The following is a 112,780-nucleotide window of genomic DNA, read 5'->3' as shown; positions in this document are numbered from 1 at the left end:
GTTCTATGAAAAAAAGCTATGGCCTGCTCGAAAAGTCGCTAGATGATGCTGCATGCTAATTTGCATACATGTGACACCATCGCGGAATGACTCACAGGTAAATTGGTATAAAATGGTTTATACGATATACTGTTAAAAGATTTTTGTGCTGTCAAATGTCAAATCATCAAAGTTCCAGGATCAGTCGGTCTCACAGTATAACTATACTGCACACAAACAACTATTCATGTTTCAGCGCTCTGTTTTGGAAAAAAGTCACCAAATCTAACGAGAACGTTGGCACCATGTGTTTGTCTTTATACCTTCTTGTGGTCAAAATTAGCTTAATGCAGCTTTGACATTTGACATTTTAAGATAATTAGCTTATTGTTTTGCACCAAAAAGGACAAAGTTGCACTCTGAAAATAGACAAGTCCTATAAGGAAATACAATAAGACACAGGGAGAAAGGTAGGACAGGTGTTGGACTGAGGAACGGATATATGAGTCACAGCTAAAAGGGTGATACACAAGAGCTCTTCTACACTCTTCCCTGATTTGATGTTGTTAGTCAGTAATCATTTCCGCCCTCTACTTGAAGTTGTTTTGTAAGCCCTTTGTGGTTTTTTCCTCCCCAACACATCTGGGATGAAAAAGATTTTGTCACTGCGTCTTGGTTACAAATGGATTCAGTTTTGTTCACAGTGGAAACTAGATGAAGGAAAACAGATGGACTGTGTTTTCATCACAGGAATACATCGATTTTGGAGCTACTAAATTGGGTAATTTAGTTTGGATTGCAAAAGTGTTTGAAGGGCGATTCTCAGACAGCTGGAAGAGACAAGTAACTTTGCAAGTGACAGAACCAGAATCTGTGAAACGAAGGCGTGAAAATCAACTCCTCAACAGTTTCACACCCGACAGAGTTATTTAACACTTTCACTGCTGGTGGCTGAAGGCCATTAATGACAGTTTAAATGTACATGATATGTTGCTTTCAGTGAATCCACAATAACAACCCAGATCTCCAGCGTATCATGTCACATATCCTATGTCTCATGCTGCATCATCCAAAACTGTTGCCTCGTGTTTACTAATCAGCATTTTCTGCTAGCATCACTTTCCACAGCAGCAGAGAGTGAACCTTTGTATCAGGCCGCAAGTAAATATTCACTATCAGCAGCTCCTTTAAAATGCGAACAAATGATTATATTTATCTGACGTTTAAAGGTCCTGAATGTTTAGTGGAGGATAAAACTAGCCTGTGCTACGTGCTAGCCGCTGCTGTAATGAGAAAACCTCACAATTGCAGCTACAGTGACTCTCTGGTTTCATTTGATTGAAAGTTGAAATTAAACTTAACGGACAGACTATAAAGAATAATGTAGAGCTGTGCTTTAGATAGTAGACAGCTAATTTAATTTGAAAGAACAAATCAAGGTGTTTTCTGTCTGACTGCAGCTCTTAGTGCGGAGAAGAAGCTGGTTTTGACTGGAATGAACCTTTAATGACACAGCGCCTACTTATTTGTATTATATGTAAACAGATGTTATTTATGTCATGTAAGGATACAATATGCCTTAATGAGTAAACACAGACACTGTAAATTGTGTATACGCAAATATTATTATGCTAATGTATTAAGGTCTGTATAGTGAGACAATTAGCCAAGGGTAATGTAGCTAAACACACACACACACACACACACACACACACACACACACACACACACACACACACACAAAATATCCTCATGAGTCAGTTGTACTCACAAGCTTTTGAGTTTGTGGCTCTGTACTTGTGAGGACATCTCGAGTCTAATTAATATGCATACTAATCTCAAACTGTTTATTAAGATATGTACCACATTTTAATTTCACAGAACAGATATACTGTAAATAACACATGTAGACATGGCGGATGTAGAGGACCAGCAACAGCTAACGCTCAGAAACCAAATACACAATGCAGGTATGCAAAGTTGGAAAACGTCGTCACAGTTGGACCAATTTCTTTCTGTCAGCAGCTTAATAACCTCAACAGCAACTTAACAACAGTTTCGATCAAAACAAACAAAACTCGTGTGAGACAGAGCAGTTGAACAACAGCTGATTTAGATTCATTCAGTGACAAACAACTTGAAGGAAAACAAAGACAATTTAATGCTCATTAGATATTAGGGCAGCAACTAATGATTTTTATTTATTGTAGATTAATTCTTTGGTCCATAAAATGTCAGAAAATAGTCAAATAAATTCCCTAAGCCCAAGCTGACATAATTGAATTGCTTGTTTTGATTAATCCTCCAGAAGCAAAGAAAACCAGCAAATATCCTGATTTGAGTGGCTGGAACCAGTGAATGTTTGTAAACAAATACGCGATAGTCAAAATAGTTGCCGATTAATTTTTCTGTCGATTGACTAATCAATTAATCTACTAATCATTGCAGTTTTATAGTAACTATACTAAATACTAACTGTAAATCATATGAGAATTAAAAGGGAATACGAGCACACCAAGGTTCCATAAAATGTTCTGCCGGATCACAAACTCATTGACTTTGTGATAATGTATAAAAAAACCCATATTGGTCCGTACTGTTCTGTAATCTCTGGTGTAGCAGGTTTACCTTGTGATGTGAAAGACTGTTCTGTTACGGGACAGCCACAGGTTCAATCCCGGCTACCGTCCATGAGTGAGGGGGTCCTTGAGTAAAGAAAAGTCTCCGGCTGCTTCCGGTGGAACACGAGGAGCCTCGTGGCTAAATCTTGAAACGCCACATCAGCCTTATGTTTGGACACTCCGCGAAAGGTGTAAATCTTTGAGACTGACCCCCCCCCCCAAAGAAAAACAACAGCATTAGTTGTTTCAGCAAAATACCCCAAAACAACAAACTGTGATCTTTCCCTAAACCTAAACAAGTAATAACCATAGCTGTGTGAGATCAGAAAACCAGAAGTGAAGGGAAGATAGAAACGATGCAGTTCTTTGGATTTGAAGGACTTGTTGAATTGTCGGTCCTGCTGGATATAAGAGAAGCACTGATGCTGCTCTGTCATCTGTCAGAGCTTGAGGTCATTCTTGTTTAAACATTAGATTTGTTTGAAGCTATTTAAAATCTCCCAGAGCCATGCCAGCAGAGTTCTGTCTGTTAATCAAAGGTTGTGTGAGAAATGCCTCCCTCGCACTTTCACAGTTAAGAGTGTGATCACACCTGCGACTTTTGTGTCTGAACTGTAATAAAAAACTCCGGGCTCGCTCTGAACTCTGGACAAGTTTAAGTAAATGTCATCCATAGCTGTATATTTTTATGCTTTCCAAAACATAGCAACTCCAGTTCAGACATTCATACCAATAATGTTGTTTTCTGCAGCTGGTGTGAAGTGCAGGTTCATTTTCAAGCGTCAGATGTTCACTTTTGAACCATCTTACGTTCAGACTGGACTGAAGTAGTAAAACGCTCCTGAACGTAGCTGCTGCAAAACTGCAGAAGTAAGACAAAGAATGACACAGTCTCAAAAACACTTTGACCTGGTTGTCTATAATATCCATGACACCTTAAACCAAATTACATTCACCTCCATTGTAATTGGTTGCAGCTGCAGACGTGTCAGTGGTAGGTATCTCAAAATCTTTGCAAATGAAACCAAAACTGTCTCCATGATAGACACAGTATGTATGTACCACCAAGGATAAATGTGATCGACAGATGTTTGCTGTGGTTGTTGCCGTTCGCTGCAGCTCCGCCCAGGTTTCTGACCCGAGCAGTGAACCCAAACAAGCTTTAGACTGTCCCTTTTAAAACCTTAGTTTATGTTGTGTTTTTTTTTTCTTTTTGACTTAGAAAAACAAACACAAATGAGAAGTTAACAGAGGCAGAAGAGGTTTCTGTGTGAGCGCGAAGCCGATAAAAAGATGCAGGAGAGCCGATGCAGCGGAGACGTTGGATTACGTGAGGTGATTCTTGAAGAGATGGATTTTCAGCTTGCAGGGGGAGACGGGGAGTAACTCTGCATGAAGCTCAATACATTCAAAGACACATTCAGGTTTCCTAGAATAAAAAGACGAATAAACAGACAGATGCAACTCAGTTTAAGGTTTTAACGAGCATGAAACAGCCCTCTAATGCTGACTCTCGTCAAGAGGCAGATTAGGTCTGCTTCAACCTGCAGGTCCTCATTAGTGGGGGAAACAACACAGCAGCAGAAACACAACATGATAGAGGGAAGGGTTGTTCTTGCTGGTTCGCTTCACTCAGGTTGGATGCACAGAGCTGGAAGAAAAGAGGTTTGAAAGGGGTTTTAGAGTGAGTTTAGTGACACGCACGGATGGATAGAATCAGGTCAGGAGGAAGCAGAAAGATTGTTGATTGCTTTTATGGAAAAACTGCACTCTTAAAAGGGAAGTGTGATGATTTTCCACATGAAATTGTGTCTCCAGGTGTTGGGGAGCTCCACTGCACATGTGAAAAAAGTAGTATAAAGCCTTTAGTGTCTCCAGAGGGAGCTGTGTGAACTCAGCCGGGGCTGAAGACATGAAACAAATCTGTTGGTGTGGAGTTAGAAAGAAGTGAGCTGACCAGACTTCTGCAGGCTAGAGGCTCCAGGCTACATCATCTGCTAGCATTACACGCCCAAATCTCCGACCGAAATGTTGCCGGGCGAGTTGCATTGTGGGTAACGTAGGCGCCAGATTTTGACAAGAAAGAAGAATGAGACAGAAGACACTGTCAGCAGTTTTTATATTAACTATTTCTTTTGTAGGAAGCAGATCACAGTGAGGTCTGTGGATGAAGTACCAGGCACATTTTTACTTTAAAGACATGGTGTTGAATCATATTCCATTCACTTATATCATTTATATCATCACTAATATATCCCCAAACCTGGGGGGGTCGGGGGGAACAAAACTATGTGCATACTACTAGTGGTAAGAGAGAAAATATGTGTTTTTGTATTTTGGGTGAACTGACCCTTCAAACTAAACTTTGATTGATTAGAATTCAGCACAACTGCTGTGCTCTACTTGTATAAGACCAACAACAGTGGACACAAAATTAAATACATGAATGAGAACAGAAGAAGACAGGAAGGACGTGTGAGTCTGGAGCATCTGAAAAGAGCAAAACGATGTTTGTTTTTTCTCTGTGACGTGTTTGAATGTCAAGAGCGAACACGAGCACCTTGAAAAAGACACAGAGAAAATCAATCTTTATTCTGTCGGCAGCACGATGACTCTGTTACCATAGAAATAGTCTATTTATATCAAGGACCGTTGGTAGAGCAGTTCTCCGATGTCACGGAAAGTCCTTGTGAGGGCAAGACAGAGGAGACAATGTTATAAACTCTTAAAAACTCTGATTGTATCCCCGAGGAGGGAAATATATGAACCTCTGGACACACTTTTAGTACAAATCATCTGTAGGTGGAAGTTTTCCAAGAACCAAAGCTTTAATTCACACCAGGCCAAGGGCAACATTTAGCTGAGTGGTCAGAACGTGCTGCAGGAAATCATGAGGACAAAGCAGACAAATATCCCCGCCATGCTAGTGAATACAGCATGATTTAGATTTTTGATTCACGTGGCCATCAAATCCCAAAGTTACTGTAGCTATACCTCTGAGTAATTTTGGAAATACAGTTCCCATGATGCTTTGGTGGATGTAAACAGGAGGTAGAATGTTGCTATGGATTTGGGCAAATTGGCACCATTAAAAGTATGCTGAATTAGCTAATCGTAGTTCCTGTTTGCAGTGTAACGCTGGATGTACAGACAACTATCACTGAATTACTTTTCTACTGAAGAAAACTTTAAAAACCTGATGATTCTCAGGCTGCTCTGGAGTTATGAGTGTCTTTTTTCTCAGATTTCGATGTAGGTTTATGGATGTTTATTTGCAGTCGACATGGGATGAAAATAATACTACTGGAAAGTGTAAGTCACACTGAACCTAAAAATGTGTGTATCATGACTGTGTGTTCAGTTCAGGACACGCTGGTTACCAAAAGTAGTTAAAAGCAAATATATCAGAGACAATCTATGTTTCCGTTTTCCTGATAAATAAATAAGTGTCCTCTCCAGAACAGAAACATTCCCCCTCCCCCTTCTCCTCACTGAGGAGTCAGAGGTCAAAGGTCAGTTACAGCACAGTGTTCCCGCTGCTGCTTGCGATTCAGTACTTTACTCAAGGACACTTCAGCAGGGTTTTGACCCTGAGCTCAGTCTCATTAATCACTCCACATCCTGCTGCTTCAGAAAAAATAAAGGTCGCCAGCGCTGTGAAAACAAGCTCCTGGTAAAGAAATATAACCTCAAAGAAGAAGCTGTTCGAGCTGCCAGAGAAAGAACTTAGAGGAAAATAACAGTTTACACCTAAAACCCAACACAAAGCGCCCACTGACAACAGCCAGACTGAAAGCTGGATGCTTCCCTTTATGTACAGATATAATATGCACAAATGTAACACACAGCAGTAGCATTTTACTCAGAGACTCAATGAATGTACAAATTAATACTGTAACGCAGGAGGTGGCGCCATCGCAGGAGTGTCACGCAATATCACAATATCACTTTGTCGGTCACACGGTTCACAGGTGTAAACGGTCACGTGATTTCAGTGCGGTCGCCTTGGAAACATTATGGTGTAAACATTCCTGCTCTTTTTTGTTTGTGTTCTGTCTTAAACGTACAGAGTTAATAGATGTGTATTTAATGAGATAAAGCGATGTTTCGCTCAGGTGGAATATTTTTTGAGGAACGTCATGGTAACTTCTTTTAAAGGGTGAACAAGTAATCCAAACAAAGTAAACACAATTCTCCCATTACGTTGAATCAAATCCCTAAATTGCAACGCTTTTAAATGATTACTTCTCTTGAATATATCACTCTCTATATCTCTCTTCTAAAATTATTTTAAAACACAAAACTATGGATACTTAATCATAAAATTATGTTTTTCAAATGTTCTGATATTATTCTTTCATATTTTTCAGATGATATGGTAATATGTTTAGTATAGCAATGATTCCTGTTTGAGGTTTATCATCTTTGAGGTGGAAAACACAATGTCCCCCATACAGAATCATCCGATCCTCTGTTTTTACAAGACTTCATCAAGAATAAGACTAGAATATTTATTGATCCCAGCTGATGGTGTGGTCTCATCTGCCTCTGTGTCACAGTGAATGTCAATAATACAAAGTAAGCCTTCACTCCCTTTATAAAAAAGTGAAAATGGAGAATTTTAACAATAAATGGGCTGTTTGAGGTCATCCACGATTTGGCAGTACTGTAACATTTTAAGCCTTCAAAATAAAAGCAGGAACAGAACAAGTGACAGATGATAAAAACGATTCTATCCTGGTGAAATATCGCTTTAAGAAACCAGAATGAAATGATGCTTATGAAATGTATGAAAAGAATGAAAACAATTACGTGGCCTGAGAAAGAAGTTTGTGTCTGTTCGTGAATTAAACGTGAATCTTTTGCAATCAAGTTATGACAATGAAAGTAACATTTAGCACAGAAATAAATGGCAAAATGGACTTAAAAGGGATATATCACCTGTATTTAAAGTGGTTTTCTACCTTAGTTAGACTCTCAGCGGGTGGAAATGTTTATAGATTACAGAGTTGTTATGAGGAAGCTGATTTCCACTCAGCAACATATTTGATCTAATGTACAAAGACCATTGTAATGTTACTTAAGAAAAGTGACATATCCCTTTAACCTGAGTGAAAACCAGGGTCTCTGAACTGTTGCAAGGCAGGGGTTGTATTATAATTTGGCTCAGTATTTTCTCTTTTTAGTTTTAAAAGATGTAAATCCAGAAATGTTTAACTATTTATTGTTTTATTAATTACTATAAGTGAAATTCCAGCAGCTCGTTTGCTTTTTTCTGCCCATTTTTCTCCTCACATGAGGAGTCATTAAATCGGTTTAAAGTCACCCACTTCTTAAAACGCATTGGAGCGTCTTTTGGTGAAAATTGGTGAAATAATGAGCCTTAAATATGGCGTGATTCAGAGGCCGTCTGCCTTCTGATCTGGTTCAGTGTGAAGCAGCAGTTTTACACAAGAACTTGTTGTTGTAGAGTTGTTGTATAAAATGGGAATTTATCTAAGCCGTGTTTTAAGCACTACAAGATTTTTTTCCTTCTCCATAAATAATCCAAATATTTGTTGTTATTACGAGATCAGTTCCACAAAGAGTGAAGAGCAACTTCTGTGTTCTGATGTCTGTATTTCAACCAATGATGAATATTCTGTTTTCCCTCTTGATAGCAGATCAATCAACGTCTAACTGAAATGGTTTCAACTGCGCAGACCCCTGGTTCGCTCAGCGGTGTATTTTGTGAAGAGCACAGTTACTCGTGTACAGTGTTTAACTGCAGTATGTTGTGAAAGTCATATCATAATCTGATGAGTGTTTTTGTTTGTGACGATTATTCATTATCATTTTACAAATCTTTAAAATCCCACTCCTCCTAAAACATTCCTCTTAGAAACCATCTAATTTGAAATCAGATAAGGATGAATGTAGAGAATTTTAATGTTCTACAACCGATTGGACGAAATGTATTCTCACTCTAGAAATTTGATCCAATAACACACACAAACGTGTATATATTGATATTGACATATAATATGAATCATTTGGAGAAACAGGCCCATCAGTATGTTTGGTCCCCACTCATAGTTAATAAAACGCTGCTTTGTGTGCTTCAGGAGGAATCTGCATGTTATTAGTGTGTGACGCTGTAAAGGTCGATGCCTTGTTCCTGTACATACTGAGGAGCTGTAACCTGTATGTGACGATGATGCTGATTTTTAAGTATGATTTTGTTAACGTGACCAATAAAACTTCTGTTGTTGTTTTTAACCCAGTGTGCCCTCTGGTTATTTTCTTCAGCTGAACCTCATTTGCATTTCAGCAGGTTCACAGGTGAGAAAGACCTCTTGATGTGCAGCTGTGGTCAGGCACCGAGCAGCAGGGCAGCCTGGTGGTGGTGGTGGTTGGTGTAACCATCCGCTCAGAGAGAGGCCGCAGGTTCAACACCTCCGTCAGTGATGTTTCCAGTTCAAGTGCTTTTGGGCAAGAGACAACACCTGCTGCCTGTTTGTAAGTCACTTTGATATTCAGATGAGCAGCATTTACATCACATCATATGAATACTTCTTTATTTGTATGTTGTCCTCTGGCGTTGGACTGTATCTCTCTGTCGATTCAGGTGGAACTGAACCGGCTCCATGTTTTTGTTTTTCAAGTTTCGTCCTCGTTCACGACGCTCAAGACTGAAGTCTCCAGCCATGCTAGCAGCTCTGTGAGGCTGTACTTACAGCGCTGCTTTGAGCTAAATGCTAACGTCAGCATGCTAACATGCTCACAATGACAATGCCAACATGTTGATGTTTAGGTTTAATGTTCACAATTTTAACCATCTTAGTTTAACGTGTTAGCATGCTAACATTTGCTAAATAGTTCAGCTGAGGCTGCTGGATTTGGTCATGAACCAAACTGTCGGACAAATGTAAAGTTTGACTTGATGATGGTGCCAGATGAAAAGTCGGAGGATCACCAAAGTAATTACAGTGTATTATGAGGGGAACATGTCGTGGTCATCCATTGTCGTTGGGATATTTAAGTCTGGACTAAAGTGGTGCCACCCGTGAAGCTGATAAAAATAAGATGGATGCATGCGCTATACACACGTTTGTGCTGCTGCTTTTCATATCTCCTCAACAAAGATACAAAATTACCTTGAAATATTGAAAATGTACCATTGTGTGTTATTTAACGGCCCTAAACTCCAAGAGAATTTCTATTTCTGTTAGCCCGTGGATGTAATTCCCATTTACAGTCTTATGAGGCTTTGGATGTCAGCATGAGTTTAAATTTAAACCTCCAACCCCACGCTGAGAAGAGGCAGGTCGAGTGATGTCATTGTGTTGACTTTCTGTAATTGACCTCAAACACATCATCCCTCCAGTGTCTCTGAGTCACAGCTACATGTGGTGCAACCTTGATCTGCATGACTGTGTGTGTGTGACTTTAAAAGGACTTTTCGTGGCAGCCTGAATGACCACGAGACTGCGTGTGTTACACTGTTTTCAGTGTGTTTTTGTTCATTTCTACTGTATATGAGGTAGCTTTTCTAGTTTGTGGAGATAATCCATAACAACATTAAAGTGTGTTTGAGGATAATCCAGCTGGGCCTGAAACACACACACACACACACACACAGCTGGAGGATAATACAGGTACCCCTCCATCCATCTGTCAATCCATCTGTCAGTCTTTCTTTTATTCCCTTTTCTCTTTTAGTTTCGGTCTCCGTCCTTCTCTGCTGCCGCTCCGTCGGCTTGTTTTGGTCTCCCTCCTGTTTTCTCTGCTTCCTTTTTTCTTTCTTCTTCTCTGCCTTGTTTTTTTTCTTTCTTTTATTTGGTCCTCTGGAGCCGAAGGTTCAGTCACTGCACTCCTTAAACTCATAGAACAACCGACGTAAACCGGGCAACATGATGAACTTGAACATCAGGACATAAACATGTTGAAATACAGAAATCAAACTAGTAACATTTTAGATTAGGTAGTTGAATAGAGGATGCTTGTTGCTATGGATACCATTCAACACTGCAGCTTGTGTCAGTTTACCTTTTCAGTCCTTGGCCAAAACTACATACATTTATCAGCCTCTCATTAGTCTCATTAGCTTCAGATAAAGATGCACTCCATATTTTGAAAACAAAGAAACCCTTAATGTGAATTTAGAATGTAGGTACATAAAGAGCACATGTATGCAGGTGTTTGTGACACTTTGAAATACTGTTTTATATGATGTGGTGTTTTTTATATTGAGCCACTGACCTTCGAATGGCTGTGACTGCCCTGCTGTGTAGATTTTTTTTTAGATTTTTTGTTTAAACTAACACAGTTTTCACCCTTTTCTCTTGTTCAGCTTTATATCCTACATTTGTTTTTTAGTATTTCTGAAAGTCTCCGCCTCCCTCTCATTATTATCGCTGTCAGTCCTTTGGCAGATTTGGATTCGGAGCAAATGCCTGCATGTCGCTCTCTTTGTCTCTTTTTGTGTCCGTCCCTCTGAGTCATTATATTTCTTTTTCTTCATTATTTCTCTCTCTGCTGTCTTTCTTTCATAAGTGTGGCTGGCCTGGTGGCACAGAAATCCACAGTCGGGATGACTCATGATTGTCACAGAATCATGTTTTCCACATGACAAAATGAGATCCTCACTTCTCTTTCTGCCCACAGAAGAAAATCAGTTGCAACCACCTGCTGAAAGAATGTAAAGTATGTTTTTCAGCTCCTACTGACACGTAAGCATGCCTCTGTCAGAACCTCCAATTAGATTTAACAAGAAACAGCCGAGTTCACTTCATCTTCTGCCTCTCATTTACCACCCAAAGAAGTATTGTTTATGTGCCCAGATGAATCCAAACGGTTTTGTGTTTAACAATGTCCTGGAGCGTAAAACAATGTTAATGAATAAAGAAACAGCTCAGTTCAGTGGCTGAATCTGTATAAAGAGGCAGAGGAAGCTGTGCACTGACTCCCTAAAGAGGAACAAGACAAACAGAATCAGGAGTCTGAAACCGTTTCAGAGAGAGCACACAGCAAATTTATATTTTTGTCTGCAGGTTTTAAAGAGAATAGCTGAGAGCAAAAAACTACTAGATCTGATTTGATATGCTCAGATAAGTTGTTCTTGCAGCTTAGCTGAAAAGCCAAATGTTCCCCCGACATTAACACGACATGGTATAAAGTCACACTAGCAGCTCTGTGAGGCTGCACTTAGTCACTGCAGTGCTTTGAAATAACGGCTAACGTCAGCATGCTAACATGCTCACAATGCTACTGTTAACATGCATGTTTAGCAGGTGTAGTGTTTAACGTGGGCACTGTCTTGGTTTAGCGTGTTAGCATGCTGACATTTGCTAATTAGCACTGAACGCAAAGTACAGCTGTGATGTAGTTTCGGTCCTAGTGGCCACAGTTGGTATTGCAGGTCATGTGACACAGGCTAGCTCTAACATGATCATTATGAAAGGAAAGGCTGTAATATTATGAATATATATTCTATAGTTTCTGTTATTAGTATTTAATCTATTAGGTCCAGTAAAATGTGAAAAAGAGTGTGAGTCCATGTGTGCAGGGAGCCAGCAAGAAGTCAGAGAAGGACTCTAATGCTCATGTTTGCCCAAAAATACACAAGCCCAGAGAAGCCAGAAAAACTTTGGAATATGTGGGACAATGTCCAGGGCTCTTTATATAGCAATGCTAATGCTAACAATGCTTTCTGCAGGTAGTTTTGCAGGTTAAACCAAAGTACTGGACAAACTGAATTTAGATTAGATGGAAAAGTTAAGGGATCACCAAAGTGATTAGGAGGAACATGAATGTCTGTACCAAATTACAAAGAACTTTAACCAACAGTTCATTCTCAAGCAAAAATGTCAACTCATGGTGGCGCTAGATGAAAATGTGAGGGATCACCAAAGCCATTAGGATTCACCATCTGGGAACCATGAATGCCTGTTACAAAATATGCTTCTGGCGTTAAAGGAGATATTCCAGTCTGGACCAAAGTGGTGGAGTGACTGACCGTCCGCCATCTAATTCTGCTGCTAGTGGCTAAAAAACACGCAAATCACTCACTGAAGACCTCCAGAGGAGTATATAAAAAACAGTTATACTGTTAATTTCCAAATGTTAGCATGCTAACATACTAAACTGCGATGGTGAACATGTTAAAACATTACACCTGCTACACATCAGCAATCACCTGGATCTGAGAGTTTAACTACCTTGTTTTAACTCCCTGTTTTCAGACTAAAATAACATTTCTGGCTCTCACTGTGTGCCACTTCTTCCTGCTCTAACAAGCATCTGAGAGGGAGCGCCGCTGTGACCGGAGCACCAACTGTGGTGTCTGCTACTATATTTACCTCTCAGTACTCCCTGGGACAAATACAGAGAATTGGAGATGGCTGTTTGTCACCTGCCTGCAGGGGAAATAACAGCTTGTTGGGCGCTGAACGTAATGAGCAGAGAGATGAAAATACAAAAAGGTAGGAAGAAAGAGAGAGATTGGTAATTAGGAGGACCAGACAGAAAAATAAAGGCTGTAAAAGATAGATGTTTGAGGACAGAGATTCCTCAAAGTCATTTTTTATGATGGATGGTTAAAGGGGGAAGTAACAATGTTCATCTGTGGCTTTTGTGTGAGCGTGTGAAGAAGAAAGAAAGCAGAACAAAAGAAAAATGTAGAGAATTAAGGTCGAGGTCAGAGAGAGAAAGGCAGAGATCAGAGGAACGTCAGAGGACACGAGGAAGAAGAGAAAGAACAAAAAGTGACAGAACTTAGAGGAAAGACGGAGGAGAAAGTGAATAAAGACGACAGAAGGAGGATGAATAACATGAGAGGAACATCAGAGGACAAAAGGAAAAGAGTGAGAAGAGAGGAGACAGAGATGAAAGAACTGGGATGGAGAAAGAATTTCCTGCTGTAGGTATTTCAGGTGGAGCTGTTGGGTAGTTTGCATCATATTCTATAAGATCCTTTTGCCATTCTCCAGCTAATCCAAGGAGGGTTTAAATAGTTTATTTAGCCGAAGAAGGAGGAGAATGTCGTCATCCTTCAGTTCATCACAAACATTCAAAATCACCACATCTGGAGATACATGGTTTTCACTGGACAGGAAGGGGATGACAAATCTGAAAAGTAATTCAAGCCGTCAGACAAACGTATTTACCTCTGAGATGTGGTGGAGTAGAAGTATAGTTGGATACCACAAGTCCCATTTGCGTGAATGACGCGAGGTGCCTGCAAGACTTTGTGTTTTTGCTTCAGTGACATGAAATAAAAAGTTTCTGAAAGTTGAAAGAAGTTCAGTACTGACTTTAGCTCCTCCACCTTCAGCCACTTTTAGTTTAAATGTCCAGAATAAAAACACTGACAACACAGAGCAGAATGTAAAGTCTGAGATTTTATTGGAATATTTTGGCATTAGATGTTTCATCAACCAAGTTGTTTAGTCAACAACAATCCAAACATAAACTATAAAGAACCATATTTCAAGCTTTTCTAATGTCTCCACAACAGAAATTTAAGGACTGGTCCTTTTTTATGATTCAATTACTACAAGATGCAGAAGTGCACATATCAGCTGCTGTGTTGAACGCCGTCGTGACCTTTCAGTTACATTACAACCTCCCGACCTGCTAATGCTCCCTGCAGGCTGTCCAAATGTCTCCTCGCTGCTTCAGAATAATAAATGTCCAGATTTTCTATATATCAGTCAGTATATTCCAGTGTGTCTCTATCTGTCTGACAGTTGTTTTTTCACTTGTAGTCCAAAATAATTCATCTTGTCTTCTGATATCGGTTTGACATTGAAACCATCTTTTATTTCAAACTGAATGACCGACTTCATTGATTTGCTGATGTCTATTTAACACCAATTCTACATCAAGAGTAGGGTACGTCTACATAAGTTATATACATGAGTTACATGAAATAAACAATTAGAAAACAAACCCTCTTTCTCAAAAACAGGAGAAAATAAAAAGGCGAAACATTTTATTTTTGGGCCTCGAGGAGGTGAAGATGAGAACTTTTCCTCCGGCTCCTATTGGCTAGAGGACAGGATGCAGCAAACAGGAAGTAGAAAGGCAGGAAACACTGCTGGGTACTACATGAACATGTCATCATAGCCAGGCGGGGGCATGTGGTCTGGGTCCGGCCTGAAAAACACAGACGAACGGCACCGTCATCATATTTTCACTGGCTTACTTCTCTGCATGTCAAAATTGATGACTGATAAATAAATTGGCTAATAAATGAATTGTTTACGTCCTAAATTTGAACCTTAACAGATGAACAGGTGATTTGTAAATCCTCCCCTCCCCTCAATAATCAATTATCAGTTATTTATTCAGTTAAAATATCAAACATTTTCTGGTTCCGGCTTCTTTGATGTGATGCTTTTCTCTTAATTATGATTGTAAACGATAATTTCATTTAATTTTTGATTTTGGACTGAGGGTTTTTCGAAGGCATCACTTGTGGAAATTTATGGAGGGCATTTTTCACTATTATCTGACCTTTATAGACTAAATGATTCATCAAAAAGAAATTTGACACATTAACTATAATAACAACAATAAAAACAGATAGTCTCTGATGAGCCTTGTGTCTGTCTCTCTGCTTCATTGGTTGTGAAACTCCACTGCGTAGCGTCGTTTCATTTACCGATGCATGTAGCACACATTGAATGCACCGTACAGACAGAAGAAGTGGTCACGGTAATGTGATTAAATGTGTTAACGTGCGTCAAGATGCCACCGGTGTGGAGGATATTACGTAGAAAACAACAGTGCTTTGATCATAGACTGTGGACTGCAATGCAAGAAGAAGCAAATAACTCTCGTCCCATGAAAAATTAAAAGGGCCGAACTTAGCTTTGTTTGCTGAACCAAAGTGAGCGAAGGTTAGCTCACTAGGGATGTTACTGCTCAGTCAAATAGAAGAAATGACAAGTAACAGCACCTGAAAACAGGTTGTATCACGAACATGTGGTCAGGCAGGATACTGCATCAAGTGCAGGAGTGTCTGTGTTTTGCCCCGGCGGAGGCAACCAAACACTTAATTGGTCTAACTCAGTTTAACTGAGGCTTCATATCAGCTTCAGTTCAACTTAAAAATACATTTTTACACAGAAAGAGGACTGTGGATTCTGCCACTCACACTGGAATCACGTTCGGAAACAAACAAAAACTATTTTCAATGTACATGTGGGCGTGAGAGGATTGTTAATGTGAACTTGTCCTTTAAGAGGACAGACAGAGGGAGGTGTGTGTGTGTGTGTGTGTGTGTGTGTGTCTCACCCTGGTCTGCGTCGTCCGACTGGTCCAAATGGGTCGAAGCGAGCCCCCGGGGGAACAGCTCCTGGAGGCAGGATGTCTGGTATGCCGCTAGATGGGTCAAAACCAGAGCGAGGATAACCCGACCTCAACGGGTCGACTATCATCCCGCCACCGCCGCGAGACCTGGGGGGGGGGGGGGGGGTGTATGAGCAGGAAACTAGTTTTTTATCTGTTCTTTGACTCACTTCTTCCTCTTAATTTCAGTTTAATTTTATTAATGGGCACGACAGTTCAAACCAGAAAAACATCAGGGAGAGACGGAGCCTGTTTTCACATGGATGTAAAATCAACGCTATTCTGACAAAAAAAACGGAACCTAGTGCTTTTACAGGGAAGCTCATGTAAGGGCAATAAAAAAAGCTCAAGCTGATATAAAATGATGTCAAGGCTAAACACAGACTCGCGGTGTGCCACTCGATTGCTTTGGTTTGGTATTTTCTCCACAGTGTGCATCCTGAAGTTGTGATATTTGTGGTTAAGAGCTTCACGTTTAGCGGGCAGAGGGCGTCTGGACAAGCTCCAGTAATCCTCTGCTGTCTGTCTGTCTGTCTGTCTGTCTGTTACTGCGTACGCCGACCAGATTAGAACAAATCCACACACCGACACTTCTTCAACATATTCATCTGAAAATGATTTCCATCACAATAATTTGTGGGATTCATTATGAGGGAGAGAGACGAGACTCACCCAAAGGGGTCCAGATCTGCTCCTCCAGCTGCAAACGGAGGAAGCATGGGGCCGGGCCTAAAACACACACACACACACACACACACACACACACACACACACACACACACACACACACACACACACACACACACACACACACACACACACACACACACACACACACACACACACACACACACACACACACACACAGAATATCAAAACAACTTACAGACTCTGAAGAGGCTCTGGGAAAATTTGATTTCACTATTTTATGTAATATGAGAACACTGGAGTCTTTGTAAGCAGCAGATTTTTAAATGAATTAATAATAATGAATTCATAATATTAATAATAATGGACGATAGATTGAAAAATTGACTTTCAGATGTTTCAACTGGGAATCAAAAATGACTCTCAGGTTTGTGGAAATCAACTTCGCGTTAGTAGACAGGGAAGCTAACAGTCAAATAATGTGTTAGTTATTAAAATCAGAGGCAGGTGTTTAAACGTGAGGACATACAGGACTTAATGCAACAGAAAGAAACTGTACTTCAGCACAGTAGGTGGCGACATGCACCTCTCACACAGGTTTGTAGCCACCATTCAACAAAGAAGAAGAATCCAATCCATTTTATTGACCGCGCGATTAATGGAGGAAAGATTAATCATTAATGAACGTTAGTGTCATCCATCCATCCAAGTTCAATGTATTAGAAATCTAATCCTAAAGATCAACATTATCTAATGTTACCTAATCTCAGCTATCCCTTTAGTGACTATAGTTACTCTCAGTGAATCAGGCTGGAGTCTTTCTGGTGGGAAAACAGTTTGTAGGCAAAGATCTTTCGTGTGTTTTTGAATTATCCATCCCTCCTCCTCCTCCTCCTCCTCCTCCTCCTCCTCCCAGTCTCTCTTGCCTGTTTCCACACTTTCTGCAGCTCTGACTCAGTTATTGCTTTCTCATTCATCATTCTTTGTCTCTTTCCCTCTTTGGGTTTTTCTCCCTTTGCGTCTTTTCTCTCTCTCTCTGATTTCGGTTTACTTTTTGTCCATCTGTCATTGTTTTCATCTCGCCCCCTCCCTCCCTCTCTCTGTCTCTCTGAGGACGAGGAGGCGACAGCAGCGAGGTCGATAAAGTGCTGACATCACCTCGCATCTCATCTGATCGGGTCACAGCTAAGAGGATGGGGGAGGAAGGGGACGGGGGAGGGGAGGGGAGGCAGACGAGATGAAGACAGAAAGACAGAGTGATTGAATCTCTCTCACACACACACACACACACACACACACACACACACACACACACACACACACACACACACACACACACACACACACACACACACACACACACACACACAAGCTGCCCGAGCTCTGCCCTCCTTCACTCTCTGCTGTAGTCGACAAACAGCTCCTCTGTCTAGACTTTCAACACGGCACACACACACTCAGCACATCCAGGGGTGTGTGTGTGTGTGTGTGTGTGTGTGTGTGTGTGTGTGTGGGTTACACACAGGGACCTATTTTAAAGTCAAGTCCTTCATGTGTTTGTTGTGTTTTTGTTCTCTGTTACACTTTATCTCATGATATTTGAAAAAGGACAATCCACCTAAATTGTTGCTATAAATGCAATTGCAAAAAATAACGTTAACAGAAAAGAACTGACAGCAATCAATGTGTATCGTCACTTATTTAACCAGCTGTTCATATCAACTTTGTATGTTTTGATCATGATTATTTAATTCTCGCTGAGACGCCAGAAGACGAATAAATATGACGACGGGGTCGTTTCATTTCAAATATCAAAAGCTGGTTTACATGAGTGATTGTGTAGAAACACCAGATAATGTTGAAAATCGAGCATATTCAGAACCTTGAAGACATAACGGTTTAAATTAAACATTTTCCTTCCAAGACTTTGTTCAAACCCTGAATGTCCATCTTATCCTGAATTACTCGATAGATTTACAGACAGAGTAACAAATAGGGCCTTTTGGAGAATAGAAGGAAAGGGAGAAGCAGCAGGACAAAGTAAAGTTGGTCATCGTGCTGAGAATTTCTTGTTCTGTTACTTCCTGCAGTATTTAAAACGTATCTGCTGACAAACATGACTAAGAGTCTACAGCCACGCTAGCTGCTCTGTGACGCTGTACTTTTTACACATCGGTGCAAGACGACATGCTGATGTTCAGCAGATATATTGTTTACCACGTTCACATTCATAATTTAGCATGTTAGCATGCTAACATTTGCTAGGGGCTGATGAGAATGTAATTAGTTTTCCAAGTATTTAGTCATAAACCAAAGTATCTGATTATTGACTTTCATTATTTATCAATGAATCGTTTCAGGTACTCAGGATGCAAACAAACTGCCTCTTGATCAGACAATCAAGTCTACACTTTTCAGAAGGTTGAACTTTTTATGACTAGATTTATTATAATCTAATGCACAATAATGCATGCAGAAGGTTGAAACCTCTCGTTGATGCTGTAATTAAAACTTAGATACTGTTTCTCAATATAATGAAGAGTATTTGAGGCCTTGGATTCATGCCAGTAGATTTAAGAGCTTCCAAAAAGAATTAACAACGCTACCATTAAGGCTCTATGTGACCTCGCCCTGTGCTGCCGTCTGCTCCTTTCTACTTATGGGAAACACAAACATGACCTGGTTCCCTCAACTATTCTCCACTGTGTTTGCTGGAAGCTGATGAAGGAGTAAACAGGCAAACTGATGAAGACAGTATAGAGTTAAAGTGCTGTTTGGTGGATGGCATGCATGGATGCATGGAAAACGCAGCAGTGGAATCATTAATAAAGTTAGCTATTTAAAATGAGCTATTTCGTTGTAAGTGAGCCGGAAAATGCCTAAATCCAGAAATGCTTATGTTCTCAATCAATGAGAAAATTGCAAACATACTGTTCTGAAATTAGACAATGACCAAATTAAATATCAGTATATTTTGAAATATAATATATAAATAGCTATTGTTGCTTTTAGCAGATATTTACACATAAGAATACTTTCTGTGTAAAGGTAAGTTTGGAGTGTAAGATATTTGGCAGACAGACAGACAGACAGACAGACAGACAGCTTCCTGTCACTACCAACCAGTGTGGCTGTGTTCCCTGGTGAGGACGTCTGTTGGGGATGCGGAGGGGGTCGTTGTCCTCTCCTCTTCGTCTCTGCTCCTCCTCCTCCTCCCTCCGACTCTTCTTCTCTGCCGTCTGTCCTGTCGGTCTGTCCCGGGAGGGCAGCAGCTGAGTCTTCACCTTCTCTGACAAACTGTCTGCATCCTTGAACACACTGCAAGATACAACTTGCTTTTAACTTAATTCATCAAAATAAAGTTTACTAAGCCTCTTTTTCTTGTTTTGTTCAGTTGGATCTTAACTCTATTAAGAAAAAACAAGCGACATCTCCTCTTCACTAGACTGTTTCACTTTCATATTGGCTGTTCATTGAATGAAATGAAACAGCAACCATCATAATCAAAATGCCAGAAGACAAACTTGATCAGAAAGACAAAAGCATATTTTCTGACATGTTACCTGATAACTACGCCTTGCACTTTCTAAAAAATACTTGGCAGGTGATTGGATGAACCATCTGTCTATCACTGCCTATCGCAAATCCAGCTGCCTTGCATGGTAAAGTGGAGCCAGTTGGTAAACCAAACTCTTGCTGAAGCTAGGCGGGAGAAGAGTGAAAACATCTTTTCCATCGAGAAAAGCCATCAGTGCCGTTCTTTCCTCCTGATTCAATGAAGAAATACTCTCCAGTTCTGATAAACCTGATGCTTTAGCAGGGAAAGAACAGCCACTTCTCACTGTCGTCATACGTAAACTACGCCCATAGCTGCCAGCAGTTCCTCATAGGAGCTCCTGATTGGTCCAAACCACTGTGTTTTGGCCATACACAGACATAAATTGAAGCCTGACAAGAAGGATTCTCATGTGATCTCGTGAATCCAGCTGCCTCACAAAGTAATCTGATAGTTGTTGAGGTATTTCAGTTTGAACCAAAGTAGTGGACCGACCGAGTCATCTCGAGAACCATGCCGCTAGCACTAGTCACACAAAAGTCACACTTTCTACCATGAAAAGTCAGAGGAAAGTTAGAACAATTCATCCAGAGGAGAACATGAATATCCGTACCAAAAAGAGGTAAATAAAATGAGTCTCCAAACCAGTAGAATAAAAAAGGATCATACACCAACCTGTCAAATGTGCGCAACTGGTCAGCATCCACGTGATCGCTGATGTTCACCGTCAAGTCTGACACCTGCTGTGTGCTGGAGTTCTTCACACACAAACACATACAGAGTACATGCATTAAAAAGACAGAAAGACCAACACCTGATATACACTTGTTTCTCAAAATAAAACTGACAGGCTTTTAATGAAGGCTAACATGGGAAGACTGAAACAGAACACAGCTAGGAGGATTTACCGTATTACACACGAGCCTACTGAGCCAAAAATAACCACTGAAATCTGATCCCAACATGTCAGGCCAATGGTAAACTGAACAGATAACAACATTAGAGACCGGCTTAATATCAGAAAATGTTGTTCTGGCTGACCTCCAGTGGTCAGTGCAAGTTCTCATCCTGCTGCAGTGATGTAGAAGTGTACTATGTACACTGTGACATCACTATTGGGTTTGGTCAGAGGTGCAACAGACTTGAAATTTTCAACCAGAATAGGTCAAACATACAGGTTATACAGGTTTTCAGAGAGTGTGCAGAAACACACTGTATGACACTTAAAAGTAGAGAAACATTTCTGGGCACACTTAAGTGCATAGTAACATTATAAATGCAGGCAATGCAGAACTCCCAACAAAGAAAGTTCCACAGATAGACACAGCTGAGGAGAAAAAAGACCACGTCAAGAATAATGTTGGACCAGCAAACACTTTCTGGTCATATCGCAGTTGAACAGATGAAAATCTGTGCTAAATCCTCCAGGGTGCAACTACATGAGGTGTGGATGTTTGAGAGCCTTCCCTAGGGGAGAAAAAAGTACACTGGTCCTAAGTCAATGCTTTCAAGAGTCTGGGGACTTTGGACTGTTCCCAATTCTTCTTTTCTATATGGACATGACAATGTTTCAACCACAGAGGGTCTTCCTCGGGTATGTTTGTGTAGCTTTGTGCAGATAATTGTTAGTCAGTACCTGCAAAGAATTTATGCATATGCCTCCTGATAATTGACTTTTTGATGAACCTTACAGGAATCATGTCAATAACGAGGAAGCATTTGTTTCTATGACTGGAGCATATTCTTACTGACTTGTTCCATCATTCGATGCTTTAAGCTAGTTGTCTGTCTGCAGCGTGCACAGAGTCTCCTCCAACATTAAGCAAGCCAACAGCATCAACCTACTTGGCTTTCAAAACATATCTATAAGCTGGGGGACATTGGGCACATTTCCCTATATGTTGTCAGCTGTGCCTACCATCAGGTTGAAGATCAATGTGGAGTCGACAGCGATGGCTTTGAGCAGTAATTGGGTTTCACTGTCGATGGCTTTATATCGCAGACTGTACAATTCCTTGTTGCTGCTCCAGTCTGCAGGCAACAACTCTGACTTCTTATCAGTGCTGCGGGGCTGGAGGTGGGAGAGACACAGAGCAGAGAGAAAAACAGCAACAGAAACAGGGATAAAGAGAGGGAAAATAACGGGGGTTAGATGACAGTGAGAGTGCATAATAACAATGTCAGGACAAACTCACCAGAATTTGTCTGCGACCAAACCAATGTGGTGCTCTAGTATGACTGGCCCCAAGTGGCACAACACTAAGTTAGCTAGCTACAGATGACATGACAGTTTTTAGAGCTCGTCGCAGCAGCTCTATTATAAAACAACTGCTGGTTGTTTCTGCGTCAAACACGACAGCTTGTAAAACAAAGCTTAAATAGGTCTGTCAAACTATTACAGTTCGCTATAACGTCAGTTGCATACAGTAGGTAATCCTCATTTAGGAAGCTAGCGCTAATCTAAAATGAGCAGGCAGCAAATTAGCGAGGACAGAATTCCATTGAAAAAAATGACAATTTAGGTTCTGCCTGAAAAGCACAGCTCAATGACCTCAGTAAAAACAGACCCAGAATCTTAACCTGAACATTTAAGAGCCATTCTTCAACTCGGTGTATAACTAATTCACAAAGCAGCCGGTATTTTGCTTAAACGTTAATGTTAATCCCAGGACCTTCTACATATGAATTCTATCTCTAAATTACAGCGAGCCGTGGAAACGTTTGTCCTAGAACTGATTCATAAATCGTCAATATACAAATTTCCCCAAAATAAATTACTACTGCGATGATGCCTGGCGATCAAAGTAGGGTTAAGGTTAACGTTAAACGGCTGGGTGTTGAACTGAGTTTGGTGTGACGTTTGCTAACGTTGTCTCTGCAAGACATCACAGATATAGTTGTTGTCGCTAACGCAACGTTAAGATTGTTTTAGCTAATGGTAACGTTAGCTTATTTAACTTACCTCATCTCCAGACCCGATACACCTGTATCCACTCTTTATCATTTCCCAGTGAACAAAACACACAACGGCGTCCTGTGGACAGTTAATACTGCTACTGACACAGGTATATAACACCTCTAAGCCTGCCATGTTTTGTAATCTAATGACTGTAGCAACATCAATTGATGTTCTGGTCAAGAAATGAAAACGAAAGTCTTGACGGCAGCGCAACGGCGCAACGCTCCCAGCAACAACATCCACTTCCGGTCTGCACTTTTCAATATAAAAGCACCAGCGAAAAATTGATGTTTTGATGACAAACGGTGCTGGCTACCAACAAAGAACAACTTTCAATAAAACGTGAAATACGAACAACACGAACCAATTAAATGTGTTATTGATTATTAATTAATTTGACATTATTGTTCTATATGTGGTTATCATTCATTTTAGGAAATCTTTATTTGAAATAGACACTGTATGCTATACATCTCAGAGCTTTATAATGTCTTTACATGTCATTGGGCCTTAAATGTTGCTGAAAATAAGCCTAAATCATTTTTTGGTTAATTTTGTTTTAATAAAATGAAAGTATCCTTAGCGGAAAACCCGTGGTGTTCTACGTCTAACTTTACATAGCTTTGTCAATTGTGTTTTGATCCAACACATAAAGAGTCCCGGAGTGAGAACATGCTTTGGATTTATAGTTCCGCTCTGTAAAAACCTATTCTGCAGTGGCTTACTGCCTACTGATTTATTGTTTCTGATTGTACGAGAATGTTTAAAATGTAAAACGAGGCAACTCTAAAAACTGGTTAAAGAGCAAAAATACATCTTTGTACAAGCAATAATATACATAGTGTTAGCCACCCATGAATAAAATAATAGTCAATTTGAATTTTAAAACATAATATGAACACTTATATGCTACTACTACTACTAATACTACATAATAATAATAATAATAATAATAATAATAATAATAATAATACTTTGTAAAAAAAGAAAAAAGAAAAAAAGACTTGATTTCCTATCGAACACCTCGCAGGGCGGAGAGGGCTTCCTTGTCAAGATGGCGGCTCCCTTGACACTACTTTTGATTTTAGCCGTTACAATTCGTGCAGCTCTTTACAGATCCAGTTTAGCGGACGTAATTGCGGAGAGAGTGGAGGTTGTGTCTCCCCTGACCGCCTGGAAAAGAGGTAAGCGAGGGTTTAACCGCTTTTTGTGCCAGATTTCTCGCTAAACGCCGCTCAGGTTGCTTCCTCGCCTCGGCGCTGTTACCCGGTAATTGAGTGAAGTCAGTAACGCCGGTTTGGCGTTAGCTACAAAAACCTGGCTTTGCAGACCATATTTAGAAAGTTCACGAATGCAATATTGAGGGGAATATAGCAGCTTCGTCGTGATTTCTGTCGCTGAAGATTGAAATGAGTTTCGACTATTTCCTGGTTATTTCTCATGGAGGTTCTTCGGTATGTTTGGCTTCTGTGGTTCAAAGATGCAGGTGCAGCAACCAGCAAGAGCGCACCAGAGTCTCTACCGGTGCGGAAATTAACCGAGTACCTTCCTCAAGTACTGCTCTAATACACAATTTTAAAGTACCCATACTTCACTCGAGTACCTACATTTTCAGAGGGTTTATCTTGTCTCTACTACATACTTGTACTGCCTCTATTCCTACAGGTCTAATTAAACTACTGTACATTTTACTGTGCTGGGTTTATCTAACAGATGTCAAGAGAAACCAGATTAGGTTAAAATCTCACATGCAACCATTTTCATTTCTATCTAAGTCAAATGTTTTCCTTTTGATCGAGTATTTTTCCATTGTGGTATTGATACTGAGTCTTTTCTGCACTTCTGTTTGTTCTTTGTTCTTAATTCTCTATTTGTTCAAGTTCAACAAGCAGGAATGTTATTGTTAAAAAGAAGAAACACAGAGTAGAAAATAAAGTTAACACCAAGTTAAATACACCTATATGACATTCGTCGGCTTTTGTGAATCTGTCAGTCTCACCTGAGAGTTGATTGAGATTCCAATACTTGATAAACCTCTCAGACTTAAAATGGTTCCAATACAGATTTTTAGCTAATGTGAAACGTTTCAATTCTTTAAGGAAGTATTGTTTTATTTCTATATGTAACATGAAAATATGAAGCATTTTTTGGCCTTTTCAGCTCTGGTGCCTCATCCTGAAGTGAAGGTGCTGCTGTTTGTTGAGCCACCCTGAGGTTTTTGAATCAATGGACACACACAATATAAACATGAGATGGATAGTGTGTGAATTAGCCTACATGGAGACACCACAACCCTTCATGAATTGTTCATTAGGGCAGCTGTAACAGGAAGTTGCTTCTTTGTAGGACGGCTCTGTAGCCGCAGCTCATTAAAAGAAGGGAAACATTATCATGACAACTTCGTTTGTTTGTCTGCAGTTGTTGAAGGTTTGGCTCTGCTTGACTTGGGAGTCTCACCGTACTCTGGAGATGTTTTCCATGAGGTGAGAGATGAAAACACACACATACATGACAAACATGACAAAGGCGTAATTTCCACTGGGGCAGGTTGTTTTCTTTACTAAAATCTTTCTAACGAGCAGCAGTGGGGGTGCAGTGAATTTTGTCCAGCAGGCTACATACAATCTTAACCTTCCTTGTTGGTGGAGGTTGTTGGCACTGAATGGAGCCTGAAGGGAAAACCTGCAGACACTGTTCAGGGCAGAGGAAGTACCTCTAGATCCTCTGCATGTTTTTTGGATTAAAAAACAGACTTAGTAGTTAGAGGAAGTGGCATCACATCAGAGGTAGAACAATGTCAGTCAGTAGAAACAATTTTAGCTACAGGATCTAAAGTGTGTGTGTGTGTGTGTGTGTGTGTGTGTGTGTGTGTGTGCGCGTGCGTGCGTGCGTGCGTGTGTGTGCACAGGTACCGCACAATCACACTAATGTGTGGATAAACATGTTTGATTGTCCCAGCTGCTTGTATGTGTTTGTGTTCTGATCCCAGATGTCATTTTCTTTCCTCTTCAGACTCCTCTCATCATTTACCTCTTTCACTTTCTGGTGGACTACGCAGAGATAACATTTATGGTGAGCACGAAAACGAGAAACAAGTTATTTTTTTGTATTTTTTTTTGGAATGTATTTATAAGCCAATCAAGAAGTCACATTTTGGTGTGAATATTTTCAGCACAGTATGAATACCAACAAACATTTCTCTTTTGAGCTGGAGCGTAACGACATTTTAAGCATTTGGGCAAAAAACCCCAGAAAGAAATGCTAATGCTTTGGATTTGCTCTGGTGAATTTAAGAGAGAGCACAATACTTTAATTTAACTGCTCTCCCTGTGATAGGAATTTATGGGTATTTTTAAATTTATTTTGTTATATTTCAGAGGCTCAGCTGTTCATTCTGTCTTTCTGTCTCTTCAGTTAGCAGATGTAATCACTGCTGTGGCTCTCTACATGGCAGTGAAGGACTACAACAAACAAGTGGTAAGAAAACAGTGTCTTCAAAAAATACAGAGAAAATAAATGCAAAATACAAATATTTGGATATTAAAGGGAAATTTCAGTATATTTCAACCTGATACAGCAGATTAAAAAAAATACCAGGATATCCCGTAAAGTAAGGTTGGGCAAAAGCTGATATATTTTCTGAGTGGAATCACATCACGATAAACACATGAAAGCTGTAACATCTAACAAGAAATGTGTCACAACTATTTTCTTGTTTCACTGCTACATGGCTGAGTTATGATCAGTTATGCGTTGTATTTTCCTGTCCTTGTAGAAACATCACATATTAGCGACATATTTGATGTGCTGTTGATGTTGTTTCAGTTCAGAAAGCAGAAATATGCTTTGGAGGCAGACCGCTACCCCCTCGACTGTCTGGAGCTCATCAGAAGCCCCAATGAGATGTACTACATCCCGCTGAAAGTAGCCATGTTGTAAGTACCACACACACCCCTACCAGATTCAAACCAAACATGTTTCCATGCGACAAACACCCAACTATAGTCAGATGTCAGATTATGTCTGTACTATGTCAGATCAGGTGATCATGGTGCGTTAAATTCTCACCGTGACTTGGTTAGAGACTTGTCAGACTGCTCGCTGAACCCTGAGCAATCAGCCAGGATGGGCAGCTACCATGGTGTCGCTAAGCATCTTGTAGACTTCATGCTAGTCAAATTTACCTGCAAAACTAATGACATTCCCATCAGCCTGTACTTTGTGATTATTGCTAATTAGCAAATGTTAGCATGCTAACATGCCAAACTAAGGTGGTAACCTAAAAGGTCTTGAAGGAAATACCACAGCCTTCAGAAAAGTATGCATGTAGTTTTATCATCACATGTCTTTTATGGTCTCTTCTTCTTTCACAGTTACCTGTTGAACCCGTTCACCATCCTGTCCTGCGTCGCCAAGTCGACCTGTGGTCTGAACAACTCTGTCATCGCCCTCTTCATCCTCTCTACAATAAAAGGTAACGTTTGATTTTTCACTACAAACGTGACATTTTTTCTGAAGGCCTTCCACATTTTTGGATCCATGACTGCCATTTCTAGCTGAGTGGGACATTAAATGAGTACTTAACATTTCTCTTGTCTTTTATTCAGTTAAGATCCTTCATTAAGGAATGTCACCACCAAGTTTTTTCTGCTGTTTGGCTGAAGTAATTTCACTGCAGGGGCTACCACAGTATTGCAGTCTAGTAATTGCTTTGACTGAAATATTTTAATTTAGTTTTCAGGCATTTTGCTGGTGCTCTCCTCCAGAGCAACTTAAAATGACTGCAACAATAAAAACATGACGTGATTATGTGATTTGAGTAATTCTGTGTTTTTGTTGCAGGAAATGTTTTGCTGAGTGCCATATTTCTGTCCTTGGCCACATATCAGTCCATCTATCCTCTGACTCTGTGCGCTCCAGCGCTGCTGTATTTGATGCAGGTATGTCGTATATGAATGGACACATGCATATTAAAAGAGTGTGTAGGACAGATTGTTTCACTGTCTTCATCCTTTTTTATTGCTCATCCATCATTACTGTTATTTGTCCCATCCTCTTCATTTTCTACTGCTATCCCTTTTCTGCTTTATCACCAATTTCTTCTTCCGCCTGCCTCGAGACCCGTCTCACCATCTCTCCTGGATCTAAACCTTTTCATTAATGACTTTCCATGTTTCTGTTTGTCCTCCCCCAGCGTCAGTACATCCCGGTGAACTTGCGGCGTGCCAGCTTCTGGTGGTTCATCGTGCAGTATGCCTTCATGTACCTGGGCAGCCTGTTCGTCATCGTCGGTCTCTCCTTTTTCCTGCTCGGCTCGTGGGACTACCTGCCGTCTGTCTACGGCTTCATGTGAGCGATGAGCTGAAAGCTTAAATTCACAGAATGCGAAACTGTATGATGTTTGTATGATGTGTGACGAACCAGACATGACAGAAACTGAGATAGAAGACCTGCTTTGTTCTCTCTCCTCCTCCTCCTCCTTCTTATGAATAGCACAGTTGAGCTACTGGAAGTCTTAGTACAGTGAATGAACTGTTTCACACTGAACACAGCAGCATAATGATTCAGACAGGAAGTTGAACAGTGCACACTGGTTATAGCCTGCTCCTCTAAGGTGGGGTTTTACAGCACTGGAAAGTTCTCACAGCAGCAATAACTCCTTCTCTGTCTCTGTATGAATAGAAAACAGCAGAATTGATCGATATATCGGCCTGGCTGATATTATCACTCAGTTTTAACTCATCATAGTTAATATCATGATCAGTGTATATTAGAACAAGAATGTTAATTTAGAAACTGTCATCATTACATAGTTTGTCCACCAGGGAGCACTGACAAGTTTATTCTTTTACTGTTAAATGTCCCTCTTGTTACATATCATGGTCTCAATTATTTAATGATTTCATTTAATCAACTTCATGCCATGTGTTTTTGTTTAAAATTGAATATTGGCTGATTGATGTCCTCAGCTGCAGTGTGACCGTCTGTTTCCTCTCCCTCCAGTCTCTCAGTACCAGACCTGACCCCGAACATCGGCCTCTTCTGGTATTTCTTTGCGGAGATGTTTGAACACTTCCGCCTCTTCTTCCTCTGTGTCTTCCAGATCAACGTTTTCTTCTACACCATCCCTCTGTCCATCAAACTCAAGTAAGTCCTCTGTCTCACTTGCACTCCATCTGTCCTTCCAAGTTAATACAAAGCTGCTGTTTGTTCTTTTTCTTTTTATTCTTTAACCTAAATCTGAGTCAGTCTTGCTGACCGATGTGTGTCTGTGTTACAGGGAGCATCCAGTGTTTCTCATCTTCATGCAGTTAGCTGTGATCTCCATCTTTAAGTCTTACCCCACTGTGGGAGACATCGCTCTCTACCTGGCCTTCCTTCCTGTCTGGAGTCACCTGCACAGATGTGAGTGTACAAAACACTGGTTTCCACCTTATGCTACGTTTAGCTTGTAACAGGTGATGTCCCGATCAAGTTCCTTTTTGTTTGTTTTTTAATTATCTGTGACATTTTATTGTTTAACTCCATAAAAATAAAACATAAAAATGATCATACAACAACAACGACCTCTCTCCTGGTTTCTCTTCCTGTTCAGTCTTGAGGAACATCTTCCTGGTGTCCTGCGTCCTGCTGGCCTGTTCGGCTCTGTTCCCGGTTCTCTGGCACCTCTGGATCTACGCCGGCAGCGCCAACTCCAACTTCTACTACGCCATAACGCTGCTGTTCAACGTGGCACAGGTAGGACAGTCTGGGCGGCAGCCAGGGGGAATTTGTAGATGGGCCTTTTTCCACTGGAGACATTTTGACATGTCACAGTAGGAAAATCATGGGTGTAAATAATAACACGGATGAGACTGAATTCCATTTAGCTGCTTCACTTTCAGGATCCTGGTATTAAGCTCACTAAGACACCAGGAAGTTACTGATCCCAGTTAAGAAATCCCACCATATAACCCTCCTGTAAAACAGCAAGCTGTCGTTTTTACACTTCAGTTTTTGTACAGGAAAACAAACGATGCATAACGTGTTAATTAGTGAGCGTTAGAGGCTCTGGTAGGTGGATTTTGTTTCCTTAAGACAGAGCCAGGCTAGCTGTTTCCAGTCTCTGTGCTAAGCTAAGCTAATCAGCTGTTGGTTCAAGCTACGGTGAATATTTTCCCAAAATGTAGAACTTTTCCTTTAATGGAACAGGCAGCCTCTCAGGCCACTTCTTCCTGTCACATAGAGAGAATAAACATCTTATTCGTTTTTCTCTTAATTATTGGTCAAACATAAAGTTAGCTAAATTTATCTTAGGTCTCAGTGGATCAGCAGTAAGGAATGCACATTTTAGTTTTCGTTGCAGTAAGTCATCTCATAAAGGTGAAGGGAGACTGTCTGATTCTGTTATTTTCTATTCGTCCTTTTCGGCTCGCTCATACCATTATTCAAATAAATTACTGATGAACAAAATTACTCAAACTCCTCTTCTTAATAACAGGAATTAATCGGTGTCCTAATATTTATTTCCCCTCAGATTCTGCTGGTGTCGGATTATTTCTACGCCTTCCTGAGGAGGGAACACCATCTCAGCTATGGACTGTATCTGAAGAGGAAAGATGGCTCCGAGGCTACACTAGTTCTGAAATAAAACGCACACACACACACACACACACCTGCACACACACCTGCACACACACTGATATGCACACCACCTGGCTGGCAGCCTCTACCAGGAAGAGAGAAACTGCTCGAGGTCTCACTTCTCATCCTCACAGGGAACAAACACAAGCTGAGGAGGATGAAAGACTTTCAGAGCCACACTGGTCCTCAGACAGAACATTAGCACACATGCAGGGAGTGTGTCCGGTACAACGTCGTATGCAACTGTCACAACACTCAACATGACAGACACATGCAGAGATGGGATGTAGAAATCTGACTCCTGCCATGTGACACAAACAGACATCAAAGAAACATCTCAATCTTCTTTTCTCTTTCTCCTCTGGAGCGCTCTTATTTTGAAGCCTCACTCTACCTGCGAGGGTGGCTTTTATTGTGAAGCCTTCTTCCTCCCGACACTGGAAGCATTTTATTTTGATGCTCTGTTTGTTTATCCTGCAGCTCCGTCCTGGACAGCTTTTATTTTGAAGCACCCACTCTCATGCAGCTTTTTTTATGGAAGGAAATGTCACTCTGAGGGGGCTTTTATTTTGAAGCCTTTTTCCTCTTTAAACACCAAAAATGTGGGAAACGCCCACTGATTTGACAGTTCCTGATATCCCATGTTGTTTCACCTGATTACGTTTGTGTGAAACGTTTTCTTTTGAGGTGGAAAAAGAACCATTTTTAAGGGGTTTATTTATCTGTCTCTCACCACTTCCTTACTGTTTGCATTTCGTCCTATACACAGTCTGCTCTTTAATGAACAAATTCCAGATGGTCAGTGTTGCATCTCATCGCCAGTGAAAACCAGTCAAACCAATACTAACCTCATCATGGTTCCTGAAACAAAAGTTGGGATACTCATCAGTAAACCCTGCACAGGTCCTGTTACCACCTGACGGAGCGCAACAGTGAACGTGTTTTAACAACTGAAGTGCTTAAGTTGAGGATCTGTGGGGAGCACAAAGTTACAGAGTCCTGCCGTGTCCTTGTGTTTCCTGCTGGTCTAAATTACAGCGTCATAATATTTAATCCTCATATAAGTTTTCACAAAGGACACAATTCGAGCCACAAAGCAAAGTTTGGGCTCATAATTTTCCACCAAATGAATCACTAACATCTAAAGATTCATATTTTCCTCTTATTTCTGCACGCATGATCAAAGTTAATATAATGAAGTTATTGTTAAATTTAGATTTAACACGTAAAATGAATCATTCCCTAAACACGTACCTGTCATTTAGTGTTTCCCCGTCAGCGACGTCGGAGTTCTGGACGTGAGGTGACCGATGTAAAGGACGAGTTAGATGAGAAGATCTGTATCGCTCTCGTGTTTGTACGGTAAGCCTGAAGCTACAGCCGTTAGCTTAGCTTAGCATAAAGACCAGTTACTTCCTCGGTGTCTGCTGGTTGCCTGGCAACTGGTCCAAGACAAGAAATAGTCTGAATAGGCGAATTGTTGTTTTTACGCTTCTGTACAGATTAAACCAACGTGATGTAACATGTTCTGAATCTGAGTTTTGGAGGTGCTGTTAGGTGGACTTTGTTATACTTGGACAGAGCCAGGCTAGCTGTTTCCCACTGTTTCCAGTCTTTATGCTAAGCTAAGCTAACTGGCTGTTAGCTAGAAATGTGAGGGCGGTATCGATCTTCTCATCGAACTCTCAAGTGTATAACTATTTCCCAAAATAGCAAACCTTTTCTTTAAATTCTAAATTGAATCTGTCCAACGTGACACGAATGCAGCATAAACGCCTCATTATACTCACGACGTGTCCCAGATCAACACTACACTATCTGTATAGTACTTTACTGCTTCATACTAACAGGACATGATACAATACGTCTCACTGCCAGTTAAATTGTATAAACAGAAAGCAAAATGTCTTCCTTAAGAGTGAATAATTGTTTTCTTCTCCAAGGTCTTTTTGGAGGTTTCTCGTCACAATCTGCAGTTTATTTTGATTTGATTTGATTTTTTTTGATTTTTTTTTTATACAGCTGTGAGCTGCTCCTCCATCAACCGCAAAATCAACGGTACTGCACTGACGTTTTGAGTCCACTTAGTTTTGTGACTTTTCCCGTGTGAACACACTACATACTCTCTGCTCTGAATTAGCGTTCAGTGTGGAATTGGAACGCGCCACCACTCATGTTTTTCCCGTCTTTTCATTTGATTATATTTCTTTTTAATATGGAAACCAGAAAACTGAGACTGTAACGAAGCATTTCATGCTAACAAAACAAGTAGTGGAAGCTACTGACGTACACGTACTTCAAATCTTTGATGAAGGATTCATCTCACGCCCTTAAAATAAGCCTTAAACAGCCTCAGAAGTGTTGGGACGGCGATATAAACATTGATCTTTTATTTTTTAAACTTGTTTTACTTTATGTTAAAATATGAAGTCCACATATGAATGTTTTTGTATAATAATTGGTTTCTCTTGGTCTCCCTGTGAAAATAATCATACAAGCAGCAAGTTTCACAAAAACAAAAGACCCACTGAAAGCATTTCAACATCAGCAGCTAAATATGAGCAAAAACGTTTATTATTGTAAACGAGTTTTCATGTGAAGTAAGATCAGTGACGAAGCAAAGACAAATAACTCTGCTTACTGTCCAGTTACATAAAGGTGATAACTGTGACACACATACGAGTCGGTTCAGTTGTTTCTTTAATGTGATCCTTGTTTTTGACATCTGAGCAGAAGGTCGACGGTGGCCAACGAGTGGAAAGTCATTTTTATTTATGTGCTGCACTAAAAACTTTGCAAAGAGATTTTTTTTTTTATTTCAGAAAAGGGACGAGCTCTTCTGTTGTTTTGATACTGTATATATTAGTGTGTTTCGTTTTGTTACGGACATTAAAATGCGAGGTTTGAAAGGGGCGATGTTATATTTGATGAGTGAGTGAACATGTCATAAATAACAATTATTAAACTTGAGGTGTTGGTTTCACACGTCTGTGTTGTTGTCAGTACTGACGTGTGTGAGGCGTTGTAAATGCGTCATAATAGTTTCTTCTTTGGTTTTCGGTCGTATCCATGCAGAATTTAAAATGTTAAGTAAGATAGAAAACTTCATACTGAAAGAAGATTTCCACCCAAATTAAAATTGAATTATGGCGAGACTGACAGAGAGGGTCTACAGACATGCTGCCGCTGTCATCAACCACTTTTTGGACGTTTAAACCAAAACAATGAACCAAATTCTCTGTGGATTCATCTCTAAGAGCTGCCCCTGTCACATTGTGCTATTAATGAAGCTTTAAATGTATTTATATGACATCTTCAACCAAGTACAGATGGGTCCAAATGTCCAACTCCAGCCAGAAGTCAGGGGATCACTGGAGTCTTTAGGATTCATCATCTGGGATCCATGAATGTCTGTGCAACATTTTGTGCCAATGTCACAAATGTCACCCAACTCTGCAGCGTTGGAGCTGTTTTTATCTGTTTTTATCTGTTTTTAGCCATGCAAGCAGCTTATTGCATGAATTGCGATGACATTATGTACAGACAGTCCAAATGACTTTTGTGACTGTCTGTATTTAATCCAGCGTTTTTTTAAAGCTTTGTATCTTTTTAAATGTTGTTCTTATTCTTTATTTCTTTTATTTGTATATTTTATGTATTGATTATTCTTGCATTAATATATTCCTTTTATTTGTCTTTTGTTATTGATTAACACAGTGCCCTTTACATTCTCAGAGCTAATAAAAAACCAAGTAAATAGATAAATAAAATAAAAACCACCATGACTTTGTTTTCTTTGTCTTTAAGTTATAGGCTGCTGCTGCTTGCACACTTTCCTGTAAGTTTTATTCAGATTCAGAGCCTGTGTGTTGTTATTGAAATGTTTCTGTGTTGGTTGATTTTTAAAAAGGAAAGAAAAACAGGACAATTAAACATTTTGGGACGTTTCCTTTCAGCAAAGTGAAGCAATCAGGGAGGCAGTGAAATGTGTTTGAACGCGGCCCAAATATTCCCGGGAAAAAAATACCACGTCTTTGACTCCGCCCCTGCACTGATGCTGAGAGGAGGGTGAGTTTGTTTTGATTTGCGGCCCGCCCCGCTTCCCCCCACAGGCTTCACCACCACCCCGGCCGAACGAGCCTCACCGGGGGGGTTGCATCAAAACAAACGCACTGCACTTTGAGGCCCCGCCTCTTTAAAACGGACCGGCCAATAAGAAGAAACAACGTCACTAGTGGATTTGAATATTCAGTATTTTTCGCGGGCTTTGGGTATCACGTGGTCGTTTCGCGCGAAAAGCGACTCCCGGCAGGAAGAAGAAGTGTCTTTACTAGAGGCAGAGAGAGACGGACACGGAACAATGGCGGTGAGTTAAAACCACTAAAAAACAGACAGAATGTCTCATTATCGGCTCTCATGTATCCGCTGAAGGAGGAAGAAGTTAAACTAAAATGATTTACGTCTTTAGTTTGAGTTTCCTGCTGTTCTTTAGTTTCATATTTGCACTTTTGTCGCCATCACAACAACCACAGGGTTGATTTAGACTTTTACTGTGATCAGAGGACTGAAGGAAACTGCGTTTAAAGTGCTGGAAATTTTGTCATCAGTCGCTTTTTCACTGTCGCCAACACGAACAACAACAACAATAATGTTAATATTAATATTAATAATGTGTGTGTGTTTTGTGCTCTTGCTGTAAAGCAGACTTGCCATGTGGCTGTTGAACCTTTTGTAACCTGCCAAGTTAGTTAAAGAAAGTGTCAGACATCACATAATAACTGATGAAACATCCCTCAAACTCTAAACGTGCACTATTTACTGGTTTAACTGTGTTTAATACAGAAAAATAGATTACACATGTTGGGACCATTCAAACCATTTACTTAGTGACTGTCTTTAAACCGCTTCATTTGATCCTGTTGCCTTTTGTGACTGAGGGTTTCAGCACATGGCCTCCAGCTGCCAGTAAAGTCACTGTTTCTTGCATCTTTGTCAGTTATAATGACACATTTGTGATCAGTAAAACAACTGAAAAGACTTGCAGGGTTTGGACACAGTAACAACTGCCTGCAGGACAAAGTACCTTTTTGTTTATGTTTGTCTTGTATTAGATTACGTTATATGGTCAGGTGCAGTTCACCTTCTGCCTCCTCACAGGAGAGAAACCTGTGTGTACAACATAGTTGATACTGAGAAGCTAAAGGAAGCTGACGATCAGTGGTGGAAAACATTCACATCTGTTAAGTAAAAGGGACAATAAAGACTGATCACATATTAAAAAGAAATATAATTTAGAAAGAGTAACACACAATAAAAACAAGACAGGGACTGTTTGTGACGACTACAGAGGATGCACATTAACTGATTTTAATGCACGTACTAAAAGGAATATATATATATATATATATATATATATATATATATATATAGCTGAGTCGATACTTTAATAATCCTGAGAGGGCAGGCAAGAGACAAAATACAATAGATAAACAATAAGCAATAAATAAACAAAATGTAATAAAATCTGAGAGTAGAAGCTAGAAAAACCAGAAGCAGACTTTTAAAAGAAGTTTAAAATCACACTGTAAAATGATGTTGCCCAGTAATACACTGTAGTATAGGAGTACTGCAAGTCATGTAGGTAATGTCGAGTACGCGTATTGAAATAAGAATAGTGGAGTAATTTGTGTCGTCGACAGGATTCCTCTGAGTCGTACCACATGGCCACCAGCCCCAGCCGAGCCTCCAGGAGGGGAGACCTGACCTCCAGCCCCGGACGAGACCTGCCCCCGTTTGAGGATGAGTCGGAGGGGCTGCTGGGGGATGGACAGCTGCCCGGAGAGGAGGAAGAAGATGGAGACGGAGAGGAGCTGATCGGGGACGGGATGGAGAGGCGAGGATTTGCTCTGAATGTCAAACACCAGATTTACTTTGTGTCAGAAGGTTTTGTGGCTTGACGACGAGTCTTTTTCTCTCTGCTCAGGGATTACCGTGCGATCCCGGCGCTGGATCAGTATGAGGCCGAGGGATTGGACCTGGATGACGAGGATCTGTCGGAGCTGTCGCCTGGAGCTCGGGCCGCCGCCGAGGAGGCCATGAGGAGGAGGGACAGGGAGCAGGGCGTCAGCGGGCGGCTGAGAAGGGGGCTGCTCTACGGTGAGGAGCACACGGCTGCATGTTGTTGTTTTAAAACTGGAAGTTATTGATCGATAACAGATGTTAGGCAAATGTGTGTTTAAAGGCGGAAAGGAGGTGGGATGGCAAAGAGGAATAACTTATTTATTTTGCCGTTATCCAGACAGCGAAGACGAGGACGACGAGCGGCCGGCGGCTCGGCGAAGGCGATTGGCTGAGCGGGCAGCAGAGGGCGTGGCCGATGGAGAGGAAGAGGAGATGATCGAGAGCATCGAGAACTTGGAGGATATGAAGGTTGTAATACGGCTGCTAGAGTAATAAAAGCACAGATGCAATGATGTCCTGTAGCGTTTCAGGTCACGCTGGCCGTGGTAGAGGGTCTGATGTGTATTTTCTCGGTCTGCAGGGTCACACTGTGAGGGAGTGGGTGTCCATGGCGGCTCCCAGGCTGGAGATCTACAACCGCTTCAAGAACTTCCTGCGAACCCACGTCGACGAAAACGGCCACAACGTCTTCAAGGAGAAGATCAGCGACATGTGCAAAGGTAGCTCGACAGTTCAACCCGTGTTTCATAAAGTGCTGAAGTGTGTGTTTACATACAAGTGACTTCTGGTTTCAAATGAATGAACTGAACATCCTGTCATTCCAGAGAATAAGGAGAGTCTGGTTGTAAACTATGAAGACCTCGCAGCCAGAGAGCATGTCTTGGCCTACTTCCTACCAGAGGCTCCAACCGAGATGCTGAAGGTGAGTGTAGTTGTGTTGCTTTTTGTGTTGCCGTGAGAGCCTCCCGTCTTTGTCTACTGGTCATGAGGTTGATTTTACACCTGATCCTTCTGGTGCGGCTCAAAAGTCTGGTGCATTTGCCCTTTTGACTCTTCCTCAGTCTGAGCCAGCCGAACTGAACAGCATGTGTCTCGGTGACGTGAATCAAGCTCCATTACAGTAAACCTCTGTTTTGTCGCCAGGTTTTTGATGAAGCGGCTAAAGAAGTGGTGCTGGCCATGTACCCGAAATACGACCGCATTGCCCACGAGATCCACGTCCGCATCTGCAACCTGCCGCTGGTGGAGGAGATCCGCTCACTCAGGTAATATATATTTATTTTAATATTATATGTCCTTGCTGATGCTGCACTCACGGCATGTGGGATGGATGGTAGAAGTGCGAGAGATTCCCATGTTAAAGACTTGCGAGTGTTCCTGCATGATTTCAGAGTTGGTCACGTAATCATTGACAATGTATGCACAGTATTATTTTTATATATCCCTAACTCCGGCATGACATGAACGCAGCATGAGGTTTCTCTGTTTTTCCTGATCTGAATGGAGGATCTAATCGTCGAGGGTGTCGTATGTTCTACAGACTGTGAAGCCCTCTGAGGCAAATTTGTATTTTATAGGTTATATGAATAGAATTGACTTGCTACGTACTGTAAACACACAAACACTGCATGACTCATTTTCTACTGAGAGCAGCGCAGACCTGTGGATCAATACGAGCAGATGGTAAATAATCCATGTTATATAAATTCAGGGTCCACAAACTGTTTTACAAAAAGCAATAAAGATAAGGAAGATGCTTCCTGCTCTTTACAAACTCCGGGTTTTCTTCTTCTTCTCTCCTCTTCAGGCAGCTCCACCTGAACCAGCTGATCCGGACCAGCGGCGTGGTGAGCAGCTGCACCGGCGTCCTCCCTCAGCTCGGCATGGTCAAGTACAACTGTAACAAGTGTAACTTCGTGCTGGGACCCTTCTTCCAGTCCCAGAACCAGGAGGTGAAGCCGGGCTCCTGTCCTGAGTGTCAGTCCCTCGGCCCCTTCGAGATCAACATGGAGGAGGTGAGAGGCCCCCGTTCTTTCTCTCGTTGTGTATCAACCAATGACATGTCTCTCTGTCTCAGTGAATTAATCCATCGTCTCCCTCTTGCAGACCGTGTACCAAAACTACCAGAGAATCACCATCCAGGAAAGCCCCGGTAAGGTAGCTGCCGGCCGCCTGCCTCGCTCTAAAGACGCCATCCTGCTGGCCGACCTGGTGGACAGCTGCAAGCCCGGAGACGAGATCGTGAGTAGAGTTAAAAACAAGAAAAGAAAACACCATAAACCTTGAAAACATGAATAAAACAACTAAACTTACACGCAAAAAGTTAGTTTTGTCCGTAAAACAACATTTTTGATTCCCATGTGTTTAATTCTTCACCACAGTGGAAAAAAAACTTAGACATTCATTTTCCCTCTCTCAGGAACTGACGGGCATCTACCACAACAACTACGACGGCTCTCTGAACATGGCCAACGGCTTCCCGGTGTTTGCCACGGTGATCCTGGCCAATCACGTCACCCGCAGAGACGAGGGCGTCGCGGTGGCCGAGCTGACGGACGAAGACGTCAAGGCCATTGTCACCCTGTCGAAGGACGAACGCATCGGAGAGAGGGTGAGGAGTCTCTCTCACACACACACACACACACACACACACACACACACACACACACACACACACACACTATTTGTCCCTCAAGTGATCAAATTAGGAAGCAAAACTTAAACTGCAGATGCTGCAGATTGTTGCCATAGATACCAAGGTCAGCTTCATTACATATGTTGGTACACTTCACTTACCCCAAAAATGTCAGAATTAGAAATCAGTAAAAACTTGTGTGTCACGAGGCGATGACGTGGTATGCATAGAGTAGAAACATATTAAAGATGAATCTTCTGTTAGTGTCATTTTGTTCCTTGTGCGCAGCTCTGATTCAGATTTGGTCTAAATGTTTTCAAAGTTTGCGGTCTGAATGCCCAAAGATATTTCTCTGACTTTTTAAGAGAAAAGGTCATAAAGTTACAGCTAAATTATAACTTTTCTTTGGGCAGAAATCAAAACTCTATAAAAAGTCCATAATAAAGACACATTTAATGTGTTCTTGTGTCAACACAGAAGCTAACTGGATTATTAAGTTAAAACAGGATCTTTAATGATGGATAAAGACGGCTGCCACAATCCTGACCAGCAGTTTAATCGCTGCTATGCAGATGTTTCCTAACGGTCTGTCGTGTCTGTAGATCTTTGCCAGCATGGCGCCGTCCATCTACGCTCACGAGGACATCAAGAGAGCCCTGGCCCTGTCGCTGTTTGGCGGAGAGTCCAAAAATCCAGGTAGGCGGGTCGCCTGCAAACCTGAAGCAACAAAACCAGAGTCTGTGTGAGTCTCCCACTCACTCTGCTACACAAACCTTTCTCTGTCTTCCAGGTGGGAAACACAAAGTGCGTGGAGACATCAATGTGCTGCTGTGTGGAGACCCGGGAACCGCCAAGTCCCAGTTCCTCAAGTACGTATCAACACCTAATGCATGAAAAAGAGAAACACGGTGGGAGTCAACAGGCGTAATGCAAAATAGAAAAGAAGCATGTTTGAATAGAAAGCCTCTGAATCTGATTTGTCTCTGCAGGTACGTGGAGAAGGTGGCGAGTCGTGCGGTGTTCACCACGGGGCAGGGGGCCTCGGCCGTCGGTTTGACCGCTTACGTCCAGAGACACCCGGTCAGCCGCGAGTGGACGCTGGAGGCCGGAGCGCTGGTGCTGGCCGACCGCGGCGTCTGCCTGATCGATGAGTTCGATAAGGTGAGCTGAGACACGACTGGATCGTAAATGATCATAATTTAGAAATCCTAAACTTGACTTTACTTGACCTTTGACCTTTACTGTCCCACTTGATTATTCTGGTCAGCACTTTTCTGTCATGATGAACAAACATCTGAGCGCACTCTGTCCTCCAGATGAATGACGCAGACAGGACGAGTATCCACGAGGCCATGGAGCAGCAGAGCATCTCCATCTCCAAAGCCGGCATCGTCACATCACTGCAGGCCAGGTGCACCGTCATCGCTGCCTCTAATCCCATCGGTACGTAACACGGTGTGAAATCTGTTTGAAACAAAGCCAACGTTATCGGTCTCTCCGACCGAGTTATGTTCTCGCATTAAAGTCGGACCTTCCAGGCCGCTTCTTTCTGTTCCTTTCAGAACCTGCTTGAGACCTCATGGTTTGCATTTCTGGCAAACGTTATTTCATCATTGCATGTAATACAGTTGAGTTGAGATGGCCAGTATGATGCATTCAAGTGCAGTTACAAAGCTCTGACATCTGAACGTCACCAACATTAGAGCTGCAGCTAACAATTTTCATTCTCTATTGCTCTTACGATCTGGATTTAATTTAGTCTATGAAATGTAAAAAAAGTCATGAAGAAACACCCATCACAATTCTCAGAGTCTTCAGATCGTTTGTTTTGTCCGACCAAAAGTCCAAAACCCAAAAATGTTCAATTTATATTGACATAAAATAAAGAAAAGCAGCAAAACCTGGAAACGTTTTGGCACTTTTGTTTTGGCACAATGTAGAATTTGTCAGTAAAATGCTTTTTGACCGCTGTCTCAATCTTTGGATGTCAGTCATTTTTAGATGTAATGATTTCCATTCATTCATGTGAGCTTCAGAAGTGTGTAAAGCTTACGTATACGTACGAAAAGATTTTAGGAAGCCGTTGCTGGCGGTGCGTTTGCCTTCCTGTCCGTGTTTTCAGCTCTGTGCTCGTTTGCCTGCAGGCGGCAGGTACGACCCCTCCCTGACCTTTGCTGAGAACGTGGACCTGACGGAGCCCATCGTGTCCCGTTTCGATGTGCTGTGTGTCGTCCGAGACACTGTCGACCCCGTGCAGGTACACGCACACACACACACACAAATAAAAATAAGGGAGTTAAACATATGAATTCAGGCGCTCACTGCTCTCTCCTCTGGCTTGTGATTGGCTCTTTTTCCATCCAGGATGAGATGTTGGCACGCTTCGTGGTTGGCTCCCACATCAAACATCACCCTAGCAACAAGGAATTGGGCGTGGCCTTGGAGGAAGTGGTTCTGCCCAACACGTCTGACGTGCCGCCGATCCCCCAGGAGCTCATCAGGAAGTACATCATCTACGCCAAGGAGCGGGTACGAACACGCGCGCTTAACGTTTTCAGCTTGTGTTGGATGTCTTTGCTTCAACAGAACGTGGAAAGACGAGGCTGGAATTTTCCTATGATTTTGTTGTAAATGTTTGTTTGTTTTTTTTCTCGTGTCTGCAGGTCCATCCCAAACTGAACCAGATGGACCAGGACAAAGTGGCTCGCATCTACAGCGAACTCCGCAAAGAGTCGATGGTGAGCTCGCTGAACGTTTCCACCTTCCAGTGACACGTAAACATGTTTTAGAAATCTCCAGAAAGTATCACAGACAAATAATTCCACAAGAAGAAATAACAGGAGTGTATCTAACAGCACTGATGGTCCTAATTAGACTGTAGTCATGACCTTTGACCCTCAAAGCATGTTAAAAGGTGGAGTTCTGCTGCTTTGAATGGCAGTTTGGTGAAAAATCATTCATGCTGGTTTGGTCTCATTAACAGGCCACGGGCAGCATCCCCATCACGGTTCGTCATATCGAGTCTATGATCCGCATGGCGGAGGCTCACGCCAAGATGCACCTGAGGGACTACGTGCTGGAGGACGACGTCAACATGGCCATCAGGGTCATGCTGGAGAGCTTCATCGACACGCAGAAGTTCAGCGTCATGAGGAGCATGAGGAAGGTGCGAGACCGCCGGCAGATTCTCAGTTTAAACATGATCAGAGCCAAATTCAACGCGATGCTTCCTGATTGGATGTTTTTATAAAGTCGGTGTTGTCTGTGTTTCTGTCCAGACGTTTGCCCGCTACCTGGCCTTCCGCAGGGACAACAACGAGCTGCTGCTCTTCATCCTCAAGCAGCTGGTTGCCGAGCAGGTCACCTACCAAAGGAACCGATATGGAGTCCAGAACGACACCATCGAGATCCCAGAGAAAGACCTGCATGATAAGGTGACAATAAATGAGATAATGCACAAGTTAAACGCTCACATATTGTGCTGATATGCTAAATGTTACATGCTAAGCTCTACGTTGCACTTCAGAGCCAAAACTTGTAACTTTAAACGTTTTGTTCCATCTCCTCCCCCAATCCTGTATCCACCTCCTTCTGCTCCCCTCCCTTCTTGTTCCTCATCCTCTCCTCTTCCTCCTGCAGGCGAGACAGATCAACATCCACAACCTGTCGGCATTCTACGACAGCGACCTCTTCCGCTCCAACAAGTTCAGCCACGACGGGAAGAAGAAACTGATCCTTCAGCAGTTCTAAGAGTCGAGCCACCCATTCCTCCTCCTCCTCTTCCTCCCTCTCCCTATAATAGTGCTTCATGAACTCTATTTCAGAGCCCCAAATGGTTCATTAGGATAAAAAGTACTTGGGTTTCCATCCAGGGTGAGACATAGTTTAGGACTCAAGGGGGGAAATGCCTGGAAGGACGTTTTTCAACATGTATGAAACTGTTCCGCTGGAGGAAGCAGACATCAGAAGATGGTCAGAGTGGGCAACATACAGCAATGACGCTTTTTATTGGAGCTGTAAATGTTGTGTTCACCTGATTTGAAAGCGTTGAATCTTAAAGCAGAAGTGAGAAAAGGGCGGATGTGCGTAAGATTAAGATCCTACACCAAATGGTGAAATGGCCACTGGAATATTTAGCGTCTGTGGTGACTGGAAGTAAATGGTTTACGGTGGAGATGCACATTCAGAAAGTCAAATTATCAATTCATCTTCATACATAATGTTATGCTGCGTCATTCTTCAAATGAAAAGAAGTGTTTGATTCCAAAAGAGAGCCAACGTTTGGTAAAACAAGCTCGATGAGAGTGAAACTGCAAAAATACTGAATAACAATCAAAATAGACTCCAATATTACAAATAAATAATAAATAAACTCTTCAGATCTTTTGGAAACAATCAGCGTTGCTTCCACGCTGTTCTGTTTCTGCCCTCAGGTGGCTGATTGTAAATAAATGTACATGTTTATGTTCGTGTTGTTGAAGAAAAAGGATTTATTGTTCACTTAAATTCCTCTGTTACTAGCTGTTGTCAAGATAAAGGACATTTTACAGACTGGCAGAGTCTTGTATTTCATGCCTTTCATTTTTTGAGGCTTATGTGTTCACACGTGAAGTGAATGTAGCAGGAAGTTAAGCCTCCGTGATTAGAAAACACACAAAGTACTTAAAGAGGTTAAAATAAACCAATGTTTGATGTTTCTACTGTTGGAATTCACTTGATGTTGGATTGTAGGTCTGTTTTGATATTAAACTTGTATTTGTTAAACGTGTCTTTTGTCCACTTTTTCTCCGCAGGGACTTTTGTCCAGATCTCGAGCTCATGAATGAACTCTGATCTAATTGTTCTCTGCAGTGTTGGCGGCCTGTGCTGTAAACTTACCGACTATGCAAGTAGATTAAACGGCTAAATGTCTCGCCTGTTAATGCAGGACTTTTACAATGTTTTTAACTCTATCTGCCGTCATGGGTGACTTCAGGTTGGTGGTTTGATGCCATCTCCTGTCAAAGACAGAAGTGTCTGCCTAAAGATTGTAATGTAATCAAACAAAAAGCAAAGCGCAGGCCTTTAATTCAGTGGTGGAAAGTAAAGTACATTTAATTAAGCACACTTTTGAAATCCTTATGCTACTCTGGACTTCTACATTTCCGATGTTTTAGCTACTTTGCAGGTTGAGACCAGCTACAACATTAAAATGCTGATTATACATTAATGGGTCAATAATTGATTCGTTTTGCTTGTAACATAATATCTTTACACTGGAATTATTAAGGTCTGAGTACTTAATCAACTGGCTGTCATAAATGTTAGAAGAATGTGATATAAAGTAATTTAGGCCCTGAAAATTAAACCAAAACGTAACACATGATTATGAACACCTGTACAATACTGCAGTGCTAAAACAACAGCTTGTGAATTTGTAGCCTTATCAACAAAATAATTTATTGTATACTGTATAATTTATTTGTTGATTATATTTTGTTATTAATCTGAGTCTGCAAAGCAATTAATGTAGTAGTAAATGTACTGAGTCCACCACTGACAAATGTTAGCATGCTAACACGCTAAACTAAACATGGTAAACAATACATAGATATGTATACACGTGTATATATCTATGGTAAACATTATACCTGCTAAACATTAATATGTTAGCATGCTGACGTTAGCATTTCGTGCCTAAGTACAGCCTCACTGAGCCTCAAAGTCTCACAATTATCCCAAAGATTAACAGAAAAATTATATTTTTTTCTACATTATATGCTCATGTCTTGTTCCTGGTTTCTTTGCCTCAGTTGTTCCCTTTCTCGTTCATTTGCTTTTGTACTTTTTTTTTAAATTAAAAGTTGGGAACACAAAGAAGCAACAATTTACGAGGAGCACCTGAACGCAGCAGCTGTGAGCCTGAGCCTAGTCAGTCAGCGGCGGCGACATCTAGCGGCCACCAGAGAGAACAACAAGCAGCTGCCGGGCGGTTATTTCCAGCGTCGGTGGTGCAGCAGAGCGGATCCTGGTCTGACCGCAGCTCTGTCCGCACACACAGCCTGTCTGCCTGTCTGCCTGTCTGTCTGTCGTCAGTACGGACACCGCAGACAGTTAGACAGTGAGCCCGCACGCACATCGGACAGCCAGCCATGAGCACGGCGTTTTCCTGACGGCCTCCATTCACCTCCAGAGAGCATCTGCAGCCGAAATCTGTCCATTCAGGGCGGAGGAGGGATGTTGAGCACTGCAGCAGACATGCCGGGCCCGCTCTTCATCACACTGATTGGTGAGTCTTTTTATATCCCCATCTGTTTATTTCATCCAACCGTGAACATAAGCAGCTATAGTGAGCTGATCTTTTTAATAGTGGGCACATATCTTACAACAGAAACACGAGCCCCTGTTGAAAATATCCACCAGATAAATCTTAGGAGACTTTGAAAAACATCTCACAGGAAGATCAGATCCGTGTGGACTCACTACTGAGCACCACAGACATGTTTTAACTCCCTGCCAGACTGTCAGTGTGCAGTGTTGATGCATTAATGATGGTATTAGTAATCATGTAGTGAATCAGGGTGTAACCAGCAGCCGGGCTGTTTTAATGAAGCGTTCAGGTTCAATTCTGCAAAGTGGACGCACAGGCTGGCAGTGTGTGGGAGGCGCGCGGTGCACTTAAATCAGCAGACACACACTGCAGTGTCTGACACACACACACACACACACACACACACACACACACACCAGGTTCGCATGAAGAAGAATAATCTTCATCACCATCAACACACAAGTTAGTCTTAATTGGAATGAGTCAAGACTGTCAGTAGTTTTGCATCGTAATGACATTTCTTTTTAATGTATTGATTATGTGATGAACCAAAACAATGCTTCCTGTTTAGATTACCTGTAGAACCACTGGCTTGTACAGGCTTTGACTATAATTTACTATTAAATCTTGTCTTTAAATTCCCCGTTTTGTCCGACCCAACAGTCCAAAACCCCAAAATATTTCATTCACAATGATAAACAGAGACAAGAAGCTGGAACCAGTGATACCAGTCGTGATAAAATGCATAAACGATGAGTCATAAACAATTCTTTTCATTAGCCTATCGAATAATATACCGATTCTTTTCTTAATTCTTCAGTGAACTATTTTGTCTTTAAAAACAAAGTGATGTGTTCAGAACTGTCAGTCCAACAACCAAATACATGCAGTTTACCATCGTATGCTGCAACCTGCAAATGTTCTGTATTTTTTGCTGATTTTAATCCAAACAGATGCTGATTAATTTTCTGCCACTTGACTAATGGATGAATTGTTTCAGCTCTGATGATAATTATCATTAGCAGCAGCAGCAGCAGCACAGAATCTGTCCACATATGAAGCTCCAGTAGTTTCTGCGGTTGTCTTTGATGGTGCAGTTTTCTCTGAAGCTCTTTCTGGTGAATTATGGAGATTCAGCTGTGCGTCTGTGAAGTAAACAGTTTCCACGCTGCAGTCTGCTTATCTTTTTGATCCTAATGATAAAACATTGTTTCCGGCTGCTTCTCCAAATGGAGGCTTGATTAGGACAGAGAGGAGATAACAGGGTGAGGAAGAGGATGCTGAGCTCTCAGTCGGGGTGAAGGGGATTTGGGGGAGGGTCCCGGCCTCAGCATAAGCTGATCTGAGGGGTGTTAAAGCACGGCGAGAGGGGGGCTTTAGGGGCAACACCCCTCCTCCCGAACATACTGAGCTGTAGTCAAAATTGAAGCTAGAAACGACAGAGACAAACTGCAGCTGTACCATCATATTTTATTGGCTGTGTGAACTGAAACCGAAGAATTCTGCAGTGTTTATGGAAATTTACAACCACCCTAGGAGTGTTTTTAATTAGCTGTGTGCACAGCCACAGCCACAGCCCCATGGACCAGGCTATACTCATTATACAGCAGGAAACGAATGCTGCATTCAAATGGACATCATGGGGTCATATTTTCGACATGGGAAGTCGAGTTTGTTTTCGTTTTTCTGTCATAAAACAACTTACACATAACACACAATATTTGACAATAAACAAACAAACAAACAAAAAGACACAGATTCAATCCAACACATGCATTCGGTTCTTCTTATAAACATGTCGACAAAAGACACTAAAAAGCATTTTCTGAATGATAAAGGAAGGCACAACTTTGGTATTCTTGGCAAATAATCGTCCAGGTGAAACATGCAGCACACCATGTAAATGTTGCAGGGACGTAACCAGGTCACGAATCCAAAAAACAGGCATCCAAAGGCTGTACGTTAAATATTTTTCACATGACATTTATTCATGTAGCTATGGTCTATTTCTCCACACTGTCACAAATATAATTTTTGTGGGAGAAATACTAAATCCCTTAATTTTATTTTAATTTAACTTGATTGTTTTGCCTAAAATTCACATTTAAAAGACGCTAACTATCAGAAGCAGCCTTTAAAAGCCCACCACATGTTGTCTGTAATTGTGAATTTTAAAAAATCTCCAAAAACAGACTGTGACCTTGGTGTCCTCAGTGGTAGCTAACAGGCTAACAAGTACTGGCTATTAACCTGCTGATGGCTAGCTAGTAACATTCAGCATGGTAGCATGCTAACGCCAGCATTTTAGCATGCTCACTAACAGAATGTAATGTTTAGCAGGTTAGCTTGTTAGCAAGCTAAGAATCTTCCTGTTCAATGCTAACATTAGCATTATTATGCTATGCTAATGCTAGCATAAAAAATCCCAGTGAAATGGCAGTTAGAGTAACTTCAGCTTCTTTAATGTCACATTTTAGGACAATTAAATTATACCGCAAATTTACGAGTAGTACACGAACGATGCTTTTGCTAACTGATATCCAAACAAATACCTTAACATGACATTACTCTACTAGCTACTTAGCTTACTACCACAAGCTAACGAAAGTCTAGAATGAGTCGTCAAAATGTTTTACAGAAAAAGAGAGATTTTCATATTGAAAATGCTTTTTGAGTCACTGGTTCTTTATCTCAAAGCACTGGTGAGTGTTTGTTTGTTTGTTTTTTAAGTTTTTAAGTAGAATTTAAGCGAGAGGCCAACTGACCAACACCCATCCCTTTAGTCACGGTGCCGGTGTGACTACAGGAAAAGACGAAGTCACACCCTCACCCCCTTTAACTGAGAGACATTGTAGTTGCACCCGTTTGGACAAATGACATTCTGCACATTTCACCATACAAATAAAGTGATTTATTGACACTTGAGACTGAAATTCAATCTGTTTTCTACACAGAAGTAAGTGAGCATTTTGTCCAGAGAAGCTCACTTGATAATGTTTGTCCCCTGTTGTCCCAAAGGCATCGTTGGTTTAAAGCATCACAGAAAAGCCAGGTTAACAGGAACCAAGCTGTGTTCGGTTCGTAAACATCACACTGTGTGTTCTCTAGTATTGATGACCACTTTTCCCTTTTTGCTGTGTACCTTGGGTTCCCAGCCACAATCAGTTTTCTTTTCTCAGGTTCAGTGTGGTTTGATGAACTTCAGGGGGTATCTCCCCTCCAGCACCTGCTCATACCCCCCCCCCCCCCCCCCGCTGTGGCACTCTGCTGCCTCGTTGAGCTCAGCATGGACCTTATCTGTGTTAAGCTGATAAGGCTAACTCAGCTGTTCAAGTCCCTCCAGCTGGATGGACTCTGCAAGATTTTTCTGAAGTAATTACGCTGCAAAGTTGCCTTTGTAGACAAAGATTTCAAGGTCACTGTGTAGTGGTGAAACTAGGGTGTGCAGTATGAGAGAGGCTGGCTTTTATGTGTGTTTAATAGTATTTGGACAACATCAAAGTCAGTGGTACTTCAGTTAAAGTTGCAATACCACAGTGTAGAAATAATCTGTCCTGCATCCAAAGTAAATGTACTCGTTACGCAGAATTTCCCATTTCAGATTAGCGGTGAGAGTGAACCAAAACAGTAAAGTTGTGGGCCGTTAAACCAAAACAATGAGCTGAGAGAGGCTAAAAGTGCATCGCCAAGTGATAATTTTGCCCATCGTAAATACAGAAATATTGATTTGTGCAGTGGTATTTCACTACTGCTGCATTAGTTGTACTTTAAGATCTTCCAACGTGTATCTCCTGGGAATATGGCACAGTAACGCCGCATCAGGAAGCTGTAAAAACTAAGGAGACTAAGGTGAAAGCTACATCAGCACAAACAGCACCTCTTTTATGGACACCGCAAGTCCTAACGTTGTCTTCTCGCAGCCAAATATTCACAGATCAATGAGAGATTTTATAGGCCACTGGTTTTTATACTAAGCACTTTTTGAAGGTGAACTAAAAGTCTACCCTGATTTCCTCAGGAGATCTCAGTGTTCGGATATAATCTGCTTTTTTGTGACCTGATGTTGTTGTTGTACCTTAAAAGATAACGCAGACAATATTATATATATTTTTTATTAACAAAGCTGCAGTCATTTGATCCTAGTGTAGCTAAAGCCTGATATAGCGTACTCCTCTGTGCCATAGAGCTCCATTGTTAACGAGAGTCTTCAGCCATGCTAGCGTGCTAACATGCTCACAATGACAAAGCTTTCCACGTTCGCCATGTTAGGTTAGCGCGTTAGCATGCTATCATTTGCTAATTAGTGCTAAACACAAAGTACAAGTACTGAGGCTCATGGGAATGTCATTACTTTTGAAGGTATTTGATCATAAATCAAAGAGGGATAAAAAAAACTCAGTGGGGTTCATCGTCTGGGGAGCATGCATGTGTGTACAAAATTTCGTAGGAATTGATTTGGTGCTGCATTGACTTGGTGCAACAGGGGCACAAACTAAGTCTATAAGCAGTCCAGTAGCCCTGTGAGGCTGCAAGGTTCATTACACACCAGATAATAAATGTTAGACTGATGAAAAATGGAGACAACTTTGATATTCTTACCAGAAAATGTCTGAAAGTTGGGCACAGCCAAATGCTAACATTAACATGCTTTCAGCAAGTGTTCCAGTGCCTGCGCTGAACTAAATGAGGTGTTAACGTGTGGATATTTGGACCTGTTTTAATGGCATCCTATAGTTGTTAGTGTTGGCTATGCTAACAACTATATGATGCCAGCATTTGGACATTTTTAATTGTACATGCTGAACTATGCGTGTGGCTCCCAATGCCACCGACACTACAAGCAAGCTGCAATGTCACGAGAAAGTGTTAAAGTTTGCCTCATTAACTCTGCTGTCAGTTTGCTCGGAGCTCTTCAGCTCCACTGTTTGCTTGTTTGCTCGCCAAATGAAAAAATCCAGTAGCTTCATGTGAGTATCAAATATTGCTGTATCACTGGGTTGCTATGCGAGTGCACTGGTTTGGAGCAGAGACTAGAATCAGTTCTGACTTGTCCACAATGACATTTATGGTCCCCAGAGGATGAATCCCAATGACTTTGGCGTTCCCCTGATTTTTCCTCCCGCGCCACCATGAGGTTCACATTTGTGGTTTTGAGTGAAATGTCTTGACAACTATTGGATGGATTGTAATGAAATGAAGTACACATATTCACGGTCCCATCAGGATGAACTGAAGTGTGTTTTGGAATTGTTAAAGTGCAAGTGTATTATATTCTCAGGTGTTTCTGTTATTTATCCCCCAAAATACAAAGAGGTCAAGGAGAGTTTTTTACAACAGGACATCTTAGTCTTAGTTTGATCTGTCGGTTGATCTGTCGGTCCAACAATTTGGTTCAAGACTGAAATATCTTAACAACTATTGGATGGATTGCTATGAAATCTGGTACAGACATTCATGTTCCCCTGAGGTTGATTTGAAAGATCTTTGGTAATCCCTGAACTTTTCCTGTAGCGCCACCAGCGGGTCAAAATTGCAGTTTGTCCAGTACTTTGATTCATGACTGAATACCCAACAGCCTCCGTTATACTAGCATTTGTTAGCAGGCTAACACGCTCGACTAAGATGGTGAACGCTTTACATACTAAACACCAGCATGTTAGCTTTATCCTTGTTAGCGTGCTGACATTAGCATTTAGCTCAAGGCACCGCTGTGCAGCCTCACAGAGCTGCTAGCATGGCTGTAGACTCTCAGTCCTGCTCATTAATTATTCCTCATGAGAACTTTTTTGGAGGCTCTTTACTTGAAAGTTTGAATTGAAAATAGCTTCTCAAACAGCAGTCAGCTGTTACTGAGCACACAGTTTCCTTCTTTTTAGAAATCATTTAGTCACCGTCAAGGACCTGATGGATCTGTGTCATCTAAGACTGAGGGGCTTTGTGGTGACGGACCCGGAGAGCTTAACATGCTGCAGACGTGTTTGAGACATGTTGGCTATGATATCGTAATCTGCTCAGTCAGCCTCCGAGGCCAGACGGCCATCTGTAGACCCAGACAGAGAGCACTATGGGATGCATGAGGGAGACTGTAGTGAGGGCTGTATCTCTATGCCAAGTGAGGCGGATTAGTGATGGACGGATAGACGCGTGAGCGAGTGAATGAATGGCGACTGCTGTCATGAATGGCTAAATTAACAACTTAATGGCAAGACAAGAGTATGTAGAAATTGAATTAAATGAACGAACGGCTAAAAGGATGAGTAGGTGAAATGTGTGTGAAGCCACGGTTGAATCAGTTTGCCGATTGGCAAATGAGGGAATTCATAAGACCGAATGAGAGAATTAATGGCCAGTAGATGAAGAGTGATGAGAGAAAATTAAATACAAACTAAAAGAGCAGTGACTGTCCAAGGGCAGCAGTGGAAATAAAACACTGAATGTATAATGCAGAAAACAAAGTGCTCTTATCTCTGTTATTTCCCAGGGCTGCTCTTGTGAGTAAGCCGGTAACAAAACAAAAAGTGCATTAAATCTGTAAAGGGAACGAGTTAAAGTGATTTGATATGTCAGTTCACTCAGGTCGACTTGTTTGTTATGAGCCGCTCGCGTTTAATTATGTCTCATTAAACACTGACAGCGCCCAAATTGACTTTCTTCAGTTTTATCAGCCTCCATCATTTGTATGTTTTAAAGAAAATTAAACAGAATGAAAGTAAACTAGACAACAACCTCCTGTCATTTCTTTCTTATTTTAAGTAATAATAAACACTTATATCTGCCCACAACCCCGTTATAGTGTGTTATACATCATGTATTAAATGTTACCTTTAACTTCTATGTTTATTTCCCTCAGTTTTTGAGATTTTCTTTCTCAGATTGCTGGGAAAAAACAGTACACAGAACTGATCGCAATTAATAAACCAAACAACTAACTAAGATTAAGGGTGCTCCTAAATATATCGGCTTGTATTCAAATTTACAGCTTTTTTTCCTTATTTATTAGTCCATTGATTCACGTTCAGGCAAGAAATGAAGGTCAATAAGGTTGAACATCGTTAGTAGTCGATAGTCTTTCCCATATTTCTCCGGTGTACCCAAACGTTAGCAGCATTCGTTCATTTGTATTTCATCTTTAGTTTTATTTATTGTATTTCCCACCATATATTGCCTGTTTTAGATTATATTTGATTTCTTTCCTTTTTTACCTTGTTGGATCCTGAAACCTCTGCTGACTCAGGGGATCAATAAAATTTCATTTCAGACTAAATAATTGCACCAAAATGTTTTGAGTAATAAGGCACAGTGGTTCATAGCAACATCATCTTCATAGGGCTTTTCCTCTCTTTCCAGTAGCTCTTCTGGCCGGCTGTGAGGCCTTCAGATTGGGTTCGTCCCAGCGGGTCATACCCCTCAGTCCTGTGGTAACCCGTCTGCTCCAGGATGAAGGCCCCGCCCAGCCACACTTCATCCAGGAATTAGTCAGAGCCAAACGCCAGTCAGTCCACGAGTTAGTGCGAGCCCAGCCTCACTTGGTTCATGACATGGGCTGGCCGGAGATACACGAAACATCCCGCTCCCAGGCCAAGATGGACTCCATTAACTCCTCTCAGTTAAACCCACCATCGTCTGCAAGTCAGGATAAAGCCAGGACCCGTCCTGCTGTGGATGAAAACCTGGATGTGGAAGACGAGATGGAGGTGAGGATGAGTTTAAGGTGATGTAGAATAAACTGTACAGGGTTCAACTTACAAGTTGCTATGCGAACAACGGCACTGTTGTCTGTACGAGTGTATGTGGAGGCAAATGATTGATGCCATAATTATATGAATCTTACAAGCAACAACTAAAAACCTTATTGTGAAACTGATCCACTACTGAATACTTCATGTTGACGCTGTTTGGTTTTTGGTGAAGCAAAACAAAACAGGTGATTTAACAGAGATATACGTGACGAACAACAAACAACTTTGGACATCATTTAGCTGTCAGCTTCAGCCGACCATGACCACACCAGTTTCTCTTTTTTGTCTTTTTAATGTTTAGTTCAGCTTTAATACGATCAGGATTTATTTTGTAGCTCCTGGGGAATCAATCAGACTGTCTGACCAAATGTCTCTCTACTTTCAGCGTATGGTTCATCTGGCGGTTCCCCAGGATGCAGAAAGCTACAGGGGACACCCAGACTCCACTGACCCAGAGAAGGAGGTCTTCAGTGGGCCAGGAGCTGGCGATGCCTCCCTGGAGGCATCTGGCTTCTATGGAACAGACCTGGAGGACAGAGACAGAGGAGAAGAGGGAGGAGAGGACAGAGAGAGAAGAGGGGGAGAGGACGAGTGGGAGAGAGACACCGTGGAGGACAGAGAGAGGAGAGGGGGAGACGCCAGAGAAGAGGAAGAAGAAAGAGACGGAGGAACAGACGATCAAGATGTCCATGTTTTGGATTCCTTAGAGGCCAACCACACAACCCCAGATCTGGATGCTCTGATTGGTTAGTAGAATGAACCAAATCAATAGAGGCTGTTCACATCATACAATACATCCTCAGGCAGCCATATTAGCCCCATGTGTGACCTCAGACTGTGCATTACTCCAGGATTTGGTCACATATGCAACCTTTAGGGGAAACCTGTTGTTATCCAGCTGGAGGTTGCTTCTCCAAAGGCATTGTTGAGATGCTGCAGATGTCTACTGTCTGCCCAAAGAAATGAAATGTTTTGGCAAAACCAAAGGAGATATTGGGTTTAAGTGTTAGTTTCTCACCTCAACATAGATGGATTGCCATGAAACTTGGTCCAAACATTCATGTTCCCATCACAATGAATTGTAATCACTCAGGCGATTCTCTGACTTTTCATCTAGCGCCATCGTTAGGTCAACATTTTTTGTTTGTCCAATACTTTGGTTGATGACCAAACATGCTAAACTTTAGCACGTTAGCGTTATCATTCTGAGCAGGTTAGCACACTGATGTTAGCATTCAGCTCAAAGCACTGCTGTGCCAAAGTACAACATCACAGAGCGGCTAGCATGACTGTAGGCTCTAATTTGGTTTCCTTGAGGTTTGCATAGGTAACGCTGTGAACTAGATAATGGAGAGACACATAGAGTGCTAGCAGCTATATTACAGGTGAACAGCTGTTGAATTTGCTGCATATAAACTGAATAAGTTTCATCATATCACCTTGCAACAATCACAGTTTCACAGATCCGGTAAGAGGCCGGTCGCTAATGGCTGCATGTTGACAAAATGAAATATACATTTGGTTGCCGAATTAGCTTGTTGTCTCGTTAGCCACATAACAGTTTGTTCAGGTTAACGAAGCTAACTCCTCTGAAATAATTATCAATTATGAAATAAAACACAGAGGAGAGAAAGTGTCTGATTTTCTGGCTGCACAACTCATTTGTCTTTATTTCTTTTTCATATTCAAAGCTCAGTGAGCATCTTCTACTGTAGACTACTTATATATATATATATATATATATATATATATATATATATATATATGCATATATATATAACACAGACGCAATTATTTTGTTATAACAATCAACAATTACTGTGTATCTGATACAAGCACACTGTCAAAACCTCATGGCAACTGTAGAAAGAGGAATGGCTGACAAGAGGTTCACACACACACACATACACACTCACAGACATGTGTTTCTGACATGTGTCTTTGTGTCACACAGGCTACAGTCCATCTTTCCACCCCACCAGGTCCAAGCAGCCCAGTATCTCCCCCCCAGCTGAGGTGCATGATTCTGGGCTACAGGAGCATCGTGCGTCCCCAGTTCTGGAGGTGAGAACAGATAAAAGATGCCTTGATATGGAGGCTGATATATTGCTATGAATACCATTTTATTTGTCAGGGTTGGATATTTTAGCAGTAGTCGTGTAATTGAACACTCTTCTGTAGAAAAAAAAATATAAACAACCTTTACAAAAACATGGGAAAGGTAGAAGTACTCCAAAAAGTTCATACACAGCTGGCAGATGTTAATGTCAATACGTGATGTCAATGACGAGTGCAAGGCAAACTCAAAAAACTGTTGTCATATGACAATATGCTTCAAACAAAGTGCTTGTTGAACTGTGACCTGAGCGGCATTGACCTTTGTAATAATAGCCAATGGCTGAAGGTTACTGCTTGTGGTGCAATGAAAGAGAAATGTCACAAATCATCAGCATACTGAAACCAGATGTTTGCGGGGCAGCCTTCAGATTCAACCACTGGGTTTTTTAAAATAAATAAATCATTGTCTGGAAATCAGAACAGATCATGATGGTAAATGAAACTTTCAAATTGCAAATTCCTATTTGGTAATAAGTTGTATCTATAACACCTTGTACACCTTGTTTTTTTGGCTGTAATGTAAATACGCTTCAAGCTCTCCTTTTTTCATTCTTCACATAATTACTTCCGTTACTTTTCTTGTACAAACAAGTGCAACAGCATGAATGCCTTCGAGGAGAAACTGTCTCAAAAGTGTGCACCGTTATTCCCATTTGAACAGTCGAATGTGGCGATTTGGAGGACACCTCTGCCTTTATCTCGTCGAGTGTTAAGACATGCAGATGTTTCCGTGGTTTGGCTGCTAGGTGGATCACTGCTGTGTTGAAGTGGGAATATAAAAAAAGACGCAGTCGGACTTTAATTGGATACCAGTAAATCAGATGTAATCCAGGGCTCACCTACTAACCTTGCACTGAATCGTTTAATTAGTCTTAAACTGCTTTATGTGATTAGCGGTGTCTCGTTGGCTCATATCGACCGGGCAAATGGGATTAACTGACGCAGCATTGAACATGTTGACAAAAGCTGTTTCTCCCATTCATTTTTATTAAACCACCTACCTGCAAATGAATGGCAGCAGACATACGAATCTTTGTGGTTTTTCATGTTAATATGGATACTTGCTCATGTTACTACATGTTCCAGTATCTGTATCACTACTTTCACCACTACACTGTAGTTCTACCAGTAATATTACTGCTACTACTACTATTATAATATACGTACTACTTCTACCACCATCAACATCACTGTTTATACTACTGCAGCAACTTCTACTACTACGACAAATATTACAATATTAGCTTTAGTACTGCAACTTCTACCCACAATATCAACAGTTGTAGAACCATCAGTACTACAAATGTTGTGACTACTGCTTTTACTTACTACTACTATCAGAAGTTGGGGGGGACACAATAAAGTCTGGGCAGACAACAGGACAAAAAAAGAAAACATATGTTTATATTAACTTTGCAAATAACACATTACAATAAACTTGATCTTTGTGCCTTTTGTAAGTCTAACAAAACAAAAAAAAAGAAAAAAGAAATGTGGCCTAAATTTGTGAATCTTTCATGCACTCATACTGAAAAGTACACTCAGTTTTAATTGAGATAACGTTATACTTACATCTCTTATTGTTGTTTATTTATTTGATGAGTAGTGTCTGCAGAGCTCCACCAATCAGCGTACAGAGATTTTAGAGTTGTGGACAGAAATAGGATTCTGAAACGTGAGGAGAGCATCACCTCCTCCAATCCTGAGTGGAAATTACACCTTCGACTATCACCACCACTAATGTCTCCCTGTAACTTGATGTGTATCATACAGGTGGGTCCTTTAGAAAGAGAGCTGTGGGAGGCAGAGGGGGAGGAAGATGGTCATTCCAGTGGCTATGGAGTCCTTCCCTCCTCCATCACTACAGCTAGTTCTACATCTACTGCTGCTTCTGCTTCGGCGGCTGCTGCTGCTGCTGCTGGAGACGCTGAAGGAACTGCCACTCCTGAGACTGACACAGGCACAGACTTTGGGCTGCTGGGAAGTTATACAAAAGGTACACCAGATGAAAATATCTGTTGACTGAATTTGATTGTGTTTTCTGTTCCTGTGTGATATTTGTAGCCTTGCTAGCGGCGAAGTTTTAGGGATGTCTCTCAGTTTGTCCACCACTTTGGTCCAGACTGAAATATCTCATCAACTGTTGGAGGGATTGCCATGAAATGTTCCCCTCAGGGTGAATTATAATAACTTTGGTGATCCCCTTTAATGCCATCATCAGGTCAACATTTAAATGAATCCAATGCTTTGTTTTATGACGTTACATCAGAAAAATGCTGAAGATTGAAGTGAAGAGCATCTGCTGCTTTTTTGTTTTACCTCTGGTTTGTCGCTGCAGATGAGACAGAGGATGAAGACACAGAGAGGGAGGAGGAAGAGGAAGAAACAGGTCTGGCACACAAAGGCGCATTTACCCAGAATCCCACTGTCCCAGAGGTTGGCATGGCCCCCAGCAGAGAGCCCCTACAGCCCAGCGTGGAGGAAGAGGAGGAGCTGGAACAGAGAGAACATGAGTTAAAAGGTGAGACGGCTCTTTAACACTAAATTATTACAATATAAAATAAAATTGTGACCAACATAGTCGTTTCCTAATCCCCTCCTCCAAGGGGTAATTGTCCAATATAGCTTAGCAACCGTAACTAGGCACAGCAGGCCTGTCAGGCTTTGGATTTCTCTACATCAAGGTTAATTTATATTTATCATTATAAAACACAGTGCAAGCTGTTGTCTCTTCATGCTACACCCAAACATATTATACATAATACATACATATTATTTATGTATATATAATATATATATTACTATGTAGCCATCAAGAGCAAATTTAAGACCTCTTACAAGATTCTTGTTTTAAAACGAGTCAGCTGGAAACAGCTTTTTCAACCGACTCAAGGAGCTAACTTTAGCTTATTCAGCTAGCTCACTACAGCTAATATAATCTGCCAGAGTTGTCTTGTCATTATTCGACAGAACACATCGTCTCAAAAAAGTACCATTACTTTCGATGGTAAATCTGCCACCGTTGTCACTGTAAACTGCTGCGATAGATCGGATGACAGGCATAGCAACAGTTACTAAGGGGGGGGGGGGGGGGGTTTAGCGAGCGGTCAGTGAAATAAATGCATGATAAATTGATTCTTTTTGTATTTGCACAAGGAGTTGGACCAAAAGACAGAAGTGAAGAGGTGGAGGAGGAGAAGTGGAGAAAGATGGAGGAAGAGAAAACAAGAATGAGACCCATCGTCCCGCTCACCACAGATCCCCCCACCACCGTCGGCTTCACCGACTCGTCCTGGGATTGGCTGGAAAATACAGAGGTCTTCTTACCGGACTGCGACTTCAAGGAGATGAGGGGGGCAGGACAGGTACAGGACGACCCAGAGACAACATCAACATGTGATAAAAAAAACAGTCTAAATCTAAGACTTTCTGTATTCTCAACACGTGTTGAATATTAGTTAATAATTAATACTGTTCTTAATCTTTCAGGTAGTGTGTATTGGCTGGGGCGAGATGGTCGGACGAGGCTTTGTCATCCTCAACATGACGCAAAACTTGAACTGTGTAAGTACAAAGATATTCAAATTAAAGGTGCCGCATTTAGTATGGTGATATTAATGTGATTTATACGCACTGTGCGTGACTGGCTTGTGATTGGTCGACAGAGAAACTTCATACAGTAATGATGTTAATGCACTTCAATCAAGGAAATCAAGGAAATAAGAGGAAGAGGATTGTCATGGTCATCTTTCCAGAGCCATGATGCGAAATGTGATTGAACAGAGGAAATGTTGTGTGTACAGAATAGACAAAATATACCAAAATGTAGACCAAAATACACTTGCTGTGTGATTTTGCTTTCTTGCCTGTTAAGGGAACTGTTACAATAAAACAATACACTTTTACATTTTGTTTTCAGTTAAAAGTTATTAATTTTTATTTGTTTAAAGATTGTTATCAGCTCAGTACCATCACCAGCTTTGGATATATACATAGATTCATACTTATGGTAAAGCTGCACGTTATTTCTTAACTTAGAGTTTGTTTAAGCACTGTCATGTGCACTGGACAAAGACGGATCTGATCACATGATCTCACTTCAAACAAAGTGCTTGTTGTTATTGATCGTTGAACAGCGCCTGAACCCCCCCCCCCAACACTTTTCCGATGTAGGGAGTCTGAATTTGGGAGTCTGTGTCCGACAGTTTTTTGTAACTATCCAAAACCGACAATCCGACAGTTACGCCCACATTAACGATAGATATTCTCCCAAAGTGTGCAGCATTATCCCCATTGGATTATCAGGTTTTGCCCCTCTACACCCTTTCTTACCGCCAGACCTGTCTAATCCTTCAGCACTGAAAGGACCAACTCTTCTGTCTCCCCAAGATCAACATCCGCCGTCCTCGTTTTGAATGCAGATGTGAATATTTTTGCCAGACTTCTCTCCCACGCTGTCAGCGCCAGAACAAAAGTTGAAGGACTTCAGTTGAGTTTTACAGACAGACAGAACTGCCGGAGGCCGTCTGTCTTTGTGTGTGCGGTGGTGAGGGATGAAGGTCCTTCCCCGCAGCGTCTGTCGCCATGGCAGCAACACAAACCCTCGCCACCACCGCAGTGACCTTATGGTTGTTACGACAACATGGATGGAGCAAGAACTGCGCTCTTATGTGTCCTCTCCTCTTAAACACGTAGATATTATATCATTCTGTGAACTCATTTTTGCGCTCGTGAGTAGTGATTGTGCTTCAGCCGTGTGAGAGGGAGAGAGATGAAAAACTTTTTGATATCTGCAGGGAAGTGAAGGAAGGTTCAGGAAGTGCTGACTTGTAGAAAAATGTGTGTGACAGGAGGAGTTTCGTGTAGACCAGGGCTTTCGGTTGTTGAAGATCATGGAGCAAGTGTTTGCTCGAAGAATGAACAGCCCCGAGGGATCATGGGTACTCTACTTCAGCAAGCCTACACACCAGCAACACCAGCTGCTGATGAACGTGGCATCTGAGAAGGGTACACACACACACACACACACACACAAGTTGTTTATAATTTATAGGAAGAAACAAATACTTCAACTATTATAACTTTATTCACATTCTCTATATTTATTAGTACTCTTGTGAGATTTGACATTTTACTGAAATTTCTAACACTAACCCACACAAAATGATATATATATACATATATATATACACACACACACACACACACACACATATATATATATATATGTATACATATGCTATATAAACCCCTGTATTATAATATATTTTATCTTTTTAAACATTTTTGGGCATTATTAGGCCTAACTGTAAAAAAAAAAAAAAATTTAATTAAATTATTTTTTAACCTGAAAAGTGTATTTGGCTGTACCTTTTATTCAGCCCTGAGTATTGCCTGCAGGTAATCCTTTCAAACAACCTTCACCAATAGAGTTTGGGCAGCGTGTAAGTCGCCTGAGAGGCGAAACCCGGGGGAATAAAAGTCTAACCAGCATTCTTTGCACCACTTGCTGCTGCTTGTTATTGCTTTGAGTGCACGGTAACAACTGAAAGGAACATCTGGACTGTGGTGGCAGGACAATAACAATGAACAATGTTCAGAGAGACTAAACATTGAAAGTGAGGGGGACAAAAATGGGACTCAAAGTGAGGGGGAGTTACACCTTCACTTAAACCTGTCCACTAAATTAACCTTAACCTCAATACTCACTTTAACCCTGACTAAAGACTGCGCCCTGAAACATTTGACGATTGTAATGAAAGCAGCTAGGTGTTGGAGCAGTTCCCTTAAATAGACAAAAATAGATGGTTTGACATCACATGCAGTTATTTTCAGCAGCCACCATGGAGGGTGATGTCAGGAAACCTTCGGCAATCTGAAACATCAGTAGCAAATGTCAGGACTCAAAAACAAGACATCGAGGGAATCTGTCAAATAAAACGTTGTAGGCTAACTCAGAAATGTTCTGATCCTAAATGGTGCTTTGAGAGCTTCTTAGCACATTCATACACTTATAAATACACACACAGACACTGGTGTCGGCTTTTAGGACTGTGTTAACATTGTTCCGTGTGTGTTGTGTCTTCCAGGAGTGATAGATGCCAAGGACGTGGTGGGCATGCTGGGAGAGATCAGGAAAAGTCTGAATAAGGTGCGCTGTCCAGTAACATCTTTAGATTTGTACTACGGTCTGCGTATCTCCAGATGTAGGTGTTACAGCACAGGCAGAAAATGCCTCCATCCAAATGATTTTCACAACAAATTTCTACTTTGAAAGTAGAGCTCACAAGGTTTCTGCTCATATACAACACGTTGTGATACCTACCTGTTCATGCTTGTGGAATTTAAAGCTTCTTTCACTTATTTCTTCTCCCAAAGAAAAGACATTAGTCTATTGAGTTTGGAATATCTTTAGAAAGCATAGCAAAATGTGACAGAGGTTAAACACTTTCAGCTAAAGATTAGCGGGCTTTAAACTGGTTTATTAGTTGTAAAAAAAGTGAAACGTGTGTATATGTTTGTGTTCATATCCAGCTGAACTACTGTTTGTGTGTGTTTGCTTCATCAGGTGGGCATCCAGAACTACAGTGCTGCCAGTAGTTGCCAATTTCAGCCCAGTCAAACGCGCAGCGACTACGGCAAGCTGTTTGTGGTTCTGGTGATCATCGGCTCCGTCTGCATGGTCATCATCACATCTGGATTCATATACATCTGCTGGCAAAGACGACTGCCTGCGACTAAGACTACGGTAGGTAAACACACACACACACACACACACACACACACACACACACACATCCCTGCTGTTACGTAATATATGTGGTGAGAAGAAGTAAACGCGCTCACATACAGGTGCATAAAAACAGACGCACCTGTAATTCTTCAGTGCTCTTGTGCCTCGCAGTTCCGTGCTGAGGAACTTCACTTTGTGGAGAACGGTTGCCACGACAACCCCACGCTGGACGTGGCCAATGACAGCCAACCTGAGATGCAGGAGAAGAAGCCGAGTACCAATGGGCTCGCGGGCGGAGGAGAAGGAGGCGGGGAGGACAGCAATCGCTGGCAGGTGATTGGATGACTGGGGGAAAAATAGAGATGACCAGATGGATGGATGAGTAAATATATTGAGTCCATGGCAGTCGTTTAGAAAAGCTTGAAAGGTTTGCTGTCTCGTTTCTTTTGGCCTGGCAACAACATGAAAACCTCTCGTCCTTTTTTTTTTTTTAGGTGTTTGTCAATCAAGCAGCGACTGAGGAGGAAGAAGAGGAGCAGGACACGCATCTCTGATGGACGAAGAGGAAGAGGAGACAGGTTATGAAGGATTATGAGGAGTCTTTGATAGACAGATGATGAGCCTAGAGGGAAGAAGAAGAAGAAGAAGACAGTGGAGGAAGAAGAGAAGAGAGAAAGAGGAGGAAGGATACAGAATGTCTTTGGTGGAGAGAAGAGAACCAAGAAAGGAGAGGAGGAAAAGACAGAAGGGAGAGAAAAGAAAAAGTAGCTGATGGGAGTTAAAACACTTGAAAGGTAGAGTAATAGATGTGTTGTCCAGTCAGAGTTAAGCTAGGATTGAGGAGCATCGCAGGAGGAGTCACTGACATCATCACGGATATTAGACACTGGGGTATATGTCAGGTTATGTACGCTTCAAATTTGAATTCATGGAAAGACAATAAACTTGCTGATCTCTTCAGATGTCCACCTTTTGAAATGGTTAACAAAGTTGGACTTCTGATTGGGAAAGTTGAGAATTGAATAGGGCTGCATATCCCCACTTGATGTTAAGACGGTGTCACCATTACATAAAAACACATCTGTTTAGTGTGCCTTATGTTTTTAGCTTTTTGCACTGTGGCTGCACGAGACAAATAAAACATGAAACTAGCAAAACAATCATAACATAAAGCACCTTTCTCCACCTTTAATGTTTGAATGTAAAGGAGCTTTTAAAGTTTGAAGCATCCACAGCTGCAACATTAGGAACGGTTGCCATTTACTTTCACATTAGTATGTAATTTCTGCTGCTTGGGGTCTCCCAATGAAAACAAGAACAAAAGACGTAGTTTGATGACGTTGTGAAGTAGCGTGGGATCATGGGAGTTGTTGTCTTCATTGTTAAACAACCACCGTTGCCGATGAAAATCTATCTGACGTGAAATCATGTTCACGGACGAGGAAATGTATTAAAGTTTATTCGCGTTACGTTTAGTCACGTTTATTCATATTATGTCATTTCTTGCCAATGCAATAGCCGCAAGTAACATTAGCTAACAAAACGCTAACTTGCTAACTTACCATTAGATGAGTTGACTACCAATACAGCTACTGTAGCTAATGTTATGTGGCGATTTCAGTCGTGGGGTAGCCCAGTGCTGTTATCTGTGGTCAAAACAATCATACTAAAAATAAATGTATGAGCATGTTGAACGTTGTTGTAATGTTATAACGTTACCGTACGCATTAGCTTGGTGGCTGGCATGAGCCACTTGTCATAATAGCACATCGTAGTAAGCTAGATCGACATCATATGTCAATAAATTAGGTCTCTACTGGATTATTGTGTTGCAACGTGGCATGCAATTAATGAAAAAATGCTGCTGTGTGGCAGAAGAAATGCTGCATTACTGTTACTGAGTATAATTCTGTGACATTATGTTCCTTCCTTCCTCACTCTGTGACGCATCATCTGGTGTTTTCCCAGAAGTCATAGCAACTAGAGGCGTTAAAGGAGATATGACGCCACTGACAGGTGACCGAATGAAACGCACCGTTACCTTGAATAAAATTACAGATTTCTCTGGTTTTTAACATTGTTGGAAACATTTGGGGTAATGTACGTACACAAAACATATAACATAGGTCTAGTTGTTTTTAGACACTTTAATGCGGAAATGTTACATATTAAACCTTTGAGCCAAATTGTTTGACAAAATGGCTCCGTGGTAGCAGGAAACTAAACTAACAGCGAACAAGTAGGAATAATACCCAAGACGACATTGTTTACTTTGATTACCAGTGCTGGAATGTAACTTAGTACATTTACTCAAGGGTTGTACTTAAGTACAATTTTGTGGTACTTTCCTATAGTAATTTCATTTTCTGCTACTTTCTTCTTACTCCAGTACATTTATCTGAAAGCTATATTTACTAGTTACTGTACAAATTAATATTTTACATACAAAACATATGATGAGCGTACAAAAAACATTATTATAGCAACTCCGCAGCAGTAAAGTAGTAAAAATTAACCCTATTTTCACCGTCTACATTACAAAGCTAAAATGTTAGACATTAATGCACCGTTAGTAATAATCCAGTAATATATAATAATATAACACTTCCACCGGCAAGTACTTTTACTTTTGATACTTGAGTAAATTTTTCTACCAATACTCCTGTACTTTCACTCAAGTAATATTATGAATGTAAAATTTCACTTGTAAATGAGTATTTTTGCAATTTATTTCAATTACACATAAGACTTGTTTACTAACAAGTCTTAGCCACAGCAACGTATCTGTGACAGCAGCAAGAAGTTCCACGTGTCTAATTAAGAATATCCCAAAAGGTATTACAGCTTCCGAGATAGTCAGTGGTTTTACCCCGATGTCTGACTCCCGAAACAACAGCGACTCCTCCAAATCACTGAACAGGAAGTATAGCCTGAAGCAACTTTGAAAGTAAGGTTTTGGCACTTTATCGATTCCTCTTGGAAATAGCGACTATCATCATTGAAATGCTGCATCATGTTAAATGTATTACATACAGTGACTGAAATATCTCTATTTTGCTCATAGGAATGGTTGTAACTGCTGACGATGTTTACTGTACACTCTACCACCAGTCATGTGATTGCTATACTTATGTCCTGTTAGCCTAATGTGCTTTTTTCAATAGTGTTGGAATGGCTGCTGTATGCTCCCAAGGCTAAATCTTGAGGCTATGACACATGGGCAACATTTAGAGGCCAAAAGCATGAAAAATTAGCTCGTTCAAGTGTTGAAGTCAAGTCACCAAACCCCAAGTCCAAGTCGAGCCCCAAGTCTTTAATGTTTTAATGTCTGTCTGAATCACTATTGCCATGTTTGAGTCTCTTCATTCGTGTCTGAATCACTATGGTCATTTCGAGTCACAGCGATCATGTCTGCGTCGCTGTTGTCATGCCCAAGTCAGCAGAGTCAAATCAGAGTCGCTCTGGCCATGTTAAGTCACTATGGTCATGTCCGAGTCATTACAGTCGAGTCTTAATCACTACGGTGATGACGAGTCACTACAATCACGTTCGAATCACTACGGTCATATTCGAGTCATTACAGTCGAGTCTTAATCACTGCGGTGATGTCCGAGTCACTACAATCACGTTCGAATCACTACGGTCATGTTCGAGTCATTACAGTCGAGTCTTAATCACAACGGTGATGACGAGTCACTACAATCACGTTCGAATCACTACGGTCATGTTCGAGTCATTACAGTCGAGTCTTAATCACTGCGGTGATGTCCGAGTCACTACAATCACGTTCGAATCACTACGGTCATGTTCGAGTCATTACAGTCGAGTCTTAATCACTACGGTGATGTCCGAGTCACTACAATCATGGTCGAATCACTACGGTCATGTCCGCGTCACTACGGTCATGTCTGAAGCTACACCTTCATGTCCAAGCTAGTACGGTCATGTCTGAGTCAATACAGTCATGTCCAAGTCAGTATGGTCATGTCCAAGTCATTATAATGATGTTTGAATCAATACAGTCATGTCTGAGTCAGTACGTTCATGACTCAGTCAATATAGTCATGTTCTAGTCACGTTCGAGTCACTACGATCACATGTAAGTCACTTCAGTCATGTCACAATCATATCCAAATTACTACAACGGTCACTAAGGTCGTGTACAAGTCACTATGATGGTGTCTGAATCACTACGTCATGACCGAGCCACCATGGTCATATCTGAGTCATCTTGATCATGTCCAAGTTACTATTATCATGCCTGTGGTCATATCCGAGTCACTTCAACATATTTTGAGTCACTAAGATCATGTCAGAGTCACTGTGGTCATGACTGACTAACCAACATTTAAGTCCAAATTAAGTCGCAAGTCGTCAAAGTGGGACTTGTACTGGACTTGAAAAGTTCAGGGTTCCATTAATAAAATACTGGCTAGTTACCAAACTGTCATAACACATACAGTAATATCACACATCAGATGGACAGAAATAATTTGAGATATTTTTGTCTGATTCTCAGAAAGACGTGCTAGCCACTGTCCAGTTAACTGGAATGGAGACAGACAATTGGTAGCAACTTTATTGAACATTGTTTTTTGTTTGTTTACTTTTATTCAGATTGTTTTTTATGATGATTTTGTTCCTGCAGTTGTCAGTTTCCATTCCTGTTACAGGTTGTATTGCCCATCTGCATTTCATCAAGATGTTGCCTGTGCTTCAGCTCTTTTACCCTGACTTTTCTCAATGTAACAATACTGTATACGGCTTCACTGTAAACTACGCTGATTGATACGCACTTTGTCAGCTAAGCAGGATTTATGGAGCATTCAGGACATGCGGAGACTGGCGGCTGTCCATCTTGAATACCTTAAATGCCTGTCTGCAATGTAGATTATGTTTCTGAGAGCACACAATACAGGGAGGACACAGTCCCTTGTCCTCCACTTGAAGACAGAATAGATGAGCATGTAGTTTTCAGCACTGCTGTGAGCAGCAATATAACAAAACATACTGCTTCTGTTGCTTTTCTTTAACGAAAGTCTGAATGAGAGAGGTTGATGGAGACTTTATGGCTTTTTGTGGCTAGAATCAACTGAATGCTTAATGGATTCTGATCATTTAAATTTGTTTTCACAGATGTTTTTCTTTTCAGAATCTAAAGGCAGCCTTGTGTGTTTGCATTTGTTAGCAGTGCTAGTGCAAGTCAATGGGGATTGAGCTGTAGCAAAAAAACATGTGACCCTTTGTTTTTAGATTATATAGTTAGTTTCCTGGTAAGATTTTTAGCCAGGTTTTTGTCCGATATTTTGTTGAGTTTTCTTTCATTCATTCATCCCAGGTATGTTGTTTGTGTCAATTTAATTTACAGATCTTTTTTGTATATGTCTTTTTGTCTGTTTATGTGCATTTTGATCACATACTAACTCACTCTTTTGGTTGTCTGTGTAATCAGTAAAATGTGAGAAATAAAGTTTGGAGAAAATGTGATTTCTTGTCATTCATTGCTCCCGCAATCTTGAACTCAAAATTTAAATAATTGTGCATAAATGGTTTATAATGAAGCTTGGCCAGTTTCAGTTTAGTTAGTGGTTTTCTTAATTGGAATGAGGGAACATGTCACCCATTCCCTAATGTATTGTTCATGTAAATTCATGTAGTTAACTTGATAACTCTCTAACTGCTGACAATGTAAAGAAGTAAAATCAGGGTCACTGGCTGGGAAAAAGAGGATACTACATACAGGCTTCAAGGCTCATCGGTGGATAAACCGTGATAAAGTGAAGTTAAATAATTTCAGGCAGACCATAGTCCTCAAAACCCCAGCTTTGCACCAGGGGTCCTTCGAGCTAATGCTAATGTTTGTTAGCTAATTTGCTAGCTAGCAGCTACGTACGCAGTCAGTGGCAGAGACAGTTATGGTGTTGGTGGTTGCACTCTGCTGGGAATGATCCCGAAAGATGTCAGGTTTGTATTTATTTATTTTTTTACATATTCATTGAAACACAGAAGCCAACTCTTACAAATAGGTCAACTGGTGTCGCTTTGATATTTCGCTGCATTGTCTACGCCGGCGGAACAAGACATTCGCGAAATCTTTTGTTTTTCAAGCTAACCTAGCTAGCTAGCCTACAGTACGTGCAGTTCTTTCGTCTACAGAGGAAATGTTGATGCAAAACTCTGTTCCAAGCTGGCGGTTTACAGTGGCCTTGCTTATATCTTACAAAACGTTATGTAAACATCGACTGATTGTTAACATTTTTGCCAGAAACCGAGAGTCCCACCACCGAGCAGAATGATTCATACTAAATCGTTCTACTTTTAGAATTGGCTCACGCTGCTAGCTACCGTTACAGCCCACTGCGATGGATTTCTGTGGAAGGCAATTGTAGATGAGGCTATTTTAAATGTTAAAAAATTACTTCTTAAGAAATGATCTGTTTTATACTTGCAGTATTCCAAAGTAATGAGCGACTCCATCGGATTCTAAAATTAGTTGTAATGATGCATGTGCTTTCACTTCCAAGCATGGCAACATTAAAATAGTAGATTTTTGAATGATGTTTGGTTTAGCCCTTCTGTCCGTACATTTGAGAGTGAGCCAGAGGTAGATCATTTGGTCGTTCCTTGTCAACTAGTGTTAAGATTGGTCAGTTACCTTAACGTCAGGTAACTTACTTAAGTAAATAACCAAACTGTGTAGCGCTATTTAACTCACTAGTTAATTAACCTAACTAGCTGTTATCTCTAACGTTATAAAGTAGCTAACGTTAGCTTGGTGTTAACTAGCTACCTTGGTCATAACTGCCAGTGAACGCAAGTTGTCCAACTGGATATTTGCCCTTTTAAGCCAACAAGCTTGCTAACTAGTGATGTCCGTTAGCTAACTAGTTATAGCGACATGATTGTGCTGCAAAGTTAGGTAGTCATAAGGCAGTTAGGCAATGCAAGCAGCTGTACCTGTCCTTCATGTAGCCACAGCCAGTTTTCTTGTTGTAACCAGCTGTTTTAACGCCAACCTGAGTGCAAATTTAGACTCGGACTAACGTTAACGTCAGTTGTTTTTGTTTAATTTAATTCAGTCGAAGTCAGTTCTGTAGCCGTCACACATCCATATAACAGCATAGGTTTGCTTGGTGCGTAGCTAGCTAACGTTAGCTAAGCGGCTAAACTACGAGTATCAGGCCCATACAAGGAAGTAACCCATGTAAATAGTTGCCTAAATGTTTGCTTTTGGAAGTCATTAACATGGGCTTGGGCACTGATTAGTCACAACTGTGTTATCGTTTGGGAGAGCTGCAAACTACAGTGCCTGAGTGCCACGTGTATAAAGTGTTAATGAAGGGGTGTCACTTAACTTGCACTATTAGTTTAAGAGGAGAAAGTGTGTATACCACTTTCCTTGTAAGTTTGAGTTTAATTGCTCATGTATAGTTTCTATTTTTATCTATTATATTTTACATATACCTTTTTTATTTTTCCCCTTTTCCTTTTTTCTATACTTATTTCTGGTCCTGTGTTGCAACACCTGAATTTCCCCTCGGGGGATCAATAAATCTATCTTGTTTTAACTAACAATTATTTTCAGTTTCAATTTATATCATTATATCTTTATATATTGCTTGGCTTGCCTAACAAACCAGTTCAAAATCCAAAGATATTCAGTTTGATATCATGAAAGTCTAAGAACAAGCTGAAACCAGGGAATGTTTGGCATTTTTGCTCTTGCTAATTGATTTTCTGATTATCGACAATCAATTAATCAACTAATTGTTTCAGCTTTAGAATGAAACTTTATTTTTTCAGGCTTTGCTCTATTGCATGTAAATAAGACTATGGATTAGCTAGCTCAAAAATAATTTACAATAGCCTTTTCAACATACTGTATCAGATCCATATAGGCTGTCCATTCAAACATAGTCATGCTTAGTCATTGTATGTATATTATGTAATTGTTATTTTATTGTAGCAGTGCTATAGTCACAGTAAGGGTGTTTGATCTACAGCTGATACAATTAGTTGATTATTATATTGATGGAAAATTGACCAGCAGCTATTTTGATTGTTTAATTCAATTTTAAGCAAAAACATTCCCTAGTTCCAGCTTCTTAGTTATGAGGATTTGCTGCTTTTCTTTGATTATATGTGGTAGTAAATTGAATACAAATTCAATTGTGATGGGCTTTTTCACTGTTTTCTGGCACCAAGTAGACCAAACGATTAATCGATAAAATAGGCAGATTATTTGATAAATAATTGTTAGTTGCAGACTTTGAACTTTTATCTGTCCTCTGCTGTTGCCAGGGATGACCTGACAACATCTGGCTTCTTTGACCTGTTCCTCCATCATCCCAGCTTTGTCAGATAGGACGACTCTTCCAGGTCTTACCATCTGCTAAGGACTGTTTCCCAACACCCTGAGTCTGCCACATCCTCTTCCTTCAAAGACCTCAATCAACTGAGTTGATTTGTTCCATCCCCACAGAGAGCCTCTGCCCCCCTTTATAAAAAAAGAGACGATGTATTGCCTACAGTGGCTACTCCCTGTGCTGCTCATCCCCAAACCGCTGAACCCAGCGCTGTGGTTCAACCACTCCATGTTCATGGGCTTCTACCTGCTCAGCTTCTTGCTGGAGAGGAAGCCCTGCACCATCTGTGCCTTGGTCTTCCTGGCTGCCCTCTTCCTCATCTGCTACAGCTGCTGGGGCAACTGCTTCCTCTACCACTGCCAGGACGCTGCACTGCCGGACGCTGCCCACGACCCAGCGATTGTCGGGACCTAGGAGAGAAAAAGGGGGAGAGATATTGGAAAGTGGGAAGGGACTGTGCAAAGGGTGAAGTGGCATTGCTGGGGAATGATCCTGCCATGCTGTAAGAGTGGACAGACTACACTTTGGGGGTGGGAGAGCGGTGTGGTGTTGAAGGACTGCTGGAGGGGAATACCGCCAATACAGAGAGCGCTTGGCCAAAGGCGGTACTGAGGAGGAGCAGAGCCAGATTACGGGGGGCTGTTTTGCCATGCTGTAAAGAAAGACTTGACTTGAATTTCAGGTGGTAGGAATAGAGGAGGCGGGTGCAATGTCAGAGGAGACATTATGTGTAACAGGAAGGGAAAGCGGGGCATCCAAACTTGAAATGCTAAGGAACGGTCATGTGTGAACTTGAGAAGAAGAAAAAGAATTTCACTTTAAGCAACTTTTCATTCCAGCATCTGAATGAAAACTGTACAATAAGTACACCACATGTGACGTCGATCTAAAGTGACCACTGTGTTTCAGTATTCTGGTTCCTTTCTAGCCCTCTGACTTGTTTACTTCCAACATTGCTCAAGAGAGACGTCACTTTCTCCTGTTTGGCCATCTTTCTCGAGTGAAAATGCTCTCCACCTCAAACTGCCAAAATTCACGCTACAAAAGCTGCAGACAGAGTTGGATGTTCCAAGTTTCCCTGGCAGCCATGCTTGCTTCTCAGTTCCATACCGCTGCAGTTGTTGACAAACTTTATACGCCAGGTAGTGTTAAAGAATAGTTGGCATCTTGATTTGACTCCAGTCTCTGGAGAAGAGATGAGCAACATGCTTTTCACAGTCCAACCTGACCAACTCGGTCGCCACTTTGGCTCTGCACATGTATTGCTATCCTCAACAAGGAGAGCACACAGACACTGGACAATCAATAACTATGCTGTGAATAATTCCTCCTTTGCCGCATCGCCACACAAACACACCTCAGTAGGTGTAATAATGCTGAAAAACTGTCCCGTTGTTATTACCCACTGTGCTCTGCAGCTGCTCCTCTCCTTGTCTTCCTCGTCTCCTCTTCCTCCTCTCTCCTCAGAGTGAATGTCCCGTCGCCAGACTCACGATCTGAACTTTCTTTTTTTGTTTGTTTTTTTTGTGCATGGGTTGCTGTTTAGTTTTTTTTTTTTCTTTTTTTTTTTTTTCAAGCATTAAATTCACACACAAATTTTAATTAATGAAAACAAAATGCTGAACGTTTCCAAAGGGTAGAATAATCTGGATGTGTGGGTGTATGAAAGAAAATTTGTGATGTGCGATAACGTGTGTATTTTTTTTGTGATCATGACATGCTGATAAGCGTTAAAATGTGGCGATACACAAGGTAACATAACAGTAGATGGTCAGTATTTCCAGCTACAATAAGCAATACAGAGTGCTGGTTGAGGAAATGGTATCAAATGTCACTGACAATAAGGAGTTCATTGTTAATTAAAAGGGCAAAGCTGTCATTAAGTTTCCTTGTGTATCACTGCTGTAAGTGTTATGTTTAGCTGTCAGACACAGGCTAAGGTGTTTATACTGTGTGTGTGTGTGTGTGTGTGTGGACTCCTGTCGCAGTGCTGAACATGCTCACTGCTTTGGTTTTAATTTAAATAAAGTTTTTCCTCTCAACCTGTTAAACTGTGTAGAGCTTTAAGTTTTTAAAAAAAAATGATTTTAACCGTGCAGAATCCTCGTCTTTTTAAATGAGTATGAATCATGTATCAGGAAGCAACAGCACTTCAGCACGGGGCTAAAGCATTTTAAAATTTGACTGTGGATCAAACAAACAATGGAAAACGGTAAACTGAAGCTGGATGTGGGTTTCAGATGATGCAACTGAAGTGCAAGTTAAGCTAATGACCTGCTTCCATTTCCCCCCAGAGTTTAACATCATCTTCCTAATTGATTTTTTTTCATCCTGTAACAGCGGAAAAAGTCCCCTGTGTTTTATAAAACAAGAGAATGATTTATTGCAAATTCAGCTCTGGATTTCACCATCACTTCTCATGAGAAACTCTTGAGCCAACACACCAACCTTGTGCTTCAGTGTTAGGGGTTTCCTGCTTTTGTGGTTTGGTTTGTTTGTGAGATTTTAAAATCTAGTCGCCCCACAATATTGTTATATGGATATGAAGGAAATTATAATGAGTTATAACGGCCGTGGAGATGCCATGCACAAAGTATTCAGAGATACATTTTTATGACTTAATCTGCTTGTTGCGATGGTAATCTATTTTTCTCTAATAGTTAATTGATTAGAGTCCCAGATAGTGCAATCATTCTTATATTTACTGTATTTTATATGTATGTGGGCTGTTGTATTTCTCAGTGTCTTAATCCCAGACTTGCCTTTAAATTATGACCCATTAGCTTCCCTAATTGCATAAAAACGTTATTGCCTAGAAAATGATTTAATTGTGTTTGAGGAAGCTTTAGACTAAATATGTAGAAATAAAAGAAACAGTAGGCTACAAAGTGCAGTGGTGCAAAAAAGAAAAAGGTTTACAAAGTGTCTCCTGGTCAAATGAGAACATCTTTCTCTGATTTTTGAGACGTATCTTCACTTCATGATGTAAAGATATTGTAGAATTTATTGTAGCTGACAGAAGACAACAGTTTAAATTACAGAAAAAACAGCCAGAGTGAATGTCGAGTCCTTTTTAATGTGCACAAGAGTGAAACGCGTCCTTTCTTCTAAGTATTGAATGCAAAGAAGTGCACTATAAAGTCTCTAATACACATTTCTGTAAGCAATATACATCCAGTTGCAATAATATAGAATTGTTAAAACCACAGATTGATGCATAGGTGGGACTAAGTCAGAAATAAGTCTCACGTCTTGACTTGAAATAGTGAAAGTTAAGACAGACGAGTCCGAACTCTTAAAAAAGCGTTGAGGCCTAAATGGGTCTCAGTGTGTTATTGAAGTCATTTTGAAGCTGAACAGACAATAAACCAGCATTGACAATCTGATCCACAGAGCTTTTGATTTGACCCTGCTCTCCTTCAATGTTAGTTATTGCCCAGTTTAATACTTATTGTATTAAATTGTCAATGTCGCATAACAAATCAAAGGTGCTATTTTTGCTAGTTACCACTTTGGTGTTTTTACCCCAAAACAACAGGGTTAGTTTCTAGTCTTGTGAGTTTCCTTGCAGATGATAAACATGTTAAACCTGTGCGTGAAACTAAAGAAATCATTACGTCGTAGTGACTTTGGTCAGAAAATGAAAGAATATCTCAGTAACGGTCAGATTGTTATGATATTTATTACACACACTCAAGTTCCCCAGAAGATAAATCCTTGAGTGAAATATTCAACAACTGTTGGATAGTTTGTCATGACATTCATGTTCCCCTCAGGATGAACTGCAGTAACTTTGGTGAATACTTAACGTTTCATTTAGCGTCACCATGAGGTCAAACTTGCATCTTTGTCCAAGTCTTTGATTTGTGGCTGAATACCTTCAAAATCCCACCAGCCTCAGCTGTAGTTTGAGTTTAGTGCTAATGAGCAAATGTTAGCATGCTAACACACTAATCTAAGATGGTGAACATCCTAAACATCAATGCGAGCATGCTGATGTTAGCATTTAGCTCAAAGACCTGCTGTACAGCCTCACAGAGCTGCTGGCTTAAAATTCTGTCCATCTTTACCTTCTTTATCTTCCTGGTGTCTTTCCTTTCGTCTTTTCCTCCAAATCTCCCTCAGCTCTGCATTCCTCCGTTACTGCGGACTCTAACTTGGGTTAAATAAATAAATATGTTTAGGTTAAAATTCTGATTTTAGACAACCTGCTTAAACTGACCGACTGTAGCCTCGGTGTCTCTCAGCTGATCAGTTCAATATTACTGAACAGAAGCAGAGAAGTGGTGTTCAGTCTTTTAATTCTGGGAGGTTTTACCAAACCAAATCTATTCTGGAATAAATTAGGGAACGCGGTTAAAAAGTTACTGTATTTACAGATTCTCTGAACCATCTGCTCCTGTAGGAGGGGCAGAGGATTCAACCCCAGCTCTGGTCCTTGTTTAAGTTCTGAACATTGTCAAGGTTTGGTTTGAGGAGCTAATCTGACTCTGCATCTGATTATCTAAAAGAAAAGACAAACAGTGTCTTCCTTTGCTGCTCTACATTACAGCATCCCTTGTGAGATTTTGATGGCGTGATTGAATTGATTGATTCAAGACATGGTTTCCAGCATGAGAGTTCTGGGGATTTTGACCCCCCCTGCTTTATTTCTTAGAATATCATGAGGAGTGAATGATCAGATTTGAGCAGAATGAGTTTCTTCTAGTACATTTCTTGTGCACGAATATCAAAACCCTAAACACGCTGCAGAGTTGACCTGTATTCAGCTTTTCTCTCTTCTTCTCATGACCTTCTATTGACCTCACAAACAGTCCTTAAATATCCCAGTCAGAGGGGTCCCAGGTCAGTTTAACCACAGCTAAATCTACTCTGTGGCCAGTGAAAGCGTCCTCAGGTCAGGGCCCTTCCCAAACTTCAGTTTAGTTTGACGGCCAGCAGAGGGCAGCGCCTCCCTGTGTTTCAGTCAGTAAAGGTACGAACATGCTTGGTGGTGAATGATTTAATGCAGGCTGTATCATGAATTCCTGTTACTCATTATTAAGACGTGATCAAGTCACTATGAGTTTACGTGTTCAGTTAACGCTTCGTGGGTCGCCAGCGTTAACTCACAGTTCATTTATGCATTCAATCACAAACCAGCTGGCAGACTCGAGTCACACAGAAAAGGATATTTCAGACGCGTCGATTTGATCAACCTCACTTCAAATTAGCTTCATGACGTGACTCTACCTGAGGGAACGCACGTCAACCATGTAGTTAAGTAATGGTGATCTGATGTGAGAAATGAAATAATATTAAAAAAGTAAAGCTGAACACTTCATGTGTCTTATTTACACTCGATACTTATTGAGTCTGTTAGCTTCAACATGTCTCACTTTTTAGTTTTAGTGCACGTTTCACTTCCTTCAACAAAACACGTAATAATGAAAATAAACTCACGTGTCACCCCTTAGCTTGTAAATATGACACAAACAGAGACTGTTGGGTCGAGATGTTTGAGAAAAACAGCTTCATGTTTCCATGAGAACAGGTTTCAGAGAGGATGAACAAATCCACGCGTCTGAAATGCTCTTTTCTATTTATCAATTGACAGAAAACGAATCAACAATTACAAAGCAGAAATGCCCAGAATGTGCTGCTTCCAGCTCCTTACATGTGAGGATTTGTTGCTTTTCACAGTAAACGAAATCTCTTTGGGGTTTTTTGACCGTTCGATCGAACAAAACGAGACATTGAAGACGTCGCCAGTAGAGATTTTCCACAATTCTCAAACATTTTATAGACAAACAATCATTGATAATGAAAATAATAGTTAGTCGCAACCCTAGTAACTGGATTCCTGCTCATTTGGTGGTATAAACGTTAAAGTAAGTGTTAACTAATCACATAAACTTAGAGTGACTTGATCTTGACTTGTGCATCGCCTCAGGACTGACATCTTCTTCAAGTTTAATCAATGCAAATCAATGCACATATGTATCTCAAATGACAACACACTTTCATCAGCCCATAACATCCAGCGGCTGCACCTATACCATCTGCAAACCAGGAAACTCACTGACAACAAGACCAGGTTTAGGAGGGCAGAGTACAACGTCTTAAATCCTGTTTGGCGGCCTGCCAGTTGTTTGTACTATAATCCTTTGGCGTCCCTGAATGTCACAGCTCCCGTTTGTGGAAGCATTTCAGCAGCCATTTTATGTTCCTTCCACTAAGCTTTCAAAAGCTGATGAAAACAAGGAAAGTAAATTAAACTCAAGAGGAAAAAGTAACCTGCCTCAGGTAGATTTGTCGAGTCCTGTTCCTCTGTTAAAACCTGACTCTCACAGGCAGCGAGGGCACTGTTCAGGGCTGCTATTAGGGATTTATTTGGTCCCTCAGGGTTTAATGTTCACATGGCATTTTGGATTTTCGCTCATTATGCCTCTTAAATCACACACTTGTGACTTTATGTGAAATAATAATACATGTCTCCTTCATTTTCCAACAAAACAACCACGTCGATGTGTTGACCTCATTGACAGTAAGTCCCAACAAAAGCAGAAATCATTTTAAAGCTGCACAAGGCATCATAGCAGGTTAAATAACTAGAACTGAACTCCTTCTTTAAACAAAACTCTGCGTATTTGACCAAAATAAATCCAAGATCCCAGTAAAGTCACTTCTCTGGTCAAAGGGGGAGCAAAAACCTCAGCGAGCGAGCGAGCGATCCATCCAGAGGAAGCTGGAGTCGCCATCTTTAGATCTTCCTCCGCACTCCTCCTCCTGCTGGTATTTGTTATGAAGGGAAACCACATCCTGGTATTCCCCTTCAGTGCGGACTCATAAACTTTATCCAACTCAGACACAAACTTTAACTTTAGTCTCTCATCCTGTCAGCCGGGATCATTGAGACTCTTCATGTCGGGTCCCGTCAGAACGAAAAAGAGACCCGCTGCCTGTTTTAGGTCCAGACCTGTTCCCTATAGGATGGTAATCTCAGTCTCTTGGTTCTGATAGGCCTCCTCCTGCATCTCAGTGTACAGCTGGTCCATCCTCTGGAAGGCCAGGTAGCCCTTTTTACCTGCAGATGGACAGACAGACAGAAAGCATAATAAAAATATCATAAAATAAAATGTAATAAAATCCAAATAAATGAAGAAATGCTTATACCAAAGGAGAGGACAGCCTCTCTGGCAGCACTGCGAAGATCTTCATCCGCTGATCTCCACAAATCTGCTATGTGATCCACACTCTCTGTCGCCTGGCAAACACACACACACACACACACACACAGATGCTAGACCGTTGATAATGTACCAGACGGTGCTGAAAACTACTTCTGTGAGTGTTGCTGTGCTTCTCTGAGGGTTCGTGTGACGAGTGTTGCTCACCCTGAGGCATTTAAGAGCCAGACAGGAGCCTTGTTGGATCTGAACATCAGTGCTCTTCAAACTCTCCGTGTAGTAAACGACCGCCTTGAGAAGAAAGCCAACACAAAGAAGCAGAAGAGATGTTATCATTGCATTTATTTTCTCAAGGTAAACCACGAGAGGGAAGCTGCTATTTGCAAGAATGCCCAATGAACCGTATGTTTGAAATAGTCAAGACCAAGTGCTAATGTGCTCACAGGGACAATGCTAACGTTGTTTAGCAGGTATGATGCTTCCCGTGTTCACCTTCCTGGTTTGGTTTGGTTTTGCTCACTGGTTGTACTGGGCAGCTTCCAGGTGTGAATGTGTGTAACTGTGTGAGCTCTCAGTGAAACTTCCCTGATTGGATAGAAGTCCAAAACAACAGTGAAATGCATGCTGGGAAACTGAGTAACTAAACGATTTTAGGAAGCTACGACCGTGTCCATTTCTTCCCAAGTGAAAATTGGTGTACGATCCAGACTTCTATGGAGAATAAAGAAGCTTTTAATGGTTAAATGGTATCAGAACCAGAATCAGAAATACTTTATTGATCCCCAGGGGGAAATTATACAGTACCAGTGCTCCCATTCAAGAGTAGAAAGTAGCATACATTTAGTATTTATGTATTGCGTATCATCATCGGATCATCAATTTTGTGCCGCCACCATGAGGTTCACATTTTGTGGTTTTAAGTAAACATTCACGCCCCGTTGGGATGAATTGGTCACATCTTAAGGGGGTAACTCTGGTCACTTTTGATTAAGCGCTATCATCAGGTTAAAATGATAATTTAACCAATACTTTGTTTTATGACTAAATACCCATAAATAAAACATTATACCTGCTGCACATCAGCGTAAGCATAAAGCCTAAGTACAGCCTCACAAAGCGCTGACTGGGGCAGTGTGATGTACCTTGCTCCTGAAGGCCTTGCACCCTGCAGCTCTGCAGAGACAGTTGGCAGCAGCTTTGCACACTTTGTGGTTGGAGTCGATCTGCAGGGCGGCCAGAGTCTGCAGCGTGCATCCCAGTGGGAGGAGCTCCGCGATGCACCGCCCCCTCATCTTATTTAAAGCCCGCCTCCTTTTGGGGCTCCTCAGGGCTGACAGGAGGTACTCTGAAACACACCAGTGGCCGTAATGAATGAATAACACACCTCATTTGTCTGTTTAATAGCTGTTCTGGAGCTTTCAATAAAAGCTTTAAGGGCTTCTCTTCAACGTTGGCTTAAAAGGTTAAGTTTATTCTTGTCATTGGACTCAGATCAAGGTTTAGGATTTGCATGATATCTGTATTTACCTTTGTGAGCTTTTATAAGTAAATTTAGGAGCATCCATTTTATTTACACTCAAACATCAGAACAGGTTTTAATTTTCATTTGACACAAGACAAGTTGAAAATCCTTGCCGAAGCAAATGCAATAAAATAATAATACTGAGGGTTGAGCTGTTTGGACTTGAATCATAACAACATTTTTTACATCTCATAAAAGTCAATTCAGTCTCGTCTAATCTTTCTGGCCCTCTTTGTTTTACTCGGGCTGTAAACTCGACCCGCCTGGTGTTCAAAGTGCCGAGAATCATCTCAGTTTGTCTCTGAATTAAGCACAAAAACGCAGAGTTGTTTTATAAGTTTTATGTGTGTCGTGCTGTGCAAAAACAAATGTGGTTTAATGAACAGCAGACATCATACTGACATACTGTAGCCACATGAAGGAGAGGAAGCAAGGGGAGGTGGGGAGGAAGGAAGGAAGGAAGGAAGGAAGGGAGGAAGGAAGGAAGGAAGGGAGGAAGGAAGGAAGGAAGGAAGGAAGGAAGGAAGGGAGGAAGGAAGGAAGGAAGGAAGGATGTTGGTTGTTCATGTCTGATTAATCATGAATCATGTGGTTGTTGAAACTTTATTGATCCTTTAAGGAGAGGTGTGGCTCCTACAGCTAGCACACACACACACACACACACACACACACACACACACACACACGCCCAGTTGGTTTGGTGTGACCGTTTGGCAGTAATGTTGACAGATGATCCAGATGCCTTTAGCAAGCTGGAATTTCTGGAACGTTCTCAGACCCCAAAGCTCTCTAGTAGAACTATAAGAGCATACCATTCCTCGAATACACAACACACACACACGCACACACACACACATGCACACACACATGCACATATCTCTATACACAAACCCTGGAGACACCTGTCATGTGTGATGCCAGCTGTGAAGTCAGTAAAATAATGTTGTGAGGACTGCGTAGTTGTTTCTTTGTTTTTCTGGCCTGGCTCTCTGTCCTGGTCCCGGTCTCCAGCCCCTGCTCACTTCCCCTCGGTCATGTACTGTCCTCTAAATCCCCAGACCTGCCATCCTCAAGCCACCCACTATACGCCCTCAGACTGTCTTACCAGCAGTGGTCACCTGACATCCCCTCCCACCTACGCCTGTTCTCACTTTCCTCAGCAGCCTTGCATACATGTACTAACCCCTTTCCCCAGTCAGTTGCCAGATTGTCTTTGTTGCTCCGTGCTTTGCTCTCCAGCCTCTGATACCCAGTTACTCTGTAATCTGTCTCTTTTTTTAAATGTTATTCTATCTTAACTGATTCTATTCTGTTTTTTACTGCTTATTGTTCTGAATGTATTCTAATTCGTTTGCCTATGTAAAGCACTTTGAGTTGTTTGAAATGTGCTGTATAAATAACGCTGCCTGGCCTTGGCTTTGGATACGTTTGCCGGTTCAGACTGCCTTCCTGGTTTTGACCCTTGCCTTTCTTATGATTCAGTAAACCTATGTACCTCCATTTTGTCATTAAATCCCCGAACTGTTCCTGTTTACTCAATTGTCTGCATTTGAGAAGAGACATATCTCAAAACCTGGACAAGTAAAACATGACATTTTAAAAACAAGTTCTTGGTTTTAACATGATAGCTGTACCTTCTTTGGAGAGGCGTGAGATGTGCTCTCCCAGCTCCTGGATGCTCCATCGTTTCAGATACACTGACAGCTGGAAGAGGGTGACTCTCTCTGGGCTGCAGAGCGGCCGAGGGCTGGGCACCGTCCGACAGGCCGCCTGGACCTGCTGCAGGAGCTGAGAAAACACTGCAGAGGAGGGAGAAAGGTGTCTTCGGTGAAAACACTGTGACTGTGGCAGTGTTTGATCAGGAGCCAACATCCATTTGCTGCCTGAGATGCTTAAACGCTTGAATTTCTGTTTGCATTTTATTATTTGGTGGTGAAGTTTTCCTCTCTCGGCAGATGGGAGACAGAGAAAATTTGTAAAACTCTCTTCAGCAAAGCAAAAAAAATACAGTAAAGTTAATCAACCTGCTGTGTTTTTTTCTTTACATGAGATGCTCATCATCTCCGTTGCAAAAAGGCATTATTGGAACTGTAGGGAATTATAACTACAGGAAAAGCATGTAGTCCACCAAGTAAACAAGAATCAAGAGTTCAACTATAAGGTGGAATGAAGTGCTTTCGTACTGCGGTACCTTTTTCTGACTGGCCGGGCTGCTTGGCCTTCACCTTGTGAGTGTAACGTTTCCTCAACGTCCTGGAGAAGCTGTCGGAGCTGCAACAGAAAGGAGAGCTGCCGTCGTTCACACACTCCTCCCAGAACAGCAGCACGTCCCTCGTCCTCTGGGCCTTCGGGAGGACTGAAGGTGAAGAGAGGAGGAAGAGGAGGAGGAGAATGAAAATCTTATGTTCACCTTTATTTACCCATGCACGCCACGAGAACCAGAACATGTAGAAAACAGATCGTCCACTGACTGTCAGTGGCAGAGATGGTGTCGTTCTTCTCTAGCAGCAGACAGCTGACTCTGTCCAGGACTTCTGCTTGGAGAGACATTTCCTCCAGCAGGTCCCTCCTGGACGGGCAGAAGTCGGTCGTTCTCATCATCTGAGGAAACATTGTATGGATTTGTTTTGAATTTTGAAAAGCAAGTGTGAGGGCGGAGACAGACGAGGGGCAGCTTTTCAAAACAAGAGTCATTACAGCCTCCTCATACCTGCCTGAATTGTTAACTACACACGGACAGAAAGTCCTGCTTGTGCTGCCATCTAGTGGTTCCAGCATGCTATGACTAAACACATACAGCAAGTCTGTGTAGGTCGGGGTGGAGGATTGGCTTGTAGCACGTCTGACTTTCATGCAGGAGACCTGTCACAGACCAGGTAATGTTTGCTTCATTTAATGTTTAAACTATAACTGCGATCTTTCCCTAACCTTAACTATAACGTAGTCCTGCAACAGGGTGCCAGTCCTCAGACTGTCTGCAAAGTCTCTTCTTACTTTTAGTTGACCCAAAGGACAGTCTTGCCGACAGACAAACTCTCCCTCCACCTTCATCCCGCGTTTAAGAACTAAAGCTTCACAGTTGAACACACCAGAAACTGTGGCTACCTGTGAATGTGATTTTATATTCTTAGTAATTCCCTTTTCACTTTGCAGACCAGCTTCTCATCTCACCTTCTAATATAGCAGCTCTAAAGAAGGCATGCATGTCTTGGCATTTGGGGTGTTTGAGGACATGCTTCAGAGACAGGACATGTACGGTAGTACATGTTTTGTTGTCTTTGTTGTTTATTTCTGTATGAAATGTGTGTTTCATCATAGAGAAGAAGTAAGAACACTTATCTAAGAACATGGTTAATGTGGACATAGCTTGTGACTACAGAAACATTCTGTACCTGTAGCAGGATCCAACATATATCCAGGTGAGTCTCAAGAGCCTGGTCAAGACCCCAGTTCCCAGAAGTCAGAGGGGCGATGACCAGCTCTTCCTCAGAAGCTGATTGGCTGTTCTGGGAGAGCAGGCCGAGACTCCTCAGAGTGCTCTGCTGCAAAGAACTGATGCTGATGGGGAAAGAAAAAAAAAGGAGAGATTTGTTGTTTGAGTGTTTTATCGATTAATGTCCTCTGTCTGTCCCTGAACTCACCCACTGTCTTTTAGTCTCAGGCTGCCCAAACAGGAAGTGTCATCATCTGCGTTGAAGTCATGGGACAGGAAGTCAAAGCTGCCCAGGACTTCCTCCACAGCCAGAGTCTCCTCTGATGATGAGCTTCTCAACAGGGAGAGGTCGTTCTGGGGGAGAGCACATGTGCACATTCATAAAGATCAGACGCAGTGTGTGTACTTTCAGGTGTGTGTGTGTGTGTGTGTGTGTAGACACAGGTACCTTCAGTATGGTTGCCAGGTGCAGTATCTGGTGGTCCAGAGCTCTCAGCTCCTTCTCAGAGCAGCTCTGGTTCTGTAACGTCTTCTCCAGCTCTGCGATCAGGACTCCCAGCCTGATGGTCTGGGCCCTGCGCTCGGCACCGCTCACCCCCGGCCTCCCTGGTGTCGGAGCGGCGGTCGTGGGTGAGGAAGGGGTTACAGCTGGGGGCTGAGCGGTGGGTGTGGGTGAGGCAGGGGCCGAATATGACTGACATTCTGGGGAGTCCTGGAACAAACGAGGAGAAGACTGAGTTTAAAAACAAGATATTTAATGAGGAGTGACTTCAAGAGAAGAGAACTAGAAGAAAAGAGACGAGCTGGAAGAGAAGAATATGAGAAGGTCGAGCAAATCAACACATGCCACCTAAAGACTTTTGACTCACATGTAAATATTCCACTAAAACCTAAAAGAAGAAGTAGTCTAGTCTGGCAGTAGCTGAGATCTTACTTACATACATAGAAACCCTCTTGTCAGGGACACTGACACATCAGGGCTTCAGGATCGTCTCTCCAGCTATTTTATTTACACCTGGATTTCAATGCAGTGTTGAATTCAGCTAAATGTTTCCTGATTCAAGTGGAGCCTTCAGGTTTTACTTACCTGACCAGCGACACTGTCCTGTCCCAGGGCTGCACTGTGTGTCTCAGGGTCTGGATCTCCAGCTGTGTTCTTTCTGAGGATGTCAGGAGTGCTGGACCTGTATAACAGAAATATTATGTAGTGTTATCATTACAGGATTTAGCCTGGTGACATATAGAAGGCGGACAAAACACTGATGAAAAAGTCTCATAAGAGTCAAAAAGTCATATTAACTCAATAGGCATTGAGTATCATGTTTTAGCTATAAAAAGAGATCTAACTAATTTTAAAGCAGGAACACTGACAAGTTCTTAACTCATGAAAACATTTTGGAGATACGTGGTTTTGACAGCACAAAGCTTTGTTTCTAGGCAGCACTTAAAAACGAATACGAGTAGTTCGTCCTCACATCTGCAGAGCCAGCAGGGATCCTGCTTTACTCTCGGCTGGTGTGGAGGGAGTATCTAACACACTCCCCCACTCCTCCTCTCCGTCCTTCTCATCCATCCTCTTCCTCCTCTCGCCCTCCTCTGTGGAGACCTCCTGGGACCCCTCCTCCCCGAGGGACAGCTGAGTCTGGCTTCCTCCCAGACTGGTGCCTGGACTGGGGCTGGAGGGGTAGCTGTGAGTCCGCCTGAGACTGTGCAGGAATTGATGTTCATATGAACCATAAGATCACAGTGAAACATAAAATACACACAAATCTATGCTGTCAACTGTCAATTTAAAATGTAGCATTGATGTTTGTCCTATACTAAAGTTGGAGATCAGTGATCAGTGACCTCAGAGAAGACACTGATATTGATCCTCCGGGTAAGACTGCAAACAAGCAACAAATTCATGAACAAATATTGTCTCTGCAGCCACTGTGCTGTGTTTTCTCCTTCTACCTGAAATCCATAAAACACCAAGATACAGTAAACAGAAGTGTTGCCAACCTCCGCTACATACCTCAGCGCGTAGGGGCTTTGTGGGCCGCGGTGTGACGTGATGGCGGTGTGCGACGGGTCGGACAGGTAGCTCAGCAGAGACACGCCTCCTCTGTTGTGTCGACCTTTAGAGACCAGAGACGGGAGGGAACCCTCTCGATCCTGCAGCTCACGCACCATCGACTGCAGAGGAGGGAGGAAGCCCACGTATCAACGTAAACGTCACACTTCAGAGCCACTGTGGGCTGAAACTGACATCTGTTCACAGTTAAATGCTCGATGGAGACATTCAGGGTAACGTTTGATGAAATATGGCTGTTTTTTTTTACTTCAAAATTTGAGAAAGTCGAAATAAAAAAAGAAATAGAAGTTGTGGCCACTTTATTAGGGACACCTGTACAGTGTAATGTAGTCCAATTCAACCGCACTGCCATAACATCATTGTCTGAAATGTGTTAATTCAATTAGTCAATTCAATTTTAGCCTTCCTATTTACATTCATGAAGGGGGCAGAATATTAGAAATAACAGCAGAAAATCCCTTATTTTACATGACTGCACATGTACTGTGTATACTCATGATATCTTAATGTACTGCAGGGTAAGTGTGAGGCACAGAAACGTGTACTCACTATGAAGTATTTCTCGGTGAAGGAGGGGGTGCTCGGAGCCGTCCAGCTGTAAACTGAACTCTTTCTGCTGGACACCGACTGCCTGCTGACAGACAGCGGCCTCATCTTCTCAGCGCTGTCGAACGGACTGCAGGTGTAGATACACACAAACACTTAGAAACCACGCAAACTGTGAGTGTGTGGCGTGTGCATGCTGTACGTGTGAAAAACCTTTTAGTCACAGTCCCTGTAAATTCATAGATTTTGTGGATCACATCGGTGTGATTTCAACGGCTGAGCTCACTGGATTCATTTATTTTATTTCCACAGAGTAATCATCAGTGGGTAAATAGCCATTTGTCTTATAGTGCCTGTAAATAGACACTAGAATAGATCTCTCATTTCATGTGGGAGGTTGTTAGAGCGTGCACACTCTTCATCAACGGCGCCCTGCTTGATATTCATCACACCTGGGGGCTTCGCAGCGCAGCCACACTCTTTGATTTGTGTCCACCGATTCTTTATTTTGTCAAGTCAGCTTCTCTCATCAGTCTGAGATTCAAACCAACAAATTTCCATCTTCTGCTTTTGAATTTGGTGCACATTTTGTCATGCTGATTGTAAGAGTTTATATGTAGTGTGTGTGTGTGTGTGTGTGTGTGTGCGCAGCTACAGTCTTTTGTTCTGTTGGTGTGTGAGTTTGGCAGCCTTGTGCGTGTTTGTGTGATTCTCTGGGGACAATCCATGAAACATCCTCCACCTGGCTTCTCTAAACCCTGAAATGTGATCTGTCATGGTGCAAAGGCACAGCACAGTGTGTGTGTGTGTGTGTGTGTGTGTGTGTACACTCCGTATAAACAGCCTTGTCTGCCTTTGGGCACTTCGGTTTTTAAAAACAAAAACCTGCAGGTCAGCACCAAGATTTCTGCGGTACGTGCCTCCACTCTGCTCTATGGGAGAGACACGTGGACCCCACACAGGCGGCATATCACAAACTTGGAGGCCTTCCACGTCCGTTGCCTTCCAAAGATCCTCGGCCTGGAGGCGGCGGTGGCTAAAAACAGGCTGCTGGAGGACAAAAGGGGCACTATACGGACTGTACCAAAGACCTCCTGAAGCTCTTCAACATAAACCCCGTCCATCTTGTACATCTGGCACTCGATAGATCGGCCTGGCAGGTCACTTGTGCCAGAGCGACTGAACAAATACATTACACCAGCCAACAGAGGAGGGCACTACCCCAACATCTGTGGACGAGTGTGTGGCGAAGCAGAGACTCTCTGTATTCAGTGAGCTGCTCAGCGACAGCTGGCTCAGGTTAGAGGTACAGAGGAGGCAGAGAACGAAGAAAACAACAACAGCAGGATGTCGTTGATGTTGTTGGTGTTTACATCGCGTTGCTTGTTGCTTGGTCTTGTTTTGCTGCTGTGAACATGTGTTAAAATAACAGCAAGGAAGCTGTTTTAAATTTCAGAAAAGAATGAAATCACAGAAAAAGAGAGAAAAAAACCCCCCCCCAAGAAAAATGTTTTGTCTCATTCTCTGACTCCATCTTTCTCCATCTTTCTCCATCGCTCACTCTTTCTTGTATGAGAGGACAGTATATGACGGGTTTGAATCATGGCTTGGTATTTAAATAGGAGAGAACGAGGGGCCACATGTCTGAGGTCCACACAAAAGTTCAGAGAAGACGTTCTCATATTTTACGCTACAAATTTCATTTCCTTACACATCTGTCCACACCTGTTCCCCCGACATATCATCCAATTATTCTACTTTCCTTTTTGGGAATATCACTGATTTCACTCCTCTCCACTTCACCACTCATCACCTTCCCTCAAATCCTCGGTGGAGGAAAAGCCTCCGTGCTTGACGTCATGGCGTTCTTCTCCACCACCTCATCTGTTATTTTCATGTCAGTGTGTGTGTGTGTGTGTGTGTGTGTGTGTGTGTGTGTGTGTGTTCGTACTTCCAGGTGACTTCCAGCTGCAGTTTGATGGTTCCCAGCTCCGTGATGTCCACCAACATCAGCTGAGGCCTCGCCACAAAGAAGTCTGCGCTCGCACACGTCACCATGCCAACCAGCAGCCAACCCAAACCCTTCGCCTCCGTCACCTGAAAGAGGAGATTTGATGGGTGAGACACCTGCACACATAAACCAGATATCTGGCACACAAAAGTCTTCACGAATGCGTACGTGTATATGTGAGTATTTGTGTGTGTGTGTGTGTGTGTTTGTAACCTTGATCTCGAAGTTGTGGTGTATGTGCGGGAGGAAGACCATCTCCTCTTCGTCCCAGGACTGCGTGTCGTCTGATTCGATCCTCCCTCGGATCCTCCATCGCTGGCGGCCCAACCGCACCACCACCTGGTCATGTGACGTGACAAAGAGACATGACATCACCAATTGCTGATAAATCATTCGATCAGTTCAACGTAACACCGGGCCTCTGACCACGCCCAGCATCACTGGTGACGTCAACATTTCATACTTCTACTCCACTACATTTCAAATGTATTTCAAACTTTTTTGTTTCAAACAGTTATTTGACAGCTGCAGTTAGTGGTTACTTTGCAGATTAAGAGTTTACATTTTCATATAGATTGATGCATGTTAAAGATTAAACTGTATTTAGATTATCAGTTACAACAGCGCTTACATGTTAATAATCGTCTACTAATAATATAACTGCCACATCCTTATCATCCACCATTACTTCAGTATGTAGCCGTGTTTTTCATGAAGTAAACTTGATGGTAGAGAAATGTGTTTCTCTGCGTCTTTGAGCAGAGGAGCTCACCTCGTACTGGTCTCCGGGGCAGAGTCGAGCAAAGCCGATCAGACCTGCAAGTGAAAACACACGTTAAATACTCGGAAGATCACGTGTCACTGATAACCTGTAAACTGTGTGTGTGTGTGTGTGTGTGTGCGTACCTTTCATTTTGATGTGCAGCTCTCCGAGGAGGATTTCGAGCTCTCCTTCCATTACTGACATGTCCTGCAGAGGCGAGAAACTGGGTGAGAGTGGAACTTTAGAAAAGGTAAATCAATCTTTAGCGTGCTGCCTTTGATTCTTATTAGTTCTTATTTTTCTTTAACTGACCACTTTGAGGTCAAAGGTCGGGTCATCCGACACTGCAGCAGTGAAGGATCGACTGTTCTGCTCGAAGTAAACATTTTAGTACAGCAGATATTTGGCTTCTTGAGTGAAAAGTCTTTTGTTGTGTTGGTTCAGTTCAACAACAAAAACAGGTGTTTTGGATTTGCAGCGTTCCTCATTTAAACCAGTTCACAAGCTACTGAGGACTGCTGGTAATGCTTTCCCCTCCGCTGCACTGGGAATATTCACACCTTGGTCTCTTTAGTATTTCTACTGAGACAGCACATCTAAATCCAGTAATTATAATATTATACATGTTCAAACAGAACTTGGAGAAAGTGGTTTTTAAATATTGAGTTTTGGAATTAAACTCTCTCATTACTTTGGAGGATTGTAAATTATTATACTGCATTTTGTCGACGCTCACACTGTAAATATGTTCTCTTGGAAAAGACATTGAGATCTCGATGAGACGACCTCTTTAAATAAAGGAGACTAACATTTAGAGGAGGTGATGAAGACATTTTCTGGGCAGATCGCAGACTCACTGCAGTTTTACAGTACAAATCCTGCACTGAGCCGGTGTAAAAGAATGACAACCACGTTACTGTGAGCTTTTTTTTTAGGAACCACACACTTTTACACATGATGGGCCATGTGATAAAGAGAAATGAGTAGAATAAAATGTTCGTCTCCCGGCGTAAAAAAACAAACACAACTTCTCATTACAATAAAAATTTGTCCTTTTTAGATCAGTCCTTGCATTTAAAAAAGGACAAATAAGATGTGTTTTGGTGACAGATTCCTGACACAGAAGTTGAGTTTACTACTGTTTACTACTACAACTGTTGCTGTTGTGGAAACAGACTTGTTTAGACTTTAGAGGTCAGGTTTGTATTTTACACAGTAATATATTTTATATATGTCTGTATGTTTCAATCAGTGTTTCAATCAATTCAGCACAATGTTGTCTTATTTAGTGCATATTTCTATTAACATTAATATTCACAGTTGTATTGCTCTGAGTCTTATGTGCTTCTGTGTTGCATGTTTTAATTGGTACCTTACAATGTCGTAAAATGGTGTCCTGTATGATGTTTTTTTTACTAACATTAATATTATTATTATCTGAAAGGATTTTTTAAAATGATTTTATTTCCCATAATTTCAATCCCTAATGGTGTTGACTGGGAAGAGACTTGGTATGCACATACGGTGCTGACGTCTCTCTGAAAGGCTGAATGAACATGTGATAAAATGTGTTCTGTGTGCATGTTTCTAATCGTGCGTTTGTGTTGAGCAGGAAGGAAACAGGCACAACATTTTACCAGTTAATGAGACATTTCAAAACAAGGGTAAAATGATATTGATTGATTGATATGAAAGGAAGAGCGAGTGAGGAGGTTAGAGCACAAGAAGAAGACAATAAATAGATGTGTTCAAACTGCTGGACAGACAGACAGACAGTCACAGGGTATGAATGAGTCTTCAGTTGTCTGTTAATGACCCTTAGCCTGCGGCTGCAAACAGAAACACCACTGTGGGACCATCACTCACACTCCAGATTATTTCCTTTGGCAGCATTGTGAGCGTTGGCCCTCTGCTGTGTGCAGACGAAAGGATACCACTTTCAATTACAGCCCTCCTACCGACTCCGGGATCATTCACAACGCAAGAATCTGTCCTCGGCTTCTCTCTGTGGCGATTGAGTTGTTCAGTTTTAAACGCAAACACGTAGAAAACGTTCATCATCATCTGTTATTATGTTCTGTGGAAAAACAGATTCTTTCAGCCTCCAGCATGCTGCATTCTTACACAACAGCTGCAGTGTTTGGTTTTGTAACAAATTTTAAAGTGCAACGCAGCGCAATCCTTTATTGCCTTTTCAGAATGGGGAGGGCTTTTTCTTTTATTTTTTAATTAATAAAATGTTTGTCAGCAATTATTTTTGACCACATATTTGAAGAAAACACCTAAAGACAACTTAAAAAGCATCAAACTGAAAGTCTGTTTCAGGTTGAAATTTCCTAATTGTGTTTTAATTGATTTTATTAATATTTTGGTATGTTTCTCTTGTCGATGACAACCGTCCATCCGGCCTGATTCAGGTCTGGCCAATCACAACCATTTATGTAATATGGGGGCGGGTTTAAGAGCTGTTGAGGCATTTTGGTAAACAACCAAGATGGCTGCAGTTGTTGTGGAACGCTCTGAATCTATCGCGTCAGTTTTAAACGAACTGGACTGTAGTTCACGTTACGTACAGATAGTCAGGGTTACTTTAACAGATTTGCTCTTTGTAAACATCTCGCTGCTTCACACCAGTGAAGATACACTCAGTCTCAGTAACAACTTGTTCAGTTTGAATGATGGAAGAGAAATAGCTCTCAGTCCTGGTTGAGACTCTGGAAGTTGTTTGCCTGCAGTAGAAAATGTTCAGCTGTTAATGACTCCTGCATGTCGTCTGTTACACAGATGCTAAGAGACCACGGAGGTTGTTTCTGACTCCAGTGAAATCTGACTTTGCTGTCAGTTTTATAACGTATTATAATTTTCTATTGACTTATACGTAAAAAAGAACTTTCCTGAAATGCTGGACTTAATTAAAACGTCATTAAACCTTGACATGTGTTTCGAAGGATGCTGGACTCGTTTGGGGCAGGAACAGAGACCCGACGCTGAACACTGACTTTTGGTCATTCATCACACAGTCGATGATGTCATGTGTGACTGTGTTTGGTTGTGTTTCAGCCCTTTGTGACCTCTGCCTGCTGCACACATGCTCAGATCATGGCACAACACTGACTAATGTTTTATACTTGAGATACAACAGAACAACTGCAGCAGAGATAAAAGATGTTGTGTACTTCTTGTTTCGTGAACACAAACAAGAGTTTATGTGACATCTGGTTCAAATCATGTCAATTCTGCTGTGTTTCAGCTTTTGTTGCAAACAGGGCGGCAGTGAGGTGATGCCTGATTGGACAGCACCTGAATGTCTTTTAGGCCAGGTGCCAACCATGAGATGGAGGCTTTTTGTTGGAGGCTGTGTGTCATTGCGAAGTGTAAATTACACCTTGATGTCAGAGCAGCAGGAACACTGACTGGACATGTTATTTCTCTCTTTACACTCTTCTAATAAATCAAGTGTTGCTTCCTCGTTGAAACAAGAGACAGGAATTTTGTTAGAAGACAAAGAGAAGCTGAAGAGAGAGCGAGAGAAGGCAAAGACCACATGGTGAAAACTAAAAAGAGACTGAAGCTTAACTTTATTTGGGTCCTTTTTCATGGGGGTTAAATTTCTTTCTTTTTGACTTCAGCATCAGCTGCATCTTTAAAGTAGTAAAATGTTAGGCGGAGTGGAACAAAGATGTTGATGGAAACATCTCACTTGAAACATGCTCTCAGGAAAGACAAAAAGTAGAAACAAAGCTGCTGTGAAGTGTAAAAGCAGAAGAGCAGTGTTTTCCACATCAAATGTTTTTTTGTTTTTTTTACAGAACACACAAAAGGCAGGAAATCAGCTTTACTACCTGCAATTCTCCCAAACCACAAAACTCAAATGGAAAGAAGTGGAAGTGCTGTGTTGTATCCTTCTGAAATCTTGTAATTCAGAACCAAGAAGAAGCTATTTCACTATCATTTCTGCTTTAACTACTGGTTGTCTGGTGTTAGAAATAACCCTCCACCTCAGCTTTTGAAGTTAGGGTTTTATCTCAATTATGTGCTCTTTAGTGGATTATATACATATATACGCCGAATGTTACCAAAGATGTACCAGATATAGAAAAATTAATTAAAAGATAATAAGATTTGCTACAAAGGGGGCAAACTTCTAATTACCATTTTTCTTAAAGAGGTTTGGTTTAAAGCAGAGAACGGCACGTTTACCTCTCCACAGACAAGGCAGGTAGGACAGGAGTGACTAGTCTGACTTTAAAGACATTAACAACTTTAATTTCTACGCAAATCTAAGTAAATCACACACACACACACGCTGTGATGCTTGCAGTACCTGCAGGCTGTGTCTGTGGTTGCGACTGAGCTCCAGCAGACTCTCTCTGGAGGCTCTGGTGGACGGGGACAGCGAGAAGGCTCTCTTCATGTTGACCGCTCCCTGACACAACCTCCACTGGATACAATACGTCTCATACAGCTCCTCCACCTGCAGAGACGAGAGACGGCTGAGAGACACAATCTGCAACAAAAACATTTCCTTCCTTTCTTTCCACGAGATTGTCAGCCTGGAACAACTGAAGGCATGGACTGTTTTGTTTGTTTCCCAACTGATCTGTTGCAAAGCAGGTTGGTTCAGTCTATTCAAGCTATTAAAACGTCTCTATACCTTTAATTTGAAAGACCACAGGAGGCGCTTTCCCTAAAATGTTCAACTCCAAGATCAAACCCTGAACTAAAGAGATGCTCTTACCTTGCTGATTTGAAATTCTAATCTTCGTATGTATCTCTCCAACGCTCTTATCTCCTGTGAAGGCAAAAATACGACAGCTCGGTTCAATGTTTATTTATTGGTCTATTGTTTTATATATTGATATGTATGAAAGCAGGTTTGACCGTAGTTCTGAAGATTACCTTCTCCAGATCGTACAGAAAGGCCTGGAAACAGAGAAAATACATCACCGTCATCATCATCATCATCACCCCCCCCCCCACCACACACAGACACACACTGAGTTTCTTCCTCTCTCTCCCCTCACCAGTCTGGAGTTTCTCTTGGTCTCTCTCTGCTGTGACGACAGGAAGTCCATCTCTGCCTGGTGACCCTCCAGGAACTCCCTGCAGACGGTCACCAACACGTGATGCTGCATTCACTTCACATAACTTACCACTTTTACCCGTTTCCAACTCGTAAATATTAATATTAATATCTAGGTAGAAAATAAGTAAGTATATTCACTCAAGTACAATTTTGAGTTACTTAGATTTCCTGCTACTTTCTACTTCTACTTCGGATATTTCAGAGGGAAATCTTGTACTCTTTACTCCACTCCAGTTATCTGACAGCTGCAGTTACTAGTTACTTACATGAGAAGCTTATACATTGCGTTGTAAAAGATTAAACCAGATTAAAACCAGTGGTTAAAAAGATTAAACCAGTGGTTTCCAACCTTTTTGGGGTGGGACCCCTTGTTCCACCAGAGAGACATTTCCCCTCTAAACCTCTCAGATGTTTTCATCTAAATATCTGCTCAAACACGTATTTCTCTCATACTCCAATAATAATGTCATGACCCCTCAGATTTATCTTGGGACCCTTTGTGGGGGCCCGACCCCCTGGTTGGGAACCACTGAACTAAACTAGCTAACTGTATATAAAGTAGGGGTATTTTTACGTTGTTGTACTGGTACTTTAAGTAAAGAATCTAAGTACTTCTCCCACCACTGCTGCTTACTTGTAGTATATAAAATACACACTTGACCTCATGATTATCACTACACATATTTTAACTATCCATCGCTTCACCAGTAGGGTGCCTATTTAAGTTCACTACTAGTTTCCATACTTCAGTCCTTTGCGTAGCGCCTGGAAGACCCTGTCGACCTGATCCGGCTGCAGAGACCAGATAGCTCCTCCCACTCTGCTGGGAGACAGGTGCATCCTGGGAGATTTACCTCCTGCCGTGGCTTTGGAGCGGAGAGAGTTACGAACAGAAGACGGCCTAAAAACAGAAACACACATAAAGACACAGAGTGAGATAGTTACTGACTTATTATCCAACTTTTCTATATTCTGGATTTACTTTAAGACTTTCCAAGTAAAATCTGACACCATAATTAAATAACAACAACTATTAGTAATCACCAGGATTCTTCCAAAGAAATTTCAAACACGTGTTACAACGTGATGATGACGCTGTTGGATGATCGACGTCAATCAAGTCCTCCAAATGAAAAACGAGAAAACACGTGGTTTGTTTAACTGTCCGTCTTCTGATCAACAGGAGGAAACCTGCCCTCAACACCTGTTACAGCGTTCTGATCCAACACAGGTCAGGTTTATAGTTTGGTTTGGTTCAGGCACAAACACGACTTGATTTGGGTGAAAAAGACTTCTGCGTTAATGTCAGGGGACCTTCGCTGTCGGTAGGAAACAGGAAGCGGACGGTGATCTCTCTCCCGTGGCCGACATTTTGTTGACCCATCCGTCCCCGTCGTCCTCCTCCTCCCCGCACAGACGAGTCAGAATTCCTTCGGCCACTAGAGTGTAAACACTGACACGACGACTGACATGATGCTGTACTCTTTCTTTTTATACTGTCCTTAAAATCAGTGGCTGTTAGGAAGGCAGGCCTTTTTACTATATAATCTATTTTCTTTTAGCGTTAATGCAACTTACAGCTGTTGAAACTAATTTTATAAAGGAGAGGGCCTTAGAAATTGTATTATGAATATATTATAAATAACTCATTTTGGGTCAGATTCCTTTATACTGGTAAATTCTGGTAAAATCAAAGCATTCCCAGATTCTCAGGTGCATCTTATTTCTGCTTAGAATAAGGAATTGGCCATTTCTCACCAAATAAAGCCTCGGTCAGATTTAGCAGATGTCTTCTGTAATTATGGACTCGGCTACAAGTGTGTTTTCACGGTGTGTGATATGTGTCATGTGGTGCGTTTATGTCACGTTTGCGGCCGGGTCGCATCATGTTCCCGTCCTTACCGAGGAATCATGGGACGCCACGCGGTGTTATCCTGTCAGAGCAGCAACACGGAGGAGATGCTCAGGAATGAATGGAGTGTGTGTGTGTGTTAAATATATATTTGAGTCTGTATGTGTGTGTGTGTGTGTCTTTAAGATGGAAAAATGACAGGAAGTACATTCCAGCTCTCTGTCTTAACATGACATTTTGTTCTCTCTCTCTCTCTCGTGGGACTCAGTGTGTTTGTTACTCGTTCTTTCTTCATTCAGAAATAACAAGTCTGTGGTGCGTTCACTGTCTGCCCATCAATGAGGAACAGGCTGGTCTGATCGTGAAGGGATTTCCCTCCACACATAAAACAGTTTAGAAAGGACAATAACCACTTCTGTTTTCTCTGTTTGTTGTTCTGCAGCTTCCACAGAGAGATGATCTATCTACGGTCAATACGAGGCCAGAGTCTGGTCAAAGTTTCTGACTGATTTCACTGAGCTGAATTTTCTGGTTTAATGTCGTGTCGCCTGTCATTCATCCTGACAGTTACAGGTATACATGGAGGCGTTTCCTCAAACACTTACGTCTCCTTACAATCGTTTGTTCGCTTTCGTTCTTAGCAACGTAAGTGAATGAATGAAAATACTCGTATGTAGACAGCAAAAGAAGTTCCACCAACAAAACCTTTGTGACGCGAATGAGACTCACTGAATTAAACACAGTCAAATGATTTGCTATATGTGCGTTAAGATATATTTTAGCAGTGTGGGGAGGGGGACTCAGTGGTTTCACTTTAAGTTGGTGTTATCTTGTTGAAGACTGCACTGCCAGAGTGTCACTTTCTTAGTGCAACTTTAAAGAGTTTGCATCGACTCAGACCTGAAATAAATTGTTTGCTTTCTGGCCAAGAGTTAGATGAGAAGATTGACACCACTCTCATGTCTGTACGATAAACATGTAGCTCGAGCCAGCAGCTGATTAGCTTAGCAACCAGCACCTCTGAAACCAATTGATTAACACATTATTTCTCATTAAGAAAGAGAATAGACATCTTTCCCAAAATATCAAAGTGCTCCTTTAAAGTTCAACGGAAATCAAATTGCATGCTTTTTTTTCCGGATGCTACAGTGTTCATGTCACTTGTCCGGTATTCCACTTTGAAAGAAAAGAAACCAAGAGGCATGACGGTGCACCAAATCCGTCAAATGTTCTCCGTCTACGTAGGTAGAGAACTTGTTTCCATACAGCCAATCAAATCACTTCATTTGAAACCGTTTTCGCATAACACAACCTGGGTGATTAGTGCACTGCTAATGTCAGTTTGCAGGCTAGATAGCTAATTAGCTATTGGCTAATTCAGCTAATTAGATCAGATGCTGGTGTGGTCCTTATTCTTCACGCTGTCTGCACACGACAAGTCTGTTTACTTTCTCCCTCATTCAGACTGCTCAAATACAGACAGAGAACATTTAAAATGACTGTATTGTATAACTAAATTGGCAGTAAATAAAAAACCACAGACATTATTTTTGACTTCAGTTGGACAGTTGGTGATAGTGTGTGCTTATAGCCTTGTGTGTCGAGGTGTCCTCAACTTGTAAAATCATACGTGTTGTCATCTCCTAGCATAGCTACCATACCTATACCCTTATTATCTCAATAAGATTAAAGTCACATATTTCAAATGCTGTCTGGTTTTAAACTGGCATCAATATCAACCAGGTAGAGTTTTTAAGACGTCCTGCGCAGAAGATGATGGCAAGTTGGTCATCAATACTTAGCATCCTCATTGGCTGTAACAGTGTGTCACTCACCGTCGTCGTCCAGTCAGAGAGCTGAACCCGGTGAAGGAGCGGCTCCTGTGGACCAAACCTCCATCCGAGGGAGAGTCGAATCGCAGCTTCACCGACATCCTGCAGAGAGAGACAGAAAGTAATGAGCAAGATTTTAATCGTGAATCAGAGAATCTCCAACCCTTAAATATCCCCAGTTACTGTTTTCAGAAAACATACTTCAAATAGTAATAGTAAAAATAATAAGCATCTTGCCCCGTTCAGGCAAACTCTTCACTCTTCAACTCTCTCTGTTGTGCTTGTTTCATCATTTGTTTCGGTTGTTACAGCTGGAGTTTCCAGCTTTGTTGTCTATTTTCACCTCGTTGTTGTTTTCCACGTCTACTTAAGACGCACACCCGCAAACACTCAACATGACCACCCTTAATCTCAGACTGTCCAAAACAGGAAACAGAGCATCAACATCTCTGGGACACATTAAAAAGGAACATCCTGAAACAGACACAGACGTGCACATGCTGGAGCCTGTGTAGTTCAGATGGCATCAGATTTATAGGGATGGTGATGTCGGTCAGTCGGTCCACCGCTTTGACTGAAAATACTGAAATATCTCAACAACCACTGGACGGATTAACATGACATTTTGACTGTGACGGTCCTCAGAGGATTAAGCCTAAAGACTTTAGTGATCCCTTGACTTTCATCTGTCCTGTATCCAGTAAAACCTCAAGATTTACTACTATTGGTACAAGAGTTGTAGTTCCCAGAAAATGAATCCTCTAGCGCCACCATTGGATGTTGGAACTAGCTGCCTAGCCTTGCAGCCTACCACGACGTCACACGTTTCTTTTGCTCTGATTGGTTGTAGCGTCCAGAGGTGAAAAGGAACTGAGAGGCTCCAGACATTATATTATAAACATAATTACAACAGGGGAGTTTTGGACAAATACAACTTTATCTTCTCAACTGTTTTCTTTCAAATGACTTCAGAATGAGTCTCTACTTTACAAATCCTGTGTATCTAATACAGAAAAAGAACGTTCCTCATTCAGCTTCTTGTTGATCCAGTCTGTTAATGATGTGGCTAAACATCCTGCATGTGCCGTTTCTGTCACGGTCTCGGCCTCCTTTGTTTCCTTGGCTTGTTTAACTTTGTGCATTTCTGCAGGTCGTCTTCATGTTCAGATGTGGAGTTGTTGTCTTGCTCAAATAAGCTGAATCAACTTCATCCACGCTCAGCTTGGCTCCCCTGTGACTACGATTTTATACCAGTAGAATGGCAGGAACATGCTGCCAGTGTAAGTAGTTCAGAGTAACCCAGTTTGGAGTCCTGACCCAGAATGTAAAATACACTCTGGTCCTGATGCCAAAACCAACAGAGTCACCAAGCAACCACACATAACACACAGTGATGGAAAAACCAGGTCGCATCACTTTGAACCAAAGTTAGCCAAGTACTACTCACACACACACACACACACACACACACACTCACACACACTCACACACTCACACACACACTGGTTGTGTGTTCAACGTTTTACGAGGATAATCATTATTCATATGTTGTCATTTCAAGTTGAAATATGATTTTAAAAACTGTGTTTCAGGTGAGGAAGCTGTGCTATCATCATCATCTGTCTCCCTCAATTAAATCTGTAAAATGTCCGTCCTCTCAGATTTCACTCAGCCATTCAGTGACTTTGGTGATCCCCTGATTTTTTCTCTCTAGCGCCACCATCAGGTCAACATTTTTAAAGTCGAGATGAAATGAAAAATGCCCATTTTAACCCTTTTAGATCACATCCCCGGTCATATTGTGTACCTATTTAACAATATATGCCCTCAACAATACACACAAAAAACATCTATTTCTTTGTACTCTTATATCAAAATCTAATAGCATAATTTCAACCAATAATATCACGACATCCACCCATCAATCAATCTCCCAATCTCTCGGCACAGAGCTAAGATCAGAGACGGCTTAGAAAGATTCACCAGTTAGCTAGCTAGCAGCAGCATGGTATGTTGGTTAGGACAATGTTTAAATCAAATTCCTCGTCCCGTCTCTCACTTGGACATACGTCACGATATGGACATTAGATGCTCTGGAAATGATGCTTCATCTCGACTTTGTTTTTTGACCAAATGCCTGCAAACTGATGACATTCCCATCAGCCTCAGCTGTACTTTGTGTTTAGTGCTAAATATCAAATGTGACTCTTTATCTTTTATACAAATATTTGTTTGCTGTTTCTGTATCTGTGTATGTGAACTGTTGTTATAATTTCTGTTGTTTTCTTTCTGCTTGAGTGCAGACTTTAAGAGGTGCCACACTTTGAGCAACAGTTCAGTCCAGCTGTAACAAACTATGAGAAGAATGTAATGCAGCTCCGACTATCAAACAAGCATAAAGTCTATTTGCGCTGTCACAGACTTCATCCATCTCCACCCGTCTGCTCAGTTACTGTCTCTGGTTGTACACGCAACATCAGCAACACGTCAGCTCACAAAATCAGCTGTAAAGAAGCTTCAGATTGCAGCTGTTTCTGTCAATCACATCATACAGCTGTGAGTGAATGTCGTCATCGCAGCCACACACTCTGACAAACCTCTGGATGTGTGAGTCTCCCTGCTTTGTGCGACTGTTTCTCTCAACTTTGTGTTTGTCAGAGGAATTCATGATATTTCCTCTGAACCATCGAATCACCACCACATGTGGCCGTGAAGCAGAGAGACAGACCTGCAGAGGGGAGGAGGCGGGTGAGGAGGGGGAGGACAGTAAGAGATGGAGCAATGGGCATAATAAAGAGACCAGAGGTGGAAAGCACATTCACTCAAGTACTGTACGTTTGAGGTACTTTTCCTTTACAGGAGTATTTCAATTTGATGCCATGATACTTCTACTCTACTGCAGAGGGAATGGTTTTTAAAAAAAATTTGATTTTACAAACAAAACATTTGATCAGTTTTATAAAATATGATACTGTGCTACAGATTAAATTATCCAACAGTATATAAAGTAGTTAAAATGTGCTCCACCTCCACCTCTTACGTGTTAAAGCATCACTAATAACATCCCAATAATATGAGTACTACTTCCACCACTGATTGAAACATGAACAAGACAGGAAAAAGAAAGAGAAACTGAATGACAGAAGAGTAATAATTGTAAATAAGAAGGCACACAGTATAATACGCCGCAGAGGCACCATCTGTCCCCGTCATGTGTGGAAAACAATGTGTTAACTGTTTAAAATCCTGAATCATCCTCGACTCCTGAGCAGTTTAAAGGAGGTCTGGGTCTCGCTCACTGTTTACACTGAGAGAGACAGACGGCAGGAAAAAGAAATAGAGCAGAAACACAGAGAGAAGTTTGACCGGAGGGAAAGAGAAGAGTGGCAGAAAGATGTCGCCGACTGTCGTAAATGGAGACGGAGTCGAAACAGCCGTACACGTAGATAATAAACTAATTATAAACTGCGGTGATCAAAAAGTAACGATGAGAGCGAGAGTGATCAAGATCAAGTGTGGTCTTTATAAACAAGTCAAGATCCGGGCTGTTAAATGACACCTGACGACAGTCCCGGCAGCCTCAGCTGTGTTTTGGGCTTTGGTGAACATGGACATGAACTGGAGTTTACAGTGTTGGTGATTTCACATGAAAAATCTTAAAGCATTGCGGTTTGTTGTAACTTTTGAAGATCTGGTCGTCACGTTACGGTAACACTGAACTCACCAAAGTAACTGCTGAGATTTGGGAACAGGGCAAGAAACCTTCAGACAAACAAGACAACACAAGTTATCTGGTGAGTACGATGTAATAATAACCAACAGAAAAGATAGTCGAGCATATGAGAAAACGTTCCAGCGACATTAATGTAATCAACCAGAATTATCCTCTAAGTTTTGGCCAGTAAAACAATTCAAGTTTGAAATAAGCTCATGGTTAAAACAGAGGAAACTTTCAAAGGTAATTCTGTGAGGTCAGCTGTTCCCACAACCTCCAACCCGTTTCTTTCCACTTCTTTCCGTTCATGCTTCACACCACTTTCTAGGCTCGTCTCCGCCACATATTCTTCTCATAATGTCAAAACTTTTTGTACTCGCTTTTAGACATTTTGCTCATTTAAATGTGTGACTTTTGTTTTAGATCCTGCTGTTTATGTTCAAACTGGACTCAGACCAGCTGATTTCACTGGTGATTAATTAGCCGCTGGTCGGCTGGAGGCGCGCAGGCCACAGACTGCAGCTGCTGTCGCGTTATTTTGAATGAAAGCCTGCAGCTTCTCGTTCCACTGTGATTGAAAACGACTGAAAATCACTTGTGTAAATGCAGCCGAGAACATGTGAAAAAGACATAAAATCTGTAAGTAAATGTTCTAATGACGACTTCTGCTGATGTGCAGAAGAAAAAATAAATAATATCTGGAATGTGATTCGAATGTGAAATGAGGGAGGCACATTCCTCGACTGATGAAGAATTCAGGGGGGGGTGGAGATGGATGAAGTGTGTGTGTGTGTGTGTGTGTGTTTTAAGGGGTGTCTGGAGGAAAGCTGGGGTGAGATCTGGTCTTAAAAAATTAGCCTTGACCTGCAAGTGATTTACGGGGTCCCATGTGGTGAGGAGGTGGGAGGTTGGGGCCTGTGTGTGTGTGTGTGTGTGTGTGTGTGTATGCAGCAGACCCTCACAGGGGGCCTGTACATCGCCTGTGGTGACAAACACACACACAAGTACACACATTTGCACACAAGCAGACACACGTCAAGCACTTAAATGTTCACGTGTTCATGTAAAAGTCGAACATGAGGAGGTGGTTTTCCCTCCCTCCTCCCTCTCACAGCGTGTTTTGATCAGATCCTCCCATCAAACAGACAAATCCTGAAAAATCAACGGGCCTCGTGCAAGAAGACACCGACAGATTCTCTCTCACGTGGCACAATCGAGTGATTAAAGAGCGTTTGAACATTCACCAACTTTGTCATTTACTGACAGTCTGCCTTTCTCCACAGGTGGAGAATGTTTGACAAGAGAATCATAATAACTTAATCTGAAGTCAAGTTTCCATCCAAAAGTAACGCAGATTTAACAGGATTTTGAGAAGTCACGCATGTTTCCATCCACCGGCTAAGATGATGCCTGGGAGAGTGAATAGAATAAAAGCTGTTCAACTCAAGATTTCACACTCAGCTCATCATCTTAAGAGAAGACAGAGGCGGGGAGCCTCGCAACAGACAAACTACTTACAGCTTGTCCTTGAAACAGGGGGATGGAAACACACTTCCCTCAGAGTGGATCTGAGTTTAAATGGAAAAAAAGGCTTTTTTGCATCCAACTTCATGTGAAACATTCCCTCTTTCTTTCTACAACAGTGCAGCTTTTTATTATGAAGTATATTATATTTTGTTTGTTTTGGGTTCCATAATATGACAACTGACTCCGCTAAATGTGTTTCATCTCCTGCTTTCTGACTGCAAGCGCTTGAAGCTCTGCACTGTGTTTGTGCTCTCTGATAACAACATTAATGCAGTCACACTGTTACGAATATAACCTCCTCATTAGCAGGTGGCATTCATCAGGCTGAAACGGGAGATTTACGAGACGTTTGTGCAGCGAAGAGAGTTTGCAAACACTCGTACGAGAAAAAGCAGGAAGATTAGAGGTTCAGGATGAGAATACCACAAACGTTCTGCCCAACGTGTCTAAAGTGAAGGTTTAAGCAACATTTTGCGACCGAAACTAGACTGAGGAACTTTCTGTGTGTAGAGCTTCATCTCCCGGGTCCCAGTTTGTGTGTCTGTTTGTGTTTGTGTGTTTGTGTGTTTCTGCCCCCCCCCCCCCCCCCTTGTAGCCCTCCACCCATCCCTCCTGCATCTCCTCGTTAGTAGAAACATGTTTTTTGTTATCTTGTGTTCTTCTTCCCATCTGTCCTCTTGTTTTTGGTTTGTCTCCCTCTTTTTATTTCTTCATTTTCGGCTCACAGATCATCTGTGATCATCGGCTTTAAATTACTTTGAACGCTCCTCGGGGACTTCGCCCAATTTCCAAGTAAACAAAATCCACAAAACATCTTTTATCGTATTAAGAGCAGCAAACGAACCAATCTCTGTCTGTAGAGAGTCGAACAAGCCAAGTTAGTCGTCATAAATCGTCAGATTAAAGAGATTCTTCAGAGAGAGAGAGAGAGAGCTAAAGAGAGAAGCTTTTAATTAGCTTCTCTTACATTAAAGCATTTGTCAGTTCTGTTTTTCATGTTTTTTGTCCACTTTAAGATCCTCACTGGTGCTCATCCCCCCTCTGGCTCAGTGCCAGCTGGAACGTGATTGGTTCATTTCGGAGGGGTCAGAGGTCACATATGACTCATGTCCCCCAGGGTGAAGAACTATGCTGCTGTGGACACAGCGTTGGCTCATAACCCTCCTGAAATAGCAGCCATAGTTGTAATGTATATGTGTTCTGACTGAGAAGGTTTTATTCATCCTGAGATTCACTGATTCTTTTCAGGACCCCGAATGTTTTCACCAAAACTAATCGTAGCCAATATTTGTAAAACGTCCCCATTTCCACTCTGTTTTTAAAACAGAGCTTCTAACAAACAGACACTAAATACACAATGAGGCGTTTCTTTCAGTGCCACACTGTTAATGCTTTTACATGTTGTTCTACTGCTGCAGCTCGCAATAACACGAGGCAGCTTTGTGATGGTAAAACTGTGCCTTCTGTTGTCTTTTATGCGAATAATCCCATGATTATAAATGCAACACTTCATTAAAATAGACCTCATCGGGCATCAACTAGCTTTCTCCCTCGTCTGGCTCCAGAAACAGTCTCACATTAGCTTCTTATTTACATGACAAATCCACAACAGTGGCGCTCGCAGCTGGATTGGAAAAGCCGGAGTTAACTGAGCCAGACTAAGTTGAACTAGGCTTCATGGACTGGAGGAAAGAAAATCCTGGCAGCAGTTACATTTGTGGCCAAGCAAACTAGTAGTATGTAAACACATTTTGTAAGAGAAATGCTATAAACACTAACATCAAGGGTGTGGACAGCCATCTTTTTTCTTCTTCTTCATCCAGTTTAATGTTGCATCACCACCTTCTACTGTTTATCTTTCTTCTTGAGTATTATGGGTACGCCTGATGAAAAGTCTCCGTTTGTTGGAGGAGGGGGAGAACTATTCAGTTCGAGCCTCTAAGCTTGTTGTGTTCCTGCCAAAGTGGCTGCAGGACAAACTAAACATCTCAAAGCACGTGACTGTCAAACTCAGACCCTTGTGTCTTCGCCCACAGCTGAGGTTTTGTTTTTCAGGTCATCCCATCGATTGTTGTTTTAAGCGAGTGAATTAGCGCTGAACTCGAGTTCTGTTAACACCAACTTTCGACGTTCTGCTCGGTCAAAATGTTTAGACTCAGTGTGGAGAGGATGGACGGGAGGGGCATGTCGGGAGAGAGGTGAAAGGGAGGAGGTGACACAGACAAATCAAAACAGGGGCTTTGGGGGGTAAAATGCTTCGAGTGATGGGAAAATGTGATAGACGAGAACGTTTACATTGTAAAAGGAATGGGAATTCCCCATTGAACCAAATCTAATATATAAATATGAAGTAATTCACACGTCACTGGTTGCTAAACGTTTGATGTGTTAACATTCGTGGTGGAAAAGTATTAAGGTCCTTTATTTGAGAAAAAGTATTGTAGTATTTTAGTACTACATTCATTTACATTCAAATTTCTATTTAAAAAAGAACTTTAACACCTGCACCTGACAGCTGCACCTGTCACCTGTAACCAACAGTGATGTCACAGTGTACTGGCACACCCCAGGGTACACTTCTTCATCACTGTTAAACCACAGGAGGTCAGCAAAAACAAGACTTTCAGCTGCTTTTAAATTGCTTTTCAAACCTGCATTCATTTAGATTTTCGGCCACTTGAGGGAGGTGCAACAGTCCCTAAACACAACACTGACATATTCTCACCTTATGAACATGTATGTATGCATGTATAATATATGTTATGGTGGACCTGAAGCAGTTGCCTGTTCACACATCCAGCAGATATGGAAGGAGTTATGTTTGTCCTCCTGACAAAGATAAGTCCAATATTAACATATTATAACATATCAAATATTAATATATTATTATACATATCATATGATTGGATAAAGATGCATTAACAATTTTTTATATTGTTGGGCAAATGAATCTGAAAACAATGCATCTTAAATTATAACATGCAAAGTAACTAGTAAGACTATTTTGCTTTGAAATGTTGAGGAATACAAGTATGAAGTAGAATGAAAAGGAAGTAATCAAGTAAAGTAAACTGTACTTAAGTTGAGTGAAAATACTTTTGAGCAAAGTTACTTCCCACAACATTTAAATTCTGCAGTGTTACACGTCCTTTAAAGCAGCAGTAATGAATTACAACCAACTTAGATATGCAAATAAAACAACACTGAAAGCAGAGTGAGATATTTGAGTGAATAAAATCACCTCAAACATGCCTATTAGTTATTTTAAAAAGGTTTACTGGCTGTTGGAAAGTTACACACAATCCCTGAGCCTGAATACAAGTGTATGTAAAGAAAACAACAACAACAACAGACATTCAGCCTGAATAAAGCAAAAGGCAAAAAAGGGTACAGAGGAGGACAGACAACTTTCAGTTCCTCCACAGGAAACAAGAGAAAAAGAAGTAGGTTAAAGGAGAGAGACAGACAGACAGACAGACAGACGGGTTGTCCTCCTCGGCAGCTGTCATTTCTCTGGCTTCATGTTTCAGCTGGCCATTCTTCACATAGCTGGTGTGTCTCCTTTTTCCTCTCATTTTTTTTTTCCATTTTCTCAGGTTTCTTTATCTCTGCATCACTCTCTCTGCCTGTATCTTTTTCCTCTGGCTCTGCTTAGGTCCGTCTTTCCTCTCAGTTTTAACTCATTGTGCAGACCTCCCTCCCTCCCTCCCTCCCTCCCCCCTGCTGTGTGTTGTGTTATGTGGTGATATCCAGGGTTCCTGTGTGTTTAGGCCGAGCCAGAGCAAAGATTAAAAGACTCTAAAGTAACTTAATCTCCTAAATCTGTTGACATAAACTCTTCACACACAGTGTACATCTCTATTTTCCTGAGGAGATACAAACATCTGGACTCTTCACGCACACACACACACACACGCCTGGCTTCTCTAAGTCCTCAAAAGATACAAACATCTGTACTTTCCAACACACACATACACAACCCTGCACATACACTTAGATGTTCATGTACACATTCTTCTACAAAAGATGAAAAACATCTGCCTACTCCAACACACACACACACACACACACACACACACACACACACACACACACACACACACACACACACACACACACACACACACACAGGCAGGTTGATGATCATAATCCTTATCTGATTATATTCATCAATAAACAGCTGTGTGGAGTTATGTGAGCAATGTACATGATAACTTTGGCATCCTGATGTGGATTACACTTAAAATCCAGGCTGTTTATGTTCATCAGTCCAACTTCCAGCAGTGACTTACTGAGAGCTGGGAACAAGGAGCCTCACATGAAACTGTCCTCCAACCAGAAATAAGTTTCTCACTTTTGTGTTGTGTTTCGTCCGATGGAAACATCCAAGCTGTGAAGTCGTCGGGGCTCAGATCCTGGTGGTGTCACTTCATCTTCACCAAACAAACTGAAATGATAATAAAAAAAAGAGAATACTGGTTGGTTTCTGCTGTTGGAAAAAGGATGAAAGTGAAACTGACAGTTTTTAAGGTCCACCTGGCTCAAACTAATAGAGTCTAATACCACAGTCCTGCAATAAATCCTCCCGTCATGAAGATCTTCATGTTCAGTTTTTGCTGAAACTGTTTAGAAAGCTTTCGCTGAACTTGATGGTCCCTTTGGAGGCTGCAGTTTGTAGTGCTGTTGAATAATATGGCGTTATACTGACAGGTGTTTCTTTTATTTTGTCCACCCCATGTATGTCAATGAGGGTAGGCTGAGCTGAATAACAGCTCTCTCAAAAAGAGCAGCAACATAAAAAATGAAGAAGAAACTAACAATCAAACAAGGATGTTTCAAAGATGAATTTATAGAAACTGTTGAAAGTCTCCTTCTGCACCAACAACAGAGCCAGAGACAATCATTTTCTACTAATCGTCATTTAACAACATTCATTTGTTACTCAGGTTATTCATTTCCTCAGGATCCTGAGTCCTGAGCGGATCCACTCAGATGCACCCGGGCATTACACTTATCGACACACAGACCCGAGACCTGCGGCAGTAAAACCAGACCCCACCCGACCCTTTTAGACCCTTTTCATGGGTATCATTTTTACTCTGTTTACATTAACCCAACTGAGTCTGATCTAAATCCAATATGGACGCTGTGTGTCCCCACATGCTTTTCTGTCTGTCTCAGTCTAAAGGACACACATTCATGACCTACTTCTGTCTCTGTCTCTCTCTCTCTCCATCCATCTCTCGCCGGCCTTGTTTCTCTCTCTCAGTCTGTTTCTAGTTTTTCTTTCGGTTCTCTGTGATGTGAAGGACATGAGGAGGAGGACACGGAGAGGAGGGGAAGAGGAGGAGGAGGATGAGGAGGAGAGACGTTCTGGGTTTGTAATCATACCAACTCTCCACGGTCTTCCCCTCGATTAGCCCTGCTGTCCACACCACTTCAACTGAGCCCTAAATATGCTGTACACACACAAAAACAAAATATGTACTGTTTGTCTGTTGCCTGTCTCTCCTCTTCCCCCTGATCTCATTTTATTTGTCACTCTACTGATATTTATTTCTTATTCTATCATGAATCCAACAGAAAGTACATATGAGTTCAAACAGTTTTATTTCGAACTTAAAGAAGCTGTTAGTTTGGAGATTCAGGGGAAGCTGGGTAGGAACCACCTCCACCAGGAGCTGATGAATCCTCCTGAGTGTATGTTATAACCTGCTTGAACTCAGGTTTGGATTCAGATTTATGACTTGACACTAGACATGAATTACTGGCTGTGGGTATATGCGCCAAAATGTTTCTCTCTGATTCACATCAATCAAAGCTGAATGTTTAGAAACGCTATAGTAAGTTATCAGAAAAACACAAATCCAACGCTCAGCGCCAACCGCACACTTCTAAGAAAGATGGACCTGAATCAAGCAGTTGGCACAATTAGATTTTTTACAGTTGCACTTCAGTTATATCAACAGTTATATCATAATATGAAACTCCTGCAGTTATTACATTTTGAATTTCACAGAAAAAGAGTCCAAAACAAGGAGTCCGCAGCAGCTCTATGAGGCTACTTAGCTACTTAGCGGTGCTTTGAGCTAAATGCTAACATCTGCATGGCAACACGCTCACAATGACAACGCTAATATGTCGATGTTGAGCAGGTACAATGGTTACCATGTTCTACATCTTAGTCTAGCGTGTTAGCATGCTAACAATAGCTAAGTAGCACTGAAGACAAAGTACAGCTGGTGAGCTGAGGATTATGATCATTTTTTCAAGTCTGAGACTCGTGTTTTTATAGACTTTATTGTTGTATTGTTTTGTGTGTACTGTCAGTGTTTATCGGTGCTCTGCTGCAAGATGAATTTCCCCCAGTGGGACATTAAAGAACTGAACTGGCAATGGGAGCTGTTAGCCCCAGGCTAAGGGAACTGTTAGCCCCAGGCTATGGGAGCTGTTAGCCCCAGGCTAAGGGAGCTGTTAGCCCCAGGCTATGGGAGCTGTTAGCCCCAGGCTAAGGGAGCTGTTAGCCCCAGGCTATGGGAGCTGTTAGCCCCAGGCTATGGGAACTGTTAGCCCCAGGCTAAGGGGGCTAACAAAGCTATCACATTGGCTCGATCCTGGAACATTCCAAGTGGGTTCACCCGACTTTAGTCTAGAGCTTGCTGGGTTATCCTCCGAGACTCGACTAAACAGGCAGGTGCCAGTGTGAAACGGGGCTAAGTTAGCCCTGGGCTAAGAATATGCATATGTGAAAAGCCTGTTTCTTGGCTAAATATACAGTCATTGGAAAGAGATAATATGATCCACCACAAATGACATGGGGATAATTCTATGTTTTCCTGATCAAGGTAATCACTTGAACTACTCAGACTTTTTGTAGAATAAAAAGGAAATGAATGCAGCAACATCTAACCACATCACCTGTGTCGTACTAGATCTCAAGCTTTTCTCATGAAATGGTATTGTGCTTTGAACAATGTATGACAGACAGACAGACAGACAGACAGACACCATGATAGCAGAGTGTTGAACTTAGCATGTATCATAATGGGACATAAAAAAACATAAATAACTGTGTTGCTCGAATACAGTTTGATACTAAACCGGACATTTTACATATGACGCAGTCTATTGTAACTCTCACTAACTACTGCACCACACTGACAACTCCTCTGAGACCACGAGGTGTGTTGAGTCTAATGGGTCAGCGGGTTTTATCAGTCCATGTGCTGCAGGCGTCAGATTGTTGATTTAATACACTAATAGATTCAACAGAACCAGGAAGAAAAGACGCTCACAGCAGATATATTATATGATACCTGCAGGTCCCGTTACAGCCGCCTGGGATTTCTGTCAACTACTGCGTGGAAGCTTGTTAGACTTTAAAGCTGAGATATACGACAATATGTTGATGACATGGCTGCTGCTGAATACTGAATTAAAGCCACAATGTGAAATTCAAACACCAAATCTTTGTTCTTGTTTTAATGCAAATTTCAGGTTGCTAATTAAAGTTTGATCTTATTAGTAATTCAAAATAAATTAAAATATATACCATGTAATAAACACAAGCAGAACAGTTCCTACTTTTCTTTTCTGTCCATTTTCTGCCAGTTCTACACTTTGTCTCAGACGCTGCTTCATGGCTGGATCTTCAAATGTAATCATTTTCGTAGCAGGCACCTGATCAGCACCTGTCCCTCATTCCCTCTAATCAGCCACTTTCTATAAACCTGCCCTCTGGCCCTCACACTCACATGTCACATTGTGTTTTGTGCCCCACAGTCTTGTTTTACCTGCTCATGATCTCAACCTGTTTGGTTTTGTCTCGTCTGCCTGTTCCCTTTTTTGGACTTCTTTGCTGACTGCCTAAACGTTGCTGACCTTGGTTGCTTGACTCCTCGCTTCCCTTGCATGTTTGTAGCTACGCTGACAGCTTAGCATCACTAGAGGTTAAAAGTATTTTAACCTTTTACCACAGCTTGATGACTCAAAAGGGTTTTCGTAGTCACTTAATGGACACAAGCAGTGCCTCCCCAAAGCGTCTGCTTGGGCTATAAACCTCCAGGTTAAAAATCCAAGCTGCCCTGTGGACACAGAGTCTGATGGATTCAGCAGAAGATGAGGAAGGATGCACCTCTCAAGTTATTACGATACCAGCTGTTACTGCAGTTCAGGATTCACATGACTTTGAACTACTGCCTGAAAGTTACTTATAGGATCTAATTAGATCTCCAGTTCAGCTGAGACGAATCTTGTTCCTGCGTCGTCAATAAAATTGTCAAGTTCCTTTAAATTCTAATCTAAAACCCCTTTAAACAAGACTCACTTCTCCTGTTGTTTCTGTCAGCATAACAGGACACTTTGTGTGGTCAACTCCTCTTATTTATGGCTGCATTGAGATTTGCTCTGCCTGAAGCAACAAGGTGACTCTGACATCTATAATTTGTGCTTCTGTTTGGTGATTACAGCTGGTAACTACACTGGGATGTAAAACACATGTTTAGTACAGTAAGTTCTGTATATACGTGGCATCCTTCTGTGATGTGTAAGCGGGGTGATGTCTTAAAAGTCTGCATATTTATGGGTTTGTAAAAGTCTGAGAAAAGGAGCATTTTTCATTTAGAAGATTAGTAACCAGACTAGCCGTGTGGCTGTAAAGGCAGCTGTTTTATTTAAACCTGCAGAAACTGATTTTTTTTTGTCCACTTGTTCACCCAAACCCTTAGAAGCTGATATAGCGAACAGTTGCTGTGTTTGTGTCACCTGATGGATGTATTCTCTCTCTGTTAGCTCTGTTTTTGGTCTCCACCACCTCCTGAGGGAAATATCTGTCTCTTTAGCTGCTAAATGCTCCACTGTGTTCAGCAGCTCGTCTCTAACTGTGTCCGTCTGCTGTTTGCTGCTGAGCAGCTCGTGTACACTGGCTTTTTAGAGCTTTTTGTCTTCAACAGCTGCCTGTTGAAGACTGAAAACGACGCTATGAGAGCGGTGAGAGTGAACCAGAACAGTAAAGTCGTGGGCCAGACGTTAAATAACGAGCTGAAACTCACTATAAAGATCCGTAAAGCGGAGGGGATCTGCAGATTCAGCTGCTGATTCTCTGCAGGTTCATCACTACCAAGTCTTCCATCAAAATGGAAAACTTTAATTGGGTATAAAGTAATCATCTTAAGGATTATCATAGAAATGTCTATTTCCCCGCAGCCATCAAATGGGGGGATTTACTGTAACCTGAGAGTAATTCAAGAAAATGTTTTTTTTTTACTGTGGTGAGGGCTGGCTTCTCTACAGGAAAAGTCCCCTAAACCACAGGAAGTTGTGCATCTCTGGTTTGTTTGGAATAAACTGAAGAATCAGGTTAGTTTAAGTGCCACCAACAGAAACTGAAAACGTGAGTAAGCAGCGAGGAAGTGAGGAGGAACACCATCACAAATCTGCTTTTCTAAAGTGTCGATTGTAGATTCAGATTGTAAAGTCCTGCCATTCACCTGTCTGCTTCTCATGTGTCCATCCACCGGCCACATTACTGTCGCTTTATTCTAACCTCGGTTTTCATGAAAATCTCTCTCACACAGTGTGTGTGTGTGTGTATTTGATACGCAGTGGCCCTGTAGGGAGTGAGGCCAGTGGGTTCAATCTCGCAAAGAAAAACTTCTACTTAGAAACACACACACACACACACACACACACACACACACACACACACACACACACACACACACACACACTCTCTCCCACTGGTGATGCCTTCAGTCTCAGCGCAGCAGTCTGTAAGTGCAGCGATCTGGAGACTTCATCTCTCCTCTCAGCTGATTAAAGCTCGAGCTTCAAAACTAACTGGTTGTTGTGTAATTTGATTACAGCGTCAGTTGGTGTCCACTGCTCTCATCAGGAGCGGCTGAGATCCACAAACTTGATTTGCGCTCGCTCGTTTGAATTTCTTTACAGGAAACGAGCTAAAAACAGCTGCAATGTGTTGCGAGTCCTTAAACCAGCGTTCCCACAAAGTTCCTGCAAATGTTTTTATGATTCATCCCTCAGTTTAGACAGTTAAAAGGCTTATGGACATCAGGTGAGCACTTCTTTGTTACGTCTCATGTTTCAGCCTGCAAGTTGCATTTCCTGGTGATTGAACTGACTGAAACTACAAAAATGGAAGATTTCTGTTATCCAGATATTAATGCTGTTACCAGACACTACTAATACAACCTACAGCAAGTGAAAAAACAGGACATCTTTAAGCTGTTGAAGAGATAAAGGTGCTTTTGTTGTCAGTCTGGAGGTCAGGTGGGATAAACACAACTGTCACTTTGCTTCCTAGATCCATCTATTTTGCACATGGAGGTGATTATCTAAAGAAATTGGGGACTTCTGTATTTTATATTCAGACCTAAACTATAAAAACGGCTTCTTTCTCTCAACTTCCTTTCACCCCCGTGTCTGTGTAAATGTATAATGTCGTGTTTGTTTTCTGCATTTCTGTCCAATAGCCAAGATATTGCTTTGCATCAGTGCAGCCGGCGCCCTTATGGAGCAGAAACCTGATATCTGGAAATGAGGAGAATTCGTATATGTGGCACAGCATGCAGGGCTGCACAAAGACGAGGCTTCCTGTGGCTCAGCAGGCCAAGGTTTGGAAGATCAGGCTCGGAGGGGGGGGGGGC

General features: G+C 41.6%; 6 protein-coding genes across 6 annotated transcripts; 4 read left to right on the top strand and 2 right to left on the bottom strand.

The window, feature by feature from the left end:
• Window positions 1-13,961: 13,961 nt before the first annotated feature.
• psmf1 (proteasome inhibitor subunit 1) lies at window positions 13,962-23,240 on the bottom strand. The gene is made up of 7 exons (XM_070902369.1): window positions 23,102-23,240; window positions 22,058-22,210; window positions 20,815-20,897; window positions 19,707-19,901; window positions 16,608-16,664; window positions 15,882-16,043; window positions 13,962-14,738 (listed from the first exon to the last, which is right to left on the bottom strand). Exons 1-7 carry the CDS (start codon window positions 23,228-23,230, stop codon window positions 14,687-14,689), a joined length of 831 nt encoding a protein of 276 aa, XP_070758470.1. The 5' UTR covers window positions 23,231-23,240; the 3' UTR covers window positions 13,962-14,686.
• Window positions 23,241-24,152: 912 nt separating this feature from the next.
• Window positions 24,153-30,753, top strand: pigu (phosphatidylinositol glycan anchor biosynthesis, class U). The gene is made up of 12 exons (XM_070902368.1): window positions 24,153-24,282; window positions 25,517-25,581; window positions 26,111-26,174; window positions 26,517-26,575; window positions 26,924-27,033; window positions 27,472-27,572; window positions 27,941-28,038; window positions 28,293-28,447; window positions 29,102-29,245; window positions 29,379-29,503; window positions 29,694-29,836; window positions 30,615-30,753. The coding sequence occupies exons 1-12, from the start codon at window positions 24,153-24,155 to the stop codon at window positions 30,726-30,728; spliced, it is 1,308 nt and encodes a 435-aa protein (XP_070758469.1). The 3' UTR covers window positions 30,729-30,753.
• Window positions 30,754-36,425: 5,672 nt separating this feature from the next.
• On the top strand, window positions 36,426-44,053 carry mcm2 (minichromosome maintenance complex component 2). Its single transcript, XM_070902550.1, has 19 exons — window positions 36,426-36,614; window positions 36,705-36,877; window positions 37,020-37,150; window positions 37,263-37,401; window positions 37,507-37,604; window positions 37,826-37,947; window positions 38,490-38,697; window positions 38,789-38,923; window positions 39,102-39,293; window positions 39,920-40,013; window positions 40,108-40,186; window positions 40,307-40,478; window positions 40,634-40,760; window positions 41,462-41,574; window positions 41,682-41,846; window positions 41,981-42,055; window positions 42,301-42,483; window positions 42,596-42,751; window positions 42,957-44,053. The coding sequence occupies exons 1-19, from the start codon at window positions 36,442-36,444 to the stop codon at window positions 43,065-43,067; spliced, it is 2,646 nt and encodes an 881-aa protein (XP_070758651.1). The 5' UTR covers window positions 36,426-36,441; the 3' UTR covers window positions 43,068-44,053.
• A 1,501-nt stretch (window positions 44,054-45,554) lies between these two features.
• On the top strand, window positions 45,555-62,844 carry podxl2 (podocalyxin-like 2). The gene is made up of 14 exons (XM_070903314.1): window positions 45,555-45,585; window positions 52,978-53,321; window positions 53,752-54,112; window positions 55,321-55,430; window positions 57,258-57,480; window positions 57,823-58,005; window positions 58,641-58,669; window positions 58,706-58,849; window positions 58,974-59,048; window positions 60,335-60,491; window positions 61,574-61,635; window positions 62,053-62,232; window positions 62,389-62,550; window positions 62,712-62,844. The coding sequence occupies exons 1-14, from the start codon at window positions 45,555-45,557 to the stop codon at window positions 62,769-62,771; spliced, it is 2,121 nt and encodes a 706-aa protein (XP_070759415.1). The 3' UTR covers window positions 62,772-62,844.
• A 5,257-nt stretch (window positions 62,845-68,101) lies between these two features.
• On the top strand, window positions 68,102-72,634 carry blcap (bladder cancer associated protein). Its single transcript, XM_070902608.1, has 2 exons — window positions 68,102-68,181; window positions 70,519-72,634. The coding sequence occupies exon 2, from the start codon at window positions 70,734-70,736 to the stop codon at window positions 70,995-70,997; it is 264 nt and encodes an 87-aa protein (XP_070758709.1). The 5' UTR covers window positions 68,102-68,181; window positions 70,519-70,733; the 3' UTR covers window positions 70,998-72,634.
• Window positions 72,635-73,639: 1,005 nt separating this feature from the next.
• Window positions 73,640-106,540, bottom strand: ripor3 (RIPOR family member 3). Its single transcript, XM_070903116.1, is given in 25 exon segments — window positions 73,640-77,649; window positions 77,739-77,829; window positions 77,960-78,043; window positions 78,895-79,097; window positions 80,909-81,073; window positions 81,466-81,630; window positions 81,746-81,875; window positions 82,667-82,832; window positions 82,916-83,061; window positions 83,156-83,475; window positions 83,791-83,891; window positions 84,183-84,413; window positions 84,725-84,885; window positions 85,334-85,460; window positions 87,282-87,457; window positions 87,555-87,680; window positions 88,114-88,157; window positions 88,248-88,311; window positions 92,429-92,578; window positions 92,843-92,896; window positions 93,004-93,027; window positions 93,129-93,207; window positions 93,936-94,091; window positions 96,878-96,976; window positions 106,471-106,540. Coding segments are annotated over 24 exon segments (3,162 nt in total). The 5' UTR covers window position 96,976; window positions 106,471-106,540; the 3' UTR covers window positions 73,640-77,548.
• Between the last annotated feature and the right edge of the window lie 6,240 nt (window positions 106,541-112,780).

This window comes from Enoplosus armatus, chromosome 3 (assembly GCF_043641665.1).
Source record: "Enoplosus armatus isolate fEnoArm2 chromosome 3, fEnoArm2.hap1, whole genome shotgun sequence".
Lineage (NCBI taxonomy): Eukaryota > Metazoa > Chordata > Actinopteri > Centrarchiformes > Enoplosidae > Enoplosus > Enoplosus armatus.
Note: the sequence above shows the minus strand (reverse complement) of the source record. Positions and strands in the feature narration are given on the sequence as shown.

Coding starts and splice junctions, on each gene's coding strand:
- psmf1 (XM_070902369.1), bottom strand. CDS start 23,230: ATGGCAGGCTTAGAGGTGTTATATACCTGTGTCAGTAGCAGTATTAAC. Junction 19,902..20,814: donor CAGTTGCGCACATTTGACAG/GTTGGTGTATGA, acceptor TGTATCTTGCAG/TGTGTTCAAGGATGCAGACA. Junction 16,665..19,706: donor CAGGGAACACAGCCACACTG/GTTGGTAGTGAC, acceptor TGTGTGTTTTAG/GCCCGGCCCCATGCTTCCTC.
- pigu (XM_070902368.1), top strand. CDS start 24,153: ATGGCGGCTCCCTTGACACTACTTTTGATTTTAGCCGTTACAATTCGT. Junction 25,582..26,110: donor CTGGAGATGTTTTCCATGAG/GTGAGAGATGAA, acceptor TTTCCTCTTCAG/ACTCCTCTCATCATTTACCT. Junction 28,448..29,101: donor CCGTCTGTCTACGGCTTCAT/GTGAGCGATGAG, acceptor CTCTCCCTCCAG/TCTCTCAGTACCAGACCTGA.
- mcm2 (XM_070902550.1), top strand. CDS start 36,442: ATGGCCACCAGCCCCAGCCGAGCCTCCAGGAGGGGAGACCTGACCTCC. Junction 37,948..38,489: donor GAGGAGATCCGCTCACTCAG/GTAATATATATT, acceptor TCTCCTCTTCAG/GCAGCTCCACCTGAACCAGC. Junction 42,056..42,300: donor AACTCCGCAAAGAGTCGATG/GTGAGCTCGCTG, acceptor TCTCATTAACAG/GCCACGGGCAGCATCCCCAT.
- podxl2 (XM_070903314.1), top strand. CDS start 45,555: ATGCCGGGCCCGCTCTTCATCACACTGATTG. Junction 55,431..57,257: donor GTGCGTCCCCAGTTCTGGAG/GTGAGAACAGAT, acceptor TGTATCATACAG/GTGGGTCCTTTAGAAAGAGA. Junction 58,006..58,640: donor GAGAGAACATGAGTTAAAAG/GTGAGACGGCTC, acceptor TATTTGCACAAG/GAGTTGGACCAAAAGACAGA.
- blcap (XM_070902608.1), top strand. CDS start 70,734: ATGTATTGCCTACAGTGGCTACTCCCTGTGCTGCTCATCCCCAAACCG.